The 127,923-nt window shown below is 36.1% G+C and overlaps 1 protein-coding gene and 1 long non-coding RNA gene across 4 annotated transcripts; both read left to right on the forward strand.

The window, feature by feature from the left end:
* Window positions 1-27,330: 27,330 nt before the first annotated feature.
* On the forward strand, window positions 27,331-80,878 carry pudp (pseudouridine 5'-phosphatase). Its single transcript, NM_001020615.2, is given in 4 exon segments — window positions 27,331-27,432; window positions 27,707-27,925; window positions 28,101-28,330; window positions 78,095-80,878. Coding segments are annotated over 4 exon segments (681 nt in total). The 5' UTR covers window positions 27,331-27,377; the 3' UTR covers window positions 78,272-80,878.
* Window positions 80,879-120,374: 39,496 nt separating this feature from the next.
* LOC137490019 (uncharacterized) lies at window positions 120,375-123,303 on the forward strand. 3 transcript variants are annotated; one of them, XR_012404261.1, is made up of 7 exons: window positions 120,375-120,488; window positions 120,593-120,724; window positions 121,389-121,500; window positions 121,621-121,675; window positions 121,776-121,848; window positions 121,923-122,099; window positions 122,409-123,303. It is a non-coding gene; the product is annotated as an uncharacterized lncRNA (long non-coding RNA). The 3 variants fall into 3 exon arrangements; XR_011009365.2 differs by having other exon boundaries at window positions 121,419-121,500; XR_012404272.1 differs by having other exon boundaries at window positions 120,639-120,724.
* The last annotated feature ends 4,620 nt before the right edge of the window (window positions 123,304-127,923 follow it).

Consider the following 127,923-nt stretch of genomic DNA (forward strand, 5'->3'; position numbering starts at 1 on the left):
GATTGTGCACATTACTGTCGTGAAACCTTAAAAGTCGAGCATAAATACATCAATTATGTTGTGTGCTACTATGGCAACTTCAAGAACAGAAAGAGCTCTGAAATGAGACACAGCTATGTTCACAGCGAGTGAGCCACGTTTGTTTTTAGAGTTCAAACATATAAGAATATAAACATATAATCAAATAATACGGCTGACAGGAAACTGCAGATTGTTCAATAGGCTACATGTGTAGCAATATATTTTAAAATATAGGCAATTATTTGGGCTTATTAACATGAAATTAAATTTTTGTCATAATACAATAAAAGAGTGCTTGACTTTGAGTGTATGTGTGTGTGTGTGTGTGTGTGTGTGTGTGTGTGTGTGTGTGTGTGTGTGTGTGTGTGTGTGTGTGAGAGAGAGAGAGAGAGATAGGGAGAGAGAGAGAGAGAGAGGGAGAGAGATAGAGAGAAAATATGCGCTTACTGCCAATTGTTGCTTGCAAGGAAAAGTTTTAATGCAGTGCAGGCTCCCTGTAACATACAAAAGAAGCTAAATGTGAACACATTAGGTTTAAAATCAACAAAGCAGTGCATGCACAAGTGGTGGGATTTTTAATTTGCTGCCAAAACTGCTGCAAATTGCTACTTTCACTTTAACACTTGTGTTTCCCCGCGGCCCGTAAGAATAAATCTTTCCATTAAAGTTGGGCTGTTGCTCAGCCCAGATCCATCTCTTAATTATTCCACTCAGTTTATAGCTTTAAAGGTATTATTTAAGAATTGTAGTCTTCGTTTTTATATTAACCAGTGTCTTTTTCTCCCCGTGTTCACGTGGGTTTCCTTCGGGTACCCCGTTTCCCCCAAATCCAAACACATGCGGCATGCGCTATTGGTGAATTGAATAAGCTAAATCGTCTGCAGTGTATGAATGTGAAAGAGTGTATTGTATAGATATTTTCTGGTGATGGGTTGCAGCTGGAAAGGGGTCCGCTGCGTAAATCATATGCTGAATAAGTTGGCCGTTATTCCGCTGTGGCGACCCTGGATTAATAATTAAAGACACTAAGCTGAAAAAAAAAAAAAAAAAAAAAAAAAAAAAWTATATATATATATATATATATATATATATATATGTATATATATGTATATATATATATATATATATATATATATATATATATATATATATATATATATATATATATATATATATATATATATATATAATTAGGGGGCTTGGGGGGGATTGCTGGCTAATAATTCTGACTTTTAATATATATATATATATATATATATATATATATATATATATATATATATATATTTTTTTTTTTTTTTTTTTTTTTATTTTTTAATTTTTATTTTTTTTGCTATTAAATGACTTAACACACAGGTGAGGTTAACTCACAGGCTAAGTCAAGGTAAAGCTTAATCAAGGTAATTTTAACATTCACCTGCCATAATTTGATGCCATTTTAATTCACTTGACATCTTAATAATGAATAAAACTTTCGTCAATTAATATTAAACATATATACACCAAACATCTTCAAGAATAGATCAATAATACTTTTAAATTCAAATAATTTATAGCAAACAAAACAAAAACAGACTACAACATTTCAACTCATTTTTTAAATGTTTATGTTGATTTTTTTTTTCTATTTATTAAAATTTTACTTGATATTATGCCTCAACATATTAATTTGGGTGTACTAATTTTTGGACTGATCTTCAGTTTATTTGTTGTTAGATTAGTTCCAAATTTTGCTTTGATACTGAATAATGTATATGCACAAACATATTATTATAGAGCATTCTGTAGAAAATACTAATTTAAATTATTGATTTGTGAAGTATATGAATTACAAAATTTAATGAAGAAATTATATTAAGAAAAACTGATATAAAGAAGTAGACTGCATTTCTTAAAGAATGACTTTAAAGCTGCAAACCCTGAGTGGAATAGGATGATAGATCCGGGGCGAGCAGTGGCCGCACTTTAATATAGATATTTTCCCACGGGTTGCGAGAAACACATGTGTCAAAGGGAAAACAGCGTTCTGCAGCAGTTTTAGCAGCAAATTACAGATCCAACTGCTTGTGCATGCATGTTTCTTGCCATTTTTTTTTTTAAGTCAATGTGCTGAAGTTAAGCACATTTTGTATGTTACAAACTTTTCCTTTATTTAAAAACTTAAAACTTTTGCAAGCAACAATTAGCAGTAAGTGCGCATTCTCTCTAGCTTTCTCTCTTGCACGCACAAGCAGTCAAGCACAATTTCAATGTATTGTGACAAATATTTAATTTTACTTCATTAGGACTAGATAATGGTCTTTTTTATGACTAGACAACCATTTCATATCAACTTCTCTTTTGCTTTGTTGCAAGCCACTATTTTTAAATATTATGTTTAAATTTTATATTCAAAACATACATGGCTCGCTGTGAACAGCTGTCTCATTTCAGAGCTCTTTCATTTCTCATAGTTGCAATGATAGGACACAACGTAATCGATGCGTCTATGCCCAACCTTCATGATTTTGCAACAGTAACGTGCTCGAGCAGTTATCTAGATTTTTTAAACGGAACACGGATTAGTTAGCTCAAATGATCTTCAACTTGCTGTTATGAAACCAATTTAAACGTGGATGTCTAGTTCCACTCATTGAAGTCAGGGTTTTAACTTTAATCCCTGCTTTTCCTAACCACTTTTATGAAACAGCCCCTTGGTATATTAAAATCAAGCTTTGAATGTCTGTTGTTATATTTATCCCATTTAATCCCATAGGTCACAATTGTGACCAAAATTTTTGCTTGCAATTTTTATTATTTTTTTCTGTAGCATTAAAAAGCAACTCTTTTTATAAAGCACAAGTTTATATATAATGGAAATTTAAGATGTCTTAATAGGTTCAGGGGAATTCTAGCGTTATGGGTAGTTTGGCCATGTCACCATAAACATGTATTCCCTAGTACTGCCATCTGAATGAAAGGATAATGTCAAAGCTCAGAAATGACAGGTAAGCTTTCTAAGTTTTTAAGTCATTATTAAATAGACAATACATAATCTGCATGGATCATCATGAAATCTATACATACATATTAAAATTATATTATTTCATTGTTTTTTGTTTTTTTTTCTGTTGTCAACCTGCTGATAATTGAAGATGGTCACAATTGTGACCAGTGGTATAACACATAATCTAAGTCCCCCATATGCCACTTTGTGTTTTTCTGAGGAACTCTCTTTTAGACTGACCTTATAGTAAGTCAAGTTTTGGATTTACTTGGTGCTGATGATCCAGAGCATGCAATCTGCAATATAGCAGTTGTCCCAAAGACAGAAAAGGATGCAACAGAAAGTGTCTGTGATAGTGATGCATCTGACATGGATTTTACTGATGACTCAGCTCACCTATCATCAAGAATCTTGAATTGTACTGTAGAATTGTTTAACAACCTCTTTATTGTCATCTTCAGATGCTACTACTTCCACTTTACCAGTGCCCATGGCAGAAAGCATTTCTGCTTAGCTGATTAAAAAGATCAAGTCCAAAAAAAAAAAAAAAAAAAAAATGCAAATAGCCATTTGCCAGACTACATAGTCTATGAACCAACAGCAGTACAATGTGTAAAAGCATCAAATGTGGATGTGTTTTTAGCAATGTACCTACAATCTCTGAGAGAGCTTACCTTGGAAATGTGAAATCTCTACTCTGTTCAGAACAAAGAAAAGCCTTTTAATTTAAACATGGAGGAACTGCTGATATTTTATGGTGAGCTCCAAACCCCTGGATATTGCACTGATCCATGACGGCATTTGCTCTGGTTATTGTATGATGATGTCCACAACAACTGCATCTCCAATGCTATGAGAAGAAACAGATTTGATGAAATTATGGCATCCATCCATGTAGTGGACAACACAAAGTGCAACAATGACCCCTTCTTTAAAGTGAGGCCAATCATTCAGGAGCTTAATAGCTCATACAAAATTCTGCCATTCAGTAAGTGGCTGCCAGTTGATGAGAGCATGATTCCCTTCTATGGGCACCACGGGTGCAGTTCTTAAAGGCAAAATGACCATAAAAGGTCTGGTGCCTGGCATCCTCAAGGGTTTACCTATACTACATGGAGCTGTATGCTGGAGTGCATAATAATCTTTAAGAGACTGGGCTAGTTCAAGGGTCCAGCGTAGTCTTGGGTTTAGCTGAACAAGCGGGTGTTCCAGGAGGATGCAACTTCACACATTACAACCTTTTCACGACATTATCCCTGATTTATGAGATGACAAAGCGAGGGTGCACCAGGACCCTGCGGCAAAACAGGTTGTTTGCTGTGCCATTCAAACCAATTGATAAATTCCAGATGTTACAGAGGAGCTCCACCGAAGTTTTGTCTGAAGTAGAAAAGCTACTGGTGAGGTGGACAACAGTGTGGTTACTGTTGCAAACAATGTGGAAGATGTCTTGTCTGAGGTACCAGTTAGGAGATGAAACAAGGAAAGAAAGGAATATGATAAACTCCAGCAACCTCAAATAACTCCTACAACCAGCAAATGGGAGGAGCAGATCTCCATGATCTTTAGGTGTCCCGTTACCACAGCACAATAAGGTCAAAAAAGTGGTGGTCGCCAATTTATACATGGACTCTTCACAGTGCTATGGTCAACAGTTAGCTTTTCCACAGAGATGTCATGAATGGTCATGAATGGTCACTACGATCTTCCTGGATTTCAGCGAGTAGGTCCCAAAAAATCTCCTAAAAAAAGAGGTAATGGGAGGCCATCCTCAATGTTGGCTGCTGTGAATGGTATGCACAGGTTTGATGGTGTTGCTCACTTGCCAATAAACAGGCAAGCAGATTACGTATATAAAGATGTTTTCTAAGTCATAACATCTGCAAATAGCTAAATAAAAGCTTTGTAAAACTCAGATAATAACAGTCTAAGTATTTATTTTGTTGCACAGCATTTTTTTTTATGAGAAGTTTGCCAGGCCAATGCACATTGAATGCTTCAAGAAGTTCCATAATGTCTAGGGGAGTCATCCAATCCATAACTTCATTGAGTTCAACTAGTACACAGTTGTGATTGCTTGGTAATAATTCCTACATGTCTGGGGAGATGTCATCTAATTAATACGTTCCACACCAGTGCACATTTGGTGACTTGGAACACAGTTTTGACTTTATGAATTGATTTGTATTAATGTATTGTTACATGTTTCTAGACATTGTTACATATTTTTAATCATAGGCTCATATTTCATCATGTTAATTATTTTTTAATTTTTTCCTTAATTTATATATATACTATTTTTATTATTATTACTATGCTATTTATTTCCATTTATAATGAAGTTTTTAATAATTTTCTCTGTTCCTATAATTTGTCATCATTTTTTATTTGAATATTCGTGTTAAACTGCTGCGCAAGATTGCTATTTTGTTCATTTTTAAACTGAACCACAATATTTACTTCTTGTTAATGGAATAAAACAAAATTCAACAAGTTAAACCAGTCTTTAAACTAATTGCTTGCTGGAGATTTAAAATTTTGTAAATGCATCACTATAGACCTAGACTCCCTGTATTATACTACCAGTCACAATTGTGACCAGAGATTAAACCGATTTTTTAATTTTAAAAAAATTACATTGATTGTTTAATATTCTTAGAAATAACAAACAAATTCATAAATGTCATGTCTTAAAAAAATGGATTAAACTGGTTATTTATCACTAATCTAAATTATGATATTTTTGGTAATACAACCTCTAAATGTTTCTGAGTTGCTAGACTGTGAAGAACACACTTTGTCTGGCAAGCAGGAAAGCAAGTTTTTTTTTTTTTTTTTTTTTTTTTTACCATACAAAGTACTTTATGTTTATTTTTCTAAAGACATGTATGAAATAAAGTTATCACAGCATCCCACTCATGCTATGTCCTTAAAGTATGCACTTCTTTTCTGAAGAAAAAGTACATAGAGAGTATGCAAGCTCTTGGACATAATATTTTCTTATTAACAAACTAATTTGTTGCTTAGTAATGTTCCCTGTCAATTATCTTGTCAAATTATCCACATTTCTTTTATATTTAATTACCAGCCTTATAGGAGATGCAGCAGCATGTTAATCTGCCTTTCGCAAGTCTTTCATGCAGAGAAATCTTTGTCTAGAAGTCTTTGGATATTTTTGCCTTCAAAAGTTAATTTTCAAATACATATTTATATTAGTTCACAATGTTGTTGCAGATAAAGTATAACACTTTTAAGGTGATTTAAATATTTTCCAGTTGGCCAAATATTTAATAATGGTAATAATAAAAAAAAAAAAAGAATAAAAATTACAAAGCCTCTCTATTTGATGGTTGGTGTTGTGTGTCAGCCATGTTTGTAGTTTGTTTACACTTTTGCCAGAGTTTGTAGTTTTATCAAATTCACATCCAACCCACAATGCACTGTGGGCAATATTAGCAGTTAGAATACAGATGGTTGTACACTTTGCATTTCTACCAGAAACAGTTCACCGTCCGGGAAACTTTGTCATAATTTTTTTTTTCAAAAGACTATGATTTAAGACACATTAATTCTATTTTCAAATTTAGGATGGATAGTATGTAAATTGAGATGCAGTATGAAAAATGAAAATTTAAAAAAAGAAAGAAGTGATTTCTAAATTTACTTTGACTTGTATGTTATTGCAGACAATACAACAGCACATTATTTAAGGTGTTCCTTGTAACTTTTTTTAAATAAATATGTCTTCCAATTTTGCATTTACCACTTTGTGATGTTGCCATCTCTCTTCACAACACTTAAAAGATGCTTAGTGACTGAAGACACCAAGTGATGGAATGTTTCAGGTGTATATTTGCCCCATGCTTCCTGCAAACATGTCTTAAAGTGGGCAACCGCACTAGGTCTGAATGAAAGGAAAGAATGTATATATACAAACGAGATGAAGTTAACCAGACATAATATGAAGATTTGTGTGTTCATATTGTCTGTTATGAAATACAAGTCAAATTAAATTTGGAAATCATTACCTTTTTTTTTTTTTAATTTGCATTTTCCATACTGTTCCAACTATTTCTGATTTGGGGTTGTCTTGGGTCTATGATAGGTGATGGGTGCCGCCATTCCGCCATGTTACCTTTATGCTGCAAGAGAGATCAGAGCTGCTGGATTTACAACATATTAATTCAGAATTTTCTCCAGAAATACATGAAACAAGTGGCACTTTAATTGGGAGAGAAATAGATTAAATGTTCTAGTAACCTAAACTGTGTGTAATTATGTGAATTATAATGCATCCGAAAAGTATTCATAGCGCTTCACTTTTTCCACATTTTTTGTGTTATGGCCTTATTCCAAAATTAATTAAATTCATTTATTTCTTCAAAATTTTACACACAATACCCCACAATACCCCATAAAGTTTTTTGAAATTGTTGCAAATTAATCAAAAAAAAAAAAGAAAAAAAAGAAAAAGAAAAGTCACATGTACGTAAGTATTCACTGCCGTTGCCGTGAAGCTCTAAATTGAGCTCAGGTACATTCTGTTTCTACTGATCATTCTTGAGATGTTTCAGCAGCTTAACTGGAGTTCACTTGTGGTCATTTTAGTTGATTGGACATGATTTGAAAAGGCATACACCTATCTATACAAGGTCCCAGGGTTGACAGTACATGTCGTAGCACAAACCAAGCATGAAGAAAAAGGAATTGTCTGTAGACCTCCGAGATAGGATTGTCTCAAGGCACAAGGCTGGGAAAGGTTACAGAAAAATTTCTGCTGCTTCAGTTCTAATGAGCACTGAGGCATCCATCATTCGTAAGTGGAAGATGTTTGAAACCACCAGGACTCTTCCTAGAGCTGGCCGGCCATCTAAATTGAGTGATCCGGGGAGAAGGACCCGATGGTCACTCTGTCTGAGCTCCTGCATTCTTCTGTGGAGAGACGAGAACCTTACAGAAGGACAACCATTTGTTGGGCCTGGGAACCAACTAGGCGAGTTGACCTGACTGTGATTTTGTTATATAATGCATAAATTTTGCAAAAAGGATCAAGTATTTAGTTACACAGTGGCTCAGTGGTTGGCACTGTTGCTTCACAGCAAGAAGTTTGCTGGTTCAAGTCTCAGCTGGGTCAGTTGGCATTTCTGTGTGGAGTTTGCATCTTCTCCCCATGTTCACATGGGTTTTCACCGGGTGCTTCGGTTTCCCCCACAGTCAAGGTAGTAAATTGAATAAACTAAATTGGCCATAGTGCATTTGTGTGCATGTGAGACAGTATGGGTGTTTCCCAGTACTGGGTTGCAGCTGGAACGGCATCTACTGGGTAAAACATGTTGGACATAAGTTGGCAGTTCATTCCACTGTGGTGACCCCTGATGAATACTAAGCTGAAGCAAAATGAATGAATGAGTATCAAGTATTCAATAAACAGACACAACAACAATGAAATGTTGAAAACTGTGGGATAATAGAGAAAATTTCTCAATCTGTTGTTTTGGGATAGATAGATAGATAGATAGATAGATAGATAGATAGATAGATAGATAGATAGATAGATAGATAGATAGGTAGGTAGGTAGGTAGGTAGGTAGGTAGGTAGGTAGGTAGGTAGGTAGGCAGGCAGGCAGGCAGGCAGGCAGGCAGGCAGGCAGGCAGGCAGGCAGGCAGGCAGGCAGGCAGGCAGACAGACAGACAGACAGACAGACAGACAGACAGACAGACAGACAGACAGACAGACAGATAGATAGATAGATAGATAGATGCCACAATGATTCAATATCATTGAACACTTCATGTCTTTGTGCTTGTGTGATTTTTGCTATACTTTGTGTTTGCGTGATTTAAACATACTCTTGTTTCTATGTTAGCTCATGTCTTGTAACACAGCCTCAGAGATTGTAGCACCTCACACTCCTCCCCAAAGCTGTTAAACTAAGCTCACACTCAGCCCCATTCTCCTCCATGTTGTTTAAGCGGGAAGAGAGTCTGTAATTAAAAATCAAGAGAAGCCACAGTCGAGAGTCATAATCACCATTATTATCATTAGTGTAGAGATGAAAGTACCCTTAAATTTCAAGTGCTGCAGACCTCCGTCTGTTCAATTAGTCTAAAAGAGTGTGTGTTTACGTGCGTGTATTCATGTGTGTTTGCAAATGTCTGGCTTGTGTAGAATTTGGAAGAAGTAGACCTGCCTTTTAAAAATCCAACCCAACCAGAATGATGTTTGGTTAAAATTTGTATTTGTATGTGTACAAATTACACAAAAACACACACTCCCCAGAACATCCTACGGCATTTCTAATCTGTCGCAGTGAGAGATGACTGTTAAACGCACCAGCAGTTTTTAATATGTGTAGGTCACGTGTCATTTGCCCTCTCTGTTCTCTCATATACTGAATTAAGGTCTAACTCCACACATTTTTATGATTTGACTCTCTTCCGGATGTGGTATGAGGCGTATCTGACATGCCTGTGATTTCCCATGTGCCCAATGACTGTTTGTTTCCTGTCACACTCCCATTCTGCTTATCGGCCCGTGTGTAATGATGGCTTCTTGAACAGCTGTATTAAAGAAGAGGTTATGCGTGGTTATCAGATTATGACTATTTCATTTCCTCAAAGCAGAAATGTGCTGACAGTTAATAAAACATCAAGATATAACACATTTCAATTGTAAGCCAGTCTAATATATTTCTCCCTTATGGCTCTGTATGACCTATGCCAAGTGATGTCAGGTAAAATAGACCAGACAGGGTTTGGCGTGTTAAAGTTCTTTACGCTACAATAGATATTTACAGGTTACTATTTTGAACTAGCCTCTAAGTAGTATTTTTAATGTATAGTTCATTTAAAATTGTCACGGGACTGTGAGTATAAAAAATCATGAGGAATCAAATGCAGGAAAAACAAGTATTTATTACTTCAGTGGCCTGCACAGGGGATAGAATACAACAAAAAAATCCCAGCACGGCGTGCTGTAAATGCCACAAAATGCACAAAAATTCTGGCAAAAAATGAAGTAAAAAGGTTCAACAGAGGGCGCACAGCGATCCAAAGTCGCCAGTCAAATAAGGCCAAAAAGACAAAGTGGATATTAACAGGCAATACTCAAAGAGTCCGACAGGGTGCGCACGGCGATCCAATTCGCCAGTCAATAACGGACCATGAAAAAACTAAGGTAAAGGGCAATACTAAGTGCATCCACCACGACAAGCAGTGAGGGTGATCTGATGAAAGGAGAAAAAAAAGGAAAAGGTCCAAACCACAAAAATCTAAATCAAAACTGGCACTGGAGTCAAAATGGTTACGAGACTAGACAGGACAAGATCTAAGAGACCAACGCATGAGGTAAACATACACTAACGACCAGCTACAAGACAATGAGAGTGAGAAGAATAAATAGGGAGGCTAATAAGGATAAGACTAGAGACAGGTGCGAATAATGAAATAATGATCTAATGAGTAAACTGATGAGTGGGTGGAGTGAGGCAGTGGAGCACATGGCGAGCTGTCAAAACAATGCCATGTGCTCCGAGAAAATGTGACAACATGCAGGTGACAGACCATGACAAATAATGACTTTAAAAATTACTATTTAAAATGCTTTAATGGTTGAACCTAGGATCCAGAAGGAATCTGTCTCGTGAGCTGTCTCGTCCCTGTATGAACAGAGAAGGAGTTTGGTTCGCACTGCAGGCAATAAGTCAGACTTGTTTCCAGTGTATGTTGGACTCCGGCTGGGCTGCCCTTTGTCAGCAATTCTGTTCATAATTTTTATTTGGTATAACTGCAGTTTTGGGCTGGAGAGGGTCCAGTTCAAAGACCACAGTATCTCATCTCTGTTAGTGACAGACAATGTTTTTCTGTTGGCTTCATTGAACATGGACCTTCAGCATGCACTGGGGCGGTTTGCTACCGAGTATAACGCGGCTGGCATGAGAATCAGCACCTCCAAGTCCGAGGTAGAGGTCTGCATTCCTGCGGCTGTCCCGCGGGAGCCACAGGACCCCACCAGATTTCTGCGGCACGGGAATAAATTTCAGAATAAAGCGGGAGCAGTCGGTAACGGGTTTTATTTGGGACGGGAGCGGGCGTCTAGCAATATCGCTTCCGACTCCCGAGCGAGCATGCGTATGTATGTGTGTAAATGAAATAGCGCGATGCTGAGTTTAGCTTGTTGTCACTATATATATATATATGTGTGTGTGTGTGTGTGTGTGTGTGTGTGTGTGTGTGTGTGTGTGTGTGTGTGTATACAAGACACACTTGCTGTGTCACAATTCTCATACTATTCATCCTAAATAGTATTTGAAAATAGAATTAGTGTGTTCCAAAACTTAGCAATGTTCAAAAGAGTGTGCCAGAGGTTACCTCAAAGTGTTGAACCATCCGCACTCTAATCCTACAGCTAATATTGCTCATAATACATTGCGAGTTGGACATAGGTAAAAACTGTAAATGGATTACAAACATGCTAGCAAGACAAACCGTCAAGTAGAGAGGCTTCTGTTAATGTGTTTGACTGACTATTAATTAACATGTAGCCAACTAGGAAATATTTGATCCACATTGTCAGTGTTATATTTCATCTATAATAACAGTGTAAACTTTAATAAAGACATGTTTAGACATTAACTTCTAAATGTATAAATATCCAAAGACCTCAGGAGATTTATCTACATGAAAGAGTCACAAATGGCAGATTAACATGCGTCTGAGTATTGATTAAGGTAAGAAATTAAATATGAAAGAAACCTGGATGATGTGACTGACAGGGAATTAACACTATAGTATGACAGACCCTGGTTTTTGTACTAAGTCAATGCCACTTCTGGGCACTGTTAACATAAGGCTTCGTTTTGGCACAGTACAGATTTAACTGGTATTTGTGAATGTAATAATGTATTGTGGTACATGCCATAGGTTTGCCAAAGTAGTCCCGAGCCCCATGTGGTGATATTACTTATATGAGGAGCCTTGATGCAATGCCTGGAATCATGGTAGTTCTTAGGCTTGTGCCCTTGTCCTTTACGCACTGACATTCCTCTAGATTCCTTGAATATTTTAATTATGTTATACACTGTTGTTAAAGGTTACTTAACCAAATGACTTCATATCTCTCTTTGAGGAACATTGTTTTTAAACATTTCAATCATTTTCTCATGAATTTGTTGTAAAACTGGCAATCCTCAGCCCATATTTGCTCCTAAACCAGACCTTTCTTGGATGTTTGATTTTGTAACAAACCATGTTTCAAATCTCATTATTTAGCCAGTTACCTGATTACTAGCCCTAAATGTGTGGAATGTCTGAATTACAGGATATTTACAATTGAAATGATAAAACTGCTTGAGAAACTGTTCAATTATGATAATTGGTGATGAAAATAAATTATGTTCAATAAAATGTAATTCTGTTCAGTATGTGTTTATTCAGTTAAACATTAATTTCGTACGGGCGAGGCAGTGGCGCAGTAGGTAGTGCTGTCGCCTCACAGCAAGAAGGTCGATGGGTCACTGTTTCGAATCTAGGCTCAGTTGGCGTTTCTGTGTGAAGTTTGCATGTTCTCCCTGGCTTTGAATGGGTTTCCTCCAGGTGCTCCGATTTCCCCCACAGTCCAAAGACATGCGGTACAGGTGAATTGGGTAGGCTAAATTGTCCGTAGTGTATGAGTATGTGTGTGTGGATGTTTCCCAGAGATGGGTTGCGGCTGGAAGGGCATCCGCTGTGTAAAAACTTGCTGGATAAGTTGGTGGTTCATTCTGCTGTGGCAAACCCAGATTAATAAAGGGACTAACCCGACAAGAAAATGAATGAATGAATGAATTTTGTACTGTAGGCCTACAAAAGCTTGAAACAGTGATTTTTATTCTGACTAAAGGCATAACTGAACTAAACAGAAATGGAATTATAAGGCATGTATGCATATATTAGTGGCATTATTAAAGTAAACAACGCAATCAACTATTACTGTCATGTAGAACTTTTTGCCATATTTTCCAACAAGATACACACACACAGCTGTCAGTAAAGCACACACACACACATCGCGAAATGCGGAAGTTTTTTTTTTGTGTGTGTGTCCATTTATTGTGCGTTATAAAATTCCATAACACTCTTCCACCAGTCCTTACTCCTTATTTGCGTCTAATACCCCAGTTTGTCACTGGAGCATGAATGAAATGTTCATGAGTGAATGTGAAACTGCTGGACTGCAATTAAAATCACTCAAAATTACAGGAAACTCTTACATGAAAGCCCATCACATCAACAAAACTTAATTATATTATTGTCTATTAAGACAAATAACTAGATCAGGGGTGGCCAACCTTGTTCCTGGAGAGCCACCTTCCTGCAGATTTCAGTTGCAACCCATTTCAAACATACCTGCCTGTAATTATCACATTGTGTTCAGGTCCTAATTAATTGGTTCAGGTGTGTTTGATATGGGTAGCAACTAAAATCTGCAGGAAGGTGGCTCTCCAGGAACAAGACTGGCCACCCCTGAACTAGATTACAGATGTCCATGTAAGTGTCTTTGAAGTACTGTAAGTGTAAGATCCAGAAGGGCATCATGCGTTTTTGTCAGACGGCTCACCGGTCAGGTATACATCAGTGCTAAAATATCAAGGTGAAAGTCATTATAGCTTGCATAGAATAGACCCAGCTCCCAACCCCGCAGCACGTTAATGCCAATAACAGCCCACCACTAATATATATATATATATATATATATATATATATATATATATATATATATATATTTATATGGATAGATAGATAGATAGATAGATAGATAGATAGATAGATAGATAGATAGATAGATAGATAGATAGATAGATAGATAGATAGATAGATAGATAGATAGATAGATAGATAGATAGATAGATAGATACGTATTTTTTCCGTCAATCACAAATTCTACTTTTTCTCAGTCAATGTAATCCTTCACTACCTCATACGCACATCTTGATAAATTTGTTATAATGTCATAATTTGTTTCTAGCAGCTTCATGTTATAACTAATAATTATTATTTAATAATAATTGTTTCATCCCTGTGGTTAGGTTTGATTGTCTCCTATCTCTGTGACCGGTATTTCCGTCCATCACTTGTCCCAGCTGGATCCAAAAAAAAAATGCTGTATCGCCCCCTGCGTGAGCGAAAAACTACACCTTGAGATACGTTTCTCCAATTTATCATGGTATTATGAAGTAAAGCAAGGCTAGAAGCCATCAAAGTGAAACGAAACAACTGAAGCAAATGCTGATGACAGACCAGGGGTGTAAGGAATCAATTGCGCATTTTCACAATAATACCACAGTACAGCCCAAATGTTGACACTGTTTCAATCATTTTACTGGTGACTGCTACAGCAACCTATCCTACAATACATGCAGGCCAGTTGTCATTAAAGGAAGGATCAGTACCAAAGACAATACATGTGGGAGTTTTTCAGATCTTGACAGGGACTTTGTCAGTGCCCAGTTTATTCAGACACATTACTCTTTCTAGAGTCAGATTTTAAGTGCATTTTATTTCAGATAAAGAAGACTTCTTGTTCTTTATAGCATGCAAAATATTTATTTACTTGTGGGGGTTGTGTTTGCTCCGTACAGCTTATAGTTCTCTGTTCAACCATGTAAAGCAGTCGTCACACAAGAGATGGAAAGCACTATGAAACCTATTCATTTTAAATGCTTGAGCCGGCCAAAGCACACATGAAACAACCTCACTCCAATACTCTTTGCCATCAAGAAGTTTGCACGCATGATGCAGTCAAAGTTTAAAATGGTATAACTTACAATATGAACAACATACATTGCTTTATAAATATGTACCTAACCTGCATTGGTCTCATACATGTACTGTGTATTCTTGTTTCAACACTTGAGCCACACTCCAGAAATGATGATGGGCGTTCCATTTCTGACATGCTACATGAAGTAGACCAATCACAACAGACTCGGTCAACAGACTAGTCACTGCAGATTAGCACACAAAGGAGGGGTCTGGAAATATGAATCAATGAACAAATTAAACAGGAATATCGGCTGGTAAGTGGGCATTTCTGTGTGGAATTTGTATGTTCACCCCATGTTTGCATGGGTTTCCTCTGGGTGCTCCATTTCACCCACAGTCCAAAGACATGCAGTGTAGGTGAGTTTGATGAACTAAATTGGCCACAGTGTATGAGTGCACGTGTGAACATTAGGGCTGGAAGGGCATCTACTGTGTGAATGAATAATGACTTTCATACTGTACTGTATAATCTGCATCCCAATCCTAAACCCAGCCCTTACAAAAAACATTCTGCGGTTTACATTTGCATTTGCAAAATATATCAGTATTTATACCTGATGAGCCAATTTCCTTATCAGAAACTATATAATGTGCCCACAAGGTGAAAAACTGCTCATTTTTGCTGGTCCCCAAACATGATGAATACACATACACACATTCACACACACACACAGAGGGAGAGAGAGAGAGATCCCTTCACAAGGACTCACTAGGGTGATATTTGCAATGTTCCCTCTTGACTTTGGCTCTTCATATTGATTGTATCTGCTGAATTAGCATTTCACCTTACTTTTTCTCCACAGAGATTGTGATTGCCAATACCTCTCACAAGTCTAGAAACAACTGCTGAAGTAGCGATACAAATCAGGTACTCAAATTAATGAGCACATTTGCATTATGTAAATAGTTCAGATGTTAATTGCCTTCTGTTTTATGGAAATTGAATGCAAGAAACATTTCTTCTCTTCACACTTCTCGAATCAGACAGGAACATAATATATATATATATATATATATATATATATATATATATATATATATATATATATATATATATATATATATAAAATGTAGGGTATAGAATAATGTCAGCTCATGAGGTGAGACATCTATAATTTTATGCAAATTTACCAAGTTAGTAATTTCATCAAACATCAAACTAGCTCAACTAATTTGTTCATAATCTGTTTGCTGTAGACCATAGTCTTTAATTAATCCCTCTCCAAGAACATCCACACCTTCATACATGATTTGACTCTCTCCTGATCGCTCTTCAAACATTACACTGAAGCTGTCGTACTGAACTGCCTAAACCTCTTTTAATGAACGGCTTTGCTCCACTTGTTTTATTTTTTATTTTTGTAAAGGCTGAATGCATTTGCCCCTGTTATTATGATGAGGAATAATTAAGAAAAGGCTGAGAATAATTGACTGATGTTCAGAATGAAGGCCAGGCTCTGAGTTAAAGATGTGTTCTAGCAATGTACAGTAGCATGGAAGAGTCAGATTTCTGCCTGAAACTTGAGAAGGTGACATAATTGCAGCTGTAGGAGACGCAGTTTATAAATAGCATTGTGCACTTGGTGTCAAAACAATACAACATTGTGTAGAATGCCACTTACAGTAATTTTGTTGGTGTCAGGATATTAATTGTTTGATTTATAATTGTCAAATTTAACCACATTAGGGGAAACACGTGGTTATACACTTTATTTTGCTAGTTATCTTTAGACTGTTGGCTAGTAGTAACTTTGCAATTACTACGGATTGTAGTTTACTACGAAAAAAAAAAAGAATGCTCAGAATATCAGTAGACTGTTAAGAACAATTCACATTGCACATACAAATGCCAACAAACAATTGCTAAGAGTTTGTTGGACCACTGTGTCAGCATGTGTTGCCATTGTTCAGAGTTGGTTTCACCAAACTGAACCTGTTCAATCCTGACCCGACAGGTTTCATGTAAATGTCTTATAAGCTCTGAGAAAGGTCAATTAGTTAATTATTTTATTATTGTGCATACTACACACACACAAACACATTTGCATGTTCTTCCCGTGTTCGCATGGATTTCATCCAGGTGCTCCGGTTTCTCCCATCGTCCAAAGACATGCAGTATAGGTGAATTAAGTAAGCTAAATTGTCTGTGGTGCTTAAGTGTAAATGAGTGTGTATAGATGTTTCCCAGAGATGGGTTGCAGCTGGAATGGCATCTGCTGCCTAAAACATATGCCGAATACATTGATGATTCATTTAGCTGTGGCGACCCCAGAATAATAAAGGGACTGAGCTGTAAAGTAAATGAATGAAATAACTCAAAATATAATTGCACCCTTTTCTGCTTAAGTTATTTTATATGATTTAGCAGCTCACAAATTTTTTTTTATCTCTGGTTTAAATAACATATAGGCAAAACAACTACTACAGTTCATTGGTTCATTAACCATGCTTTCTATACTGTTGTTCACATTCAAATAGTGCTAGTATGTCTGCATGTATGGATAACTGACCAAATCTTGACATAAGTACAAACCCTCTCAGTCAGTGTTTATCAATAATATTTTAGAGTGGAAGTGGAAAATGTACCAAAATGTCATTACACTGGCCATATACTGTAGTGCCCCTGGATCAGGCAAAAGTTAATTGCTTTACTCTTGACATCATTTGTAGTCAATGGACTGCAGAGGTAATAATACGAAGAAAGAGTAGTCAAGCAGAACACAATCCCTGTCAAGTGTTTGGTCAACATGGACATAAAGCGCATTTGCTAATTGATATTGGGCTAGACACCCAGAGATCTTTATGTTTTCCATCAATAAATTGTTGTTAGATAAATGTAATGTACACACCTTAGAATGAAAAATTCAGCATGAGCTATCCACCCTAATTGTTTAAGGTGGCTTATATTGGTGTGGTGCTGGCTATTGGTCTACTTAGTGAACCACAATTTGTCAGGGTTCTGCCACACTGTTCTAGTAAATTCTTGTTTTGGTGGCAGAGTCCGGACACAAGCTCAGTCTTGTCTTGTTTCTGTCATTGTGTGTGTCTCTGTATGCGCACGCCGTCGTGGGTGAGCACAGAGATTACACGGTCCCGTTTGATGCACTCTCCCGTTATTTATATATATATATATATATATATATATATATATATATATATATATATATATATATATATATATATATATATATATATATATATATATATATATACATACATATAAAGTAAAATGTTCACATTTTATTTTTTACACAGGATTACCAGAGAGGCATGAATCAGTGTGTGTAACGTGTATTATGTTATGACTTAAAGAGGATATTGGCCCTTTTTGTGGAGTAACTCAATATTGTATGAATTATTTTTAAAAGTATCTTTCCTAAACACTGCAAATGATAGCTATGCATCAACATTTTGTCAGTTTAGTGGCTAATTTGTATGAATTCATATGAGTTCAGTCCTACAAAAATGTATGATTTTAAAAAGGAGGCGTGGCACCCAACCCCACCCCTAACCCCAACAGTCATTGGGTAATGAGCAAATTGTACTAAATTGTACGAATTATATCGTACGAATTCATGCGCATTGGCCACTAAACCAAAAAGTTACGAATTGCCGTGAGATTGCGTTGGATTAACAAATAGGCGTCTGAAGGCTTCTGTGTTGAAACGCATTAAGAAAATAAAACAAAACTTAATTTCTTACAGCTTCAAAGTGTGATACTTTAATTTTTCTGCTGCATAAGAACTGTTACTTTTTTATATGTTCCACAAATGATTGTATTCAATTTTAATATACATATGATCTAATATGTATATTTAATAAATCCTATTTAGCTTCAGAATTTGTGTGAGTAAAAACTGATTTAAAAAAAAAAACAAAAAAACATATTTATGCTTTTGGGGTTGGACACTCCAGTCTCACCCTATTCCAGCCTTTCTTAATGCTTTTTTAATGCATTAATGAAAACACGCCTTGGCTCATATCTCTTTCATTCAGCTTAATTCAATGTTCTTTTATATTTCATAATTGCATTTGTTTATCAATTTAGCTGTGTTTCTTTCTAACACAAAACTTTAAATTTGATTAACACGAGCAACTGTCTAAGACCTAATTCCCATGCAGTGCTTGTTGTAATTTTTAGTTGTTAACTAATGGTTGAGGGCATGTCACTTCTGACCTTTACACACAAATACTCATTAGCACCATAGACTGATATGTCAAACAGAAAGTGTTTACCTTAAAGGTCAATTATTCATAATTCCTACAAATGTATAATATGCTCATGGGTGACAAACTGAACAGTGTTAATGGCAAAGAGTGATATCTCGTTCCAGAAGAGTTCATCTAAAAATAGAAATGAGTGTAACAGCAGTCGTGCACGTCTTAGACTGACAGAACAGTTTTTCAACATGATGGAATGCTGTAGATTAAATCTATGCTGTTTGTTTATCCAAAGACTGATGGTCTTGTAATCAGTTAGGACTATGTCAATATCTCACATCATGTCAGTTTAGTGTGTGTGTGTGTGTGTGTGTGTGTGTGTGTGTATGTGTGTGTGTGTGTGTGTGTGTGTGTGTGTGTGTGTGTGTGTGTGTGTGTGTGTGTGTGTGTGTGTTTACAAATATTGATAAGCAGCCAATAAAAGAAGCTTGAAGGATGTATAGTAGACCATGCATTATCTACTACATGTAATGTGCAATTCCAGAACCAGAAGAATAAGTGGCATGTGAGTGCGTGCAGATTTGAACAATATGCCTGTTGTATAAACATCCAACATCCTTAGCCATACAGTTTGGTATGATACAGGGGCATATCAAACAGATACAAGCATGATATTGCTTCATTTATGCAACAGTTCAGCGAGACAAATGTTTAAATAAATGGAAAGAAAATAACCTTTGGTGTGAACTACAGTATGTCACAAAAGTGAGTACACCCCTTCCATTTCTGCAAATATTTATTTATAACTTTTCATAGGACAACACTGCAGAAATGACTCTGACACAATGAAAAGTAGTCAGTGTAAAGTGTTTATAGCAGTGTAAATGTATTGTCCTCTCAAAATAACTACAAATACAGCCAATAATAGCTGAACCCCTGGCAACAAAAGTGAGTACACCCCTAAGTGAAAATGTCAAAATTGAGCACAATTAGTCACAATTACTTTTTTTTTTTAAACATTTACAAGTGATGTTTAATAGACAATGCCATTTTCACAGTATTTCCTATAATATATGTTTTTTTCTTGTGAAGAACGGTAACACTTTATTTTGATGGTCTATTTGAGTAATAGTAGACTGTCTGCTTAATATCAGTTGATACTGCTCCTTCAACAGACATTTAACTGACTATAAGAAACTTTGCAAGTACATGTCAACTTACGCTAACCCTTACCCCATCCCATCTACCTATATGAGAATTAGTTGACATGTAGATGCAATGTAACAAACAAACCATCAAAATGAAGTGTGATCGAAGAATGTCTTATTTATTTTTAGTTTGGCTTATTTACAGTTTTTCTCAGACACTTTGGTGCATTTCATACAACACTATTTACATTTGCACAACAGTTAATGCAAACTGCAAAACAATTAGTGCAAACTGCAAAACCTAGCTGATAACCTGCAAAAGGTTATCACTTGCTCAAAATAGATAGTTCATTCCAGAAAAACCAGTATTGATGTCAATAAAAGTGTCAGTGTCATCAAAATGAAAAGTCCTGTCACCATTGTTTATCATTGTTTATGAACAAGATAGTCAAATGGCTTTGTCCTGTTTTCATTATGACACTTTACTCTGTACATTTTTTCAGTGCAAAAAAAGTCTGATTTTGGTGACATTTCCTGAAAATACTCAAGACAGCACTATATACTATTTGCACAGCCATTTGAAAACTACAGTAACGTTAGACATCACTGCATTTAGTAAGGTATCTGAGTACAAGACACTGAATATGTATGTTTCACATTTTTACTGCACATGCTCTTTACAATCCTAATTTATTCACAGCATTGTGCAAAATAATAAACACACCCTTACTTACAACAAACATAAACTGCCTTTGGGTAGAGCTTTGCACAACTGTACACAATATTGCAGTACATATTAGAACTGAACCTTCAACATACACAGGTCTGTAAATCATTCATCAAATTGTTCAATTTTAAAGACATTTTCAGGAAAATAAAGATTAAATTGTTTTTTATAAAGTTTGCTTGACCGATTTTGACATCAAGTTCAACATTTTTGTATGTAATGTCTCAAGTGATGAAATGAGGACTATTAGTTTTATATAGAATGACTATTCAGCATTCACAAGTTTAGTTAATTTTGACTGACATGACATAAGCAAATGATAATGTTATAAACAGCAGAGAGTTGTATGAAAGCAAATGATGCTTGTCCAAAAGCATTTGCAATTTGTTGAAAGGAATGAGAAACTGCTACTAGGATGTGCACAAATGATTAATTGTTTTGAGAAATGCATGACCTGTTATGCAAATTTAAATAGTGTGGTGAGAAATGCACCAAAGCGACTGAGAAAAACAGTCAATAGGTCAATATTATTAGCCCCCTAATTTATTTTGTTTTTTTATTTTGCATAATTGACCTAACTTGCCTACAATGTAAAAAAAAAAAAAAAAGGTGAATCAAATATCAAATTAACCTTATAACCTTTTAACTTATATTATGTTAAACTGACTTAAAACAGCTTGTGTAACTTATAAAGTAAAATTTATTTATAATCATTTATTTATTTATAAATAATATTTATAATCTAATTAAATCCAATTTATGATTCACCAATCAGACGATTCCTATAAGCCACTATAACTACCATGTTAGTTCTATACAGCCATATTTATTTTGAAGAATCCCCCCTTTCACCCCTACTTCTCCTCTTTACTTAGATGGGTGGCACGGCGGCCCAGTGGTTCAACAGACCCTTCTCTAGTGGTTAGCACTGTTGCCTCATAGCAAAACATCACTGGTTCTAGTCTTTGCCAAGCCAGCCAATGTTTCTGTGTGGAGTTTACATGTTCTCCCCGTGTTCATGTGGGTTTCCCCTGGGTTCCCTGTTTACCTCTCACTGTCCAAAAACATGCAAGTTAAGTTAATTGACTAATCCAAATCGGCACCATAGACATGCAGCTTATAAATTGTATCTTAAGAGCAATCACTATCTGTTCATTAGCTACTATAGCAGGGAAGTTCTCAAGATCTATCTAAAGATGAGAGGGAGCCCCGGGCTCGAGGATCTTACGAGCTCAGGGCTCTCTCCTGGAACAGCATGCCAAAATAAGCTTTATAATTGATCATCAGCTAAGTGTGAACTCTTGAAATTAAGTTAGATCATGATTAACTTAGTTTAATAAGTTACAAATTAAAAACATATGCTGTTATGACGAATTGTTCATATAATGTTTACACTGTTAAAATAATTAATCTAGTTGTCATAAAATTGCACACACACACACAGAGAGAGAGAAAGAGAGAGAGAGAGAAAGACAGACAGACAGACAGACAGGTAGATAGATAGACAGATAGATAGATAGATAGATAGATAGATAGATAGATAGATAGATAGATAGATAGATAGATAGATAGATAGATAGATAGATAGATAGATAGATAGATAGATAGATAGATAGATAGATAGATAGATAGATGGGCTATTTGCTTACTATAAATTGATGATCAAACATGCTAACAGAAAGTAACGATTCATGTCACTAATTTATTCCACTAAAACTGTAGTTGCAGAGATACTCATATAATCAACAGAATGTTTAAGGGGTCTCAGAAAAAGAACCTGATATTCACATTTTTCTATTTCAAAATGCAATCCCCATGTGATATAGGAACATAGCACAATGTACTTCACTGGATGCACACTCTGATTGTGTGTATTCATGAAGGACAGGTCTTGTCTGGCTGGGCATTCAGTGCGACTGTGACACAACAAGTAGCTGGTACAATAGAACCAGAGCCAAGCCAGAGTGGAAAATGGTGCTACTTTCCGCTACACCCAATTAGATCTGGAATCCATAGCCTCATTAGCTGCCCCATGCTGGAGGAAAACCCCACTCACCAAACATACCTCTGCTCCTAACGAGACTCCCTCACTTTATATTGAGCTTCCAATTACCTTGTGAAATGTGGATGGTGTCCGGGCCTGCATGGTGGTTGAGACTAGGTGTCTGCTTATGTGATGACCTTTACTGCTGCTGGTTTGCAGTCAACACATAAATAAGTTTACAATAAGGGTCTGTTAGTTCATTTATTTACAAACATAAACAAAACAATAAACAGTACATTTATTACAGTACTTATTTATTTTGTTAACATTATTTAATGAAAATAAAGTGCATTAACTAATGTTAACAAGTTGGATTTTAATGATGCATTAGTAAATGTTAAACTATGATTAATACTTGCTGTACAATTATTGTTCATTTTTAGTTCATGTTAGTAAACACATGCACTAACATTAATCAATGCTTTCGACTTATTTTAATGAGGGATCTTGTCGGTCATTTGTGCTCTCCTCAATCAGCCCTTTAACCTACTAAATTCCTCACTGAGCACTCTAAGGTGGCACTCCCTATATCCTAGTACTGCTATTGTGGGCCAAATAAATATGGAATACCAACAATGTCAACATTTACACACAATTATCCCTATTTCAATAAACACATTTTACAAATTTTTCAGTTCAGCCATCAAAGTGCTCTCCACTGCAGATTAGCACTTCCACCTCTGTCAAGGATCTTCCACTATCACAGATTGCAATCTTCAGTCCTACATTCATCTATCCCAGATAAGACAAAGACTTTCAATAATCTAAACCTGAACTGAACCTCATTTCACAAGCCTGTCAAAAAAAAAAAAAAAAAAATCTTGTTTTGCAATAATTCCTGTTATATGCGCATTATCAAACATCAATTTATCAGAAAAAAAGTGTAAATATAAAAGAAGCAAGTGCTGTTAAAACCATTTTTTTCTGTGAGAAACATCCTTTCATCTTTGCATTGCTGCAGGACCCAACCAGATTTTTTTGTGGCGCAGGAATAAATGGCAGAGTAAAACTCTCGTGTCATTTAAATGAGAGCTTCGGTCTAACAATAAAGCGCTCCCAAGTCCCAACATTATTTCGCAACGGCATATCTGTGATTTCCTCGTTCCTATTGAGCAATAATAATGCAAAAATGCAAAAAATTACACTTTGCGCGATGTGATAGGCTTCAAAGTTTTACCCTTTAGCAGTCACAAGACTGGAACTTGCAGATTTAAGGCGACACTAATGTCTCATCACAAAGGGGCAAACAAAACTGACATTTAGCCTACAATCCTTGTATAACCTACAGTTTTATCTGTTATCTCTCTCTTTTGGTGGTACCCAATTTAAACATGAGATGTTGGAAACCAGATCAAAATATAGCGGGTACTGTCGGGTCGGGTAGAAAACAAGGCAGTTTGGGTGGTGGGTGAACAAAGGCTGAATACATGGTGGTAGAAGTCAGGTGTGGAATAATATCTTGCAGCAGCGGGCGGGAGCAGGTCTCAGGCAGATTTCTACTTTCATCTTAGATGCAAATCTCAAGTTGTCGGTTTAACATTTAAGCAAAAGCCCATGTTGTTAATTTGATAGCATTACCTTAGAACTATAAAATAGGTTCAAATTCACCATGCATTGATTTGTAACACCAAATGGTGTGAAACAAAATCAATAAATCAATCTGTTTTACACATTTTTGTAATATAACACTATACACAGTGTGACTTAGTGATATGTAAATTTCAAATGTAGGGAAAAAAACAAACAGCTCAATAAGCTGCATGATTGGTGGAACCAAGCAAAAAACATTTGCAGATTAATAATTTGCATAACTCACAGCAATATATCCCTTGCTTTATGGCCACTATAATAATAATAATAATAATAATAATAATGATAAAATCATAAGCTGTAAGGTGTGACATGTTATCTTATATTCAAGACAACATTTTCAAAACTGCAGTTCTTTTTTTCAATGAGGTTTGGCTGTTTGTCCACATCAAACGCAGCATCGGTTGACTGAAACTTACTGAAAACTTTAAAGATTTTCCAAAACTCATCATGATGTCAGCATGCTGTTTTTTTCTTTTCTAACTGGTTAACATGGCTGGGGTCACACCAAATGCAGATGCAAATGAGGCCACTTCCAAACGTTTGTGCCAAATGCATCGCGTATTCCATTTCGTTTGCACCGTTCCACCTTTGTTCTCGCTGACTTGCATAAAACATATTTGCAAAATTACATAATTCCTCTTTTGGTGAACCTAGCATGAAAGTGTCATTATCGCCACCTGTTGGTTTGGCATGCCCTTAACATACATCACAGTGCATTTTTTGTGTTTTCACAGAGATCTTTTTTAAAACAAAAACAGCGAAAACTCTCTTTCTAAAAAGACCTGTATATGTACAGTATGAACATGGCATTAGTTTTGTCTTTCTGTTTCCTGCTAAAGTCTAGATTGGATATGTGGCCGGTCGGAAGTGCGATACGCACATCAATATAGTAGCGTTTTTTTTTTTTATGACACTGTATAACAACAATTAATATTTTACAGTACTGTGACAGTTGGGTTTAGGGTCGGGGTGGGGGTAAACATAAAAAAAAAAAAAAAAAAAAAAACGTATTGGGTAATTAAAAAGCGTAAATAATACTCAGTACAACAACAGTTTTTACATGATGGTTGGGTTTAGGGTTGGGGTGGGGGTAGATGTTTATATAATACAATAAAAGGGAAATTTAATAAATATTATAAATAATTCTTGTTAACTTCCGGCTGGATCCATATCCAATCTAGCAACAACCCCCTATGTGCTTTGTGTGTGTGTGTGTGTGTGTGTCATGTTTTTATTGGTTGATTTAATCATGCTTCTCGTTCTTCATTGGCTGGCCTCATCATGTGTCTTGTTTCTCTGTGGTTGTGTATTTCATGTGATCATTAGCGTTATACCCTTCATGTCTCCCATATTTCTCGTCTAGCATTGTTTCATGTAACTCTGCTGTTGGCGAGGGGGTTCCTGTGTTTTTTGTGTGAGTGTGAGTGTGTGTGTGTGTGTTTGTGTATTTTTGGACAACATAATAAACTGCCCTTGGGTTTTTGTACGTTACCTTTAGTGGACTTTGTTGTATAATTATACAACGTAATTGTTTGTCTTTAAAGGAAATTTCTTTTGTAACAGCAATCTTGCAGAAGCACCACTCATGAAGCACAAGAATCTAAGTACATCAAAATGTTTACATACAAACATTTTGTTAATAAACGCATTTACAATGTTTTTTTTATTTTATTTCCTTTGCATTCCCTTCTAATGTGATAACATAATTATTATTTTTTAACATTTTTGGTTTCCCTTTTGCAGTTTCCGCTTGACTCAAACTGACATGGATGTTTGTATAAAAACGTGATGATTCATGCTAACACAGCTTGATTTTGTAAAGAGCATCTTGTTTGCTTCAGTAGAAGCAAGGAGACTGACCTTTACAAATTAGATAACATGGCAACGTCAAAATTTTCTTATCTGATTAACGACTTAGAAATAGTGAAGCATTTCTTACTCTCTCTTTCATTCATTCATTCATTCATTCATTCATTCATTCATTCATTCATTCATTCATTCTTTCTTTCTTTCTTTCTTTCCTTCTTTTGCTTTTTGAAAGAATATGATGATCCATCTATAAAAGCAGTTTCGGAGCTGTAGATAAATGAATAGGGTTAGTATAAATTAATTGGAGATAATAACTGATACACAGTGTTGATTCCCAGGCTACAGACACAAAATTAACAACATTATCCCACAAATCATGTACTGCTTTATTTCATCAGTAGGGACGCACACCAACAATTTATCCTCTTAAACGACATCACAGTGTTGTGGTGGAAATGACACTGATTCTTTGCGGCAGCTATAATTTGTATAAAAAAATAATATTGATAATAGTCTCACAATAATAACAGGCACTTTTATTTATGTCCTTTGATCGAATATATATATATATATATATATATATATATATATATATATATATATATATATATATATATATATATATATATATATATATATATATATATATATATRTATATRTATATATATATATATATATATATATATATATATTCGATCAAAGGGCATAAATAAAAGTGCCTGTTGTTAAAGAATTACCCATATAAGTTTCACATCATTCTTGTTCTTTTATTTTTATATTAAATACATTTCCCATAATCCTTTGCAACACGCATGGCAAGTTAAAGGTTGTCCTGAGTTACCACTCAAAAGCGCATCGCATGTAGAAAAGGGGGAAAGACGAAAATGAAACATTTTCATAAAAAACACTTACACTTGTTTAAACATTGTCATATATTGAAGATGGATATGAATCGAAGTACTCCTGCAATTGAGCGTGTTGATCTAAATGCAGCGTAACTTTTATCGTCCAGCAGTTTTCGCTTCTCTGTCTCTCTGTCAATGAAGTTTCCGTAGTCACAGTCGAGCTATCGTATCGCCAAAAACATGTCTTATAAACCAGTAACACACGTGCTCTTTGATATGGACGGGTTGTTACTAGGTAGGTGATAATCTGCTTAAAATAAAATATATTGAAACCTTTTTTATCCAGCTTGTTTTTCTGTTAGTGCCTGCAACAAAATCAGAAGAAAAACTAACTCTGTTTCAGTTAAAATTAAATTAATTGAGATTAAATTCAGTTTCATACCTAATTCACGCCAAAGCAAAGTCATTTATCAACAGTTTCTGTAGGCTATAAATCATTACGTTCAGCAATTCCGTTTTACTAGGCTGTACGCCGCAATATAATGTTTTAATGCATTTGTTTCTTGCAGATACAGAAAGATTGTACACAGTCTCGTTCCAGGAAGTTTGTGACAGGTTTAATAAGCAGTATACTTGGGAAGTGAAGTCCTCTGTTATGGGCAAAAAGGCTCTGGATGCTGCCAGGATTATAAGAGACAAAATTGGCCTTCCCATGACCCCTGAAGAGCTCCTAGAAGAGACCAGAAAAATTCAGGAGCGTTTGTTCCCCACAACTTCTCTGCTACCAGGTAATGTCCATGTAGACTTGAAAATTCCTGAAGATGATTTTGAAACAGAAGCAGATGTAGGGTGATGTAGTGCATCATCTTGACCATGTTTGTATCAAAGTCACCATATTGTTAAAATAAGTCAGCTCACTTTGTTAGTTTTTATTTCTGGTGTCTGTTTGCAATGTCTTTTCAGGTGTAGAAAAGCTTGTCAATCACCTACACAAGCATGGCATCCCTATTGCTGTTGGCACAAGCTCAGCAGGTCTGACCTTTGAGATGAAGACCAGCCGTCATAAAGAGTTCTTTAGCCTCTTCAGTCACATTGTGCTTGGAGATGATCCGGACGTAAAAAATGGCAAGCCACTCCCTGATACTTTTTTGGTGTGTGCCAAAAGATTCTCTCCCCCAGCCAACCCTGAACAGGTAGGATGAAGCTACTCAGCTATTGCATTCTATTTCAGTCTAGTCTAATAATTTTATGGAAGCAGTGCAGAAAAACCACAAAATCAAGGAATCAATTCGTACATGAACAAAGACATGCACAAATACAACATGAAGTATTTTGTTACATATTACAAATACATATACTTATCAAATTTATTTAAATAAAATACTAAATGCAGATTTGTGAAGTGTAGGCTTTGATTGAAATACATGTAATGTGTAAAAAAAAAAAAAAAAAAAAAAAAAAAAAATATATATATATATATATATTAGGGATGGGAAGATTAATCGATATGTATCGATACGCTGTCATGCGCGTGCACGATGCGAGTGCATCGGTAGAGCAGCAGAGGATGAATGAAATTTTGAAAGCAAATCGAGATGCATCGGTTTTTGCGAGATGCATCGGTTTTTCCGAGATACAGCTTATTTTTTTAATATAGAATGAATTTTTTTATTTATTAACAAGTGTTGTCAACCTGTTTTTGGCGCATAATTTAACCGACCTACATAAAGTATGCCTTAGCAACGGATTTGCGGATGTGTACACTTACACTACAACTCAGTGTATCAGGTGTGCGGATGAAGCTAGTGGTGCGCCCTCAGAAAGCGCGAGAAGCAAAACAAACATTTTATTCCCCACTGAGTTTTAAATCTAAAGTATGGCAACATTATGGATTTAAGGATGGACGACTTGACAGGACAGATGCAATTTGCAAAATGTGCCGCGCATCTATAAAATACGCGGGCAGTACGAGTAATATGAAATCTCACTTGAAGCGGCGCCACGGTGTTGTTGTGAAAGCATCTTCCAGTGTTCCTGCATCCCCGGCTTTCGCACTGCTTGAACTGTAGCTACCAGCTCCAAAAGTGGTGAGAAAAGCATTGAAAGTTTTTTTTTCCATGCGCAAAAGTTTTGTGCGCTCTACGCCAATAACGGATGTTATTGCATTGTTCATCTGCAGGGCCGGAGCAAGCTGAACTGCTGCTCTAGGCAGAGGACGATCACGCCGCCCTCAACCCCAATGTGAAAACGAAAGTGACCGGTTATGAAAATGAAGTGACGTGTCGTGGACCTCTATTCTGCCGCCTTATGCTCGGATATAACTGAGGACGCGCGGGTGTCGCGGACCTCTATTCTTCCGCCCTATGCGCGGATATAACTGAGGACGCGCGGGTGTCGCGGACCTCTATTCTTCCGCCCTATGCGCGGATATAACTGAGGACGCGCGGGTGTCGCGGACCTCTATTCTTCCGCCCTATGCGCGGATATAACTGAGGACGCGCGGGTGTCGCGGACCTCTATTCTTCCGCCCTATGCGCGGATATAACTGAGGACGCGCGGGTGTCGCGGACCTCTATTCTTCCGCCCTATGCGCGGATATAACTGAGGACGCGGGTGTCGCGGACCTCTATTCTGCCGCCTTATGCGCGGATATAACTGAGGACGCGCGGGTGTCGCGGACCTCTATTCTTCCGCCCTATGCGCGGATATAACTGGGTGTTGCGGACGCCGCCCTCTCTATACTGCCGCACTAGGCGGTTTTAAACACCTCCTCCTGTTAATTTTTATTTAATTATAATAATAATAATAATGATAAAAATAATGGGTGTCACGGTGGCACAGTGGGTAGTTTGACCACCTCACAGCAAGAAGATCGCTGGTTTGTTATATTTTTATTAGCCTGTTGTTTACAGTGACAGTGATGTTTCAAAGCAGCATAACACTGCTAGTTCACCACCTTAAGTTTTGAATATTCAGCAAAATATATTGGCAAAATATATCTTTGTAAAACTTGTTTTCATAGTTAAAGTTAAATCACAATTCTTGTTGTGCAATGCTCAACCTTTATGTTGAAAGAGTGCAAATATATATATTTTAATATATATTGCACTTATACATTCTGTTTATCTTGAAAATACTTAAATAATATGTGCTATAGGTTCTAAAATGGCCCTCTACTGTAAACTGACACTCTGGCTCTGAGAGAAGAGCCAGTTTGTAAAAAAAGTCTTGGTTTTGCTTGGTTAATAAATAATCAAACTCATTCAATGGCACAGCATCCTCTTTCACATCATCTCATAAACTTGATTTAATTAGTTAGTGCTGAATTATCGCATCGTATCGTGATATGGGTGTGAATCGTATCGTGTCGCATCGCAATATGTCATAAATGTATCGCTAATATATCGGATCGTATTCTTTGTATCGAGATGCGTATCGGATCGGCATTATAGCTTAGATGCCCAACCCTAATATATATATATATAAACAATTTACAAGCAGTTGTTTCATCATAAGCAGTGGGCACTATGCAGTGTCATTGCTTTTTTGCTTATGATGCTATAATGATGACAATCTTCACATCTGGTGTCTCTGTGATTCTGCATTTGGCTGTTATTGGGCAGAGATAGAAACTGCATCGGATACTTTTTTACTTCGTTAAAACGTTATTGCAGATCAATGCTTTATTTCTCATGTTGTCAAAAAATGTAAGCTTTACTTTGTCATATACAGAATATGTGTTAGATTTAGATGTTTATAAGAGAAATATTTTTGTAAAGAAGATATTTTTAATATGTTTTTACAGATCTTTGACTTCGGACATATTTTCCAGATTGAATAAATTTTAAAAATGTGTGCATGTATGTACAGTAGGTTGGCAATTGAAAAAGTGTAGCTTGCTATTTTGGTGGCAACAATGAAGTTTAATTGCTGTTAGCAAAGAATAATTAGCAGCTAAATCATCTAATGCTATTAGATACAAACATACAGTAATTTTGCTAACAAGCTAAATGCATTCATCAGCTAGCACAGAACATTATGCAAGTTTTTGAGCATCACAGCTAACTTGCTAATTTCTGTTTTTTTTTGTCCTATAATAGCATTCACTGAGTATATTGTTTTACATTCTAAGCTCCAAATCAGTAGCTTTGTTTATTTCAGTTCGCAACCAGCACACTTAATCTAGAAGGACTTGTGTGATTTAAGAGCCAAAAGTAGATTTAGTGATCTTTTTAAAGGGATATTTCACCCAAAAATATAAATGACCTCATCATTTTCTCTCCCTCGTGGTTTTAAATCTTTGAGCTTGTTTCTTCGGTTAAGCACAAAATAATAACTTTTAAAGAATGCTGGTTGCTGGTACCCATCAATTTTCATACTCTAGCAATAATTAATAAAAATAAAAATAATTTGTTAGTCAATGGGTCACAGAAACATTTTTTTTGTTCACCAAAATAAAAGAACTCAAATACTGTAGGTTTAGAACAAGTGAAGGTTGAGTAAATCATTTAATTTCTTTGGGTGAACTGTCACTTGATGATCAAATTTATTTGATTATTTGACAATAAAATGACCTATTAGATTATGTATTAACAACAGGGATGGGAAAAAATACATAAAAAATGTATTTAAAAATAAAATACCAGATAACTCAGTTTTACATCTATCAAAATAAACTTTAAAATTCAGCAGCCAAAAATGTATCAAAATAAAATACTCTATTTTGTAATTTGAAAATACTACAAAATACGTTTACATGGGAGTATAAGGCTTCTTTGCAAACCTTTTATCAATGATATATTCAATCAACCTCTTCACCATGAAACTGATTTAAGGAAGTAAACAATGTTTGACAGCAACAGCATTTCTCTAAGTTAAAGTCAGCTTCTCTGCCAACTCATTCACCTCTACTCCTGTACATGAGGAGGTATTCATAAACTTGTTTCTTTTTGATTTTAGTATCGATTTTGTACAAATTTTATACAGTAAGTCATGCTCTTGAGTTGCATCCTAAAAGTACAGTATATCTCTTTATTTAGTTTCCATCTAGTGCGTGGCCAGTAAAATTAAGACCATCTCTTAACAGTTTTATATATTTTGAAAGGATGATATTTGAAGAGGTTATTTATTGATTTTTTTTTTTTAGTTTTTTGCAATTGAAATCTTCAATACTTAATTTAAAAACTGCCATTTGAAACAGCCAATGAAGTATTGTAGGTGTCGCCACTGTATTTTAATGTTGTTAATGTCTTATTTTCTTACCATCTATTGTACATCAGCAATTCATCAAAAACTACTATTTTTTTGTTTCTCATTCTCCCAAAATTTTTTCAGTTTTTCTTTAATTGGAAGAGTCTCAGTTTAACCCCTTAGTACACACTATTGCACCATCTTTAGGTGTTTTTTTAATTTTTAAACTTCCAGGGCTGAGAATGATAATGGTTTTATGCTAAAGTCTCCATATTCCTGTTTTTGGTCTGAAATTTAATTTCGACTCATTTCTTAAGCAAAGATGCAAATGCATTGTACAGTATGCTACCATTACATATTACTGGTCTTAGCATTGTGCAGTGTTATTTTTTTAATGATTGTGGACTTGCTCCCAAATCTACTCCTGCCACTTGCCTGTTATTTTCTTTATGCGCGTTGCACATTTCCATCCATGAGCCAAGCATTGGACACCTTTTTCAATATTAATTAGTTTATTGTTCTGATCTCAAACCTAGGCAAATAACTGAGAAAGCACCAATCAGAGGCCACATTCTTATATCATCTTGTAGACTTCTTACAAAGTATTTTATAGTATCTTAAAAATACAAAACACTAAAGTATTTTGATACAAGATATTAACCCATTTTCATAAACTCCATAAAATACAAGTTACAAAATACTATATTGTATTTGAAATTCTTGTGTCATAAATACTGGCCATCCCTGATAAACAAAATACAGTCTATCAAGCTATAATTATAATAATTATTACATCTGACTATTTTTTATTTGGCCCAGGACTATACAAATTACGAAATTATTTACAAATTCATTAATTTTCCTTCAGCTTAGTCCCTTATTTATCTGGGGTCACCACAGCGGGATGAACTGCCAAGTATTCAAGAATATGTTTTATGCAGTGGATGTCCTTCTAGCCATGATTTACAAATTTAAATATTTGAATGCATATTTTAAATACACAATTAAAATAATTCTAATCTCCAGTTACAAAAATATTTATTATGTCAATAATATTAAAACACACACATACAAAAGCTGTTTAAATATGTTGTTTGCAAGTTCAGCATGTCTGTGTAAATGACTAGAATAATCTATCACTATATAGTGAACTCCTAAAGGGCTACTCTATTTTCTTTAATTTCCATTCACAGGAGTGAAGCTGCCAAGTTTGCATGCTGGCTGCCACCTCATTAGTTTATTGTTCTGATCTCAAACCTAGGCAAATAACTGAGAAAGCACCAATCAGAGGCCACATTCTTATATCATCTTGTAGACTTCTTACAAAGTATTTTATAGTATTTTAAAAATACAAAAATACAAAACACTAAAGTATTTTGATACAAGATATTAACCCATTTTCATAAACTCCATAAAATACAAGTTACAAAATACTATATTGTATTTGAAATACTTGTGTCATAAATACTGGCCATCCCTGATAAACAAATAGATACAAAATCTTGTATCAAAAATTTTTGACAATACCTAATCAAGTACAAACAGTAGCTGCTGTTGAAAAGGCAACTGCCTAGCAAGAGTAGATTTGGACATCAGGAGCATACCTAAATAGTTTACTGACATCTTGAAGTATGATGGTATGCTTAATTAAAGGCACTGGTTTCCTCACAAGCTTGGTTAAGAATTGATTTTTGAGCTGGTTTAAGAAACTGTATATTGCTGTTGGTTGTTCTGCTTAATGAGGTGTGGTTAAAATAATTGAAAGATCTTATGCATCACAAATTAGTGTACTCTCAGTGCTAGGTTGTGGCTGGAAGGGCATCTGCTGCGTAAAACATGTGCCAGAGAAATTGGTGGTTCATTGTGCTGTGGTGACCCCTGATAAAACCAAGGACATATTAAGAGAGTGAGATCTTATGCACTACTGTTGTAAAATAAACCTTTTATTAACTAATGATGCATTGAATTTATAAAAAGGACATTAAAAACAATAATAATAATATTATAGAAGATTTATTATTGAAAAACTAATTTTTTTATCTTTCTAATAATTCTTATTAAAGAATTACAAGCAAACAAACAAACAAACAAACAAACCCTTTATTAACATACACATATAATATCTAATGTGGAAAAATAAATAAATATTGTGAATACTTTTAATTTCACACGTTTATTTCTTATCAAATAAAGCATTGCTCATTATAAGAGACTTGGTCTTTTCTGTCATTCATTCATTCATTCATTCATTCATTCATTCATTCATTCATTCATTCATTCATTCATTTTCTTTTCGGCTTGGTACCTTTATTTATCTGGGGTCACCACAGCGGAATGAACCGCCAACTTATCCAGCATATGTTTTTACACAGCGGATGCCCTTCCAGCTGCAACCCATCACTGGGAAACATTCATACACACTCATTTACACAAATACTCTACGGACAATTTAGCCTACCCAATTCACCCATAGTGCATTTCTCTGGAAGGTGGGGGGAAACTAGAGCACCCACGTGAACACAGGGATAACATGCACACTCCACACAGAAATGCCAACTGACACAGCCGAGGCTCGAACCAGCAACCTTCTTGCTATGAGGCGAACATGCTACCCACTGCACCACCGTACAGCCCCAGTCTTTTCTGTCAGTTTTGATCAATTTGATATGTCCTTGCTGAATAAAAACTGCCACTGTGTGGTCACTCTTTCAGTCACCAGAGCCCTTCAAGAACATCAAGGACCAGGTCTCACTTTATTAGATATTTAAAAAGATTAGTAAAGTCAAATTCAGTGGTCTTTGTTTGCCATCACCCAAAATCCAATTAACCTCAATGGCAGACTGTTTTCATCTGTTTATAATTCTAGTTGTTTAAAATTAGTAGTTGATGCACCTCTTCCCTAATCTTTTACTTTCTTCTGCAAGTCATCAGCAGCTAATTAGCAACTTTAAACCCAACTGTGGTATGAGAAAATTAGCTAGCATTTTTTTTCTTTCTTTCTGTAACCAGCTCAACTGAATGTTTGCCTTCTCCATTCTTGTATGCCTTAATATTAAAATACAAATGAAAGCACCATCAATTTATTTGAAAATCTGTATAGTGAGACAAACCATTCAAAGCTGCTTGTTCCTGTAAGTATGAAGCCACTCATTTTCTTTTTAATTGCCTCACATGATGCTTGCTAACGTCTAGCAGGAAATAATCAATTACAAATAGGGATTAACTAGGATGAATGTTTCATTTTATACTGCCATAAAACTTGTCCCTGAAAAGAAAGGTAAAAGTGGGCATTGAAAGGATAGAAGAGAGTGCCAGAAAGGACATACAGGAATTGACTTGTTTCTTTTGTCCTTGAAAGAATTATATGTGAATGTTTATTCTATTATTATTATTTTGTTCTGTTCTTGGATCAACTTCCTCTAGCACAGTTATACCCTTAATAAGGGAGAAAATAAGGACTTGAGCTCGAAATTGAAAACAGAGGTCGCACTTGAAAATTATTTATATTTCAGGCATCTTGCTGTTCATATTATGTACTCTGCAGAATTATTCAGTATATGTTGTTCTCTATTTTTGTCAAGCACTAAAGCACAAATAACATTTTTTTTGACAAAATTGGGCAATTATTCTGCAATTTAAACAGTCTTTCAGGCATTTCTTAAAATTTTGTCCTAACCATCCCATTCCTTACAAAGTAACAACCACAGAAAATAAAGGGGAAATAATAAAAACATCCACAATCATAGTCCAATCTCAAAAACTTTAGGTTGACAATATAGTTCAAAAGCTGTCTTTTTTTAAAATATAATGCTATGTGTCAATGCTAATGTGTCTGTGTGGGGGAGCATTCATTTATTTGTACAATCGTTCATGCATCCGTTCATCCATCCATCCATCCATTCATGTCCTGTCCAATTAATGAGCTTTATCTATTCAATATTTATTTTGTTCACATATATAAATATTTTATACATTTTTATTTTATTGTATTTCATTTTCAACAGGCTATAGCTATAAGCACAGCAAATTGTAGTTTATTTTTTAGCTTTGTGATTGGTGAAATAGTGTGTTTTTCAGGAATACTTTGTGGTCCTGTTCATTATAGACATCCGTTTAGCCTCTCCAGTTCTCAACAATCTTGAGAGTTTCACAGGATACTCCTAAACGAAAGACAATAAGGATCTTCTGGCAGTGTCTTAAAAACAGCCATCATTTCAAGTAAATAGCTGTAATATGGCTACTTCAATGTAACGATACTAAATAAGCAACACTTAAGCTGACTCCGGTGAAGTCAATCTTAAATGGAAGATCTTTGACCAAGCCAGCATTATATTTATTTCTTTTCTTTTCTTTTCTTTTCTTTTCTTGTCAATATCATATTTAAGTCTACATATTGTTTATTTATTTAATTTAATATTTAATTAAATACTTTACTTATTTCCTTTTTAACTTAAATTTTATATTAAAACAAAGTAAAAAAATCAACTTGTGTTTTGTGACTGATTTGGTATAATGGCAATCCTCACAAGCACTCCAAATTTCTCCAGTTTATTGTAGGTTTAGCTAATGGCTTAGCTAACATTTATTTATTTTAGTTTAGGTGCTGCTTGGCAAAAATAATAATAATAATAAATAAATAAATAAAAAAAGCAGAAAAAAAATCTTTTGTACAGACTAGCTCTATTGAGCGTCTTCCAGCATCACAGTCCACTGGCAGGGTCACTTGAGACACAACGCTAAAATACAGATCTAATGCTCCACTGCCATTGACTTACAGCACAATTGACTGCTTGAGATCCCTTGAGACAGTGCTCAAATCTAGAAAAGAAGTTTATCAGCATGGGCTCGTACGGGTTTTCTGGACTACAGTGCGTCTTTATGAACTACTTTAAATACAAATTGTATTTTTGGGGAAAATATTTATTTAAATATGTATGAAATTTTCCCAAAGTTTTTTTCATAAATGTTCATAGCTTTCTCATGCACTTTTTCTTTAAATTATATATCAACATTTATGAGTTATTTATAACGTTCAAAGGTTATGTTGGTGCAGATTTTAAAGAAACTGAATGGATTTTTTTATTTATTTTATATTTTTTGCTGCAGTTTGTAATTTTTTTTTTTTTATTAAAAAAAAAAAAATTCCATGCCTTATTTACTTTATTTATGTTACACATATGGGCATCACGGTGGTGCAGTGGGTAGAATGATCACCTCACAGCAAGAAGGTCGCTGGTTTGATCTCTGGCTGGGTCAGGTGGCATTTCTGTGTGGAGTTTGAATGTTCACCCATGTTTATGTGGGTTTCCTTTGGGTGCTCCGGTTTCCCCCATAGTCCAAAGAATTGAATAAGCTAAATTGTCTGTATTGTATAAGTGTCTGTGTGAATGCAAGAGTGTATGGGAGTTTCCCTGTGCTGAGTTGCCGCTGGAAGGGCATTTGCTGTGTAAAACATATGCTGGATAAGTTGGTGTTTTTTTCTGTTGTGGCGACTCCTGATTAATAAAATGACAAACAAAATGAATGAATAGATGAATGAATGTTGCACGTACACTACATTTACATGCACTTTGATATCATTCCAAACAGATTATATAACTTCTTTGTAAGAAACATCTTTTCTTTTTTGGGAGCTTTGAAAGCTCTCGTTGCCAGAATATGATACAGGTTTGAAACAGCATGAATAAATGATAACATAAGGTCACTGGTGGTGAAATAAATCATTAAGCTATTTTACAGACAGGTTGTAGTAGCACATGGTTTCTCTATATTTGAGTATCAGTGTCCTTTTTCTATTTAGTATTTTTATACATTTCCTCTTTACAGCTAGATCCCTTACATTAAGGGCATTTTCACACATGGATGTATTTGCTTTGTACTGAAAAAGGGATTGGAATTGTCCAACTGTTACAATGCTTTAATTTATTCTTCATTTGATTTGCATTTACAAGACATCATTTCTAAATTGATAAAAAAAAAAAAAAAAAAAAAATATATATATATATATATATATATATATATATATATATATATATATATATATATATATATATATACTGTATATATATATATACTGTATATATATATACTGTATATATATATATATATATATATATATATATATATATATATATATATATATATATATATATATATATTAAAAAATCATTAAATTGGTCAGAGGCTCACCTGTTTCAGTATTTCACTCATTTTCGGTCATCATATTTATTGTGGCTTTTTAAATAGATGTTACTGTATTAACTTATCATTGTGATCAATAATCAGAGATTTGCCGTATATGTCTTAGCTGTTCAGCAGGAGTCTTCTACCTACCAAATCTCAGTTGGCTATTTCACTTCTTATTGGCTCCAGGTTAACCCAATATTGTGTCAGGTATTAGGAAAACAAATACTGCTATTTTTTCTCACTGTGTATGCATTAACAGTATTCAAGCAACTAGGCAAAGTCCAGCTTCATCGTGTGATCTCAGACAAATGGTTTTGACTGGTATGTCACATTTGGGCGTTGCAGTGGTGCAGTGGGTAGCACGATTGCCTCACAGCAAGAAGGTCACTGGTTCGAGTCTCGGCTGGGTCAGTTGGCATTTCTTTGTGGAGTTTGCATGTTCTCCTCGTGTTAGCTTCGGTTTATATGGGTGCTCTGGTTTCTCCCACAGTCCAAAGACATGCTGCCAGGTATAGGTGAAATGGGTGTTTTGCAGCAGCTGGAAGGGCATCCGCTGCATAAAACATTTGCTGGATAAGTTGGCAGTTCATTCCACTGTGGCGACCCCAGATTAATATGGGACTAAGTCAAAAAGAAAATGAATGGATGTATGTTCACATACACTTAATCAATATGATTCTAAAAGGTTCAACAACAACAACAAGCAAGGTATGAAAGCATGGTGAGGCCTGTTGCAGTTTCTAATGTGAACTTTAACACTCAGATTAGAAGTCAATCTGCATTGGACAAACAATTTATCAAATAAAATGTGTTGCATAAAAAGGAGCAATCAGCAAGAGTCATCTCATGAGTTATGAATTATGCCTCTTTATCTTAAAATTTTACTAATTTCTTATTAACAAATCATTGATTTTTGCACTAACTGAATTACATTTTTTTTTATTTAACATTTTTTTTATTTAACACACAATTTTATTTAATATTTGCAGAGATTAAAAAAAACCCTATGTGCCATTTATTTTTTTTTATTTTTTTCTAAATTGAGCATTTTCCTCAGCTTTGTATGTTTGTTTTCAGTTATTTAACTTTAAAGGCTTTGATAAAACTATCTGCTTTTCTCTTTTTAGACCAGATATGTCCAAAACTCATTAAATTGCATGATGAAATATAATTGTGTTCTTGTTACTAAATAATAAATTAGGGCTGGGCGAAATTGCAAAAAAAAAATATTATGTTTCTTATCGTTTAATATCGATAATTATTGAATTAAAAAAATAAATAAATACAATTTTTTTATGTTTCTCCCAAGACTATGGCAGATTTTTCTCTGACTCCTCTAACTGAAGCTTTGAACAGTAGGCTACTCTTGCACTTCCTCCATTATTATTGGGCGTCTCATATCTTCCCATTGTGCAAAGCCCACTCTCTGCTTTTTCGCTGATCCACTGCCATGTCCCACTATACACCCGCAACTGACCTGCAATTAGCTAATTATAATGTATTTTTTATTACCCGACCTGCAGTTTATCCGTAGCGCCCGCAGATATAACCGCCATTTACCGCCATTTACACATCACTAAAGGGAGGAAAAAATACAACCTTTACAGCTACAACCGTAGTTTCAGACAAAACTGCAGTGTATTTTACTGCTGAATATGTCATGTAAAAACACTGTACAAACACAGTATATGTATATTTTTTCATTAATTTAAATGGAAACCATATCTATCTAAATGAAAACTTAATCAAAAATGAGCATCACTATGTCTGTGTCTGTACAGAGATCAAGCCTCTCACCTGAGAATGTAGACATTGTGCTGTTCTTGAAGAAGAACCTAAAACTTAATTAAATATTCCAAATGTCCTTAGACAGGACAAGCCTGTTTATCTTTCACTAGCCTACACTGCAGTTATTTATTTAACTTTAGTTTACTTAGTTAAGATGGCTGCACTAAAAATAATATATTTTTTTTCTGATTAGTCTATATTGGAGGTATTTATTTTATTGTTGTTGTTTACTGGGGTATCCTGACTGTACTAAAATGTGAAAACTGAAAATTCTGTGACCATTAACTCGCCTTTACTTCCAAACCGGGTTGTTCCAAAACGGGTTTATATATTTTTTTTCTGATGTTGAACAATAATATCCAATAACTTGTAGTTAATGCCTTTGGTTGTTGAAAACTTGAACAGTAAATGCTGAATTAAGATTGTTCTTTTGTTTATTATTTATTATTTATATTGTCAGACAGCTAAAACATTTCACTAAATGTGTTAAATCAGCTGCACAAAGCGTTTGGCATACTGAAAATCTTGTAAAATTGATAGATATAAAGATTTTACGTTTATCGTGATAAATATCGATATCGACTGATACGAAAAAAAATATCGTGATAATTTTTTTTGCCATATCGCCCAGCTCTAATTTGGGTTATTCTTAAATTTGATGTAGCTTCTGGTTAATATTAAATTTACCAAAAGGCTCCTCTAATATCCAACTGGTTCATATTTTTATCCCTTTTAAATTCATGCATTTCTTTTGTATTATCTCTTTAAATTAGCTGTCTTCACCGTTCACAGTGGACACTAAAGGGTTTGTTAATCCTTTGCATTCACGAACTGAATAATGATCTACTAACTGTGGGAGTTGACTCACAGGTAGAGGCCAATTGTCTCCTTGTTAAATCAGTTGTTTTTCCATCTGTGCAATCTTAGAACTCCTGCCACACAGGGACTGTGTAGTTAAGCAAATTGAATTTATAGTTTCCTTTACATAGGTTCATTTCGACACTGTGTCTGTCCCTTTGGTGCAGTGATTGTCTGAAGACTGCAATGAATTTATATACACCGATAAACAGCAATGTACTGGCAGATAGCAGTTGCATTGCCCACTGAGATGTTTTTTTCATCACTAATGTTGCCATAATTAGATGTCATATTACTTGATTTATTTTCTTGTAAATGCACACATGTGCTATTCTCACTGGGCGCAACTGTCAGACATGGATCTGTCACATGTTTACATATACAAATAGAAGGAGATCATAGTGTGCGTAAGGAATTGCTTTTGATGGGTTTGAAGCAGACATTTATATTTTGTGCATGCAGATATCCTATTTTCTCTTCAAAAATAGTCTAATACCACTAATCTACTGGTGAACTTTTCATAAAGTAAAATTGTGAGAACTGATTATTAATATTTAAAATAAATAAATAAATCCCTGTGCAAACTTGGTTTCTAGCAGTAATCTGACCTTCAGACATATTTCTTCAGGAAGAAAAGTCACCTCTAGATACAATCTTATACTTTCTTTAGATTTTATGTGTTTTTCATCTTATCTATTAACTCACGTGATCTTCACCATTTAGTGAATATGATGGTGTTCTGTAGTGTTACACAGTGTTCTCATTTTATTTTGAGTGAAAAAACAAACAAACAAAAAAAAAAAAAACGATGCGTTATGCATGTTGCGTGCCTTGGTTTAATACTTAATAGCTTTTCTAACCACCCACACTGTGACAATTTTAAGATGAAGGTGCTTTGGCATTCTTTCGTTATAAGGAAATAAAGATTACTGCATGCATTAGCAATCCATGCAGAGCAGCAGCCCTTCTCTGCATGGATTACTAATCCGATGGCCTCTGATTTTGCAGGAATTTCTAACATGACTGCACAGGCATATTTAGAGATGAGAGTGATGGAAGAAATCTTAAAGAGCCTCTATTATACAGGAAATAGGGTCATATATTGGTTGTACGGGTCTCCAACAATAGTCTAAAATGCATGCAAGGTCAAGCCCAGCTACTCCCATATGAATGGTTCAGATATTCATTTGTTCCCAAACCCCTCCTTAGCATGAAGCTAATCTGCGCTGATTGGACACTTCCCTCCTCAGAGGACACAACACCAAAACATTTAATGACAGAGAATGCACTTTCGGGTTGGGGGCGGTGTGATTGCCTTTCAGCTAGAGCGCCAGTTCAGCTTGCTGGGTGCAAAATAGACAACACACCTCACCTGAACTATTTTGAAACGTGACCGTTGCATTTGGGTATTAACAGCTGACGGCCTGTAAACAAAGTGGCAAGCGTCTCGTTTTCAACATGGCTTTACTCGCGATATGAGAATATAGCGAGTTAACCTGATACAGTACACACGATTACAAGTAACAAAACACAACTAAATACATAATTTGCAAGCTAAAGTACACGAGGCAACAATTTTAATCGCACGTACTTACACTTGTGAAATGGAGGAAGAAACAAACTGATCCATGCTCTGACAGTCTTTACTGATCCTTCCTTTTACAAACAGCCGATGAAGTCTTCTTTGTGAGCATGTAGTTTCCAGAAGCACTCGAACTGCTCAGGACTGGGCTATAATGCTGAGGTTTCATCTTTGGATAGAGACTCACAAATATACATCTGCTCAGCGTGACTTCATTTGACCGGCGTCTTTGTGTGTGTGGCTTTTTTTCTGTGTTAGTAGGCGGGGCCGCAGGTTTCAAATCTCATGGGTTTGCACACGCAACTACTTGTGTTTTGTAGTCGAGTCATCGCAAAACACCTAATGACTCGTTATCAAGACGACTCGTTTGAAGCACTATGAGTCGACTCTTTTATAGATAAATCATTAGTTTTAAACACTGTACACTTACAGATTTAAGTCTTAGCTGGATATTTCACTTAACTTAGAGCGGTGTTACACACTACATGAAAGGGCATTTTCAAAAACCCATAATATGGGCTCTTTAACTGGTAATCTTTTACTATCTTTGCCCCCGCATGAAAAAAAAAATGGCCTACGTTCCTATTTTTGCTTACTTTAATTGTTCAGTGTCATAAGACATGCTCTGTCCTTATTGATGATTACTGAGTGCAGATTAACAGATGCAGACAATACACATAAAAAGTGTTACTTGTGTGAAGGAATTGATATTGCTTAGAGAAACTAGTCATACGCGATTTTGAGTATGCAAACTTATGTCGATAGTGCTGCAAAAAGGGGCAGGATAAAACAAGATGAAATGATTGATAAATCGTATTAACTTTCTGTACAGAAGGGTCATGTTTTGATCTTCTGTTGCTCTTATGCATTCACATGTCATGAATTTGCAGGTCAGAGTTCAACAAGCTTTGAAAGACAGCAACATGCAGAACCTGTCTGCATGAGCTTGCAGTTCTGTTCTGCAGCAATCACATGCATATGTAATGGAAATCAATGGGACGAAAAGTGTAATGTGACCACAGCTTAAGAAGCGAGGGGACAATTTTAAATGAGTATTTAAGTCCTCATAGAATAGATTACTTCTTTGCCATTTGGATTAGAGCTTAGATTAAGCCCAAAATAATTTTACTCAATCCTACCCAAGACCATGCACCTTATGTCCAAGCCAGACCCGATCCAACACACTAACTGTAATTATGAGCCCGAGCTGATTTAAACTTGACTATTTTGTTAATACGTGAACTGTTATAACAGACGTTTTCAACTGCAATTCTGAGCTGTTTGAACTACAGAAATTAGTTTAGATTTATCTTACCTTGCTCTCAGGGGTATGTTTGAAGAAGTGACAAAAAGGGCCATTGAAGATCATCCTTTCTGCAAACCTTACAACTTTCCAGTTTTTACAGGGATTCTCCTGTTTTTTTTTTTTTTTTACCTTTCTATCCTGCTATCATCCCGCTTAAGCATTTTACTACATATTTCTATTAAAAACTAGAAGTAGCATCAAAGAGCCAATCTTGAATGTGGCAGTCTAATTGCAAGAGCTTTTCTGGAGAATTATACTTTTGCGTTATTTTGGCTTGAAAACACGACAAAATTCATATAAAAAAAGCTTCATTTATTATGCAAACTCTAAATCAGTTGTACTAAATGTTTCACACCGCACATGCCAGAAGTTGCGGGCCTTGGTGCAGATGAAAAGTAAAAAAACAAAATGTGTCTTTACATAAACAAATAGATAGGTAACTAGATAGAATAGAGGTGGATCGATCTGTGGAGCAGCCACCGATCAGCTTCGGGCTGCAAGCGCAGTTGCAAATGGTGTGAAAGGACACGCTCCATGTAAAGACACTGTTCTCAGATCAGCTTCTGTACACATGATTTGAAGATGAGCGAAAATGGATGCATTGGGATTTGGGTCTGTTTTTTAAACAGACAAATACATTTAATAATATGTAAACTTATTCATCTTGCCGTTTATTTTAAACACAAATAATTAGTCTTAAATTAACACAAACAGTATGAAAGTAATCCATTGCTTTCATTATAGATTTGGCAATTAGGCTAATTAAGTACTGACTAAAAAAATAAACCAAATTCTTAATCATGGCCTGGCTCGGGCTGAAGATGGTGGCAGGGATTTTTTTTTGAACTTCCGTCATAGTTTGGGACGGGTCAAGTCTGGGTTGGGGCTCGCGCAGAAAATCTGAACTCTAAATTATATAATACCAGTAAATTAGAACTCAGTGTAGGATTAGGAAGATAATTCCACCAGTGAAGAACAGTTATTGAAAAGGTTCTGGTAAGTGATTTAAAGCCTCTATAACCTCTTTAGCCAGTAACCAGTACCGACAGAAACAGAGAGGTGTGACTTTGGCTCATTGAAGACCACACAAGCTGCAGTGAACTGCACTGGATCATTTGAAGACGTTTAAGGGTGCAAGACAGGAGTCAAGCCAAAAGAGCATTAAAGTAGTCCAGACTAGAAATGACAAGAGACTTGACCAGAATTTGTGCAGCATGATTAGTCATAAAGTGTCTGATCTCTCTGATGTTGAAAATTGAAAACCTGCTTAAGTGCTGTATTTGCAATGTGCTATTTGAAGGAAAACATTTTCTTTAAGTTAGTGAATTAATTAAGCTTCTATTATAGTATGTATGTGGGACTTTTTAACATGGTCTATACAGATTACGTTCTGTGTGTTGCTAAGCATTGATACACATACAGGTCTCCACCAACCATCTGTTTACAGCTTGTCTGAAATTTATTCAGCACCACCCAAAGAGGCATAAGGTCTGCTTAATTGTATCTTTTGTAATCTATTGTGTATATTGTTAAATGCACATTTTCATTGTGTCATATCATTCAGCTCTTATTGTGATTTTTTTTTTTTTTTTTTTGCAGTAAAGGAACAGCAATAAACTTTATTACACTTAATCTATTTATGCTGATGTTTATTTCTGATAGTATGCTGATGGTGATACTAATTACTGGCTGTGTTTAAATACATGTTAAAAAAAAAAAAAAGTCTTTTAAATATTAAGTCTCTCCCAGTTGTCGAGTTTCTCTGGTGGATTAAAGATAGCTAGCTAAAACAAACCTCTCTACCTTTAAAAAAAAAAAAAATTAATAAGGAATATATTTTACATATTATTATTTATATTATTTTATATTATATATTAATAAGGTATATTTTTTGACATGAACAGTGGTGGAAAGAGTACTAAAAAGCATACTTAAGTTAAAGTACCATTACTTGCCTAAAAATGTAGTGTGAGTAGAGTAAAAGTATCTGTTGTAAATATTACTCAAAGTAGGAGTAAAAAGTAGCCCTTTTAAAAGTACTCACGAGTAGTGAGTAGTGAGTATTATGCTGTTAAAAGTTGATGCATTTACATGTAATTTGTGCATGTGTGTGTAGGCCTAACATTCTGTAGTGCATTTAGTTATTGCCCAGCAGGCTCACAATGTCATAAGGTGCTAATATAAGGTTAGATTTAGGTTGTGATCTCAGGTGACCAAAATTCAATGTCTAGCCAGCATTTAAGGACAACACTATTTTGACGTCCAATAATGACATCAAATAATGTTGATATTTGGTTGATTTTAGGTTGTTAGAAAGTGACCAAAATCCAATGTTGAACCAACATCTTAAACCAACATCCTATTGATGTCAAATACTGACATTTATTCATCAATTATGGCAACCAAAATTTAACGTCTGATAGATGTCATGGTGGTAACGTTGACACAATGTCAAGCTGTAACATCATTAGACGTTGATATTTGGTTGGTTTTAGGTTGGAAGTTGGACAGTGACATCGGGCTGACGTTGAGTTCTGATGTAAACCCGATTTTCATTTCCAAACATAATGCAGCGTCTCCATGACATTAGGGTACAATTTCAATCTGACGTCATGTTGACCACTTGTGCCTGCTGGGTGTTTAAGGCCATTTCGGTCACCATACAGTAAACATCCATCATCCTCTCATCAGTGACATGCTTCTAAACCAGGGGTGCCCATACTTGGTCCTGCAAAGTTTAGTTCCAATCCCAATTAGACACACATAGGCTAGCTAATCAATCTCATACTAGGCTTTCTAGAAACATCCGTGCAGGTGTGTTGAGGCAAGTTGAAGCTAAAATCTGCAGGACATGGGCACTTCAGGACTGTGGCTGTTTCTCAATATGCATTGTTCAGCGGTCTTGTGTCCTCGTGTTCTCGTGAAACGTCATCATCAGCTGCTAAAGTTCAGTTCCAATACTCAAGACTGCAAGAACAGGACGCATGAAACTTCTCGGATGTGTTCTTGATATCGAGGACGCACCGATGCACACTTGAGCACCAAACTCCCTCTGGAAGGCCCAGAAGTCATTGTGACTGGAGGTGGGAGGCGCAGCATTTTATCTAGATTTATTATTAAAGTTCAGAGATTTAACTTATTTACCTCAGGTGTTTCCCTGAAAATAAACATTATTACTATAAAAACCAGTTTTATTTATATTGTGCAGAGTATATTGATGTTTTTATGCAAAGTATATATTTTTCAAAGGGGGGCAAACAAATATTTGTATGAATGTTTAAATAATTTACCATTTAAAATTCTTGAAGGTCATGTGACCATCACGAAGAACGCAACATCTCATTTCTCTAAGGACGCGTTCTCTGCCCTCGTGGTCTCACATGTCTTGAAGTAGTTCATTATGATGCAATTTACCTTCTATGTGTGATTTGATTGGTCTGGAGTTACAGGACTGATTTTTCTAATTCCCATAGACAAGAAAAAATAAAGTAGTGACTGCAGGTTGAAGAAAAGTAGTGAGAGTAAAAGTACAGATACTGCACTAAAAATGTACTCACGTGAGAGTGAGGGTGCTTTCACACCTGTGAATCGATTCAGTTGTTCCGAAACAGAGATTAAAATTGTTACATTGTTGCTCTTTGCTCTTGGAGCGGTTCGCTTTCAGACTGCAAAGTTTCTAATCGGACCAAAAGAGCTAAAACAAGTCACGTGCGAGTAAACTCTCCTTACATTGGTCAGAGTGTCAGGGTTTATTTTGCAGCGTCCCGCTCAGCTGTCAGGAGAGGTGGTGGTTTGGTGGTGATTGACAGGGTGCGCGCGCGTGACGTGTCTGAGGAGAGACACGGTGGGGAGGGGTGAGAAGGGTGCGCGATGATGCCTATTTGAGGACTGGGAGAGAGACACGAGATTACCGGGAGATCATCACTCGTTTGCGGGCATCCGGAGACTCGCGAAACTTCCCGCCCTACTCATAATTCTCTCTACATATAGCCGTATGCCTATTACATATCCATAAAACACTGTGATATAACCGCGCTCGGATCGGATCGCTTTCTCACTGCAATCGAACCGCTCCAGGGTTCGTTTCAATCGAGCCGAGACCACCTCACTCAAGCGATCTCGGAGCGATTACTTTGGCGCGGAACAGAGTGCGATTGCCCTGTTCACATATGCCAATCGAACCGCGCTAACTGGGCAAACGAGATACGTTCCGAAACAAAAGTGTAGGTGTGAAAGCACCCTAAAAGTACTGTACACATTTTAAAAACTACTCAGAAAATTACAATTCCTGAGAAAAAGTAATTAATTACAGTAATTTGAGTATTTGTAATTAGTTACTTTACACCACTGCAAATGAAGTATGATTCTTTTGCACATGTTTATTTTAGAGTACATCACCGTGTGTGCATGTGTGCGTGTGTGAGAGAGCAGGCAGGTCCTGAGTTGCAATAGCATCAGAGCAGAGCAGTCAACATGGAGCTTCTTATTCTAGGGGTAAGCCCTCTATGTATAAATGATCAAATAAAGCCATTTCTGGAGAAATTTAGATTACACGTGGGACAATTAAAAGTTCTGGCAGGCTTTGATTTATTTCTTTATTTTCCTCGCTAACATGATTGCTATATGAAAATCATGAAAACCTTATAAAAATGAGCTGTCACGTTTGTGTTCTTTAATTCACACACAGTTACTAGATCATTTTGCAGTACAGACTACAGTACTGTCATGAAGTTGTCTTCATGGGCTAGTTGCTCTAAATAAGTTTTAGCATTTAATAAATGTAAAATCTGCTTTATATTTTTTTAAGTATTCACATAATTACAAGTGGCCTTGTGCACAGCATGATGATATTCTGAACTCTTTCTTGTGTTGATATTATATTACAGTCATCATTTATGACAAAACAAAATAGATTTGCAGTGCTTAAACATGTAATCATCAAACATTCATCAGTCCCATATGAACTTCTGGGTGGAAATCCACAAAATAAGTATGTGATATTGTAGATCATTGTGATATTTCCAAACACATGGAATAATTTCTATTCACTCTTTGCTAAGAAATGATTAACGTTTTGTCCCTTCTTGATGAGTGAAGGAACTTCCCTGAAAGGTTCATGGTCTAGTAAGCTGGGACTTAAATTGTGATTTAAACCTCCATCTTCCCTGATAAGAAATGGAGGTAGTGCTGAGAGGGAATCGACAGATTGATCAAGGGAATAATAAATGATGGTGTGTCACACCTGCCTTGAAGTAAACTGTGTGCTTGAAATGTTCAGCCTGTTTGTGTGTGTGTGTGTGTGTATGAAAGAAGAAGAGATGAAACAACAGTAGATGAAGAGAAGCATTCAAAATGAGAAGGGATCCAAGAGACTCAATGAAAAGGACAAAGAAAGAGGGAAAGAGAGTGGCCATTCAGCACTTAGCATGTTTGCGGCATCACTGCTTTTCTGTATGCACCATGAATTTATCATTCTTTCAAAATGGTTGCAGGAAAAAAAATAGTAGTCATATGTAGAAGAGGCTTCTTTTTGTCTTTGCTCTTTCTTTTACATGTCCTCATAGTCGCTTTATATTAAAAAGACCACAATACTGAAAATTACGTTTATTTTAAGGCTGCTCGATTATGGGAAAAATTATAATCACAATTATTTGGTCATAATTGTAAACATGATTATTCAAAACAATAGACAGTTGAAGTCAAAATTATTAGCCCTCCTATGATCATTTTTTAAATACTTTTTTATATAAATATTTCCCAAAGATGTTTAACAGAGCAAGGAATGTTTTGGTATTTCCTATAATATTTAGTTTTTCCTTCTTGGAGAAAGTCTTTGTTTTATTTTGCCTAGAACAATAGCAGATTTAAATATTTCGAAACCTATTTTAAGATCAATATTATTAGCCCTCTTAAGCAATATGAATTTTTGAAGAAACCACTGTTATACAATGACTTGCTTAATTAGCCTAATTAAGCATTTGAATTGCACTTAAAGCTGAATGCTTATATCTTGATAAATATGATGTCTTGAGTTTTAGAACTGCATCGAGCCCAGGACGCCTGCAAGACGACGAGGGAAAAGGACGCCGAACTTCTGGAGCAAATGGACGGACTACACGTGCCCCGATGGAGCTACAAGCGGACAACGCACACAAGGAGCGACGAGAGGAGAAAGCCAAAGATGAACTGAGTGTAAAGCTACAAGCTGAAACACTATTGTAAAGAGCAGAACTAAAGACAGTGAAGCTCGGGTCAAAACCTCTAAAGTCAACGGCTGAGGGCCCGAGCAAAATTCCAACACGGAACCCAACAAAGAGACTTTTAAGCATGAACCTACCAGAGTTCACCCAGAACTGTCACATTTCTACAACCCATGTGACTATCTGAAAGGGGAAGTGCCGCAGTCAGCCCAAAGGCCAAGACTGGATAGACCAGCAGAGGGGGATGAATCCAACTCATACCGCCCCGCCAGCCAGCATTCCAGCAACGCCCATCAGCAACACAGGGCCAGGACTTCCTCCAAAGGGGTCCCCCACGACAGACACCATCTGTCAGCCAAAGACTTTGAACCAGATGGCCAGGGAAATGCCAACTTTCACCCCAAACCTTGCTGAAGGCGACGACACGCACTCCTAATTTTAAGACATTGACTTTTACACTTTTACACAGAGGCCAAGTGCCACTCTCTGTGACAAACTGTATCTGCTAAGAATTACTTCGAGCCGTGAGGCAAGAAGTTTCCTGAATCAACAGCGCCGTGCCATCAAAGCAGATTACGAGCCGATGCAAGAGCTCTTACTAGAGTGTTTTACCTGACCCCGTGTCAGAGTAAGGACTGATTGTCGCCATGGGTCTCAGAACAGCCAAGAGACCTCACAAGCATACTGCAGTCGACTACACCAACCCTACTTCGAGACAGGAAATGAGCCACGGACGGAAGAGTTCACCTTCCAGATCCTCTCTCTCTCAAAAAAAAAGCCTGCTTTCTGTGGTGAGTCCGCACACGGGCAATGCCCTGCCCCCATGCCCTGACCACCCACCAGCGGCAGAGTTTAGCTCATAAAATCTGTTCAAAACAAAGACTGCTTTGAAAGACTGTCAAACACCTACAAGCTACCCTGTCTCATCCGGAGCTGACTTTAAAAGGCACGCTACTGTTTCCCAGCCGCAAGACTTCCAACAGTGAGTTAAAGCCTTTCTCCGCCAGCAGAGGACAGCACCGCCAGGAAGGCGCATGTCCCAACACCAGACAGGATGCTCAGAGACACACTGGGACAAGCCACTCACCACAAGCAGCCCAAAAGGAGCCTAACAGCAACCAAGGAATGACCAACCTGCAGTAGCTAGGAGCTCGAGCAACCAGCATCCAGCTAGTTACACGCCAGAGAAAGCCAAAGGTGAAAACCTGACACCAAACAACGGCACGGTGGCGTCATGAGCAGCAGAACTGCTAAAAAGCTTGAAGGGGCCCTACAGGAAGTCAAGCCAGACTCCTTATGACTAGAGGGGGGTCCAAAACCATTTACCCCCCTGAACACCTGCTTTCTGCTCCATCCCCGCAGAGTACTGCGAGTCCAACACAAGCTAAAGACTGTGCATCTAACTGCAGCATCACGCTTCCCCCAAGAAGCAGCCAGTGCCACCATGCTTGAAACCTCAGGTACCAGGAAACACTGGTCTGGTTGTCTGTTTACCTCCCGAGCCACAGCTCACCAACCGGCCACACCTGCGTACAAACAACTGCTCAGGCCCCTGCACTTCAACTCTTGGGGAACCTGACCAAAATGGCGTGGCAACAACGCGCTACTTGGCTGTAACCGTGGAGATGAAAGAAAGATGAAAAACGCGCGTCAGCACGGGAGCAGACCTCACATTAATGTCATCTCTCCTGTTTGAGTAACTCAAAGCAAGAACTCAGAGACTAAAACAAACACTTAAATGCCAACCAGGCAGGCTGATGGTGCAAATCCTACAGCAAAACTGAGGTTCAACTCACATACATCGCTCCCATTCAAGTAACTACTGTCCCCATGACTGCATTGCACCCCGTGTACCCGTCGCCAATGGGCACATACCTGCTGCTGAATGGTAAAGATCTGCTGGATATGTTTGAACCTCTTTCGAACTTTAAACCACTTTAAAATCTGGGCCCAAGTGCGAGAACTCTCTCACAGCCGTCAGGTCAACCCCAACAGACCGTCAGGTCACCGAGGTCGCGGGAAACTGCTGGAACCCGCGAGAACCCAAACTCAACAACATAGACGGGGTCAAGGTCGCTACTCTGCAGCCTTCAAACCAGCTAGCAACCCCAACGCTTGCTGCCCCAGGCCTCAAAGGGCTTAATGTTGAATAACCGAACTATGAATGACACTGTGCTTGCACTGTGAGCAGACAACCCAGCAGCCATCAGCCTCGCGCGGTGCGACACTCCGCCTGAACACACCCCCAGACCTGTGTTCAACTAACAAGCATACACACTACTGTCCAAATGCTGAACTCTCACACATGACAACTGCCAACAGCATTTGCACATTGAACTTGAATCGGAACGGCGGATGGTTGACCCATCCCGTCCTAACTCTCACGGCCCCGTCGCACGAGGTTTACATCAGAGCTAATAGCCTGATACATCTTCAGACATATATATAGACACCTTTAACGACCGGTGATAGGCACCCACACTTCTCTCAGCCAACAACGATGGCTGTCACCCTCAAGAAGCCCCACTCAGGCCAGACCATGCCAGAGGCCTGCTCTGTCATCCTCAAACAAGACTCTGTGGTGCCAGCCTATACAAACAGGTGCTCTATATGGCTCTCCATACGAAAGGCCGAACTCTAAACCATACATTGGGTTTTCTTCCAACCAACAACAGAAGGCATAAAACTGGGCCTCAACCTGGAAGCCATACCCTAAATTGAACTGTCCTCATGAACAGTATGTGTCTTGTGTAATAGCTGCATGGCAACTGACATAAAAATCCCCAAAGACTACCTACTGGGACAATTGGTCAGCTACGAGTTCAGAGACTTTGAACTCTAGGGCCAATTAGTGGCCTCACCCTACATGCAACGACACCAGAGGGGAGATTAGAAAACACAGACTATACTGTTCCATTCAAGCTCTTCACACTCACGTCTGTCTTACCAGTAAACAAATAACAGGTAGGCAGAAGTGAGCTCACTGAGGACTAACTTCTTGCCGTGTGCCCAGCCACTTGTCACCCCATCACTAACACGGATGAAGACAGGGCACTTTCCTCAACAGAACAGAAATGCTGAGGCCACGCAGGATGATGCCAACCTTCAAACATCAGCACATCCTGTATGACTACAACGGTGCCCTCACTAAAAACTCTTTAAGACTGCAAGTCCCACTGACCTTCACATGGAAATACCCAACTCCATGGTGGAAAAAGGACATCTGTCAGTACAACAACACCTACTCTGCACCCATCTGGCCCGTCCTCAAGCCGAGGGTCAAAGGGTGCCTGACTATAGAAAGCTAAATCAGCACATGCATTGTCACGAGGGCCAATAACACCACTGGAACAGGAAGTGCCCAGAATTCAAGGACCAACCATCTCCTCAACGCTTGATGTGGTCCCCGCCTTCTGGACGATACCTGTACATCCAAATGACCAGCATAAGCTAGCTTTCACCTTGAACAACAGACCCTAAACGATCATGAGGTGCCCCGTCGGCTAGGCCAACTCACCAGCCGAAAGCAACACCCTCCTGAACAAAGCATATCCCGATGCTTATGTTAGAGGCAACCTCATCTACGTTGATGACATCCTTAATGAAAGTACCACCGTGTCTGGCCACTCAAAGGAAATAGACCATGTCCTACAACAGTTGACTGTGGCTAGCGCAAAGACTACCGCCTAGCAAGGTCTCCGAACTGAGCGGCTCCCTAAGTGGGTGCAACTATTCCAGACACGTCATTAAGAACTGTTCAAAGACTTCTCGACCTGTGACCACACTGTCAAAAAGGGCCGTCCTTCTGTTTGACGGAAGGGCAACAGCTGGCCACGACTGAATTGAGACAACGTCTGGGCATATGCAAGTAAGACACTCCTTGCGCCAGAAGGCAAATACTAAGACTGTGTAACAACATCGCTCTGCACGGTGGGTGCCATTTCAACAACTATTCTCCAACTTCTTTGGAGCACAAAAGCCATCATAGACACCTGCCACCAACCTGTCATGTTACCAAACAGTCAGCACATCCGGGATGGCATAAAGACTAACGCCAGTATGGCCATGCGGCCGATGGCCCCCCAGGGTCACTGTATTGACCCGTGTTACACCTTAAGCCACAAACCCACGCTGGACAACGGCCTAGCTGTTTACCAAGACTGTACAACTGACAGACTATTGGCAATACCGTAGAGCATGGACCCCAGCCACCTCTGCCCACCTGGCATTCAAGTACTCCAAGTACTAGGATGAGAATGCGTGCCAAGGTATGCCCACAGCCCGTGTCGATGGATGCTCCCGCAAACATCGCAGCATGGAGAAATGGCAGTCAACACCGCAACCCTTCAAAACACAGCAGCCCATGATATCAGAGTGCACTTAGCTGCAGACTCCAACTTGCTAGACTCTGTTTCACGTTCCACCTCCCAGGGGTGAAACAAAAGGCTTCAGAACTGCCCACCACAAGCCCGTGAAACATCAACACTTTTTCTTTTTCCCAAGTAGGCGACCACAACACTGACAACCACATCATGGTCGTCTACAGAAAAAAGATAAGAACAGTTCAAACTTTCAGGCACTGACAAAGACCTGAATGACTGGACCGATGCCCTTACCGAGAAGGTGCATCACACGGTGGACTATGGTCACCACCCAACCAAAACCCCGAGATCTGGCAGCTGTAACCGGCAGCCAACAACCCTGCCTAGCCTAGCTGCCACATCCAATCTCACCAGCCCGACAAATGTCGCAAACGACATTGCGACCACGTAGGCATCTGACTCCTCACGTCAGACCAGTTTTATCTTTTACTTTTACTTTGTCTCTTGTTTTGTTAGTTTTCCACCACTCACCCCACCTACCACCCGATCCTTCTGTCTGACCTCAGCTTCAACACAGATGTCACTCAACACCTCCTACATCTTAAAAAACAGGTGCGTGTGAATCCTTTTTGGGTTGTCCCTGAAGACCCCACGACACCACAGTTCGTGCTGCCTCAGAGCCAGAGGGGGGTAATGCTAATGTACTGACCCTGCACACAGCAAAACATGCCCAGGGCGCTGATTCACCGAGCACCACAGCAACAGAGAAACCATCCTCTCATGATCAGACACCCAGATGGATCGGGCGGGACACTTCCATGGGCTCACAAGGAGCAACAATTTTTTTTTTTGTGTGTTTTTCTCTCCTTCGCTTTCTCTTCCCCTTGAACTCATATGCCAGTACACCAAATGGGTAGTGTGTCTCTCAGCACCGACGACACAGCCCAGACCATGGCATATCTTCTGATGATGTAAACAACTTGGACAGAGGCACCCACCGTGCACTACCAACATCACACAGGAAGGGCAAAGACTCCTGGTTGTATACGCTCAGCTGCATAGCAGCCAACCCTCAAACCTACGTATCACAACCAGAGTAACAAACACTGGGCCACAAGCCAGGAAAGGGGGTAGAGACCCTGCAACCGGTGTCACAGTGGAATGCCCAGCCAAGCACAGTCATCACAGACACCACCTACTCTCTCCCCTGTTCCCTCTCTCTCTCTCTCTCTCTCTCTCTCTCTTCCTTTCCTACACAGGATACAGCCACGATCCTGTACCTCAGTCTCACCAGAAGACCACTGCAACCTCACAACTATACTCCTCTATCACTCATCTCTGGAAAACTGCGGAACAACTACCACTCCGTGCCTCCCGACAACAGGGAAGCACACATTAACAAGGGCCTCGCCATTCAATAAGATGCAAGCACCAGTGAACAAGTGCACCGCCATACTCCCACGAGCCTTTTAGCGGAAAGCTGGGAAAGGAAAGGAACGCCAAGGAGCTGCACCCACGTTGATCGAAATGAAACTCCGTCCAGCTGACTCAGGAACGGACATCGAGGGGCCCTCACTTCCTGCCCAACCAACAAGTTAAGTTAGATCCCAACCAACCGGGTTTTCTCCGAACCACGTTGTTTGGGAAGAGGGGGACTGTAACATATTGTAACCTGCATTCTGGAGATAAACATTCCATTTAACATTCCAGAAAACAATCTGGGTGAATTGCCAGGACAATAAAATCACTTGGCGACAAAAAGTCTGGCTTAGTAATCCGTGGTGACATGTTAACAAGTCTGGGAGACTTCACAGAACCACTCTCTGCCTACTTCAAAAGAACATGACAGATAAGATAAGAAAGAAAATGAACTCATCAAATCCAGAACCAGCACAAAACCAATGTGTTATGTTTTGTAAACTTTGTATCTCATTTCTGACTTTTCTTACCTGTGTAACATCTCTTATAACCTGTATGCATGTTCCATTTAGGCCTTTGTAAAGCATAAATATTGTAAGGATATGAAAAATTATGTTGATGTACTTTCAACCCCCCCATGTTTGGTACCGATGGGTTTCTGCTGACATTTTACAACACATGATGCATAGATCGAGACCATAACTCGCATTGCTTCATTCTTTAAAGCCCTGTATTAAATGCCTGTCCGCATGCTTTAGGCGGACGCTCAAATTTGCATACGAGCAGCCCAGAGACAAAGGTAGGTTCGCGCGCAAACTTTCCCCTGAAATCATTGGTCAGAATGCTGTACGGGTCGTCACGTGACCCGCAGGTATAACTCATTCTGCCCTCCCAAACATCTGGGCAGAAAGAGAACGTCCTAAGAAGAACATTCATTGACGGTGGTCCCTTTAAGGGCCACACGGCTCTTCACAGCCGCATGGACTTTCCCGCCACGTTTTCTTTATTTTCCGGCAAAGTAAATTCAGTTTAAAGTTTGCGATCGTGTTCGTCCGAACTGCATTACAAACTCCACGCATCAAAGGACATCAAGAGTAGTTTTCATCACGACGGAAGAGAGACGCATAAAAGAGACCTCCAGACATGAAAAACCAGGTGATTTTAGTTATGCGATTAAGCTGTGCCCCTTTTATCAAAAAGGTGTTTTTTATAACCTTGGTGGTCCTTAATGGTGCGTGTGGAACTGAAAGTTTTGTCACTCTTTTATCTGAAATCTCTATCTCCTCGCTTTACTATTTCTCTTTGTTGTTACACGTTCTATAGACCCGATATCTCCGCGTGGTTTACCTTTGTTCTGTGTTAAATGTATGTTTGTGCGTTTGTTTGTTCGTTACGTCTGACTAGTCAATAAATTCCATTATAATCAAATGAATTGTATTGTTTGCCTCACGAGAAAATGTCACTGAAATACAGATTCCCCTGCCTAGCTATTATAAGTTGTTTAAAACTTTTGAATGATTAATCTACTTCACAAGAAGTAGCAATTAAATTCCCTTTTTCTGAATGAATAGATTACCGTGTCAGCTCGGAAGAGCGGCGGCTCTGCTTGTGTTCGTTTGGTCAAGTTAACAATAAATTGATCCGGAATATTAATTATTAATAATAATTCGTTATTGTTGATAATTAATATTCATAATCTGGGAATCCGCTCGGTCGCGCGAGCATGATCATTTACAATCATATGTTTGTTTGACCAAACTGACTGAAGCTTAAGCCGGAATATTAATAATTAAGAATAAACCGTTATTGTTGATTGTTAATATTCATAAAATGAGCTAATTTCATGTTACACTGTCTTTGTTTTAAAATGGTGTTTTTAATTCACCGATAGCTATAGCCTATTTTACTTTTCAGTAGTTCCTCAAAAAAACAGCACTTTTTGTGAATATGTTTTGCTATTTCAGTTTAAAGCCAATGATAATAACCTATTTGTCATGGTGAAAGTAAAACACATAATAAAAATATCTTACCCAAAGAAGCCTGAGAAAAATGCTTATTTTAGAAGAATATTTTAGACTGCATTTCTTGATGGATCATATGCATTTCATTCATTTTCTTTTTCGCTTAGTCCCTTTATTATTCAGGGGTCACCAAACCGGAATGAACCACCAACTTATCCAGCATATGTTTCACGCAACAGATGCCCTTCACTGGGAAACACCCATGCACTCTCATTCATACTCATACACTACGGACAATTTAGCTCACCCAATTGACTTATACTACATGTCTTTGAACTGTGGGGGAAACCGGAGCACCCGGGGAAACACATGCAAACATGGGGAGAACATGAAAACTCCACACAGAAATGTCAACTGACCCAGCTGAGGCAAGAACCAGTGACCTTGCTATGAGGCGACAGCACTATGTATGACACCTTATATGTATTTATCATATCTAATTTTAAGTGTTAATTAAAAAATTGGGTTGAGAGTTAAGGGCTTAATATGCAATTGAAATACAATTGATTAATAATGTGCCATGTAGTTTTCACAGTAGATGACATGTCCTTGGGGTAAAGTGAAAAACCCAAGATAAAATGCTAGAATGGCACTTATATGTCAATTGCTGTTGCTAATGTAGCTGTCATTTCAGGAGGTCAGCGGTTCAAAAGTTGCACTTGAATTATCTTTCAACCTTTAAAACCCCATGAAAAGACATTGAAATTCAAAGAACTAGCATCATTACACTGTGCTGTCATCTCACATGGGAGGTTGCAAAGGTGAAATTCCTCTAAAACAGTCTGCTGATTTGAAACATTTTATCTCTGATCAAAACTCAAGGGCGAAACAGGTAATGGAAGCTACTAGAACCAAACCAATGCAATTCATGTCATTTCAGAACATTGACGTGATGTCTGTGCATCAATGAGGAAAAAAAGAAGAAGCAATAAATAAAATTCAAAGCATGGATGTCTGTCTGTGATCGCAGACTGTTCATCAGCCTTCACCAGAATACTTTCAATAATATATGTGGGTTCTGCTCTTCAAAAGGAACCTTAGATCAAAAATTAATCCCTCTCCATTGTGCATGCATTGGCCTTGGACATGGTCAATATATAGTTTCCCTTTGAAAAAACACTCGTTTTGCTTCGGTGTTTAGATGTATTTTTTTTCTCATGATCTAACTTGATAAGTCTCAAGCACGTAGAGAACCATGTATTTGCAATAGCTGGAAGATCAGGCTTGATCACCACATGGCATGGCAAGGGCCATTAATCAGCTCAACCTTTTTAAGTTCTTGCTAGCTAAGAGCTAATTTGCATTATACAGGGACTTTAAAGATGACTTTCTGATCTCTATCCATTGCATGCACGTGGTGATGTGAGGAAGGCCAGCATGACATGAATACTGAGTAGTCTTTCCAGAGGCACGAAAGCCTCTCGTGCATGTGAGTAATGTATGTATGCCCAGTCATCTGTCTCCATTGTGTCCAGAGGCAAGGAAGTGGACCACCTCTTTCTGGAAAACTCAGGCGTTTTACATCCCTTGTTGCTGTGCAGTGCGCAGAAGAGAGTGGAGCTTCATAAAACGTGGGTTCACTCCCATGGCTAAGATTAATGAAACATAAAGGAACTGAAGTTCATGTTCTTGTGGGAACACGAGAGAAGTCACATTTCGCTGTCATCGATCATGATGACAGAGAAAGAGTGGAGTGATCCAGCAAATTTGAGATGAAGCAGGACAGAAGATGAGAGAAAATGGTTTCTTGAAAGAAGGAAATCCAATGTTAAGTCGTGTTGTATTGGATTTCAACTTTAAAATTGGATTTGTAGGTGGTGTGATGTACTGGAGAGCTACAATTTCAATTTCTGTCATTTTAAAACTGACAGGTTGGTAATTTGTCTCCATGACAGTTTATCTTGTCCTGAAAAGGAAATTCTGAATAATTGACCTAATAAATATGTTTGAAGAGTTCAGATGCAAAATTCTCTATGCAATTTGAAATTTAGTTTAATAGGTTTTTTCATCGATTTTAACATGAAATAACTAAACATAAACATAAGGCCGCTTATCCACTATCGAGCTGAATCGTTCTTTATGCTGAACTGTTCCATTCCAAACCGGGCCAGACAGCACGGATACGGTTTCATTTTTGGTCATGCTGCAAAAGCTTTTTGAAACATTACACAAAGCGCAACAGTAGTTGCCTTGATAACGCAATGTAAATGGCTCCCTTTGTTCAATTAAATTTAAATAATAGCCTAAACTATTTTTTTCATGTTCATAAAAGAAAGCAACGATGTGACTAAGCACTGTTATTCTGATCTGCCATATTTATTTAGAGGTCTGCAGCTCTGCGTTAATTTTATTTGGAGGAAAAATGACCAAAATGTAACGTAATGATTGAAAATGATTGGAGGGGAAATAAATAATATATTTAAAATCTCTGTACATAACAGAAAAATCAACAAGGATAATGCAACAATAATAGTGCGTTTGTATTATAGTGGCAGAAATAAATTTTTGCACAGGCCTTGTCAAAAGTGAGCGGGCACTTTCACTAATTAAAAAAAATATACACTTAAGTTGCACTTAAATTATTTCATTTTTAACAATCAATTAAATTACACAGCGGTTGTATATCACAAGTTGATAATGATATAAAAAATACTATATTTTGATGGTAAAATATAACCTTTTAAGTGATGGCTGTTATTTGTTTCAGTATTCAAACATTAAACAACGCATGCAGCAAGTGAAATAAAAAATGAATATGAAACACATGGCATATCAGAATATAAAGCATATAAAGCACTGTTATATTTAGCAACATGCTGCTCTTTTATCTTTGTATTTTTTTTTGTTTTATTTTTGTTATTTTTTATTTTTTTTCATCTTCATAATTAACTAACAAGCTATAGGCAAATTCTTGCTTGACGTTTTAGAAAATATTTAAGGTCACCGAGAACAAAAAAACACAGAAACATGTTACATGCCCCCTAAATGTCAAACTTATGTGTAACTGATTAATATAATGGTCTATAGCTGAAATGATAAAAAACGGCTCATTTTATTTTCATAAAACATGTCAAAACGTTGTGATATTTTTTTGAATAAAAGCAATACCAACATTTAAGAATCCATATTTATTTAATTTATTCATTCATTTGACTAGTTTATTGGTGCATATATAGGCTATCATACAACAGTACCTTGGACAGCTACAGTGCTACTCCGTAAAGCTTTCAAGTCAAAAAAGTTAAAGAAAGAGTTGACTTCTACCGTAGACTTTTAAATGGCCGACATTACAAAATGCCAAAACCGTTCTTCAGGTGGTCTAGCTGGTATTAAATTAACAAGCTGTCTGGGCTTTGAATTTAAAAGTGAAATTATTACTTCGTTGTTCAAAGAGTCTGCAAGTTTGTGTTCCATGGATATAGCAATGTTGTTGTAGATTGTGGACATTGATGATGTTAATTGTGTCTTTATTCGATGCGCAGTAGGGGAAAAAAAAAGTCTTTCAGCAGTGCATGTATAGTCATTGGTAATGTTCTCACCCAGATCAGAAAGAGTTTTTGTGCTACCAAATACAGCGCAGTGTGCAATAAATACACGTTCAGTCAGGCGAATTAAAGGTCTCTTTGCCTAGGATGTCAATCATATTAATCAAGCTCTAACCATGAATAAAACAATAGGCTATTTTATTATTTCTAAGATTTTAGATGACGGGTTAGTAATTATATTGCACATGGTTAACTATATTTAAGTCAATGAAATAATAACTTTTAATTAAAAATATCTTTGTAAGAATGTGATGAGTTATTCCCTTCTTTGCCAGAGACTGATATGGTCTTAAAACCCTTTTCAGGGGTTTCTTTCTCAGTGGAGAAAGAACCGTAACCGTACCAAAGTGTTCTTAGAACGGTTCTGCACAAAGGCTTAAGAGACAGAGAAAAATGCTTATTGTAGAAGAAAATTCTAGATGGCACTTAGAGGTTTTTGCAACTGAACTCTTCATTGTTTTTCAATATGCATAACAGGGATGTGCAGAGACATTATGAGGGGCAGGGGCTCAAGTGGAAAAACTATTTTGTTTAAATATTATATAAATAAAATATATTAAAGCTCCTGTCATGCTGAACATTAATGTGTTTTAAATTTAAATTTGCACTTAAAACTAACTCAAAATATTAAGCTTTAGGTTAATTTAAATGCAGACTTCAGCCTGCTGGAAAAGAAGTGCACTATCACGCTTGTGCTCTCGTGGCGTCTATTGTTGCTAAGCAACCAATCAGCCGTGCTAGTTGCTGAGTGCTGCTGACAGTTTGAGTAGGCTACACTCATAGAAAAAGTAGCATTTTAAATACATGACCTGAAGTTGTATCTCATCTAGAATGTGACAAGCTTTACACTTTGAATTGTGTAAATGGCAAACAGTCTTCGTAGCAGATTAATAAAAATACATAATAAAAATAAAAAAATAAAAAGTGCTCCAATAACAATAAATAGAGCTGTAATCACCTCAGAGGGTTCTGAGTCTGCTCTCTTGTTACAGTAATGAAAACTGGCTGATCTCTCCAGTGAACCACTTACATTGTGTAATAATTCAGGGCTTAAAATTGCAACCATTTTGGTCGCATATGCGCCCGAAATTTAGTCTATGCGACCTCAAAATATATTTGCCAGCATTTGTGCAACTGCAAATAATGGTTGTAGTGTGACCTGTTTAGATTTTTTTAAAAACGTGATGAATCGCTTTTCCCTGCCGCTAAAATGGTTCATAGCTGTCAATCACTCAAGGCTTTCCGCTGTCAGATGACAGGGTGCTTTAAAAATGCAAACAGCGGAAGAGTGAAACACAGTTTTGCAGACCGCATCCAACATTACTTATAACTGTGCCGATGACAGCTATCCTGTGGTGATTGTTGATCCACCAGCCGAGATTAATCGAGGGTTTTCAGAGAAGGTCCCCGAATCTCGATGCGTTGCATTCACTGTTTGTTCAGCGCAAATGTTCGCTACATGTAAAATCTAACACTGTATATATAACAAAGAATGGTTTTGCGCAGGTGGTCATCGGGAGAATCCTGCTCTGTTCTGGATGCAGACCTGGTATCTGGATAAAACACACTATCAACACCATCTATCGGGGCAAGCCTAGCTTCAATTCCGTTTTGTGGACGATAAATCAGGTTTATTTTGTACAGTAACATAACAGATATCCATACAGCAGTGGATATTAACCTGTATCCTGTCACATTTGCGTGCAAAAAAGAGGGCAAAGCTAAACCCGCGTGCTGCCTGTGTGTGTGTGTCCACGGTTTGCGTGTGTGTATCTGTGTGTGAACTTTGTAACAACATTGTGTGTGACTCATCGTTGCAACTCCACAACAGATGCAAACAAATACTTACTGGTAAAGTTCTTACTGTAGTATTTCTGACAAGCGTAACGTGAGATCTGCTTTCTTCATGTTGTCTGAAGCAGCCGAGGGAGGAGATTGAGGCACTATGACAGGCACGTGAAAACGGTGGGCATGAATAACTTGACTTAAAGGCACATTCACAAAAACTGCTGCCTGATGCTCAGAGCTATAAAAATCGAAACTTCTGAAAGGTATAATACATAATCTGATGGGTGTTTTGAGCTGAAACTTTACAGACACATTCTGGAGACACAAAAGACTTATATTAATTCTGGAAAAAGGGGTAACCTAGGCGCCCTTTAAATAAAGTCTTATTATACAAATTCTTATTTGTGGACCCTCACATGTTATGTGGTTTGAATGTGGCCCTATTGGCCTCTGAACGTGAGTAACACTGTATTATAGAATGGCTCACCCAAAAAATCAGCATATACTCACCCATTAATGGTTCCAAACCATTTTTTTTTCCGTTAACAAAACAAAAAAATCAACAAATAAAATACTTTAAAGAATGTTAGATATGAAGAGTCAATGGCCATAGCCAACACTCTTTTAAATATCAACTCATTTGTTCAACAAAAACTACTAAAAGTTAAAACCATTTTGCGTCAATTTGATAGTGAGTAAAGGATGCCAGAATTAATGACAACAATGATGATGATCGTCTATGAAATATTAATGTCACAAAACTTCATGCATGGTCTTTAGAATTTAAAAGACTAGTTAAAAACATAATGCATTATGTTTTAGCTAGTCCTTCTCATTACAGCGCTCACCTCACATTGTTAATTGCTGGTTCAAATACCACTTGAAACAAGTAAAAAGAAACCAAACTACTCCTGTGCTGCACTCCTGCATGGACGAAAACTTAAGTTAACTGGATATTTATTTATTTTTTAAGTTATTAATATTATTTTAATATTTGACAGGTAAAGCTGTCTGCAAACAGAAAGTACACACAAGTATACATATGTTATTTAAATAATAATAATAATTCTCATAAAAAGGGTACTTCTTGAAGAAAATGGGAAGGGTCCCAACGCTGTTACATTTATTTATGATAATTTTACTACCACAAAACAAACAAACAAACCAAAAAAAATTACTTATTAATGGCTTTTGTAGTTAGAGGATTACTAGTCTATAAATGTTTAGTATTGTTCAGGTATGGATGTACAGTGGTCCCTTGTTATTCACGGGAGTTGAGTTGTAGAAAAAAAAAAAAAAAGTAGCAATAGGGGAAATATGCAGAGTAGTGAGCTTTATTTTTTTTTTTACAATTATTATAGATCTCTTACGGCTGTAAAACCCATCACTACACACTTTATACACTTTTCTCAGACAGGCATTAATTTTTACATTTTTTTTTTCTCTTGTTTAAACATTCTCAAAGTTCAAACCTTCTTAGAAAAATAAGTCCAGTATTATAGAATGAAACCAAAGATCAAATCCATTTGATCTTCATTTATTTATTCAGTAATGGCACCCTACAACCTCGTAACTTCTACCTTCCTTTAGCATCTTTCTCTGCCTTTTGGGTGCTACCACATGTGCTTTTGATGCATTGTCAACATTGTTGGGGAGAAAACTTGCAAACATAAAGCACAACACTTCAGAGTCACACTGCTAGCTGAAAGCATTCTGTGCTGTACAGGAGACATGGCACAGAGGAGATTGATTGACAACGGTCTACAGCCAGTCAGGACGCAGAACACAATGCTCTAATCAGAACGCACAATGCAAAAAAAAATAAATAAATAAAAATGGGGGGGGGGCTACAAAGAGTGAACGGTGTTAACTAATTGTAAACTGTAAACTAATAGTTTGATCTATTGTTGTTTACAGAGATATATTGACCTGATTAAGTTAGTAATACAGCATTGTGTTGTCTGTATGTTTGTGTGTGTATTTGTTTGCGCATGTGTGCTTGTTTATTTGGTTATGTCTGTGTGCCAGCCTGATACTAAGATCTTCCTTAACCAAGAAGTGCTTCACAATCCCTCTTAGCACTTTATCAACCCACAGCTTTGTGCAGAGTGGAGACCGTGCCGAGTTCAAGACCTCATGAAGAGCGTGAGTGGGCTGAAGAAGTGGAGTGTGTGCGAGTTTATTGAGGAGCTTTGCTGTATCGATCACCCGCTCAAGTCCCTCTGAAGAACATGCCAACCGGGTGTTGAGAAACGCAGTTTAAGATTAGGCCAAATATATCATCCGACGACAGGCCCCAGTTGCTCACTGAATCCTTTTGAAATATGTACAGATATGTCTATGGAGAAATTAAGTAAGCACTTTTTGAATAAACTTTGTCATCAAGCACAGAACTTGTGAAAGCCTATTTAAACCATCGTCTATAAAAATAAAAATGCTGACCAAGATGCCTTTCCGACCTCTGAGGGTTCCATTAAAAATGATTTTTCATATTTGGTAGAGCAGGCCATTTGAGGCAGAGACGGTGATGGGTGAAGACTGCATTTTTTTCCCGATGATGCTTAAGTTTTACACTGGAACAGTGTAAATGGTGTTGTAGCCGTCTTGACCAAATAAAGTTCTCTGTGTCAAGCGTGGGTGTTATCAGTCTGCTTTCTCTCCATTACAAGTCATTTCGGTTTGGGCAGCCACAGGCCCACTGGTCATTTAGAAGATGCTGTCAGCAATCTGTCAGAAGTCTCCACAGAACTGAACAGCCTTGTTTACTGGCACATATGTTCATACCTATAGTCACGTGGCATATGTACCGTCACTTCTGTGACTCACGCTCAGCTGCTTGATGATGAGCACATGCATCTCTCCCTTGTTTTTGTCATCTCGGTCTTGTCATGTTTGAGTTTTTGGCTCTCTATCAGAGCAGATGGGCTTAGGCTAATGACCACAGCCTTAGGAATCTAGTGCCGAGCAATTAAATTTTAGATACTTGTTGTTTACAGTGATGGGTGTAATTAGATACAAAGCAACTAGTTACTGTAATTAAATTACTTTTCTTCTGAAAAAGCAAAGGATTACTTTCCATTTTAGGTAATCTAGTTAGTTACCTATAACTAGGCCCACACGGAAAAAGCACACAGAAATATGCAGATTTCAGCAGATTTTTAGCCCATCATTTTTTTTTTACTTGTGTAAATATGCTCCACCCGCCAAGTTTAAATCCAAGAGTGCATGCGCATAGATTTTCTGACTTTGTGGATTAAGTTTTACTCGTGTATGTTTTTATTTTTATTTTTTGCATTAGTTCAATATATTACAAAACACTAAGTTAATATCACTTGGGCATACTCATATGTGTTTACTATTGGATTTTAAGCACAATAAATAAAAAATAAATGTTAAGTAGCTTATTAAATTAAACATGACATGTTAAAGTAAAATTATAAAACATAATTTATGCGTAAAATGTACTTGGATTGCGACAAAGTGGCACAGTGGGTAGCACGTTCGTCTCACAGCAAGAACGTCGCTGGTTCGAGCCTGGGCTGGGTCAGTTGACATTTCTGTGTGGCGTTTGCATGTTCTCCCCATGTTCACGTGGGTTTCCTCCGGGTGCTCCAGTTTCCCCCACAAGTCCAAAGACATGCGGTACAGGTGAATTGGGTATGCTAAATTGACCATATATGTGTATAAGTGTGTGTGAATGAGTGTCTATGGATGTTTCCCAGTGATGTTACCAAGCGAAGGGCATCTGCTGCGTAAAACATGTGCTGGATATGTTGGTGTTCATTCTACTGTAGTGACCCCAGATTAATAAAGGGACCAAGCAGAAAATAAAATTAATAAACGTACTTGGATTATGCTATTTTTATTTACAAGCCCAAAAAAATAAATTTAGAGGAAAAACTTTTAAAACAAAACACTGTTTTAAACTGATTAATGTTTAGTTTAGAAAATGCTTCTTGCTTTTATTATTATTTTTGAGGGGATATTTGGACTAGAAATAATACAAAAATTCCATGTAAAAAAGAAATAAGCTCATTGAATTTGACATACTTTGCTGAGTATGTCATTGTGAATCCAACATAAAAAACAGCTTTTAAAATGATTAAATGTTCTATTGATTTTTATGTTTTTTTTTATTCTTTTCTCTCCATCCTTTGATCTTAATGTGATGAATAGTCACTACTATTATTTAATAACATAAAATGTTCTAAAACACTTCTATTACCTAAAGTAAAAAAAAAAAAAAAAAAAAAAAAACAAATTTTAATTAAGCCATGGAAATAGCAAGAATTGTGAATAAGGTGCAAATGTATGATAAGCTTAATTAGCATAACAAAGACATGAAAATAATAGGTCAGACTTTATATTAGGTGCAGTAACTACTATGTTTTTGCATAAAAAAAATAAAATAAATAAATGCAATATACTTACTGTGTTCATAATGTACTGTGGAACACTTCTGGTGCTCTTGAGGTGGGATACAAGTAGGGTTAGGTACGGAGTTGGTGGTGTGGGTTAAGGTGCAAGGGATGGCCAGTGTGTAATTAATCAACCTTGAGTACAATGTAAAAACATTTTTTAGTCAATAAGTGTATTGTAACAACAATTGTAACAATTAATTTCAGTGCAAGTACATCTTAGTTAAGGCCACCAAATATAAAGTAGGACCAATAATGTTTATAAAATAGTTGCACTCCTAACAACAAGAACATCTGGATGGTAGGTGGATAAAGATTTAGGTTTAAAGATTGATTAACTGCACTGAAAAAAAAAAAAAAAAAAATCAAAGATGATTCCTTGGATTTACTCTTTTTTTTACGTTAAGTGGTTGTAAACAATTTATTTAATTTTAATTTAAACAAACAAATTAAGTTGAACATTATTAAATTTAATTTGTTTGTTTAAATTCAACACAAATAAATTGTTTGCAACAGTTCTGCATGCAACATTTTTTTTCAGTTTTGTGTACTTGGGTATTTGTTGTTGTTACAGCAAGCCTCAGAGGAAACAAGAAAAGGTTCCCTTGTCAATTATAAACAGACTTGTGGGGACTTGTAGAGAGCTAATGTATTCCTTTAGGGCTGCGTCATGCAGTGCTCATAGGACCTGTGTTGTGCATCATAGACGTTCTTCCCCTGTGGTATCTGACAAGAATAGGTAATGTAATAAGACTTTTTATAGTCTGTGAGTTGAATTCAAGATTGGTGTGTGTGTGTGTGTGTGTGTGTGTGTGTGTGTGTGTGTGTGTTTTGCACATAAGAAACACATTGGTTAGCCGTTTATAACACGTGCTGTTAGTCACTATGATGCTAGCTGAGATGGTCATCTGGCCCCTGACATTTCCCAGAGCGCTGGACCGTAGATGGACTCCACCGTGTCAGGTCATCTTTGCATCACTCCAGAATTCATGTCTAGTCATTAAGCATGGCACGTTTGCATGTGCGTGCTAGACTTTTTTGGGCATCCTCTTGAAGTGCTAAATATGAAGCCAGCATTTGTATGTCATCCTGACCGCTTGATGTTCATATGCCACCATACTTGGGATTTGGAATTTAACAAGCGAAGATCTACCAAGCTGGAATATCTCAGTTTACTACATAAATCGTTTTTCACTTATGTTATTTGTTATCTGTGGGAGATAACTATTATTAGCAATGCATTTGTTGTGTAAGGACCCCTCACAGTTCTTCCCATCAATGCCAATTACTGTAAAACTCTCTGTGATGGTGAGTACAATGTCAGCTCACATTAAACAGAGTGAGATATGAGTTGGCTGGCATGCTTAGAGAGATCCAAGAGCAAATACCAACTTTATTTATTTATTTGTTTGCTTGTTTGTTTGTGAGTGGGTGGGAGAGTACAGGTGGACTTGAGTTTAAGTCAGAGTCTAGTTTGTTTGTTCATAGTGATTTAAAACAATGCATTTTTTGGGGAGGAATATTGATTCTGATATCCCAATTTGATTTCAGCAAATGTGAAACAAAAGCTGTCGACAAAACAGCAAACAACAGATTGCAAATGGTAAGTTATTGAAAAGAAAACAAGAACTGCAAACCTGCATTTTAATTTCTGCATATTAGCATGTGCTTGATATTAGAATATCTGGAAATAGTAGAAATTTATGAAAACGTTTTTGTAAATTTATAGAATTGAAAACTGTTTGTCTATCTGTCCATCCATCCATCTATACCTGCTTCAGAGATAATACATGTGTAAGACAGTATAAATTAGACGTATGAACCTTACCTTAATCACAACCTGTCTGATCACTTACAAAATAAACAAAACAAAAAAGATCAAAACCCCTCTAAATCCAGCCATAACAAGACAGCAGGACCAGCTAAAACCAGCCTGACTTGTGTTAGCTGCTTTGTATTCAGCAGGGATGTTTTAGCCACAGCTTTACTACACACATTGCTGTATAATGGATAATCCATGACAGAAAAGGTGGGTCATGGATGACTTCACTCTTTTTGTCCTCTCTTAAAGTTCAAGCATTCTCTCTCTCATTAATTTGATCATCTACTTTCAGTCCCCTGACTATGCAGACCTAAAAGCAGAAGGTTCAAGAAATTGGTAAAAAGCGTATTTTTTTAAAAATCCTCCTATGTTCTGAGGTGAGCATCAAATCAGACTGTAAAATGCTCATTCACTCTGGTAATTAGATGTGTTCGAGACAGTCGTCTCACTCTCTCATCCCCAGCTGTCTGCTCAAGTGACGTGTGAATCTTAAGCCTTCTCATTCACTAGCTAAGACTAATTACTGAATCTCTCTTGTGTTAGATGTCCTGGACCGTTTCTAATCCAACAAGATGCTCCACTTCAAATTGCTGACAGAGAAAAAGGCAGCATTTGTGCTACGCTTAGCTTTTGTCCTCAAGCTTTTTTTTTTTTTTTTTTTGGCTTTATGTTCACGGAAATGCATGCCTTAGTAATTATAGGTCATTTGTTGGGCTCTTTTCGTAATTAGAAGTTTTAATTGTGCCTGCGGTACAAGGGAATTAGCTAAGCTTTACTCTCCAAAGTGAGCTCCATGTTTCCGCTGGTCTTTGTGAGGCACTTCCACTCATTGTACAAATGGCTTTGTGACATCAGTCAATTACAACCATTCATGAAAACTCAAGTGCCTTTTTTCGTGTAGATGATGAGTGCATGGAAATGCGGAGTCTCTGTTCCTGATTGTGAATTATTTGAACTGGGTGGCTGCTGCACAAACACTCAGTGGTGACTTACTTTTATGATTCAAAAGATCTACAGACAGCATGTTGGTGATAAATGCATGTTTTGTTACTTTTTTTTTTTTTGTAAATATTTTTAATTTAATAATTTTACATTTTTATTTGCCTTATTTGTTACCATCAAAATAAATTTTTATATCAGTATTATTATTATTATTATTGTTGTTGTTGTTGTTGTTATTATATGTCATGATCATCTGAATTCAAAGTAATTTCTAGTAATTTTAAACTTTTTTTTTCACATAGAAAATAGAGCTTAATTCGGTACTCAAAATACAGTATATTTTTCAGATATTAAGAATTACTGAAAGATAAACACAGTGGTTTTCAAACTTTTGATTGCCACCTGAGAAAAATAAATGTCTCTCCAAGTACCATTACAATGACCAGATTGAAATACAGTAGTAGGCCTAATTAAGCAACTACAGCTCTGCACATTTCAAAACCGAGGCAGATTATTAAGAATAAATGTTATTGTCACCAACTTTAACAGTTGTGACTACTGGTAACTATTTAAACTTCAAATAGCTTAAACATTAACTGTGCTTACAGTAAGAAAAAAATAAAATAAAATAAAAATTCTATGTTTAAATTAAAATGTGTTATTAAAAAGCACTGTTCTTAAAAAGTAAAAATAAAACGGCTGTACTTGTAAAATATTAAAGGGCACCTATTTTACCCCTTTTTTAAGATTTAAGTTTAAGGGCTCTATTTTAACGGTCCATGCGCAGAGCACAAAACGCTGGGCGCAAACGCATTCAGGGCGTGTCAGAACGCACTTGTGCTAATTTACGGACGGGAAAATCCGCTTTGCGCCAAGGCGCATGGTCTAAAAGGGTTGAGTTTATTTTCTTAATGAGTTATAGGTGTGTTTTGAGAATAAACCAATTAGAGTCTCATCTCCCATTGCCTTTAAGAGCCACCTGCGTCGCGCCATAAGCGAATTCGCTATTAACAGGACGTAAAGTCTAAGTGGAAAAACTGAGCATTTCACTAGCAAACAGTTAACAGTTTTTTTTAACAGAAAACTGTTAAACAGAGCATCTACTGCGTGAGAATGGGAGATAATGGATCATTTTCACTTTCGCTCTTGGATAGGGAAACCTTTATGCACAGACAACAATTAGTCTATAATTAATTAATTGTGTTTGTTAAGTGCAAATATTCGTTTCAAAACTATTTCTAAATTCAGTTCTAATTTCCAGCAAATGAATAAATGAACAATAATAACGAAGTGTGCTCAAAAACCTGAGTTATATCCTAAAACACATGCTGTGCCCCTTATGGTCTAAAACCTGACAGGTGGGCAAATCTAAGCTTGTTTTTAATAAAACAAATATAAATATGGATATAATAAATAATACTGCTAATAATAGTAACATTGTACAAAAGGAAATTGTTATGAATGAACTGAAAAAGCCTCCTGAGATGAAGAAGACATAAAAGCAGTGGTTTTTCATATTTATGTAGGCTAGAAAATAATATGTTTGGTAAAGTTTAATCCTTTTTATTTATATCCTATATCTATTCTTATTATATCCTATATATATCCTTAATATAATTTGTTTTTTATATGTAAAGATATTTGCCTATTGCTCTCTTGTGCGTATTAAGCAGTGTGTAAGCGAGGCGCAACTCTGCGCCGGAGTTTAGACCAAGTTTGTTTTGGTCTAATGGAAAATCTATTTTAGTTTCTCAAAATAGCGACGCGCCAGCGGTGCGCCTCAGAACGCCTTCCTTTTTGGAGCAGAACGCCTATGGGCGAACATCTGAGCGCAAATGCATTTGCTATTTAAACAGCATAGCGCAACGCCTCAAAACGACTCTTGGGCCAAGCTGAAACTACCAAACAAGTATTGCGCCGCTCCTTGCGCCACATTGCACCAGGTGTATGATAGGGCCCTAAGTTTTTTTGTGTCTCCAGAATGTGTCTGTAAAAACACTCATTAGATTATTTATTATGCCTTTTAGAATGTTAGGATTTTCTGCTTTAAACACCCTGTAGCTGTTTCTGTTGCCTGTGCCTTCAATGCTGTTTCTCCCCACCCACCGTTCTCATTTGCCTGTCAGAGTAAGCCTCAATCTCCACCTCAGTTGCCTTAGATAAACAGACAAAAACAATTTTAAACAAATAAACAATAAAAATATTATCAGACATACTAATAACTTCACTTAATTCTTAATTAATACTTGAACTGTATATATGCTACTGGTGGGACACTAAGGCACTTGGCCTGCAACCTCGTGCCAACGCACGCCTCCCACCAGTGCTGATATACAGCCATATCGCACTGCTTTGAGTGTGATATTTCGTTTATACAGAAGTTTGACGGCACAATCGTGTATATAAATAACAAAATCAGACAGAGTCTAAAAACCCCTTTTTATTAGGAACTACTTTCTTCTGCCATTCACTCACATCTGCAGCTGATGTCAAAACAGCAGAAGCCATTACTAATTTACCAACGTCACTTTAGAGCAAGTGTTTGAATGATTCTCTATAGCCTAATTTCTAAAGTGATTACAAAAGAGCTGATTTTGTTCACTTTAAGATTATAAGGCTGAATATGACATGAAATGCCATCCATCTACAGAGATATCTTTTTACAGTGTTACAGTCTACAGTATTTCTCTGTTGCAATCAGGATATTACAATATTTAACCCCGAAAAAAGCAACGCAATTGTTAACAGACTTCTGTTTGCGATAAGGAATAACGCTAAACACGTGCGGACTTATTTTAATCTGCTAACACAACACACATTCCTGATATGCAAGCAAATTGGTATTAATACGGCACTACAACATACAAAAGTGAGAGATCATGCCAACCTGCCAACATGTCTCTAAAAATCAGTATTCAGAGGTAAATAACACTGTTGAGAACCGGGATAGGATGCAGCAGGTTTTGGGCGTCCACTGCAATCGGACTGTACCAAAGTTGGCAACCCGGGGGTGTTTGCAGACTGAACCAAAGAAGTGGGTGGGTGAAATTGGAAGTTTTCCAAAAGAAATAAAAAACGGGATGGTTGCTCTACTCAGAGTTGGTCTACTCAGTATGGCAGGTTAATGGCAGGTTAGTTCTTTCAGAAATTTTTAATTTTTTAAAATAGACACTATTCTTGTAAATAAACAGCATAGTTACAATCTAAACAACTACATTCTGTACTAAAAAAGCCTCAAAAGTAAATTTTGTTGTCTGCATGGCGAACAGAAAGAAAAAAACCTCAGCATTTTGTGACTTGGTGGTGCTTTAAGGTAGACAAAAATCGCTGCTTGCATGGTAGACTCTTGATAAGATTATTATCCTAATCATAATAAAATCAGAGTATTGGTGTCCATGTAAATGTACTCAGAAAGTGACATGAAGTCGCAAGCTGTCAAAGACATTCATCTGCCTTTCAGCATAAGCCCTCAAATGTGTCATTAAGTTTGACCTGTTTCCCCCTTACACGCAAGCAGCTGCTTCACATTGTTGTGTCAGAATCCTTGTGAAATACAGCCATACTTCAGAACGCTTAGTTTAAGCAAATTTGATGAATGCAATCATGCGTGTTGAATCTGAAGGGAGTCGCTCCGCCTGCTTTATACTACTTAATAAGTAACGTTCTCAACTCACAGCAATACAACTTTAAAATGAGTACAATTGGAAACCAACTGGAATTTTTAATTTTTTTTATTTATTGGCATTAATTGTTTTGAAGTTCGAATGACATTTACATGCCTGTGTTTTCATTTCTGCAACAAATATGGTTGTCAAGCCAGGATCTTGATGGTATATATATATATATATATATATATATATATATATTCTTTCATTTTCTTGTTGGCTTAGTCCCTTTATTAATCCAGGGTTGCCACAGCGGAATGAACCGCCAACTTATCCAGCAAGTTTTTACGCAGCGGATGCCCTTCCAGCCTCAACCCATCTCTGGGAAACATCCACACACACATTTACACACACATTCATACACTACGGACGATTTAGCCCACTCAATTCACCTGTACCGCATGTCTTTGGACTGAGGAAACCCATGCAAATGCAGGGAGAACATGCAAACTCCACACAGAAACGCCAACTGAGCTGAGGCTCGAACCAGCAACCCAGCGACCTTCTTGCTGTGAGGCAACAGCACTACATACTGCACCACTGCTTCGCCTATATAATAGTGCTGTCAATCGATTAAAAAATTAACTAATTAATCGCACTTTGGACTGCAAAAAAATGCCAAAACACAGGCATTGCAGATATGGAAAATGAAAAGTTATAATAATAATAATAATAATATTAATTTTTGAATACAAATTAATTATAAAGTAGAAACAATTTTGCTGAGTCCTATACATTTATCGAGTTGCTAAGACTAGGAGTGTCTCGCAAATGCACTCTCCACCGCATCCCTCCTAGCTCTTCAGGTACTGTAAGTCGCATGCAACTCACCCCCACCACTCTTCAGGTACGTCTCGTGCGCACTTGCCCCTACTCATTTACGTTGCTCACTCTTGAAGCTTTTTATCAGTAAATAATTTCACACTACTAAAAATGTCACTTTGTTCAAAAGTTGTTGGAGCAGAGATCAAGGTCCTGTAAAGCAGTTTGAATAAAGCATGAGCTATGAAACTGTTAATTAATATATATTTTTTATAGTGTCATCAATTTTCACTTCATTCTCACTCGATTCTCTCTCTCATGAATATGCATGCTTTAAACGCTTTATTATAAATTGTGAGCAATATTCAGTTATATTTTTATCTGTGCTTATACTAGTTTTTTTATTTGCTCTGATTTCATATCTGACTACTTTTATAGCAATATTAGTTAGTAGCTGCATTTCGTGCATGTATTTTAATGAAAGGTAAAACAAGTTGTAGCTGAACTGAGCTTTTCAGCATTGTAATTCCCTCTAACAAATGCACTATATATCAGTGCATGTACTGTATATCAGCACCAGCAACACACTTTGTTTACTGATTTCATGAAAGCCGATAACAAGCAATAGCAATAAAGAATTGTAGTGCTCATCTGACAGAGCCATCTGCACTATCCATGACTGATAATAGCTACAAGGATGGCTCAGCAAACAAATCCCATCATCGCTACAATATCCACTAACAAAATGAAAACTCCAGCTTGTTGTATGCAAGTTGTGTCTGGTCCCAAATTATCCATGTCAAACAGTGGTAAATGGTGGAAGGATGATGTGCTTGTGTGCTGCACGACACTGCTGGCTGATGTTTAACAACTTTCTACCCACGATAGGGTTCATTGAAGTTCATTTTGTTGTGGTTTTGTTGAACTTGGATGCTATGATGAAATGACTGAGCGCACCAAAGGGAGAGATCTAGATCAAGAGACGAATTGCCTGACATTTAAACTTCTAAAATGCACTTGACAGCTGCTGTCAAACTCTTAACAAATCGTTGAAGCTTTTATTCAAACCTTAACCTTGATATCTGCTTTGCCCTGTTTAAAAATTGTCTGTAGAAGAACAAGTGAATCGTTTAAGTCTGTGATAGACACATCAAAATACGGATTTGTTATGTAATCTATCTTCCGCTAGGTAGTACGGTACATTGGATTTGTTCATGCATATTTACAGTTAGCATAAGCAGGGTGCACATGCTATTTTTAAATAATAAAAATAAATATTTGGTCATTTACTTTTCAAAGCACAACATGTTAAATTAATTCAGTCTTGGAAGCCGCAGTAGGGAATAGCTTAATGTTCTATTAGTGTAAATTACTTAATTAGCTATACCATACCAAAATGTGTTTTGACAGTTTACATGAATAATTGAATGTCTGATAACATCAAAGCAAAATACCACTAAAACAGGTGCATCTGAAAGCAAACGTATTGTATTACTCAGAATAAACACATAATTGCACCTTTTTGACTGGAGGTGTGTAAGAATAGCAACACTTGAGTTATTTCACTCAAATACCCTGTGGGTGTTAATGAGGAGTGAATATATCTGAAATGTGCATGTAATGTACAAATATAAGCAGTTATTGCATACTCATTATTGAGTTATTGCATACTCAATATTAAATTTATTGGATCAGATAGAGAGATCATAAGACACTTGTTCAGGACAGCTCTGTAGCTGATCATCAAATGTATATACATATATATATATATATATATATATATATATATATATATATATATATATATATATATATATATATATATATATATATATATATATATATATATATGTATGTATGTATATATATATATATATATATATATATATATATATATATATATATATATATGTATATATATATATATGTATATATATATATATATATGTAATAATTGTAAGCTGCTTGCTTTTCTGTCTGTTCCATTGCTCTGTTTGCTGTTTGTTTGATGTTTGCTCCCACTTTCTTTTGCAGTCTGAAGCCATAGAATGTCTAATTCTATCTTTACGTTGACATCACATGTACTGTAAATCACTCGCACTTCATCCACGTCTGTTTACTGCACACACTGCCCCGCCCCCCTTCTATGTAATGTGAAAATTGTGAGGGTGCAGGTGAAATGACAATTTTTGAGACACACACAAATGCATCATGTGCGCTGCATATGCAACATCTCTAAGTCATTCAAAAGAAATAATTGCAAATTGAAATATATATAATTTTATTATATGTTTTGGAAATGGATGTTTCTTAAGATTATTAATTTTTTTTGTCATTATTGTGCGTTTAAATTAAAAATATTGCAGGATCGCTAAAAAGTTGCAACTTTTTGATGATTTTGCGTTGGATCAAGCAATCGCAAAATCGTGAAAAACTGGGGAGCCTGATGTATTTACTGTAAATAACTTGTTAATTGCAATCATGGGGATAAAATAATTTAAAATACAATATTTTACTATATGTGCATGCTGAAATAAAGAAATGCAAGACAATCTATGGAAACCGATTGTTTAGCATTATTATTATATTTATTTATTGAATTTATTAATTTTTTATTTATTTTAACTTGTAAAAAGTAAATGAGTGCAAATGTCATTTGTCACTGTGCACTGTTGCACTAATGTGCAATGGAAGTGCCTTCTCCAAACTGACTTTCAATCTCGTACAGTTAAATGTCCACTTTGGTTCTACACAAACTTCTTTCTGGAAGATTTGTATAAAGAACTTTGCCATTCAGCACACCAGGCATCGGCATTAGCTTTACTCTGATCACACAATGATATATGACTGTAATGATGGCAAGCAGTGAAACACTTTTTCACACAGGGCTATGTAATTTTAGATTTTGTTTACCATTAATAATAGAAAAAAAAGCATTTGTTTAAAAATTGCAGGATGTGTTTATATGTGTTATTTTTGACTGACATTTAAATTAGTTTGATGATCTGAAACAACAAAGTGTGACAAACATGCAAAAAAAAAATAAAAAAAATAAATCAGTAAAGTGGCAAACACTTTTTCACACACTGTACATGCAGTGATGCGTTTTAATTGATTCATCTGTTCTGGTTGTGTGTTCACAGTGTTTGGTTTTTGAAGATGCTCCAAACGGGGTGAAGGCGGGTCTAGCAGCTGGCATGCAGGTGGTGATGATCCCTGATGATAACCTGGACCGCAGCCTCACCCAGGAAGCCACCTTACTGCTTAGAAGCATGGAAGACTTCAGACCAGAACTCTTTGGTCTCCCAGCCTACGCGTAAGGACAGCAATCACCACAGTGATTTCAATTCCACTTCGCTTTATCCTGTCAATTTTTGAAAAATGGAATCAGGCTGCAGTGTAGCTCCTGCAATCAAAAACAGGAGAAACTAATCTCTACTATTATTTCTGTCAGCCATGGATTTGCTGTTCAGGGACACAACGGAATGCTGATTGTTTCAATTATTTTTTTATTTTTTTTTGGCCAATCACAACACTGAATCTCTTTCCTTCGACCACCCGGATGACACAAGACAAATTTGATTATGCTGCTCAATTAGCTTCAGTGAAACCATTAGGATTTATTGACATTTTGCGTTTTAGCTAATTACTGTGTGACATTTTTTATCTATATACTTTTTTTTTCAGATCTAGTGCAAGTGGCTCAAGCTGTAATGTTTGCATCACTTTAAATAAATTTCCAATTCAGAGCTCACAACTTGCCAGTCATGGTTTAAATTTACAGTAAGTAATGGTTTAACTAACCAGCTAGACCAGCGGTGTTTTCTATTAGCATTACCTTTCCTCCCCGCAGAGGTCTATTAAAATACCAAAGTGTTTTTTGAGTTTGAACCATGTGGCGTAATCCAATAAAGGGGATCGGAGAGCGCAGTCTTCTTTCATCTTCTTCCAGTGTCCGCCTTCACAGAGCTGGAGTTAGCATGTTCACTCATTTCAGCGCTGTCCAACATCTCACAGAGTTCAAGACCGTCTTCTTTCAGCCTTCCCCTCTGGTAGGAAGAAAAGGGATTTTTTTTTTTTTGCCAGCATCCACTTCTTCCTTCGCATATGCCATGTCCTTTCATCCTTAAAGATGGGGTAATCTGGAAAGCTTTTCCTTCTTTAGGACTTTCCACTCCCAGAAGGGCTTTTACATGTCATTTCACACCTGACAGATCTAAGGCTTAGGGTGTGAAGGACTAGGGCATGTGTTAGTGTGCCTACACTAGTCTTACAATAAACTTTTGTTTATTAAAGAACAATATTTATAATGGTGGATTGATTTCTGGGTTGGGCGAAGCAGTGGCGCAGTAGGTAGTGCTGTTGCCTCACAACAAGAAGGTTGATGGTTCGAACCTCGCCTCGGTTGGCATTTCTGTGTGGAGTTTGCATTTTCTCGCTGCGTTTGTGCGGGTTTCCCCACAGTCCAAAGACATTCGATAGGCTAAATTGTCCGTAGTGTATGACTGTGTGTATGTGTGTGTGCGGCTGGAAGAGTATCCGCTGCGTAAAAACGTGCTGGATAAGTTGGCGGTGCATTCTGCTGTGGCGACCCCGGATAAATAAAGGGACTAAGCCGACAAGAAAATGAATGAATGAATGAATGCTTTCTGGGTATTTTAACCTTTACAAAGGATTAAAAAAAAGGGAATTAACCGTTTGGAAGAGACACATAAGAAAAACCAAGCTTTAGGATAAAAACCTGAAAAAAATAGTTTTGAATTACAATATCTGAGAAATGTCTTTAGGTATGGTGACCAAATTATGTGAAATAATTGATTCCATTCCATTGAATAATTAGAAAATAATGCATAATTCACATCAGTAAGCATTCATTCATTTTCCTTCGGCTTAGTCGGCTTATTCATCAGGGTTTGCATAGCGGAATGAACCGCCAACTTATCCAACATATGTTTTACACAGCAGAAGCCCTTTCAGTATTGGGAAACATACATACACACTCATTCACACACTATGGCCAATTTAGCTTACCCAATTCACCTATAGCACAACTCCACACAAAAATGCCAACTGACCCAGCTGAGGCTCGAACCAGCGACCTTCTTGTTGTGAGGGGATTGTGCTACCCACTGTGCTGCCAGTATTCATCTTTGCATTGTGAATTGCCCTTTATACAATAATAGAATAAATTTATTGTCGTAATTAGTTTAAATCAAATGAATCACCTAATGGATAATCATACAGCTCTTTCTACATCTACTGTTCCATCTACTGCTCTGTGTGTAGGGTAGAACACAACCAAAACTATCAGTAGATGGAATAACATAAAGATGAATTTATTGACTCTGGGGAACACAGATTTCTATGTACTGTATCTTACAAGCACTTTTGCATTTAATGCATCGCCAGGATTTATACTATTTGTACTGTACTATACAAATATTTATACTGTATAACATTAATTCTATTAATTTGCTGATTATAAGAAAATGTCAAACGAATTTGAAGCAGTACTTACTATGTCAATTGTGAGAATACTATGCAGTACATATGCTTGCATATTAGACTGTGCATCTGTGTTGTAATGAAGCATACTTGAACAAAGATCTCTCTCTCTCTCTCTCTCTCTCTCTCTCTCTCTCTCTCTCTCTCTCTCTAGTAAATGTCTGGCTAAACAAATTGAGGAAGTTGTTTATGTCATTGACCTCTTTCATGAGATTATAATAATATATGAATCATGTACATTGGAGTATGACACATTGAGCTTGTAAATCTGAGCTATAATAATAATAATAATAATAATAATAATAATAATAATAATAAACTTATTAAAATAATACTGTACCTCTTTCATTAGCTGTTATTGCAGTTATTTTAATGAGATACCTCTTATTCATTAAAACGTATTCTAATAAAAAAGTCAAGCCAATACAGTTTTTAATGTTGCAATTTATTTATTATTTCTGTACTGTCATTTGAGTCATCAATTGATTTAGATTATTGTTTAGAAATTTTGACTACAGTTCTTGCATGCATAGATTTTATGCAAGTCAAATGTTTAACAATGTATTGACCAACAAAAATCAATATAATTAAGTATTGCTCTTAAAAATAATAATAATAATAATAATAATAATAATAATAATAATAATAATAATAATAATAATAATTTAGTCAAAATAAGAGACATTGATCCATTAGGAGACATTAAATCAATATTCATGGAACTTTGAAAAATGGATCTTTTAGCGAGAAGGGGGTAATCATTCATTCATCCATTATTCATTCATTCATTCATTCATTCATTCATTCATTCATTCATTCATTCTTTCTCTTATTCAATCCTTCATCCATTATTGTATTGTTGGTATTTTTATTATTATTATTAGAGCTTATAATCAGGTTTATTGATTAAAACGAAAGATTGTATATATTGTGGTGATTTTGATTTGTCCTGTACGAACCTAAATTAATCTTTGTAAATGTTTTAATTCTATTTCTTATTCAGATATAATATACTACGAAATGAGAAATGAGGCTATTAAAAAATATGTTTTAAATGTACAATTGTGTCGTATAAATGGTTAATCACTGTTGTTTCATTATTAACCGTTTAGTTAACGGTTGATGGAGATTCTTAACGGTTGATGGAGATTCGCAAAGATTTCTTCAGCAAACCATACTTCTTTTAGTGAGCAAAAGCAGACTTTTTGTTTTTCTTGCTGTACAGTATAATGCTATGCTGAATGGCTTTCCTCAGGTAAATGTTATATGACATTGTTTTATCTAGGTATAGTTTTTCAAAATCCGCTGTGACACGACTGACTACCACTGATCAGGCTTTTTTTAGCTTGTCAAAACACTGTGACTAATGCTCAGCAGTGAAGGCCTTTTATGAAAGGTGAAATATGGGACAAAACATGATTTATTCATAATAAGTTGTGACACTAAAAAGGAGGTGAAATATGGGTCTCTCGCTGGCAAAACAGAACATCTGGACACCCTAGATCATATCTACAAAATGTATTGGTCACAAAATTGTGACTTCACGTGAACTTGATTTCGGTGAAGTAATAATAATAATAATAATAAGCTGGCAATACACTGAAATGTCAATTGAATGGGTCTATCACTAATGCAAATTAAGCAATGTGCTTTATTTTATTAGATCCTACTATAATGTTGCTCCATAAAAGTAACACAGCTGTCCTATTGAATGTTAAAAATGTCAGAGAACTTTAATCTTAGAAGTGTTAATTTTTTTTTTTTTTTAAATGTCCACAATCTACCACACCTAATCAAATAGTGAGTTCTAATGAAAATGTCAAAATAGGACAGACAAGAGCTTTTTTATGTAAAACTCTTGATAGCATTATGAGTGGACCTCAGAGAACAGTACACAATAATAATAATGATAAAATAAAAAAAATAAGAAGTTCATGACCCCTTTAAAAATGCAGTTCTACAGTACGTAATAAATAACTAGTGTCACAGTGCAGTGGTGTAAATGCTCTTGTGTTTTATTCAGTCACAGTGAAACAGCCGGAGAGGGGGAGATGCCTCAGGCTGCCCACTGGCCAAGTCCTCACTTTATGTTAAAATGAGCCACCTCTGCCTGACTAGATCACTGTAAACCCGCATGATTGGTCAGGAATGTGACTGTCATCTGACATCCAGTGGGCAGAGTATAATACACAGGTCTGTAGAGAAGTCAGCTTGTGTTATTTGAGGCCAGTTTAACATTAGAACTACCAATGCACTCATTTAGAATTTATTTTATTTTTTATTTTTGCAGTGTAATAACCTATGCAACTGAAGTTATTAAGGCTTTGACTTCCTGCTTTGCTACTGTTCGGACGTCTTTGCCCACTGCTCCGCTCTTCGCACTCTTGCTTTTATATCTTATACCCTAATTTTAACTTGAGCCTATCAGCACAGTGCTCAAACAACACGGCTTGAAGATCAGCATCGATTCTACAAACTTTCTGGAATATAGCTTTACTAACAAGAAAGGAATTACCGTCTAAACAATCCTCCCGCTATCAGCTATCAGCTGCTTACATTCCGGAGACGGGAAGACACGGCTGTGAAAATGCCTCTGGATCGGATTAATTCAGATTCTCACTGCTGTACAAACTGCCACAAACTTCTACAAAAGATTGCAGTTCTTGAAACGAAGTTGCTTGCGATCCGACCAGAACTTCAGCTTCATTGTGGATTCTCTCAGCACACAGCCGGTGAGTCCCATAAATCTGTTCCTGCTACTGTTTTGAGCACAGAAAAACAGAAAAGAACTGTTGAAAATGAGCATTGGCATAAACAAGGTGCGAGACCAAAGGGTACTCGAGGGGTCAGATCATACGCTGCCGCATTAGCGTCTTCTACCCCAAATACAGCTCGGACTCAAATACAGCTTCAGAACAGATATGAAGTTTTGAGTAATATGGGTGAAGAATCCCCAAATGTAGTCAGACAGAGATCGCATGATTCAGCAACTAATTCTGCATGGAACAGAGGCTCAAGGCCGACTAGACAGCGGCATTCTGCTCCGATCACACCTGAGATAAGAACACTAGTCGTAGGAGATTCAATAATCAAGAATTTCAGGAGCAGATCTACAATGACATACTGCTTTCCTCATGCAACAGTTTCTGATGTAAACAAAGAACTTGAGGAAATTCTGAAAAAGCACAAGACGGCAAAACGGATTATCATCCATGTGGGGAAGAATGATATTCGGAAAGAACAGTCAGAACTGCTCAAGAAAGATTTCTGTGAGCTCTTGGAAACAGCTGAAAGATTGAAGGTTCAGGCGTTCATAAGTGGACCACTCCCTGCAAGAGGGACAAATATGTTTTCACGGCTTCTTGGTCTAAATGTATGGCTACAGAAAACATGTAACAAGAAAGGACTGAATTTCATCGACAACTTTAATCTCTTCTGGAACCAAAGACAGCTGTTTACATCAGACGGCCTTCATCCAAACAAACTTGGTGCAAAGGTGCTAAAGGACAATATTTTTTTCTCCCTCAATCATCCATCAGCTGTGTATGCCACTGAACTGAATTGCAAACACACACCTAGCAAATGTTCGGATGACCACAGGACTTCAAATCAGCTCCTGAGTGGACTTGTGGCTGACGAATCACCCAAGGACAGTGATAATGCCACGCAGCCAAAACACCCAATGTTGATAGAGACACTATCAGTTGCCCTCTGCTCAACACAGGCAGACTGTGACGCATCAGAACAGCATCAAGTCTCGTCACTCAAAAATGATCCTCAGGAAAACATATTTCTGCAGACAGAATCTCCAGATGCACAGCCTCTGTCACCGGACACGTTCTCATTGTCACAATGTTCACCACTCTTGGGTTTTTCAAAAAAGATGGAGGAACTGGTATATGCTGGAACTAAACTTTCACACTCCATTGCCGCAAGCCCCCAGTTACCAACCAAAAAGCGGCCTGCTCCACAACCACCTATGAGCCCACCTGGAAGAGCCCTCAGATCACACCGCCAGGGCCCAAACAACAACGCCCCATCTTCAGCTGGTGAACACAAGAGCTGTCACTGATGTGTGTCGGGGGCCTGCTTAGATAACAGTGTCTTTATCAAATGTTTTCAGAACAAGCAGGAACCCAGTGTGTCTGTAGCTTTCTCTAAGCAGATATGTGTTGTGTTAAGTGACAGAAAACCAAAGACTTCATCAGGCCGTTTAGCAAATCATTCAAATCTGGTGTCTATTAAATGTAGATCTGAGACTACTATAGAAAAAACAGCTAAAACTGTTAAGTTAGCGCTTTTAAACATCAGATCGCTCAACAATAAGTCTCTTTTAGTCAATGATTTTATCAACACAAATTGCCTTGATTTTATGCTTTTAACTGAAACTTGGCTAGATGACAGTTGTAGTGCAGCAGTTCTGAATGAAGCAGCTCCTTTAAACTTTGACTTTTTGAGTGTTTGCAGAGCTAATAGGAGAGGTGGAGGCATCGCTGCCCTGTTTAAAGATGTGTATGAATGTAAACAAGTGTCATTTGGTGACTATCTGTCTTTTGAATATCTGAGTATAGCACTAAAAGGTGCTCCACGCATCTTACTAATCATTATCTACAGACCTCCAAAATATTCTCCAGCTTTTATTGAGGATTTTACAGAGCTGTTATCAATAGTAACCTCTGAATTTGATTATTTTAGTATTGCTGGGGATTTTAATATTCACATTGATAATCCAGAAATCAATGCTGTAAAAGATCTGATGACTGTTTTTAACACTTTTGATCTGACTCAGCATGTTCAAGGACCCACACACAATCGTGGACACACTCTTGATCTACTTATAACTAAGGGTTTACACATTTCATCAACTGTTGTTAAGGATGTGGCACTATCTGATCATTTCTGTATCTTTTTTGATATATTGATCACTCCAGCTATTAAAGACAGATCTGTCTCTGTCAGAAAGAGATGCATAAATGAGAACACTAGTGAGCAGTTTATGAAGGCCATATCACTAGCACCAAGTATATCTGCAGATTCTGTTGATTCTCTCCTTGATTTGTTCAATTCTAAAATTGAGAATGTCATAAATGACATCGCTCCTGTTAAAGTCAAGAAGATGACTGGCAGGCAAAAGGGATCTTGGACAAGGTCACCGAGAGTACAAATGATGAAAAGACAGTGCAGAAAAGCTGAGCGAATGTGGAGAAAAACGAAACTAGTAGTCCATTATAACATCTATAAAGACAGTCTTCATGCCTTTAATATGGAACTAAACACTGCTAGACAGACTTTCTTTTCAAGCCTTATAAACAGCAACTTAAATAATGCTCGTACACTCTTTGCAACGATAGAGAGACTCACAAACCCCCCCAGTCAGATTCCCAGTGAGCTCCTCTCTGAAAGCAAATGTAATGAGTTTGCTCATTTCTTCACTGATAAGATTAATAATATCAGAAAGGCAATCAGCTCATCCAATCAGCCAAGTTGTGTCGATATCAAACAAGCTCAACCACAACTTAAGAAATCAGACACTATGTCTGATTTCATGGCAATTAACAGCAAAATCTTAGAAGAGACTGTGCAAGCTATGAAAACATCAACCTGCAGTCTTGACACGCTCCCCACATCATTCTTCAAAACGGTGTTTACATGTTTAGAAATGGATCTTCTAAAAGTGGTAAATGCTTCACTTCTATCAGGGGTTTTTCCAACCTCACTTAAAACTGCAGTTGTTAAACCCCTCTTGAAGAAGAGCAACCTGGATAACACCCTATTGAGCAATTACAGGCCAATCTCAAATCTCCCTTTCATTGGCAAAATCATTGAAAAAGTTGTTTTTAACCAGGTCAACAAGTTCTTAAACTTCAGGGGGTGTTTAGACAATTTTCAATCGGGGTTCAGAGCACATCACAGTACAGAGAGCGCTCTTATAAAGATAATCAATGATATACGCCTAAATACAGATTCAGGTAAAATAACAGTGCTGGTATTGTTGGATCTCAGTGCTGCATTTGACACTGTCGATCACAGCATACTTCTGGATAGGCTGGAAAACTGGGTCGGACTATCTGGCACGGTCCTCAAATGGTTTAGATCTTACCTAGAAGGTAGAGGTTACCATGTCAGTATAGGTGACCATAGGTCGAGGTGGACACCCATGACGTGTGGAGTCCCACAAGGCTCGATTCTGGCACCTCTCCTGTTCAACCTTTACATGCTCCCTCTAAGCCAAATAATGAGAAAGAACCAAATCTCCTACCACAGCTATGCTGATGACACTCAGATCTACCTAGCCTTACAGCCTAATGACTACAGCCCCATTGACACCCTCTGCCAATGTATTGATGAAATGAGCAATTGGATGTGCCAAAACTTTCTTCAGTTAAACAAAGAGAAAACTGAAACTATTGTGTTTGGAAACAAAGATGAGATTCTCAAGGTAAATGCGTACCTTGACACTAAAGGTCAAACGACAAAAAATAAGGTCAAGAATCTTGGTGTGACTCTGGAGTCAGATCTGAGTTTCAACAGTCATGTCAAAGCAGTCAGTAAATCAGCATACTATCATCTCAAAAACATAGCAAGAATCAGATGCTTTGTTTCTAGTGAAGATTTAGAAAAACTTGTTCATGCTTTTATCAGCAGCAGGGTGGATTACTGTAATGGACTCCTCACTGGCCTTCCTAAAAAGACAGTCAGACAGTTGCAGCTCATCCAGAACGCTGCAGCCAGAATTCTAACCAGAACCAGAAAATCAGAGCACATCACACCTGTCCTCAGGTCTTTACACTGGCTGCCAGTTACATTCAGAATAGATTTTAAAGTATTATTACTGGTCTATAAATCACTAAATGGCCTAGGACCTAAATACATGACAGATATGCTCACTGAATACAAACCTAACAGATCACTCAGATCTTTAGGATCATATAAACTAGAAGTTCCAAGAGTTCAGTCAAAGCAGGGTGAATCGGCTTTTAGCCACTACGCCCCTCGCTGCTGGAATCAGCTTCCAGAAATGATCAGATGTGCTCCAACATTAGGCACATTCAAATCAAGACTGAAAACACATCTGTTTAGCTGTGCCTTTACTGAATGAGCACTGTGCTGCGTCCGACAGATTGCACTATCATGTTTTTCTCTTCTTCTTCATTCTTTTATATCACATTTTACCTGTTTTTATGTTTTGTTTTGTTTTTATGCATTTTTATTATTTGTTTTTATTTTTATTTTACTTGTTTCTTTTATTCTTGTTTATGTAAAGCACTTTGAATTGCCATTGTGTATGAAATGTGCTATATAAATAAACTTGCCTTGCCTTGCCTTGCCTTGAAGTATCTTGACTTTCTGGCATGTTCATAGTTTAGTTAAACACCGAGATTTTATTGAAGTTAAAAACCCAAAACAAATAATTTTAGATTATTCCAGACAATAGTATAATTCCCTCTCCATAAAGGTTTTTATATTGTGCAATAGCCAAAAAATACACTCACCGGCCACTTTTTTTGGTACACCTTACTAGTACCAGTTTGGACCCTTTTACTTTCAGAACTGCCTATGCTCTGTGGCATAGATTCAACAAGGTACTTTAAATATTCATCAGAGATTTTGGTCCATATTGACATGATACCATCATGCAGTTGTTGCAGAGTTGTTGGCTGCACATCCATGATGTGAATTTCCCATTCCAGCACACTCTATTGGATTGATATCTGGTGACTGTAGAGGCAATTTGAGTAAAGTGAACTCAGTGTCTTGTTCAAGAAGCCAGTCTGCTATGGTTTGCACTTCATGAGATGGTGCGTTATTATGCTGGAAATAGCCATCAGAAGATGGGCACACTGTGGTCATAAAGGGATGGACATGGTCAGCAACAATACTCAGGTAGGCTGTGGCGTTGACACGATTTTCAATTGGTACTAATAGGCTCAAAGTATGCCAAGAAAATATGCCCCACAACATTACACCACCACCATTGATACAAGTCATGATGGATCCATGATTTCATGCTGTTGACACCAAATTCTGACTCTACAATTGCAATGTTGCAGCAGAAATCGAGACTCATCAGACCAGGCAATGTTTTTTCCAATCTTCTATTGTCTAATTTTTGTGAGCCTGTGTGAATTGTAGTCTGTAATTGTTTCCTGTTCTTAGCTGACAGGAGTAGCACCCTGAATGGTCTTTTACTGCTGTAGCCCATTCGCTTCAAGGTTGGACGTGTTGTGGGTTCAGAGATGCTCTTGTGCATACCTGCTTATTTAAGTTACTGTTGCATTTCTATCAACTCGAACCAGTCTGGCCATTCTCCTCTTACCTCTGACATCAACAAATTTGCACCCACAGAAGTGCCACTCACTGGATATTTTCTATTTTTTTGTTCCATACTCTGTAAACCCTAGAGATTGTTGTGCGTGAAAAATTCCAGTAGATCAGCAGTTTCTGAAATACTCAGACCAGCTCATGTGGCACTGGCACCAACAACCATTCTATGTTCAAAGTCACTTAAATCATCTGTCTTTACCATTCTGATGCTCAGTTTGAACTGCAGCAGGTCATCTTGACCATGGCTGCGTCCAAAACCGCATACTTCCATGCTATATAGTACACTAAAACCAGTATGCAAACCAAGTAATATGTCCGAATTCATAGAATTCGAAAATCAGTATGCAAAAAGTGCCCTGATGACTTACTACTTTCGGTGAGATTCTAGAGTGCGCATCCCATGCATACTGCGCTATCCCATGATGCCCTGCGAGCGAATATATGAATGGGAGTAAAACAACGCAACTGACGCAGGTAGGTCACGTGACCATGACAAAATGGCGGATGTAGAACGCCCGAATTCCATTCATTCTTTTCACATTTATACTGTATAGAACGTACTTTTCTAACAACCGAGTAGTACGTTTAAATTCAAATGCAGTATAAACCAAAAATCTTTTGAATATTAAGATCATGTTCCATTAAGATATTTAGTTAATTTCCAACTGTAAATATATCAAAACATAATTTTTATTTAGTAAAATGCATTGCTAATAACTTTTAGCAAATGTTTTTTTAAAACTTCATTTGGTCAGTTTAAAGGCAGTTTTCTAAATATTTAGGTAATATTATTATTATTTCTGAATATTATAAATAATTTATAAACTCTCAGATTCCAGATTTAGTCATTAAAATTCTACACAGATTTAGTTATATACAAACAGTTATATCACTGCCAAACATGGACCTCTCCTAACAAGCCACACAAAGTGCAGAATTGAAAGAATTGACACTTACAAAATGACCTTTTTATTTATTTGTTTTGTGCTACCCAGGGTTGCACACTGTATGTGTTTTACAAAGAAATAGACAAAATAATGATCCCCTTTGAATTTCTATCTACTGTAACTAGGTGGTTCTGTACTTGTCTGTATATTCCTGTGAACATATACAGTATGTCCTGACTGAATTTAGCCCAGACTCAGTCATATAAAAGCAGGCAAAAATAAGTGAAATTAAGTTACTATGGATATTTATTCTTTGCAGCTTACAGTATTGCTGTATTGTGCATTATTGGGTAAGTGCTTGCAATTAATCTTCATAATAAATTTACCCTGTAACATGGATGTCCACTGAACACATTCAAGGCAAAGTGAACCACTGCTAGTTTGTTAATGTCATACGTTTCATGTATTTTTTTCTCTGCACATGTTTCTAGTAAGTCTCTGTAAGAAAATAATGGGAGTTACCAGATTGGTTGACAGGAGAGCTGCTCATATGAGCCAATTGTGACCAGATTGGCTCACTTTAGGGCCATATTTACATTATTGATTCTGTCATTGATCACATGGTCTCTTTAAGAATGCAGTGAACGTGCACTTATTCAAGCTACAATAGGCTTGGAATCTTGGCTTAGCAAACATGCAATAGACTGAGATATATATGATTAAAGCTGCTTTATTCTGTTATCCTGGCTCTCTTAGTTATTATGTTTTCTTCTTCTTTGTTTTTTTGTTAATTAATTAATTAATTAATTAATTAATGTATTTATTTATTTATTTAATTTTTTTTTTTTTTTTGCAATACCCCTCTGATGTGTACAGTTAATCATACTGACATAACAGATTTATATATTTATGTATTCATTTATTTATTAAATTTTGTAAATGTAATAGCAATATAAAGACAGATTTAAAGCTTCAATCTGAAACTGTAAATTAAGCTTTTTTATGTAAATATGACAAAAATAGCCTTAGGTGCAATCTAGTTTGAAATGTCAGTATGACTGCTATGTAGACCAGAGGTTTTTCTATGACAGCCACATACTTTTTTAATTTTCTTTAACAGGGCCTGGGAGCACAAGTTAAAATGAATGAGACTAAAACTGTAAATTAACACATTTGTTGTATTTGAAATCAACAATCAGGACTAACAAAACACAGCAACAACATTGAACAACTAATGCTGCAATGACTTGCTGTGCAGTAATTCCAAAATGAATGTCAAATAATAAATCCTCATTCATTTTGGAATTATGCACTTAATTTGTCAATAATAATAATAATGATAATAATAATAATAATAATAATAATAATAATAATAATAATAATAATAATAATAAATATTTCTCCATCTTGCTGCCCTGAGTGTGCCATGTATCAACAACACAAGTTCTGAAACAAAGTGTGCAACTGTTACATTATTAAAAAATAAAAATAAATATATATTTTTAACTATTGTTTTTAGATGCATGTTAATTTAATATACAAATAATGTTTCGGCTACAGACCATACAAATGTAAGATTATAGACCTAATAATAGGTTAATATTTTTTTTTTTAATTGTTGCAAATATATAAAAAAAATAAAAATAAAAAATCACATGTACATAAGTATTCACATCCTTTTTCGTGAAGCTCTAAATTGAGCTCAGGTACACTCTGTTTCCACTGATCATTCCTGAGATGTTTCAGCGGCTTAATTGGAGTTCACCTGTGGTAAATTCAGTTGATTGGACATGATTTGAAAAGGCATACACCTGTCTTTATAAGGTCCCCGGGGTTGACAGTGCATGTCAAAGCACAAACCAAGCATGAAGACAAAGGAAAAGTTTATAGACCTCAGAGATAGGATTGTCTCAAGGCACAAGACTGGGGAAGGTAACAGAAAAAAATTCTGCTGCACTGAAATTTCCAATGAGCACAGTGGCATCCATCAGTAAGTTGAAGATGTTTGATCCACCAGGACTCTTCCTTGAGCTGTCTAAGCTCCAGCATTCTTCTTTGGAGAGAGGAGAACCTTACAGAAGAACAACAGTCTGTGTAGCAATCCACCAATTAGACCTGTATGGTAGAGTGGCGAGACGGAAGCCAATCCCCACCTGGAATTTGCCAAAAGGCATCTGAAGGACTCACAGACTATAAGAAACAGTGGTCTGGTCTGATGAGACTAAAATTGAACTCTTTGGAGTGAATGCCAGGCATTGCATTTGGAGAAAACCAGGCAACGCTCATCACTAGGTTAATACCACAGTGAAGCATGTTGGTGGCAGCATCATGCTGTGGGGATGTTTTTCAGCAGCAGGAACTGAAAGACTAGTCAGGATAGAGGGAAAGATGAATGCAGCAATGTACAGAGACATCCTGAATGAAGACCTAATTCAGAGAGCTCTTGACCTCAGACTGCTGAAACTGTTCATCTTCCAGCAGGACAATGACCCAAAGCACTCCACCAAAATATCAATGGGGTGGCTTCACAACAACTTGGTGTATGTCCTTGAGTGGCCAAGCCAGAGCCCAGACCTAAATCCTTTTGAACATCTCTGGAGAAATCTGAACATGGCCCCTTCCCATCCAATCTGATAGAGCTTGAGAGGTACTGCAAAGAAGAATGGGCTAAAATCCCCAAAGACAGGTGTGACAAGCTTGTGCTATCATATTTAAAAAGACTTGAGGCTGTAATTTGATGCCAAAGGTGCATCAACAAAGTATTGAGCAAACGCTGTAAATACTTATGTACATGTGATTTTTCAGGTTTTTTAATTGTAAAAAATTTGCAACAATTTTAAAAAATCTTTTTTTCACATTGTCATTGTGGGGTATTGCATGTAGAATTATGAGGAAACAAATTAATTTAATACATTTTGGAATAAGGCTGTTTGAAAATGAGGAAAACGTCAAGCGCCATGAATACATTCTAGATGCACTGTAATTCAAATCTGAAAGCTGAAAAGTAATCATCAGTGAAAATTAAACCACACTGAACTGAACTAAACTGAACTTTTGCTCTGAAAACTGAACTGGCACAGTTTCAATTTACTAGAACATCTATGTTAAGCTGTTTTGACACAAAGCACTCGAGAAATAAAGATGAATTCAATTGAATTCAATTTACAAGGAATGTAATACGCAAATACATTGTCAAGACATCAAATCCAATCTGAGCCTTTTCACACACTTGATTGAACATTAAAGAATTAAGCTGCAATCCCAGCACCCCCCCTACCCCCGCCCCCATCCACACCCCCACCCCAACCAAAAAAAAATAAATAAACCAAGATCAGCACACAGTGGTCATGCGATCAATGCAGAGACAGGACACAGTGGTCAACCATAGAAATGAACTATTCCTTATTTTGTATTTCAAACCAAAAACCTTGGTCCAAATACATGGAAGGTGTGGACCTCTGCCTGATATAGACATTCCGGTCATTTAGAACAGAATTCCAGTAGTTCTAGTGTTAAATGGCCAGAGAGACAAGGATGATCGTGAAATGACAGATGGAACTGGAGAGAGAGACATGGTTAGTAAAGATATAAAGAAGGAAAGCCTAAAGAGAAGATGGCAAAAGCAGACTGATAAGGATAGAGGGAATGGAGCTTTAGGAAAGAGGTGACAGTGATATATAGGAAATGGAGCAGAGAGCAGAAACCAGGAGCGATGGCTCTTTTCACGTTCTCTTCTTCTATTCACTGCAATGCCGGAGGGGCAGAGTATGTGGACTACATTCATCCACAATGTCAGTCTTTGTCAGGATTTTATCAACACTCTGGAAACCAGCACTTTCCTCTTGGTATAGATGACCTCATTTCAAACATAAGAGACTTTTTTATCCTCTTAGAGAGTGTCAAGCCCTATTGGACAAGTGATTCTGCAATAAATTCCACAATAAGAAAACTGATCTGATAAGACTGTCAGTTCTTCGTGTTTTAAAGCCACCATTCAGACATGCCACAAAATGAATGCTGTAGGGGGTCTTGAGATGTAAAGGCGTCTTAGTGGGCTACATATGCTGAAATTGATTTCATATTCTATGTGAAATTTCAGATTTAGCATGTAGAAGACTCATTTGGAGGGTTAGGCAGATAAACGAATAACATACTTGTAAAGTGTCCAAAATAGTGCAATAATTAGTATTTTTTTCAGTATAACCTGAATAAATAAAATACCCAGCATTAAAATAATTATTATTATTATTTCTATTTTTAAAATATATATGTTGAGGTTTCATTCATTTATTCATTTTCTTTTGGGCTTAGTCTCTTTATTAAGCAGGGGTTGCCACAGCAGAAGAAACCGCCAACTTATAAAGCATATGTTTTACTCAGCGGATGCCCTTTCAGCTGCAACCTATCACTGGGACACACTCATACACGCTCATTCAGACACATACACTACAGAAAAATAAGCTTACCCAATACACCTAGAGAAGAAGGTCACTGGCTATTGTTGTATATGTCATTAAAAAACTGATCCAGCAAACACACACAGTGAAATTGTGCACAGTTTATGAGGTTTAAGTAATTAAAGCACTGTAAATACTCGCGATCGCCTCCCTCGCGACAGAGCGCATATGAGGTAAATGACGTCAGTAAAAACCGGTTATGATTATTACTGAACCGATACAGAATCATCCGCGTCTGCATCGCAGTGCACCGAAGAAACAATACATTTTGACAACCCTAATATATATATATACACATAACCTTTGAACCTTTGTTTCTCGTTCTCTCGTTTGTTCATTCAGTTGAGTGTTTTTTTTTTTTTCAAATATAAGTAAAATGTTCCATTTATATTTTTATTCTATATTTTTTCCATATTTTTGGAACAATAATCTAGAATCATCATGCATAAGGAATGATGACATATTTACACCAGTCTTGGAAAAGTTAAAATATCAAAAAGAAAAAAAAAGCATCACCAAGATCAGATTGCAGCAACTCTCAGCTGATCAGACATTTTATCCAACAAAATGTCATGTCAGGTGAAAAGCAAAATATTCTGCAATATTAGAATATAAACAAATGCACACAGGCTTCTTCCTTTGAGTGACCTGCCTTGTTTATGAGGAAAAATAAAGATATTGCTCTGCAATTTTGCTGTAAGTGAAAAGCAGCCAGAGAAATCAGACATGAGGTTGCAGCATCCTTTATTCATACAAGCCGGATGTGACAATGAATTCTATTATAAATTCTATTACGACAGCAGGTGGAGAGGGAGTAATGGTTGGTAATAGAAAGAAAGATTTATATTTGCAGCAGAATCCTGCAACAATACAGCTTTCTTAGTTTGAAATATTGGTTTAAAATAATAATAAAAAAGATTTCAGTTTAAAAGATTTATACATAAAGCAAAACACACACACTTTTTTAACATTCTCTTTTAATAGTCAAACATGCAAAGCATGATGGTAACTTGAAATTTGCTGAAACTCATTCTATTTGAGTCCTGCTTAGTTCAAAGAGTTCACATAACTTGTTTTATTATAATAGTGCAATAAACTAATAAAATATTTTAGTAAAATAAAATTAACTCATTTAGTAAATGTGACAGTGTGGTTTTGCATTAGTTTTCTTGTATCATTATTTTACATTAAATAAAACGTTATATAAGGGGCATGGCACAATGGATAGCATGATCACCTCACAGCAAGAAGTTCACTGGTTGCAGTCTTGGCTGGGTCAGTTAGCATTTCTGTGTGGAGTTTGCATGTTCTCGCCATGTTGGATTGGGTTTTGCTCCGGGTGCTCCAGTGTCCCCCCATAGTCCAAAGACATATATACAGTAGGTGAATTGAATAAACTAAACTGGCCGTAGTGTTGGGCCGCAGCTGGAAGGGCAACTGTAAAACATATGCTGGATAAGTTGGTGGTTCCGCTTTGGTAACCCCTGATGAATAAAAGGACTAAGCCAAAAATAAAATGAATAAATAAAAATGTCATAACCCTTACTGTAGGCTGCATTGTTAGATAGTTAGCCTCTCCTCATATAACTTCTTACTTTCATTTAAGTATGTTTATTCATTGGATATTGCCTATTTCCATAATGTACAGATGCTAACAGTGTAATGTGACTTTTTGGCAAATAAGCAGATTTTATACACATAAAAAACATTAAATTCAAATCTTCCCAGTTAGGTAACGTGCACAGGAATCATCACAGGGATTTGCGAACCTCCACTGTCAGGTCCCAGGTTGTGAGTGTGTTGCTAAATATTTTGTCAGAGCCGTGTTTCCAACTGTGAATTCATAAGGACAATAGAAATGTTTGTTTTCTTGAACTTTTTTTTAAGTAAATAATAATAAGAGTGGATCCTTTACATTCTCTGTGATGCCGATTTTATTTATTTATTTTATTTTTGTATTATTATTTAAAAAAAATTTTTTGTATTGAGATTTGATGTGTGTGCCTGTTTTTGACAAACCTGTTTCTAACCATATCTAGTGTATATGTGTGTGTGTTCTATTGATATGCAATTTTTTTTAATTATTTGAAACTTAAAAAAATTAATTATTAAAAAAATAAAATAATAAATAAATAAATAAATATATATATATATATATATATATATATATATATATATATATATATATATATATATATATATATATATATATATATATATATATATATATATATATATATATATATATATATATATATTACTACAGGTTTGGAACAACATGAGGATCAGTGCTGAACGTTTTTTTTTTTAGCTTTTTGCTGGATGGTTAGTCACTGTAATGGTTTGGTTACAGTAATTCACTTGCAACAATGTTGCCAGTTTTTCTCTGTAAACAAACCATTACAGTGAGCAGCTTACAACAGTGTTGCCAGTATTCTACTGTAAAAAGCCTGGTAAGGTCTAACAGTGTATATAAAATCATTTTTTTCATGCTGTATTTAGAATTTATACTGGTTCTTTCATGACGTTCTAAGTTTGCAGAGATTTACTTGTTTTACATCATCTGATGGCATTTAATTTTGTAGGCATTTACGTTCTAATACTGTAATTTGCAGTCATATGCAGTATATGAATTTGAGATATAAATGAGAAACATGCATGTAGCGGGTATTAACATAGATATTCTCTTCATCACTATCCTTCACACACTTTTTTTTTCCTGTCTCTTTTTCACTACATGACATAAAAGCCGAATAACTCCCTCTGTACCACCAGAGAGCCTGTCTGAGAGATGACACTTTAGCAGGAAAGAAATCCATCGAGGAAGTGCTCTGGGGCTCTTAAAACTTCATGTGATTCTCTCTATGTTTGGGTCTCCAAGTCTGTCTTTCTCTTCTTACTGTACATGTGAGCAGGTCAGGTCAGAACCCTTCATGAACTGCTCTACTGGTTTGTGCTTCGTATTTATTACTTATTACCCTCTGGACCAACGATGGCTATGTAAAAACCCAAAGCTGTCTCTTTGGCAGAGCAATTGTCAGGAAAACCAACCTCTACAGCAATTGCAGTTGCCAAAGTATGCTTGGGTTTGTGGAGAACTGCTACAAAATGCATGATGAATATATATACAGTATATTGCCAGTATGTTAGCATTATAGAGAAAATAATTGTAATACTTTACCAGTTCTATTTAGGTTAGTTATTTTATTTACTAATATAAACAAACAGTGTACAGTACAATATGTATACTGCAGTATTTATTCAACTTTATTTATGCTAGTCAATGAAAATAATTTCATTGTTCTTGACATGTATATCTTGATATGGAGTTCAGATGCAAAAACCTCACCTAAGTGACGTCTGAAATGTCCATCAAAAATTTATATTTTTCTCAGCTTCCTTTGTACGTTCAGCTATTTCAATTTAAAGACCACCTGCACACCAAGGTCTTATTCTATATTTGATTAGTAGTATAATTAGTAAATGTTGTGGAAGTATAGTTCATTCTTTGTTCATGTTAGTAAATACATTAACTTTATTAAAGTGTAAATCAAAATGTAAAAAGCATCATAAAACTAACCAAAACAAATAGTGGTACAATGCATTCATTAAAGTTATATATTGATTCATTTGTGATTCATGAATTCACTTTTACACTACATTTGGTATATTATATATTGAAAAAAAATACTGTTGTTTGAAGAAATGTTGTAAAGTAAATGCTGATCAAAACTCTTAAATAATTTGATTTATTGAGACTTTTCTTTCAACCATTCACCAGTCCACCATAACATGTTTTGTTTAAAAGACCACGTGTCCTATATTTGGAACAAAAATACATATTGGAAGGTTTTTAGGTTTTTTAAACAAAATATTTTATTTTCAAAAAAAAAAAAAAACTGTAAAATGTATGTCAAATTGTATTTATTTTATTATATTATATAAAATATGTTATTATAACTTGTATTACTATTTATTTATTTGTACATATTTTGTTACATATTTAAATGTATGTTGTTATGTCAAAGCTGGGTTTTAAGCATCATTATTCCTGATCAAGAAAGTATGACATTTTATTTAAAAAAAAAAATATATATATATATATATATATATATATATATATATATATATATATATATATATATATATATATATATATATATATATATATATATATATATATATATTAATTATAAATATCTGCAGAAACTGTCCTCTGTGGATTACAAAACAAAACAAAAAACAAATGGAAAGCACACACTTATATTTAGCTGGTATATTGCCTCTAGCAGAAGTAACTTCTAGTGGGCGTGTCTTTTAATTTTCAAAGTCTCAGCAGGACAAATCCTTGCCCATTTCTTCATGTCCAATCCAACAACTTTTGAATGGCAAGTTTTCTGTATGAATTTGCAATAAATGTAGAAGTAATTTAAAAACTGACAGCTCTTTTTAATGTTTTGAGTGCATTTTTTCAAAGTTTTGTGATAAGATTTTACAATTTTTGCATCAAATTAAATTTGGTTTAATGCACCTAATGTAATAATAATGCCATGTATTGCCTACTTCAGTGTTTTAGATAACACATAATATGGGTAAAACGATGTTCCATAGTCATTCAGCTCAACAGATACATTTACAGTGTATGGAAGAATATTTGTTGTAAATATCTATTCTGGCTTGTAAAATGTGCTGGTGGTAGGACCTGGATGAATTTAGACTACTGTCTGTCCAACTGACTGAAATGTTGACTGGGCGACCGGCCAATCAGCTGACCCACCCTCCTCTTCCTCCTTCCCCTAAATCCAATTGGTTTTACTGATTGACCCCCTCGTCCGCCTGCTCGCTCGCTAGCTCGCTTGCTTCTCTAAACCCAAGCAATGATTTACAAAATCCATCCAGAAAAAGAAAAGCCCTCGTCTGATTTTGACCGCATTTTCGGATTTTAGAGTTCGCTAAAACGTACGTACCTCTGGCTACATAATTTGCGATCTCCAGAAACGTCCGTCGGACTACATTTTCAGAAAGAGCTTGGGTTGACTATTAAATATATAAATGAATAAGTGATCCTGCAAAACATTTAAAGAAATATTGATGATACATGTTTTTATTATTAATTGAAAACAAAATACAAAACTAAATAGCCATGTGTGTGCCCCCTAAACCATATAACTAGTTGGGCAACCAGCAACTGCAATCACACATTTTGGGTAACTTGCAATAAGTCTGTGTTTGGTGGCATGGTGGCGCAGTGGGTAGTGCTGTCATCTAATAGCAATAAGTTTGCTGGTTCGAGCTTCAGATGGGTCAGTTGGCATTTCTGTGTGAAGTGTGCATGTTCTCCACTTGTGGTTTTCTCTAAGTGCTCTGGTTTTCTCCACAGTCCAAAGACATGGGGAATAGGTGAATTGGGTGGGCTAAACTGTTCGTAGTGTAGGCGTGTGAATGAGATTGTATGGGTGTTTCCTGGTGATGAGTTGCAGATGGAATGACATCCGCTGCGTAAACATATGCTGGAAAAGTTGGCGGTTCATTCCGCTGTAACGACCCCTGATTAATAAAGGGACAAAGCTGAAAATAAATTGAATGAATGAATAATGGGACTCACACACGTATTAAAAAGTTAATCTTTTATTTATTTATCATTTTTTTCAAAACTGAGACTAGTCTAATTGTTATTTTGCCCAGCTGTGGTTTTCATTTAGGAACTAGGCTTTGTCTTTATCTTTAGATCTCTGTATGATGTCTAGCTTTGATAACCTTTGGTCTACTTCACTTTGGCAGGCAGGTTCTATTTGAGTGACTTATTGATTGCAAACAGATGTGGTAATAATCAGAATGAATTAAAAATATAACAATCATAAACAGGGGTGTCACAGTGGTGCAGTGGGTAGCACAATCGCCTCACAACAAGAAGGTCGCTGCCTCGCTGGTTCAAATCCTGGCTGGGTCAGTTGACGTTTCTGTGTGGAGTTTCCTCCGGGTAATCTGTTTCCCCCTTAGTCCAAAGACATGCGCTATAAATGAGTTGAATAAGCCTAATTGGCCGTAGTGTATGTGTGTTAATGCAGTAATGTATGGGTGTTTCTCAGTGTTGGGTTGCAGCTGGAATGGCATAAAACATATGCTGGATGAGTTGGCGGTTCATTCAGCTGTGGTGACCCCTACTTAATAAAGGGACTAAGCTGGAAAGAAAATGAATGAATGAATAGTAAACAGGACACATTATCATGTATGGAGGAAAGTGCTTGGTTCCATTTTTATTCAAAAATATCGCAAACACCTGTATTTAAAGAAACAAGTGTAAAAATCTATTTATTTTAAAGTAATGCAAAGCAGTAAAAATGTTTGAACACTTATCTTGTTGTTTTAATGCTTGTAAACCTTTTTTTTTATCTTTGACCCGCATACATGTAAACTCTTCATGCTCCAAACACTAATCGCAAATGCATACGTGGCTATATATTTGTATTCCTTACTTTTCTTAAATATTATGTCTGCATCTTTACATTCTTTCAGCACAATGTGTCCATCCACAGAATAATGCAGAATTGTAAATCCTTTCTATTGTTTGAGCATTTTCCCTGGTGACTATTCAAAAAATTATCTGTTCCTCTCCATGATGGGTGTTTGTTCTCGTCGTCCTGCTGGCTTCAGACTCAGGAGGGGGTTGAGGCGGGTCGATGCCTCTGCTGCTGTTGGGTCTTGTTGCCTGCTGAGATATCAATAGATTGTCGACCATGGGAGAGTGTTGTTGAACAGTGCTGGCAAACTGTCTTGGCTTTTAAAACAAAAGTCCTCGTTGCTGACAGCCACTTTACAAGTGTGTGTGTGGGTTTGTGTGTGCAGTACCTGCTGTTATCAAACGGATATTGAACTGAGCCTATTCACGCGATACTCTTATTTAGACTTTTCATTTAACAGCACTGATAAAGCGCATTAGTATTTTGGATTAAAATCAATCTATTTCTGCTGTCCTCAACGCCACAGTGCATTTTGTGGCAATGAAAGTGATTAGTTTTCCATTTCAAGTTATTTGAAAGTCTATGTCTTTAAAAAAAAAGTCTGGCTTCATGACTGTGCAAATACACACAGCGTGTTTGGTTTTCCTCATGATTGTGTGGATGTGAGCAAGCTAGGGTGATGTCAAGGCTAATCAGTGGGGCTGTTTACAACGGGTGTGTGTTACGAATATATATCAGCATTCATGCTTGAGAAATGAATGCAAACTAGCCTGTTAATCAATGTCACGAAGAGGAGAGCAGGAAACGGATGTACTGGAACCGATGATGGACGAACATACAGATACGCACACCTGCACACAGTCAAATAATTAATAGATGCCATTCAGGGTTCAAAAAATAAAACAGATTCAAGGTTCAAAAAATAAAACAGATTTTAGGATTATTTATTATTTATATGTTTAATAGACTCACACACAAGCCACTGTGCTAGTAAACATTATGTTTTATTAAAATTTAGATGAAGGGTGGGAAAACAATAAATACATAAAAAAAATGAGTGAAAATAAAAAAAATTAAATAGCTTTTCTGTCACTCACAAATATGCACTCAGACATCAACAAAACAACATGGTAAAATCATTCTGAATTTCTGGAAACATTTTTTGTATCTGTGTTTGCAAACATCACACATGGCCAAGCAAGCCCAAGGCTACAATTACACCCCATTTGGAAGTGGTGTTGGCTATGTAAATGCTTCGAATTGACTGGAATAAATGAGTTAAAGGTTAAAACGGACAATTTAGCCTCACTGGGGAGGATGTAACCAATATTTTGTATTCTAAATCGTTTAATAAAAAAAGAGAGCAAGCCTATAGGCCGCAGTAAAGGATTTGCGCTTGAGTGGAGTTGCTGTCCAAGGTGCTGAAACAGCACATAGTGAATAATGGTTTTCTGGCTCTGTCCAAATGCTGATCAAACTAACATCACACTCCACCAAATGACCATTGCATCGCTGTCTTTATAGTTTAAAAGTCTTTTTCAAAGAAAGACACGTCTTTCTCTCTCTCTCTCTCTCTTTCTCTCTCTCCCTCTTTCTCTCTCTCTATCTCTCTCTCTCTCTTTCTTTTTTGTTATTATTATTTATTTTTTTTACAGAATCCACATCCACTACCTCATTGGCAAACTATTTTTTTTGGCTGCAGATTGATTATCTGATATAATTTGTGTTGCAATATTAGCTACACAGCAAGGTTACTTTAGTAAACTAAGACTAAAACTACTGGTCAAAACTACAATGACATGCATAAACAAGCAGGGTTAAAGCATGGATTTTGGTCATTAAATAATAAAACAAATATCGGTAAACTGCACTGTTAGACCTTACCGGGGTTTTTTACAGTAAAATACTGTTTCCTTTTATTACAGCAAAACACTGGCTATTTTACAATTATTTACTGCATAATCTACAGTAAGGGTTAACAGTGTGTCTAGCACAAACCTTTGTAAATCGCCTTGCATAATTCATTTAAATACTCTTATAAATTTTGCATCTCAAAATGAAACTCACAGGGAATGCTTTTGCAATAAGGTCAGCCACAAAAATTACTGTGTGCCTTTCATGGCTAATATTTCATTGCGTCTTAGTACTGACAAAATAGGGTTTGCGCTTACAGAAGCTCTTAGTAAATCTGGTCCCAACTTTTTTATAACATACACACTTACTGAAAATACAAATAAGTAATAAGTTTAAAATATAAAACTTAATGACATGTAAAGTCAGGTATATAAGAAGCAAAAATAGTGATATAAAGTTACAACTGGAAGACTCAAATTCTGATGAATTGATTTTGAGTTTGAACATCCATCCATCCATCCATCCATCCATCCATCCATCCATCCATCCATCCATCCATCCATCCATCCATCCATCCATCATTCTAACCATCCACCCATTCAACCGACTGATAATATGTTTACAGTAAGAAATACAATCTCATTGTCTTCCCTGTAAATGGATAGTTCCCCCAAAAATAAATCTATTGTTCAAAATGTATTTGAGTTTCTTTCTTCTGTTGAACATTAAATGAGTTATTTAAAAAAATGTTGGCTACTGTTACCAACTGACATCCATAGTACCATCAACCAGCATATTTTCTAAATGTCTAATTTGACATGATAATTATTTTATAATATCAAAAGAAGAATATTATTTTGATATTATCCTATAATAATATTCATTAATTATTTCATTCTTTCATTTTTCTTTGGCTTAATCTTTATTTCAGAGGTCGCCACAGTGGAATGAACCGCCAACTATTCTGGTATATGTTTTTACACAGTGGATGCCCTTCCTTCGCAACCCAGCACTGGGGAACACCCATACACACTTATTCACACACACACTCATACACTACGGCCAGTTTAATTCCTTCAACTCACCTATTCTACATGTTTTTGGACTGTGGGGGAACCGGAGCACCCAGAGGAAACCCATGCGAACACGTAGAGAACATGCAAACTTCACACAGAAATGCCAACTGACCCAGTTGAGGCCTGAACCAGAGACCTTCTTGCTGTGAGTTGACAGTGCTAACTACTGAGCCACTATGCCATCCACTGTTAGACCTTACCAGGCTTTTTTACAGTAGAATACTGGCAACACTGTTGTCAGCTACTCACTGTAAAAGTTTGGTTACAGTAAGTAACTGGCAACAGTGTTTATTTTACAGTTAATTACTGTAATAGAGGAGTAGCGGTAACTAACTGGAAACTGCTTACAGTTAATTACTGCACTGTAGTGTTACAACTCACAGTATTATACTGCATACACAATATGTCATATATATTTATTGTAGTATTACTAAAATTTATCAGTATTCTTAACTGTTATCAAAAAAAGAAAGCATTAAAATTCTTTAGACAAATGCATTTTATTGTTTTAGCAGCAAACAAACATACAACAGAAATTAACAAAATTAAGAAATCAGTAGAAATCAATACATTTTCTATTTCCAATGAAACAAAAAGTTTAAATTAAAAAAAACATTATATGCAATGTATATAGCACAGGTGTCAAACATTTAAATATCATCTTACATATTACTAAGAGCCGCAGGTCTGCACAGTAAAAGGCTGTGGTATCACTAACGTTTGTGTATGCGGAATTCTGTCGTACGGCACTGAGAAAAGGAGTGTGATTGAACAAAATGAATAGAGCTTGAAAAAGCGAGCGACTGATCCATAGTTTAAATTTCTGTCCAGAGAGGTCATGTTTTGATCTTTGATTGGTCTCAAGGAATCACATGATGTGATGAAGATCAGAGTTCCCCAAGCTTGAACTTTCCAATGCTGCAAACTGTGAAATCTGTCGCATGAGCTTGCATTCCAGGTCTGCAGCATTCACATACGTATGAATGGAAGTCGTTACGAAGAAAGGTGCAGTGTGACCAGGTCTTTAAGCTGTAACTTTAATTAAACGCACCTGATCAAACTAATAATCACAATTACAATTGATACTACTACAATGACTACTACTACAACACCAACAACGACTACTACTACGACTGCTACAACGACAACTTTATTACTCAACCTGGGCTCATTGTGGAAACGTAGCCCCGCGGACGTTTCTGCGGACCGTGATTTACGTCCCAGGAGGTATGTATTCGAGCGTTTTTTTGTTTTCGCGGATCCGCAAGAGGCCGCTGTGCGAACTTTTTCGCGTCTCGGGCTCCTCTTGGAAGCGCGGCGTTCGCGCCCGCGCCTTTCTTGCGTGAAAAGCCGCCGGATCGGAAAAAAAAAGCAAAAGCCCTTGTCTTCGATTTCGATGGCGTTTTTGGATCCCGCCGCGTTCTCGCCCTTATTTTTCGGATTCCGTTTTTTGTCTTATCTGATTTCCGGAACCTGCTGTTCCCCGGACTCGATTCCAGTCGTCGTCCACCGTGGCCGGCTCCTGCTCCTCCTCCGGGGCCTCCGCTCCGCCGACGCAGCACTGTGAGCTAAGCGGACAAACTGATTGCATCGGGAAAGCCCTCCACTCGGAGGCGAGCCGTCGGCCGGCGAGCGCGAAGAGGAGGGGCGGAGCGGCGCCATACCGCCCCGCAGTGTTCGCTCGAAAAAAAACAAACGCGGCCTTTACGTACCTCCGGCCACGTAAATAGCGGTCTCCAGAAACGTCCGCGGGGCTACGTTTCCAGAATGAGCTTGGGTTGTTATTACTTCTGCTACCACTATACCAACTTCATCAACTACTACAGGAACTAATACTTCAATAATCACAATCACGATCGATACTACTACAATGACTACTACTACAACACCAACAACGACTACTACTACGACTGCTACAACGACACCTTTATTACTTCTGCTACCACTATACCAACTTCATCAACTACTACAGGAAATAATACTTCAATAATCACAATTATGATCGATACTACTACAATGACTACTACTACAACACCAACAACGACTACTACTACGACTGCTACAACGACACCTTTATTACTTCTGCTACCACTATACCAACTTCATCAACTACTACAGGAACTACAGTACAACTTCAAAATACAATTACAATCGATACTACTACCATGACTACTGCTACAACAACAACTACTACTACTACTACTACTACTACAACAACAACAACACCAACTACTGCAACCTTAATAATGATAATCGTATTAATACTTATATTAATGACAATGAAAAGATAACAGGTGGACAGGTCAGAACAGTAATAATAAGAATGATAACAAAAGTAAAAGTAATACCATTAAGGATAAAAGTGACAGGGGGAAGGGGAGGTTGGGAAATCAGGGAGAGGACAAGTAATAATAATAATAATAAAAATAATAATAATAGTAGTAGTAATTAGAAGAGGAAGGTAAATAAAAAATAAAAAACAGAAAAAGAATGCGAGGAATAGAAGAAAAGGAAAGAAACAAAAAGAGTCAAAAAATAAAGTTCAGCAAATAAAACAATAATAATAATAAAATAATAAATAATAAAAAAATTATAATAAAAAAAACACATTACTATTAAATGACAATTACGAATTATACAAACCCACAGGAAATAATAATATTAATAAGATGTATGATGGAGTATTAACACTGTAACTATAATATACTCATGCTGGTAATAATAATAATAATAATAATAATAATAATAATAATAATAATAATAATAATAATAATAATAATAATGATAATAATAAAAACAACACCAGTTTTAACAATAACTTGAGATGGTGGAAGTTGTATGGTGAGCATTGTGGTATAAAGTGTTTGTCAGCTGCTGTCACACTTGACTTTTCTTTCCATAGACTTCCCTTCATACGCACGCGAATGCGTCAAACCAGAAACGCAGGGTCATGCGTCAAGTTTAGCAGGTTACTGCATGCAAAGTTCAAGCTTGGTGAACTCTGACCTGCGAAATCGCATCACTTGACTGCGTAAGACCAGCCGAGGATCAAAACATGACTTCTCTGGACAGAAATTTAAAACATGGAGCAATTGCTCACTTTTTAAATGTCTAATCATGTGTTTCATCCCGCCCCTTTTCGCACCTCCGCATGAAAGAATTTTGCATTTTCAAACTTTAGTATGACGGCAGCTTAATGTTGAAGCGGGGTGGGTACTAAACTTTACTGTGCTGCAGTCCTCCAGGAACTGAGTTTGACCTCCATGGTATATAGCATACTTTTAAAGCAACTGCCAACATTTATCACAATCACATATCCAATAATAATAAAAAATAATAATAATAATAATTAATTTATTAACAAACTCAATCTAAAGCATAAACATTTTTTTAAAAATTGGTCAACACTGATCCCCATGTTGCTCCAAACCTGTAGGAGTAATAAAAAACAAAACAAATAATGTATGCATACATATTGCATACATATAAGAAAGTCTTTATGCTATAAATACCACTTTTACTTACTTCATTTAAAGTTTTCCAGACAACTTCATTCAGCCACTGCAAAAATGTAAGAGCTGTTTAAAGGGGAGATTTTTTAAAAACATTCTTAGTTATTTAGTAAGATAGCTAATATTCACCTTCCATTGCAATTAAAAGGCTTAACTAGGTTCATTAGAAAAAGTAAACAAAGTTTTAAGAAATACTGTGACATTTTTTGCTCTGTTAAACATCACTTGGGATATATTTGAAAAAGAATGAAAATTTTAAAGAAGACTGAATAATTTTGCCTTTAAATGTACGTAATTCATATATAATACTTACCTTTAAATAAGCTCTACTGTGGCATTACTTGACTCCTGATGTAGAAGGCTAAAAACATAAAAGAAACAAAACACACACACAAGCACACATGCACACAGGCACACAAACACACACACACACACACACACACACACACACACACACACACACACACACACACACACACACACACACACACACACAGTGTGCTGCAGTAAAATGTGTTACTCTCTCCTCAATGCTGACCATGCATAAAAAAAATAAAAAAACTGAACAGCAAAAAACACAAAATAATTAATTATTTTTTTGTAATTTTAAAATAATTGTAAAAAAATAAGCATATCAAAAGAACACACAAATACTCTAGATATGGATAGAAACATGTTTGTCAAACACAGGCAAATACTGTGTCAATTCTCAATAAAAAGTTTAAAACAATTATAAAAAAAATAATAATAATTTAAATTGGCAACAGTGAAAACCAAAGGATCCAATCTTTTATTGCTATAATTAATATTTACTTTAAAAATCTCTTGACAACAAACTTTTTTATTGTCTCTAATATAAATTGATAGTTGTAAACACAGCTCTGAAAAATACTTAGCAACAAACTAACGACCTGGTCCTGACAGTGGAGCTGTGTGTGGATAGCTATGTGAATAATCTTTTTTGTGATTCCCTGTAATGATTTCTCTGCACATGTTACCTTACTGAGGTGATGGATTGGAATGATTTTTGAGTGCATAAAAACTGTACATTATGACAATATGCAATATCCAATAAATAAATATACATAAAAAAGTAATGTAAGAAGTTATATGAGGAGAGGCTAACTAGCTAACAATGTAGCTTTTAAGTAAACAGTTCAAAATAAAAACATAAAACAGCCTTATTTTAGAAACCCTCAAAAAGATTTGAACACATTTTACTTACTCGTTGTAGATTCTTATTTAAAGCCTAAAACATATCAGACTACATCTGAATTGATGGACAGAGAATAGAGCACACAGCAATAAACAAATCAAACACATGGCTCCCTTAAAGGGCCAGCATTTTCTGAAAACTTTTTCTAACACCTTTGTTTTTACAAGACAGACAGACTGTGGGAGTGTGTGGTGATGCCTAAATCATTGATTTCTGTCTTTAAAATGCAGGTCTCTATAAATAGCAACAAAAAGCATCAGAGTAGATGGGACAGTAATGGTTGAACAGTAATTTGCCATTTATTGTCACTGTTACCTGTAAATAACTGTAATGTATTATTTGCACTACACAATTTCATACAAATCCTACTCTTTTTACAGTAAAATACTGTTTCCTTTCACTACAGCAAAGCACTGGCTTTTTTTACAGTTATTTGCTGCATAATCTACAGGGTAACAGTGCAGTTAAGCTTTAACCCTAATTAAACACACCTGATCAAACTAAATCTAAAGGTAGTGTGTTGAAGCAGGGCTGGAACTAAATTCTACTGTGCTGCGGCCCTCCAGGAGTTTGACACCCATGGTGCATTCAATGTTAAAAACATAAAAGGAACAAAAAATAATAATAAATAAAAAAATTAAAAAACAGAGATGGCTGCAGGCTGCAGTGAAATTCAGCGTATCATCAATGCAATGTCTCACTTTCCCCTTAAWATATATATATATATATATATATATATATATATATATATATATATATATATATATATATATATATATATATATATATATATATATAAAATTATATCTAAAATATTAATAGCAACATAAAGCATCAGAGTAGATGGGTATTTGTAATTTATAATGGGTAAATGGGTTATAATGGATACATTTAATTTATAAAACAGTAATTTGTAATTTAATAAACAGTCATTTACCATTTATTATCACAGTAAATATCTGTAATGGGTGCATAAAGTAAATGACTGTAATTTATTCTTTGCACTTCACAATTTCATACAAATCCTACCCCTTTTACAGTAAAACACTGTTTCCTTTCATTACAGCAAAACACTGGCTATTTTACAGTTATTTACTGCATAATCTACGGTAAGGGTTAACAGTGTCTCCTATAATGATATAATAATAATAATTATTATTATTATTATTATTATTATTATTATTATTATTATTATTATTATTATTATTATTATTATTATTATTGGTGAACTATCCCTTTAAATATCAGTAGTCCAAAGTGTGATATATAAAACTGCATTAATGAGATTCATTACAGTCACAACTGTAAGCTAAAATGCCTTTTCATGAGCAAATGTTTAAATTAAGCCTTAATAACAGCTAGCCTTACTGTGAAAGTTGCCAGGGTAATATATAAAGTGAAGTGAAGAAATATTAAATTACATTATTTTAAACATTTTTATACCATCATATGTGCAGTGTTAGATATCACATTGAGAGTTACATTGTGAGATATACTATTGACTTAATCACTTGTGTGTGATATATGAAGTTAGTAATAATCAAATTAATTGTCCCAATTCAACTCATGATTAGTGCTTTCTCATGATTCTAGTGCTTTCACAATGTAGACTGGGTCAAAGCAGCTTAACATAGAAGTTCTAGTAAACTGAAAATGTGTCAGTCCAGTTTTCAGTTGAAGCTCAGTTTAGTTAATTTAAGTGTGGTTCAATTTACACTGTCTATCGATGCACAGCTCCACAAGTCCCAAACCAAGCAAGCCAGAGGTGACAGGAGAGAGGAACAAAACTTCACCATTTGATGACAGTGAAGGGAAAAAAAAATCTTGATAGAAACCAGGCTCTGTTCAGCATGACCATTTCTCCTCTGGCCAAACTTCCTTTGCACACTCCTAATCACACTGTCAAGAAATACTTGCCTCTCCATAAACAAACAAACAAACAAATAACTATTCTGCTTCAATCTGATGTTAAATCATTTAAGTAAGGTTTGCACTTATATACAGTGTTGCCAACTATTTTCAATGAAAAGTGGATCTAAGACCAGCGACGTGATGATCCCAAGGATTCCATATCCGGGACCAGGCCATATCCTGAGCTGCTGCTGCGCTGATGGTCGTGGGGAGTGGAGAACATGTGTCTGATTCCAGCGACGCTCCAGGGACAGACGAGTCTTCATTGAGGCCATCTTCCAGCATAAACCACGGCGAATGAAGTTCTGCACAAGACTTTTGGCCAGCGGAGAAATTAAAATGGTCGTGCCCAACTGAGTCTGGTTCTCTCAAGGTTTTTTTTCTTCACTCCCATCAGGTGAAGTTTTTTTTCCCTCTCCGCTGTCGCCACTGCCTCGCATGGTTCAGGATTGGTAGAGCTACGCATCGATGAATTTGCTCTTCAGTGTTTGAACTCTCAGTAATGATTAAATCACACTGAACTGAGCTAAACTGAACTGAACTGAACTTAAACACTAAAACCTGAACCACACTGTTCCAGTTACTATGACCATTTATGTGAAGCTGCTTTGACACAATCTACATTGTAAAAGCGCTATACAAATAAAGCTGAATTGAATTGAATTGAATTGAAAAGTAGCTAAAACCTGCATGAAAAGAAGCTAAATGTTGCCAGATGACGTCACGCACTAATTTGCATATCAGTGACATCATCACGTAGTATCTGACTAGGGTAAGCCCATCATATCTCTACTCTCTGAGGCGCCATGTATTATATTATATTAAAACATTACATCCAGATACACAATAAATAAGTTCTTATGAACTGTTACAATCTTTTAAACAATCACAACTTGTGTACTTACTTTTTAACTTGTTTAATTTGTTTAAAGCAAAAACATTTATAGCACTATTGAAATTTATTGCTACCTACATTACCAACAATTTTACTTGTTAAAAAATATCTGTAAATTAACAGTTTAAGCTAGCAATTCACTCCCCTGAGTGAAACCCGCAGCCACTGCTCTTTTGAGTCACTTTTTAAAAGTTGCTAAAAGTAACCAAATGAATGTTAAAAATTGCTAAATTTGTTGATAGGGGCTTTTGAAAAAAAAATAATAATAAAATAAATAAATAGTTGCTAGGGTAGTATAAAAAGTTGCTAAATCTAGCAACAAATTTGCTAAGTCGGCAACACTGCTTATTTATATATTTATTTTGAGTGCATGGTCTATGAAGCAATTAATATAGACACAGAAATAACACTATTTTCTCATTTACCAAATATTTATTTAAATATAATATTCCAGATTAATTTAAAACATCTTCTTTTGTGTTTGACAGAGAAACAATAGTCATGAAGGTTTGAAAAGAGTAAGTGTAAATGGTAAAAGGATTTTCATTTTTGTCTTATTGGTTTTATACTTTAAGTCTCTATTACCCATCGTTGAGGCTTGCCCCACACTCTGAGAAACAGTGGTTTATAGTAAGAAATAAAGTTACAGTTGAAATACAGTTACAAGTCAAGCTATGATGAGATACTGTAAGTAATAATAATTAGATTTATTTGAGTAATAAACTTAAATGAATCATTTTAAAGTCTAAAAGCTGTGAACTAAAAGTAACACTACAGTGTTTTTCCTATGAGTATTTCAGTCAGCATCTTATAAAAGGATTAAGTATTGTACACTTTAATGTCAAACGGCTGAAATACTTATAGTCACTTTATTTTAGTCGCAATACATTTAAAGTCGCAATTACATTTTTATTGTGAGAAGCAAGCTTGTATATGAAGCAGTTAACAGATCAATATAAGCACATTTATTGTCCATTATAGAAGCACCACCTTGAAATTCTTAGATGTTGGTTAAGATTACACTGTGCTAAAGAACCTCTTAGAGATCCACAGAGCTGTTTTACACAATAGCTTTTTTTTTCAGTGGCTGCTGAATGTGCAAAAAAACAAACAAAAACTCTCACCGTCTGCCATGATGTTGTTTATTATTCAGTTTTGTTGTCAAGAGTGAGGTGAATTTTACATTAGTGAAAGCTGGAAAGCATCTCCTTCTCAGTCTGGCTATTTCTGTCCTATTCATTCTTCAGTAACACCTGCAAACCCCATATAATAACTGTTATTTATCAGCCAGCTCAAACAAGCAGATAAACAAAGGAGAAGAAAAGGAAGAGAGAAAAAATAATATCCACTGAAATCATTAACAAGGTGGGAAGACAAATAAGGAGACCCCTCTGTTTAGCTTGTTTTGTTGAGAAAGTTATTACTTTGCTTTTGTGAACATCCAGTGCTCTCATGGAAGCATTTCAACATATTTGCAGGATAAAAGAATCAATTACATTAGGAGCACAGAGGCAAACAAATGTATCTATGAGCTATTGACAAACTCAGAAATGAGAATACAGGAGTAAGGTAGAAATATCAAGTGGCTCTTACCGGGTGAATGCTGACAGATGTGAGGGGGCACAGATGAAAAAAAAAAAAAAAAAAAGCAGCCCATTTGTGATCAGCTGTTTAATGCTGGAGCCAGAATTAAGCTCTTCCATGTCATGGTCAACCTTTTCTTCTAAAAAGGAAGGTTTTTCAATAGCATTGTGTTTTTTAACAAAGCCACAAATTCTTTAATTTTTCCTGAGTGGACTGAGTAATTCAATAGTAACAATTATTCATTTAATTTTTATTAGGATTGAGAAGCATTTTAAGTCCAGGTTACATTTGTGTAATTTGTTCAAAGTTTCATTCTTTGCAGGCCTTTCAGAAATTAGTTTTGAATGAATAAAAACATTAAGCATACATTGAAAAGAATACACAAATTCGAATATTTGCATTTATCGTTTATATATATATATATATATATATATATATATATATATATATATATATATATATATATATATATATATATATATATATATATATATATATATATATTCACTACACAGGTTCGAATCCTGTTGAGGACATGTACATTCTAATTTTTATTTTATTTTTTTATTTATTTTGGTTATTTACTGTTCTGCTTTACAGATATTAAAATCAATAATGCTCACAATGACACTGACACCAAGTAATAAGAATCTTTATTTGGTATGGACATGTTTTGTTGCTGTGAAAAAGTGACGAATCTGCCAATCTGCAAACGTGAATAGCTTACATCTGGAAAGGGACACCAGTTAACACGGTCACCAGATAAACCGTAACACTGGTCCACTTATCTTTGCGGCTGCTACCTGCATATAATTATAATAGATGCAAGTTGCAGCTCTATGCACGGAAAAAGACAACAGCAGTCTGCAGCCGAGAAGAGGAAGAAAGTACAAGATGAATCGTGTGCATCACTTTCAGGTAACTTCCATGAATCTGGAAAACATATTTTTGGTTGTTCAAGTAAATTAGTGAGGCTAACGTTTAAACTTCTCCACAACTGCTATGCATTGTGCTTTAGACAGGACATGTTCTTTGACTTTTCGTGTTTGCCCCTCTTCCCCATGTTGCAGCTAATTACACAAACTCAATTAATGTTATTAACTTTTGCAATACTTTACAATTCTGTTTGCACACTAGCTACATACACATGTACTCCACAATTCTTTGCAGACAGCAGTTATCATTGTTTATTGCTTTTTATATTTCTATACATTTCTTATTGCTGTTATTGCTTGTATCACTGCAATGACAATAAAGTCTCTTTAGTCTTTTTTGTGCATTACAGTATGAAATAACAAAACCGACTTATATTCTGTGATTTCTGAAAGATCAATTATATAAAATGACTCAAATTACTGTAAATCACGGGCCAGAAACCATATTTATTGCATGAATTCATTAATGAATTTTTTTTTTTCTAAATGTTAACAAAGTTTTTTGTTTAAAAATACACCAATTCATTCTTAAAAACCACAAATGTATTTGATTTATACTGATGGAAGGGTCAGCTTTTGTCACCATATTACTGTGCAAATTAAATCCATGTTAGTTGTAGTTTAGACGCACTATGAAGATTGCTGGACTAGCCTAATGTTTTAATTGTATGTCATGAGCTTTTTTCTTTAAATGACTCATTTCTGTATTGTTCATGGAGGTCAATGCTGAAAATTGTCACAAAAGAAGATGAGGTGGCCTGACCAGCACTGCTCCAGAGACACCAGCAGCTGCCCATGTACAGGATGCAGCACTGAGGACCGTCTATCTCTACAGGTACAGAGAGGGTTTTATTCCTTACCCTCTGTAATTGTTTAAAATTATGTTTCTGCAGAAGACATAACAGTGTTTACTTAGATGTAAGCTATTATTTTGTAATGTAAATTTGAACGTTTAATTATACTTTGAGGGTTTATATGCATATTTATGTATATAAATAAATAAATAAATAAATAAATAAATAAATAAATACATGTTTTATTATTTACATGAATTATTAGCCCGCCTGTTTATTTTTTTACCCCATGTTCTGTTTAACAGAAAGCAGATTTTTTCAACACATTTCTAAACATAATAATAACTCATCTATAATAACATTTTTTTTTATATCTTTGCCTTGATGACAGTAAATAACATTTTACTAGATATTTTTCAAGACACTTTTATACAGCTTAATACATTTAATACATTTTATACATTTAAAGGCTTAACTATGTTAATTAGGTTAGCTAGACAGGTTAGGGTAATTAGGCAAGTTAATGTATAACGATACTTTTTTAGTAGACTATCAAAAAAATGTAAAGCTTAAAGGGGCTAATAATTTTGTCCTGAAAATGATGTTTTCTGAAAATTAAAAATAGTTTTTTTTTTTTTTTTTATTCTAGCCAAAATAAAACAAATAAGACTTTTTCCAGAAGAAAAAAATATTATCAGACATACTGTGAAAATTTCTTTGCTCGGTTAAACATAATTTGGGAAATATTTTAAAAAATAAAAAATAAATAAAGGGGGGCTAACAGTTCTGACTTCAACTGTATACACACACACACACACACACACACACACACACACACACACACACACACACACACACACATATATATATATATATATATATATATATATATATATATATATATATATATATATATATATTATTCAAGGGCATTTATAAATTGTCACCTTAGAACTATACGGCTCTATCTGACATTTTTTGACAAAATTGAATTATTGACATATTCAAATTAAATGACAATTTATTTACATTATGGGATGTTTTTTTAATAAGTAGTTTACATTTTAGGATTTTTTTATTAAAAAAAAAAAAGTTACATACATACTGTTTTATATGGAATGCAAAAACTTTAAAGCTTATTATTTCAAAATCATTCAGAACGCAGATATAACCTTATAATTCCAAGGTGACAACATGACACTATTTAAAGTGTTCCCATTTATTTATTTATTTATTTATTTATTTATTTATTTATTTATTTATTTATTTATTTATTTATTTATTTTTATTTTTATTTTTTATTTATTTATCTGGATTGTCTACAATATTTACTTAGATTGATATGCAACTATTTATTAAGCTAAAGTAGGGTAAAGGGTATACAGTACTTTTAGCATAAGTTTAAAAAAGGATGTTAAAGCCTTATTCATTTTTATTAAAATGAATAATACTTTAGAACGAGTACTTACTAGACTTAATAATCTCCAGTTTACTTAATTATTCATAATTAAAGAAAGCCATTCCATTGATATTTTGGCAGTGTACTTTGGGTCATTGTCCTGCTGGAAGATGAACTGCGCCCCATTCTGAGGTCAAAAGCACTCTGAAGCAAGTTTTCATTCAGAATGTCTCTGTACATTGCTACATTCATCTTTCCCTCTATCCTGACTAGTCTTCCAGTTCCTGCTGCTGAAAAACATCACCACAGCATAATGCTGCCACCACCATGCTTCACTGTAGGGATGCTATTAGCCCGATAATGAGCAGTGCCTGGTTTATTCAAAACGTAACACCTGGCATTCACTCAATTTTCAATTTTAATCTCATTAGATCAGAGAATTTTGTGTCTTATGTTCTGCGAGTCCTTCAGGTGTCTTTTGACAAATTCCAGGCAGGAATAGGCTTCTGTCTGGCCACTCTACCATACAAGCCTGATTGGTGGATTCCTTTACAGATAGTCCTGCTTTAAGGTTCTCCTCTCACCACACAAGAATGCTGAAGCTCAGACAGAGAGACCATCGGGTTATTGATCACCTCCCTGACTAGGGCCCTTCTCCCCCGATCACTCAGCCTAGATGTCCGGCCAGCTCTAGGAAGAGAAACTTTCAGGGCAACAGACATTTTTCTGTAACCTTCCCCAGCCTTGTGCCTCGAGACAATCCTGTCCCGGAGGTCTACAATCAAGTCCTTTGTCTGCATGCTTGGTTTATGCTTTGAAATACACTGTCAACCCTGGGACCTTATATAGACAGGTGTATGCTTTTTCAAATCATGTCCAATCAGCTGAATTTACAACAGGTGAACTCCAGTTAAGCTGCTGAAACATCTCAAGATTGATCAGTGGAAACAAAATGTACCTGAGCTTTATTTACAGCTTCATGAAAATAATTTTGTACATGTGGTTTTTCAGGTTTTTTATTTGTAAAAAAAATTGCAACAATTAGGAAAAAAATCACATTGTCAATATGAGGAATTGTGTGTAGAATTTTGAGGAAGTAAATGAATTTTGGAATAAGGCTGTAACATTAAAACAATGAAAAAAAATTAGCGCTATGAATACTTTCTGGATGCACTGTATCAATTATTTCATTCATTCATTCATTCATTCATTCATTCATTCATTCATTCATTCATTCATTCATTACATCAATGTCCACACAATATCATACTAAATGAAGCATAAAAGGCTGAACTATGTTTCCATATTTTGTCTATAGTTTTAGCTTATAAGATTTAAAAAAAGGATCAGTGATGCATTTTTGTCTGGATAGATTTTTATAAAATAGGCGTTCAAGCATTTTTCACACAAAAAAAAATTAAATTAAATAATAATGATAAAAAAATGAATGAATGAATAAATAAATTACTTTCAGTTCTGTTCAGGTAGAAATTTACTTTCCATTCTTCTATCACTGAACAGTTGTAAAGGCAGGAAAACAGTTGATTTTGAATAAACTGCTTTGTCTGAAAAAAAAAAAAGAATCTGGGTTGGCAATGCATTGCATGAACAAAAAGTTGAAAAGTTCAAACAGGTAACAGGAAGGCTTTGGTAAATAAATGCCTGCCGTGCTGCTGTGACAGTCTCTAAAGACCATCCCTCGAGTTGTTAGCCGTATAGAGCGATTTAAAGGAACAAAAAACACAGGGACGGTTCGTCCACACTCTCAGAGGAAGCCGAGTGCCATTGATGTTGTTCCATTCTTGACCTCGCAGCTTCCAGATCCGGAGCGAGAGACCCAGACAAAACGGAACTATCACAGGGATAAATTAGCAATGTCCCATGTGGCTCGGGACAAAAAGAATGGCATTTTTACAGAGAGCCTTTGTTCTGGGGAAAGTCAAAAGAAGCCATGTGGATCCACTCTCCTTCATTTCCCCCATCAGAAAACACGTGCTCGCTGTGAACAAGGGAAGAGGAGAAGAGGAGGGAGATTAGAGACTCTCCACGCTGATTCTCTCTTCTCCCAGCAGGAGCAAGCTATCGAATCACAGGCCATGGACAGAATGGTTTTTAATGAGCCATCAGACATATTAAGACTGATAAAAAAAAGAGCCATATCCTCTAATTTCCCTTCATTAATTAGACGGAAGCCAGACTCATCAAAGGCAGCCGGGGAGCCTCCTCATGGTGGGAATGGTGAAATGGGGGACAGAGAGGAGATTTGGTTCCAGGGCGCATCAAAATTTCCCCCCTGGGACAACATCTATTCCCTTACGCTTGGGAGGGAAGAGGGAGAGACAGTAGGAGGACTAGAAATCCACTAAGCATGGACAGACTGAGAGGTTGCTTTGTGAAAGAGACCAGCATGTTTGGGGCTCGAGGCAGTTACATTTCAAGGAAATCTTCTTCAAAAATGTAATTATGTAATGCACAAATCAGGCCAAGATTTTTATAAAAAAGATTTAATGTTATATAGGTTTTTTATATGCTAAAATTTAAGATATATAATTTAGTGTCACATGATTTGTTTAGTTTTTTAACATTGCTATATTTTAGAAAGTAGGATATAGAATTTACTTTTAGATATATTTGTGTACTTGTTAATAGTTTTTTCATTTATTTGTTTTAATTTTGAGGCAGGTGACATATTTTCTAACAGGCATGCCAGGTTTCTATGCTCTCGCAAGGCTGAGGAAATAGGACACTTTTGTTTAGTGATATCTACAGTGGCAAGTGCAAGTCTCTTTTGTTGTAGAAGCAGAAAATGGAGATGCTTCTTTGATCATGGATTTCTGCTCGCAAAACTTGAAAGAAAATAGGTTAGGAAGTGTATCAAAAAGACCCTTTAAAGATCCATAGCATGTGTCATAACTATAAATGTTTTATTATTATTATTATTATAAAAACTATATAAAAATGTTATATTTTTTTCTAACCTTGGCTTGTCACAGTAAGGTATTATTTGCTTTTTGTCAAAAAAAAATCAGCTGTTACATTATTGTTGCGTAATATAATATAATATAATATAATATAATATAATATAATATAATATAATATAATATAATATAATATAATATGGCAACACAGTGACACAGTTGGTAGTGCTCTCGGCTCACAGCAAGAAGGTCGCTGGTTCAAGCCATGTCTGGGTCAGTTGGCATTTCTGTGTGGAGTTTGCATGTTTTCCCCATGTTTGCGTGAGATTCCTCCAGGTGCTCTGGTTCCCCCACAACTCCAAAGACATGTACTATAGGTGAATTGGATAAGCTAATTTGCCCATAGTGTATGTGTGTGAATGGAAGTGTATGAGTGTTTCCCAGTGATGGGTTGCAGCTGGAAAAGCATGAGCTATGTAAAACATATGCTGGATAAGTTGGCGGTTCATTCCGCTTGGTCGACCCCAGGTTAATAAAGGGGCTAAGCCGATAAAGAAAATGAATGAATGAATGAATGAATGAATGAATGAATGAATGAATAAATGAATGAATGAATGAATGAATGAATGAATGAATGAATGAATGAATGAATGAATGAATGAATAGTATAATTTATGCAGCATGGTGGCTCAGTGGTTAGCACTGTCATCTCACAGCAAGAATAATTTTTCCGTAGTGTATGGGTGCGTGTGTTTGTGTGTGTGTGTGTGTGTGTGTGTGTGTGTGTGTGTGTGTGTGTGTGTGTGTGTGTGTGTGTGTGTGTGTGTGAATGTGTGTATGGGTGTTTTCCAATACTAGGTTTCAGCTTGAAGGGCATCCACTGTGTAAAACACATGCTGGAATAGTTGGTGGTTCATTCCGCTGGGGCGACCTCTGAAATAGACACTAAGCTGAAGGAAAATTAATGAATAATATAATATATAATATAATATAATATAATATAATATAATATAATACTTTATTTGGTACACCTGTTCAAAAGCTCGTTGACAAATACACTTCTGGTCAAAAATCAGAGGTCGGTACACTCTCAGAAAAAAAGGTACAATGAGGGTACAATTTTGTTCCTAGAGGGAACAAAATATAAAATTGTACCTTTAAAGGTCCCATATTGGTCCTTAGGGTACAATTTTGTACTCAAATGGGCTATAAAGGTACAAATGTCCAGATTTAGGTTTGAAAGGTACATTTTTGTACCTTTTATAGCACATTTGGATACAAAATTGTACCGTAAAGGACCAATTTGGCACCTTTAAAGGTACAATTATATATTTTGTTTCCCTATAGGAACAAAATTGTACCCTCAGCTCATAAGATCAAGACACCATATGACACAAATTTTTAATTAATTAATACTAAACATTAATACTAAAATACATAATTAAAAAATATAAAGTTAATAAATTGATTGAATAAAATACTTCAATAATTATTTTTTTAATGTATTCAAATGTAATTTTTTCTCAAAAAATATTTACAATTTAATGTAGAATTAAATGTAATTTTAATAATTAAAAACGTAAAAACTAGTCTTTGCTAACTGTTTAAGACCCTAAATGGGATTTAGAATAAGGATCATGCAGAGTGACAGTATCTTCATTCAGGTGGAGATGTTGCTGTCCCTTTAAGAACTCGGCATGTTGGCAGTGTTTGTTACTGAGGCGGTCGAGTATGCTCATGCTGGCTGTTTACACAGAACTTCGCACGATTTTCAAAGAAAAGTCTATTTTGGAGTCCACACTTTTCAGGTAAATATGTATTTATGACATATTTTCAGTTTCATTTTTACATGTGAAGCCATGTTCTGTTGCTTTTGTCTGACTCTCGTGCCTCGGCTTTCCCTCGCTTAAAGACCGCGAAAAAATTATCCGGACTGCTTGGTGTACGTTTGCCTACAGGATGGAGTTGGCTAAGAGCTGCAGCTTATTAAAGAAGTTAATACAATATGATATTGAAGTCACCGAGGGACATAACGTTATAGAAGGTGAGTAAGTTAACTAACGTTATATGCTATTAGTTTTCTCGGTGTAAAAACACACTTTATCGCCTACGTATTCGCGCCTCATATCTTACGTTACTGCTTTATTAATAAGTGTTGCCACTGCGGAATATAATCGCAACCCAGATACCAAAACACACTCGGGCCAGTTCCAGCTAGTTTCTCGCCTGCCGGAGACTTAAGTTACCCCTCGGCCCGGCTCCATCTGCTGTACTCGGACCGGATGCCTATGGACTCACTGCTCTATTCCGGCCCGAGTGGTCAATCGGGCAGCATTAAGCGAGCCGAAGCTGCCGCATCCGAGCCGGAATCGGCCCGTAAGCAAAGCGAGCGATTATGTAAACGTGGCTAATTACAAACGTGGCGTGTGTAACGTTATTCCTGTAACAGTTACACATCTTCGTTTTAGTGTCTACATTAACGTTGAGGAGTGTCCACAAACTCTCATGTTCAGAATTGTTGGTGCTTCACTCTTGATTATGCTTATGTTAATGTATAATTATTAAGTACCACATTGTATGAATCGACGTTTTAAGTAATGCTTCGTTCTTTAATGTAATAATTAATGTAATACCTTACAGTATTTTAACTATTTTATAAATATCTAAAAATAAACAAACAGTTATTATTTTCTCTTATTGCTTTCCAGAAGTTTTTAAAGTTTCCATTTGACCTTCAGGACAGTTGGAACAACAGAATGCAGCCTGACAGCATCAGACCAATGAAGGCATGTCATATGAAAGCATGGTTCAGTACAAGATGTAAGTATGTCTCATTATCTATACCATGGTTTTAATGGCTTACATACTATTTTAAATTTGTAGGTTTTTACTTACAAACAACAATAAATGTACACCCACATGTTTAAAATTATTTTCTAGGTTTTCATCGAAAGATGAGAGATCAACTGAAGAATGCTATGGACCTGACACTAAGGTACTCTTTCTAAATTTTTCTCTACTTGACTAATATTATTAAATTCTATTTTTTTATGGATTCCTTCATATTTGTTTGTATGCCACATCTTATGTTCCAGGAATTGATTTTACAGCAGCACTTATGTTGCCAGCCTTGTTCAGCGAGAAACTTCAACATTTTGCTGTACTCAGGTGTGTAAGTTGTTTTCTGTTTAGTATATGCTGTGATAAATGCATTTTATAATTCTTGATATTCTTTATATTAGGATGGCAAAGTTGGTAGTGCTGTTACCTTACAGCAAAAAGGTTGCTGGTTCGAGCCTCGGCTGGGTCAGTTGGCATTTCTGTGTGGAGTTTGCATGTCCTTCCCGTGTTCGTGTGGGTTTCCTCCAAGTGCTCCGGTTTCCCCACAAGACCAAAGACATGTGCTATAGGTGAATTGGGTAAGCTAATTTTTCTGTAGTGTATAAATGTGTGTATGAATGAGTGTGTATGAATGTTTGTAGTACTGGGTTGTGGCTGGAAGGGCATCTGCTGCGTAAAATGCTGGATAAGTTGGCGGTTCATTTCACTGTGGCGACCCCAGATCAGGACTAAGCCAAAAAAATTAATGAGTAAATGAATTTTATATTAATCATTTTATCTGTTATACTTTTTTTTAAATCAGTAAATATTAATTATTTTACATTCTGTGCATGTTGATTTTCTCTTCATCAATGATATTAATGTAATTATTGCTTTGTTATTTACAGTGAATCATCTTCACCACATCCAACAGTTCAAGTACAGGAGGACACCACCGACTGGACAACAAGATGAGTCACGGCAGTCTTCAGAGTTGATGGCATTGTGATTGGCCGGATTAATGGTGTGGACGAATATACATTTTTATCCATCTCATTTGAAGAACACCTTGATGTTTCTGCAGTGGAATGTTTTGAATGACCTGTAGACGATGACAAGCCTCGACCCGCTCCAGTTACCAGAGGGATCAACCTTGTTTTTTGTTTCTCTAAATGCTCTTGGATAATAATCACAATCATCAAGTTAATCCAGCACACTGCTCTCATTCATGCATAAAGCAAATTTTTAAATAACTTGTGGCCCTAATGACTATCAAAGAACTTTTTCCAGTTATGAGTGCCTTACATGTCATGTTTACCAAAAGCATAAACATATTGTTACAACAAATTACAACTCTTCTTGAGGAAGTTGAGGAAGAATCTACTGATGTTGAAGAAGAGGCTACTAATGTTTTTGGTTTTCTGCACTGTTGATGCAATTTATAGAGAAACATTGCCTTCGTTCTGAAATACAGAGAAAATGTTGATGACAAATTATTTAATGTGACTGAGTATTCTGACTAAAGACAAACACTTTGGACTTTATAAAGTGCAGGACTTGATGTAGCCTGTGTAATGTGTTTATAAATCTTAAACAGTATTCTTGTGGTCTTTGTATTAAGTGTAGATGATTTACTGTACAGTGAGTGAACAATTTTTATTTGTTATCTAAATAGTTTTTTTTACTGTTTTACATGTCTGCTTTATACTTGCTGTGTAATTTTATTACTTGACACATTCATTTGTGAGTTGTTATAAAATATTATTACATTTCTAAATAAAAATGGACATCTGCGAACCAAAATATTTTATTTGTGCATGTAGTCACCGAAGGATCAAAATGCCTGGGTCAGTACCCTGAAAATGCTATATAATATAAGAAGGTACATTTTCGTACCTTCCTTGGGGGTACAAAATTGTCCCTTAAATGGTACAAATGTAGAAGGTACAATTTTGTACCTCTAAACAGAGGAACAAAATTGTACCCTTTAGGGTACCACCCCAGTGACGGGCCATTTGTACCCTAAAAGGTACAATTTTGTACCTTTTTTTCTGAGAGTGTATAATATAAAAAGGTACATTTTTGTACCTTCAGTGTCTAGGGTACAAAATTGTCCCTTAAAGGGTACAAATGTAGAAGGTACAATTTTGTACCTTTAAATAGAGGTACAAATTTGTACCCTTTAGGGTACCACCCCAGTGACGGGCCATTTGTACCCTAAAAGGTACAATTTTGTACCTTTTTTTCTGAGAGTGTAGGATTTTGAAATGTTTTAATATAAGCTCATCCTGTACACCAAGGCTGCATTTATTTAATCAAAAATACAGTAGAACTTGTGAAATGTTATTGCTCTATAAAATAACTGTTCAAAAGTAGTTTATAATTTAAGTTTTAATATATTCCAGGGGTTTAAAAAATGAGTTTTCACTGTTTCATTACTTCAGTCTTGTATATTGTTGTTGTTATTATTATTATTATTATTATTATTATTATTTTATTTATTTATTTATTTTTTTATTTTTTTTAGTAATGGTAATAGTAATAAAAGTAATAATGACTGGAGTAATATATATATATTTTTAAACTACATTCAATAAGAAAGCAGTTTGTAAAATTATAATAAACATTTAACATTTTTTAATATTTAATAAATGTCGCCTTAATGGACATAATCCTTTTATTAAAAAATAAAAATAAAACTAAAAACTGACCCCAACCTTTACATTTTCTAATTAGCCAATTGCATAGTAGCAATTCAATGCAGTTAAGAATAAAGACATTCTTAAATATTTCTGAATATGATACTTGCATACTGTACACAAAGTAAAAAAAAAAGTGATTACACTTAATTTTTAGGTAACTTCATTAGAGTTGCATATAATACATTTTAAATACTGTAAATACATTTAACAGGTAACATATACTTTCAAAATTTTACTGTTTAACATTTAGTATAGCTAATGCATTGCATTTTTGCTATTCAAATAGATTTTGCAGAATAATTATATTTATTAACTGTAGAATGAACCATGAGGAAATGTGGAGTTTTTGTGTTATTTTCTATAAGATACAACTAAAATATTTCTTTTTACTCAAATTATTTTTTTGTGTGTGTTTGTATTCACTGAGATTCATATGGATTTCAAGTATGAAGTCATGTATATATATTTTTAAGACAAAGTAATTAGAAAAGTAATTTTAAGTACATTTTGTATGATGTAATTAGTAAATAATTAATTTTCAATAAGTTACTTAACTACCACTGTCCAAAAGCCCTTTGGCAAAGACTTATAAATGGCTGGCCTTTAGGTGCTCATGCTAAAGTGTCTGCAATTGCAGAATAAACAACGCTAAAAATAAAAATTCCCAGAATTATTAAGTACCCTTTAAAGGGGGGAATGAATAAAGACATTGTTCAGCGTTTACTCACAAACACTCCATATTCCATTAGAGTAATTGTGTGATAGCTGGTGGCAATGATTCAGAGTCCTATTAGAAAATGAATCCACAACGGTCTTTTTAGCCCTTTAAGCCTGAGTTATTTTAAACTTAATTAAAGAAATATTTTCAGTTTTAGTGATTTATTATACTATATACTGTTGGTTAAGTTATATTACGTTATGCTATGTTATATAACATAAAGGTTATAGTTATATTACGTTGAGCGCTATTAAATGTAATTATGCTCAAGTTCTCTCCTCATGGCATCGAGTCCATCATAATCTACATAAGTCCCACCTATAACAGAAACACTGTTGAGTTGCTTACTGTTTTTATTCCTTTTAAGGTCTAAAGTCCATTAAAGATGTTATCGTCAAGACAATTTGCTGAAGTATGCATTGAATGTTTTCGAAATATTTCACACACAACCACTGCCATGGTTTGCAGAGAATGGTCTGAAAATGTTTGTTTAAACAAAGTTTGTTTAGGCTTGGGGTGACCATGGCTCAATATTATATGTAAATATTTTTATGGTGTAATGTCTCGACTGTGTATTTAAAAATCGAGCTTACTTTGTTTTCATTCTCCTGGCTTGTATGCACGCTAGTGACGTATCTCTGTAAATCAATAGTGTTCAGCTGTGCATCTCGCTCACCTTTTGTTGTGCTAGGGACCCTTTCGAAAGGGTTACACAGTTTATATGAACCTGGCTGAAACAAAATGACTATATTAGCTTAAATGAAGCAACTCCAGGATTCTTATATAAACATGAGGCTCGTCAAACTGGTCGTGGTGGTGGAGTTGCATCAATCTTTAGTGATTTCCTTAATATTAATCAGAGAAAAGGACTTATGTTTAGCTCCTTTGAAGTATTAGCGCTTAATGTTCAGTATCTGGATACTATGCAAAAACCTATGTTATCTCTCGCTTTAATCACCATATATAGACCCCCAGGACCCTATGTCAATTTTCTAAAATAATTTTCTGATTTTATTTCTGACTTACTTGTCAAAACTGATAAAATGCTAATTGTAGGTGACTTTAACATCCACGTAGATGACGCTAACGATACATTAGGGCTCGCGTTTATGGATTTAATACACTCACTTGGGATAAAGCAAAACGTTGTGGGTCCAACCCATCGCTTAAAGCATACATTATATCTAATTCTGTCTTATGGAATCGAGGTTATTGACGTAGACATTATACCACAAAGTGATGATATTACAGATCACTACCTCTTACTATATAAGCTGTGTTTACCTGAAATCAGCAAACCCGCTCCAATACTCCGCCCTAGTAGAACTATTGTTCCATCAACTAAAGATGAATTTATAAATAACTTACCTGATCTCTCTCTATTTCGTAATGCACCCGCAAACTCAAATGATCTTGATGTAGTAACCAGCAGTATGGATGCCATCTTTACTAACACACTAAATACTGTGGCACCCATCAAATTAAAAAAGGCTAGAGAGATTAAAACTGTACCATGGTATAATAGTCATACTCGTGCGCTCAAAACAGCCACCCGCGCCCTGGAACGTAAATGGAAAAAAACTAATTTAGAGGTCTTTAGAATTGCTTACAAAGACAGTATGTCCAGCTATAGGAGGGCTCTAAAATCTGCCAGGACCGAGCACTTGCGCAAACTGATAGAAAATAATCATAACAATCCTAGATTTTTATTTAACACCATCTCTAAATTAGCAAATAATCGGTCATCCTTGGAACAAACTGTTCCACCACAAATTAGTAGTGATGACTTCATGAATTTTTTTAGTGATAAAATAGAAGGCTTTAGACAGAAAATAGGAGATGCCAAACTTTCTGCACCGGCTTATACTCCAAATCCTGTAAATATTTCATTGAATCATAATAATAACCTACACTGCTTCAAAATCATAGAACAGGAAGAGCTAGAGAAAATTATAAATAGCTCTAAACCAGCTACTTGTATGCTGGACTCAATTCCAACAAAATTACTGAAAGAGCTACTACCTGCTATAGGAGAACCTCTTCTTAACATTATCAACTCTTCTTTATCTATAGGCCATGTTCCAAACTCTTACAAGCTAGCTGTTATTAAACCTATTATTAAGAAACCGCAACTAGACCCTAACAACTTAGCTAACTATAGGCCTATTTCAAATCTTCCATTTATGTCTAAAATACTAGAAAAAGTTGTTTCCACTCAATTATGCTCTTTTCTGCAGACGAACAATATTTTTGAAGTGTTTCAGTCAGGTTTCAGGGTTCATCACAGTACAGAAACCGCCTTAGTGAAATAACCAATGATTTACTCTTAGCTGCTGACCGAGGGTGCGTCTCGCTATTAGTTTTACTCGATCTTAGTGCGGCATTTGACACCGTTGACCACAATATCCTCATAAATCGCTTAAAGTCTACAGGTGTCCAGGGACAGGCTCTACAATGGTTTAAGTCATACTTAACTGACCGTTACCAGTTTGTGAATATTAATGGACAGCCTTCACAAGTCAGCCCAGTAAAGTATGGGATGCCTCAAGGATCAGTTTTAGGCCCTTTACTGTTTACAATTTACATGCTACCTCTGGGAGACATTATTAGAAGACATGGGATCAGCTTTCACTGCTATGCAGATGATAATTATATATTTCAACTAAACCTGACGAGACGTCTGAACTGTCTAAACTAACTGAGTGTATCAAAGACATTAAAGACTGGATGACCAACAATTTTCTTCTCTTAAACTCTGACAAAACAGAATTATTACTTATTGGGCCTAAATCTTGTACACAGCAGATCTCGCAACTCAATCTACAATTAGAGGGATACAAAGTTAGCTTTAGCTCTACTATAAAAGATTTGGGTGTCATATTAGACAGCAATCTAACTTTTAAAAACCATATATCCCATGTCACAAAAACTGCCTTCTTTCATCTGAGAAATATCGCTAAATTACGAAACATGCTATCCATCTCAGATGCAGAAAAGCTAGTC

Source organism: Danio rerio, chromosome 1 (genome assembly GCF_049306965.1).
Source record: "Danio rerio strain Tuebingen ecotype United States chromosome 1, GRCz12tu, whole genome shotgun sequence".
Lineage (NCBI taxonomy): Eukaryota > Metazoa > Chordata > Actinopteri > Cypriniformes > Danionidae > Danio > Danio rerio.